This window comes from Polyodon spathula, chromosome 1, assembly GCF_017654505.1.
Source record: "Polyodon spathula isolate WHYD16114869_AA chromosome 1, ASM1765450v1, whole genome shotgun sequence".
Taxonomy (NCBI): domain Eukaryota; kingdom Metazoa; phylum Chordata; class Actinopteri; order Acipenseriformes; family Polyodontidae; genus Polyodon; species Polyodon spathula.
Window position 1 is genome coordinate 97,824,807 of NC_054534.1, and position 108,033 is coordinate 97,932,839.

The window sequence follows — 108,033 nt, forward strand, 5'->3', positions numbered from 1 at the left end:
AAATAAAAATGTAACTCAGAAATGTCTTCATCTAGACAATGTGGGGAACTATAAAAAGGCTAACAAGATATCGGATACCAGAGAATGCTAAGACTGAATATTGTATCCTCTCTGGTCACCTCGCTATAAAAAAGATATTGCTGCTCTAGAGAGTGCAGAAGAGAAAAGACATGGCATGTCATATGCAGACAGGCTAAAAGAATTGAATCTGTTCAGTCTTGAACAAAGAACACTACGTGGCGACCTAATTCAAGCATTCAAAATTCTAAAAGGTATTGACAGTGTCGACGCAAGGGACTTTTTCAGCCTGAAAAAAGAAACAAGGACCAGGGGTCACAAATGGAGTTTAGAAAAAGGGGCATTCAGAACAGAAAATAGGAGACACTTTTTTACACAGAGAATTGTGAGGGTCTGGAATCAACTCCCCAGTAATGTTGTTGAAGCTGACACCCTGGGATCCTTCAAGAAGCTGCTTGATGAGATTTTGGGATCAATAAGCTACTAACAACCAAACGAGCAAGATGGGCCGAATGGCCTCCTCTCGTTTGTAAACTTTCTTATGTTCTTATGTTCTTAATACAAAAGTCCGAACACTGAGAGAATGCTAACTGTATCCTCTCTGTCCCGAGAGAGAGAGAAGAGAATAGACATGGCAAGTTTTTTTGGTGCTAAGAACATGAAAATGAATGACCTGTAATTATCTCAGTGTCAACTAACCAAATATTTATAAATAGTCCGAACTGAGTATGTCTGCATTACGTTTGTTTTGATGTGCAGCAGCTGCCATTTCTGCTGGTGTCAGGGGTCATCTATGGCAGCGTTTAAGTACACCCTAACTGAAGCCTGACTCTTGTTTTTTCAGATGTTGGGTCCTTAAAATTGTGGAGTGCCCACAGTTAAAACGACCAGCCCTTTGTGATTGCTCAATTGTTTTTAGACATTTATTTACACTTTTTTCAGTCATGACTTAAAGTAATTTACGCCAGTACTGTGTAAATTCATATCTAAATTACACTAATATAAACCACATTTTGGTTATGATGGTAATAAATGTTTTTAAGGTAAGGTTTGTGTTCAAGCTTTCCAAATAAAAACTGTTAACAATAACAACATGAAGATTAGAGTTAGGGATAGTATTGAGGGAATACATTGAAATAATGAACAGTGTTTACACCTGTATACCGTACATAAGGACCATTGTAAATAATGTGGTGCAGAGTAATGCATGTTTCCTAGTGGAGTAAATAGACAGGGCCAATGAACTCCACTCAACAAGAACAAGTTTTTTTTTTTCTCACTTTTTCATTTAATAACCAATCTATTAGCAGATATATTTGGATCTAAATCTGTCCAGAAACACAAGTAGCATGGCATTCAAATAAAAACAATTGCGCTGACATGGACAAAGTAACTCAATCAGTCTCGATAAGTAACCAATGTACGCCAAAAGTGCAATTGAGAAGAAAGTGTTCAACACATCTAATATAAATATATAAATAAATACAAGTTCATTACACATTAGTTAAGGTTTAACAGGTAAAATTACACAGTGTAATTAAGTACTTCAGTCCTGGTCTGGGTGATGTTATATGGTTCAATTAAGCAATTTAGAACAGGTTATGCAGCTTTGCCAACCCAGCCCAAGGTTACATACAGACAATGGTCTGATTGTTCAGCAAAATCCACTGAGTGATTGGAACGCGTTCTATATGTAATAATAATACACAAAAGGGGGGTCCGGTCACATTGAAACATACAGCCCCTTCAGTGTTTTTTTTTTTTTTTGATTGCACGATAATACAACTTTACTGATATAATCATACCATTAATCATTCTTATATTCTTTCAAAGGGCTTAAAATGGTGTGTTTTGTAATGGGAGCATCAGATTTGACCACCTTCCCCAGGAAGAGTGAAACTGATAGTATCTAAAGTGCACGTACAGATATTTTTGACCAAAAATGTTTCCATTGCATTTGGTCACCCAGAAACCCAAATGACCTCGGAGGACCGTCTATGGAGGTGCTCGAGTGTGAAGTCACCCAGCTGCATCCTGCTGTACACATTACATTCTGTTTCTTAGAACTGACCATACAAATTAACCGTTACAAATTCCAGGAATTCATTCATTGCTTGTGACCTTGAAAGAGGAACGCACATTTGCTGGGTAACTCTCAATTAACAGTAGAATTTAACAGTAAAGAGACTCAAAAATATATGTTGAATATGTAAGGACGTGTACTGAAGACTCTTAATTTAAGTTGATAGTGATTTTGAAGTAGTATTAGAAACTTACTAATGGAGAAATTATATTCTGACAGTAACTACAAACTGTATGCACAGACTGTTTTATCCAGCCTTATTGAAATTCGTTTCTGAACCCGTTTATGTGCTTATGTATTTCTATTTTGTGACATGAAAGGTCAAATTGAAATGCATTACTGAAAAAAGCCATGACAAATTAGCCCAGTATTGTGATTTTTTTTCAATATTCTTTTAAAAATTAATTATTTAAGTATTATTTGTATTTCATACAAAAAAAAAAAAAAAAATCACATTAATTCACCTGTACAGGTCTGCTGTGTGCCTGCGTGTACTATTTCTCATGCACATAGTGCTGTGCAGTGATTATGTCATGTGACTATATGAATCTATGTGGTAAACAAGAAAATGGATGTCGCGCCTGCGGGCTTGCCTGTAAGCTGCCCAGAGCTGCTTTTTCCTCCGATGCTGTAGCTCTGGGTGGCTGCATAGTGAGTCTGCAGTGCGTAAAGATGCGGGCGACTGACGGCACACGCTTTGGAGGACGTGTGTTCATCTTCGCCCCTCCTCGAGTCAGCGCAGGGGTGGTATCGATGAGCTGAGCCTAAAAATAATTGGACACGACTAAATTAGGAGAAAATAATAAAAAAATAATAATTGGCGACGACTAAATTTATAAAGAAAAAAAAAAGGATGTCCCTAAAGCAGTATCCAGCAGGAGTTTTACACAGCGATGGAGTTACCTTACTGTAGATCACTACTGAAATCGTCTGTTGACAGGCATTTAGATTCAAGTTGTCATAAGTGAATCGCTCATTGTGCCTTTAAGAGCACATACCCAGTGAGTGGGGGAGGGAGTTAGCTAAAGGTGAGGGGTGACAACCACCACGAGAGCAGAGACAGAAAGACAGGAGTTCTACTTCATGGAGTTTAGCTGCACAGTTAATTATACAAGACATTGCCTTGTGTCAATTCATTAACCTGACATGGTATCAGAAGTGCAGACCTAGAAAAAAAAATAAAAATAAACATGCCAACGTTTAACCCACCGGAGAGTTTTTGTTTAGATAAGCCTGCGGAATGGCTGGAATGGAAACAACGCTTCCCCAGATTCAGGACAGCAACACAACTCGATAAGGAAACCGGAGATGGGCAGGCCAGTTCACTGATTTATGCAGTGGGCAGTAAATCCAAAAATATTTTCGGATCTTTAGCGGATGATACAAAAAAAGATGATTATTCGACAGCCATACAGAAGTTTGACGAGTACTTTTTTCCAAAGCGGAATGTCGTTTGTGAGCGTGCTTGTTTCTACCAGAGTACAAAAGCTGGGGAGAAAGTCAAAGCCTTTATCAGAGCCCTTTACCAGCTTACAGAGCATTGTGAGTTTGGCACAAGTAAAGATGAACTATATGAGACCGTATCGTTGTGGGGATAGTAGATGAAGAGCTCTCCAGAAAGCTGCTGTTAATGAGCGAGTTGACGTTAGAACAGACGGTACAGATGGTGCGGCAGTTAGAAGAGGTTACCATGCAAGTTAGTCAGCAAGAGGGCATTGCTGGCATGGTACAGGAAGTACCACATACAAGCTCCACACAGGGAAGAGGTAAATCTCAACCTTCTAACGCAGAGAAACCAGAATATTCTGAAAAAAAATGCAGTAGATGTGACAAAAGGGAGCACAGAAAGCAAGAAATCTGCCCAGCAAGTAAAATAGGGTGTAGGAAATGCCAGAAAATGGCAGAGAAATTACTGGAGAAGCAGAGGGCAGCTCATATTTCCTGGGTTCATCAAAAATGCTACAAATACAAAGAATATTGGACAGTGCAAATGCAAATAGGAAGCATCCCAATGAAATTTAAAATTGATACAGAAGCTGATGCCACTGTGATGAGTGAGGAGATGTTTTACCAAACTTTCCCCTAGAAACAATTGGAAGCCCACAGATATTGTGCTAAATAGCCCAGAAGGCAAATGGAATTGCTTATGACAGTTCTAGGCACGCTTCACATACAAAAATAAGGACTACTCCTTCCAAGTGGTTGTCATTTGTGGACTAAGTGTAAGCAACCTGTCAAGTCGTTGTACAGCTGCTGAAATGGGATTAGTGAGATGTGTAGAAGAAGTTTGTGGTGTGTTTGGAGAAAATGGTTTGGGTGTGGAAGCTCACATTGCTGCAGTAGTAAGCAGTCTGCCTTCTTAAACCACAGAAGATGGAGATCATAAGAACACCCACAGCAGCAGATAGCCAGCTACAGACAGTGCTACAGTTGTTAAAGAAGGGAGGGCCTGAATATATCAAACAAATTCCCAGTGATGCTACAGACTACTTTCCAGAGAGAAGTCAGCTGTCTGAAATCGATGGCTGTCATTCCGTCAATCCTGAGGAATTAAATCATAGAAAGAATACATGATGGCCTTCAAGGTTTGAATAAATGCAGAGAGAAAAAATGCCAGTTTGGTGCCGAACATAGCAACGGACATAAAAATCAACCTGTGAGTTCTGTTGTGAGACAAAAAGAACACAGCAGAAGGAACCACTTACTTCCACAGAGCTACCAGAGAGGCCATGGAAAAAAATTGCACTTGACCTGTGTGAGCATAACAGACAGCCTACTTAGTTATTACTGATTATTTTTCAAGATTCATTGAAATACTGCACTTGCCAACTACAACCAGCAGGCAAGTAGTGTCAAAATGAAAGACTGTCTTTGCACGTTTTGGCATTCCAGAAGAAATCGTAACAGATAATGGTCCTTAATTCGCAAGCAGAGTTCGGGGCAGCGTTTGATTTCAGACACGTTACGTCCAGCCCACATCATCCACAGAGTAATGGTCAAGCTAAGCGAGCAGTGCAGATGGCAAAAAGGATCCTGCAACAAAGATCCATTACTTGCGCTGATGAGCTACACATCTACACCTTCCACCGTGACCGGCATCAGTCCTGCTGAGCTTCTAATAGGATGTCAACTTAGGACAACTCTACCAAGCTTGATGAAAAACCTTTATCCTAGATGGCCAAATTTGAAGGAAGTTCGAAAAAGGGACGCTAAAGCCAAACAAAGTCAAGTATTCTTCTTTAATCGTCATCATGCAGCAAGAAACTTCTCTATTGAAGACTTGGGCTACTCCAGCTTTGGTTACTGGACATAGCTCCACTCCAAAATCTTACATAATCAAGACCCAGCAAGGAGCCCAGTTCAGACAAAACCATCATCACCTACAGCTAATGAAAGCAGAGGGCTCACCCCACCACCCAGAAACTGATGGTGACAACAAGATTCAAGGACACCAGAGCCAACTCCAGAAGGGACTGTTTCCTCATAAATGTTCATTGTACCTTTAAGAGCACATACCCAGTAAGTGGAGGAGTTAGCTAAAGGTGAGGGGTGACAAACACCAACCGCCGTGAGAGCAGAGAGAGAAAGACAGGAGTTCTACTTCATGCAGTTTAGCTGCACAGTTGTTATAAATAAAACACAATTAGAGAAGACATTGCCTTGCGTCAATTCATTAACCTGACATCTGAGTATTGACCGAAAGAAAGGCAGAAGTTCAACACAGTACCGACACTGCTTTACTTACAAAGAAACAAAAAATTGTGACTTCCATATCTCAAAAGTCCACTGAAAACCATGAAGCACGAAACACATTAAATTTTGACCTGACAGAGGCATTTGTTTATGCAATTATCGCTCTTGAAAAATTGGACAACCAAAAGTTATGTAAATTCTTTAGACTGAGTGTAGCAAATGGTGGAGCAATTCCTTCATCATCCCAGATGAGACATGTGTACTTACTTGAAGCTGCCGAGTATCACAAGCAGGAGATTACGGAATTGGTAAAACAGCTTGGTTGCTTGTCAGGCTGTTAATTACAACACCGTTTCACAAGCTATTGTAAAGTGCTTGAATAACTTTGATGTTAATTTTTATGATGTCAGTGCATTTCTCTCTCTATTTGCCGTTTTGAATAAATAAATAAATAAATCTGTACACATGATTTATAAAATAGTTTGTGCACATTCCACGAAATACAACACTGTTGAACTAAATAAAAATAAAAAATCTGTGATTTTCACAGGGTCTTATTTATAATGCATTTAATAGATTTCATTAACAACTTCATAACAATACAGCAATCACAGCAGATAAACATTAATGCATTCTCCCCTTGGAGTTTTGTAGAACACATGAATATTATTAAATGTAGTTATACACATTACATAACAATTCTTTAACCAAAGGTTTGGACAGCTTTTGTTGTCACTTGCTCTGCAGTGTGCTATCTGGTATCCAGGGTGATTAATAATGTATGCACAATAGGAAGAAAACATTATTACAGAAAATGTCTCTCTGTCAGGTAACAAGTAGATGGTTTTGGTGGACAGGAACACACATGGACTTAGTGTTTATGTTCGCAAGTCAAAGTGCTTGTAGTGTAGCAGAGGCTTTCCACGATAACTGTCCAGACAGGCCAAAATCATCAACATTGTCCAAGTCCAAGCATCAACATTGCACGTGATCCTGTCCACCATGACTGTCCATTTGTAAACCTGAAACAAAAAGAATAAGATATGTTCTTCGTAATGTTTTTTTTTTTAATTATTATTTTTTTATGTGCGATTGTGAATCACCATACTATTACACTATATGGCTGTGTGAAGGGCTGTCTTCCAATATTTCAGCCCAAGTAACCAAAGTGCCAAAAAAGCATAACATAATAACCATACTGTTACAAATGAATATTGTCTCTTTAAAAACGTGTGGTTCAGGCTCAGTTTTCACAAATAGATGACACTTGGTTTCATAGATTCTTTTTAAAATTACCTATAGTAAAAACAGCGTTTCCCCTAACATTCAGTCAGTGTTTGCTTTAAAAATCTTTACATTGATTCCACTTATTACATAAAAACCTCACCTTTAATCCAACTGTGTTACAATTTACACATTTAGTCACAGCAATAACAAGTTGTATTTACAAAATACATTCTAAGTAAAAACAAAAAATAAAAACGCTCCCAAAGTACAGTCACGTTAACAGTATGTCAGTCTTCTAAAGTGCCACAATAAACCACACTATTTCAGATCTATTGCACCTTTTGAAGTCTAGACAAACGTGGCTGTGTACTTGGTCTCCGAAGCCTTGCTTTTGTCATTCTTTACACTGATGAGAGTCGGCAGGTCAGAAGTCTTGTACACTCCAGTTCTCATCCTTCCCTGACAGGACCTCAGTTCAGAAACGTATTCTTCAAAGCTTAGGTTTAAATCTGGATCGGTGCTGGGTTTCAGCAAGGCATCCTCCAGTTTGACAGCGTCCACGTCAATGGTTCTGTTCACAAGTAGGTTCCCTCTGAGTGATTTTGACATTGTTATTGAGCCACTATGTATATTTACCGGAGTCTTCATAATTTCCCTTTGCCGGTTCTCTGCAAATAGAATGAGAAAAAAAGAAAATATTCAAACAGAAGTATTATTTGTAGTTAAGACCAATATTTGTTTAGGTTCAATTTGACAATATATTTTCTCTCCATGTTTCCCTCCTGCTAAAAAGTAAACTGAATTGGGCCCTTAGTCTTGCATAATCCTTAAATCACTGGGCTTCCTAGAACAAACATGCCTAGATTGCAGCAAGTTCAAAAATAATGTGACCCATACTGTAATAAGCCACTTCCAGGCAGCATACTCTGTAATAGCAGTTCCGGCTGCAAAGTAAAATATGTCATATTGCTTCAGGGCCGAAGGAAGCCTTGTGTACAGAAGGATGTTCCTGTTATATTTTGTGCTCCAAGTCCTTGACTGGCACTCAGGGCATTTAGTAATTTCTGCATCATTTCTCATTCACTTCAGCTCGTTTTTTTTTGTTCATATTCTGGTTCAGCACTGTGAGAGGAGTAGATTTGTATTTAATGTATTTCACCACTCAACTACTGTATCATCTCAGACAGTGTAAAAGATTAGCACGCTACAATCTAATATCTTTAAACCTTTAGCCCTTTCAAATGCACTTACTGTTGTAATTTGCAGCACTTAAATTGGGAAATAATGTGTTCTTCAAAAATGCAAATTAGGTATGTAACTTAATAAATTACCAGAGGCAGCAGATTTTGCAGTAAAATGCAGTAACCTGCTATATATTTCAGTTCAGTGCTTTGCCAGGCGCCATATTCTGCAGTATGTTTAGTGTAGTTTAATGCAGTATACTATAAACTGTAGTATACTGAATTAAACTATATATATATATATATATATATATATATATATATATATATATATATATATATATATATTCAATGGAAATTAGTCATTTACTGCAGTATACCACAGTTTACTGCTGTATTTTATAAAGCAATGCAGTAATCTATACTATCCAAACTAAATACTGCAGAATACTATACTACATTGCCGTATGTCAGAAGTAGTAAACAGATAAATTACTGTAGAATAAAATAATAAAACATAACACAGTACCATCTTATAAAGGAATGGCAAGCAAATTCAAATAAAATAAAACTACAAGTATGAAAAAACATTCTAACAGGATGAAACACCAGATCATTATTTCACATGAACTGAGGCAATGGTGTCTTCTAAAAGCAAATAAAGCAGCCAGCACTAGCCAATTAAGGCAATTATATGTTTTTTTTTTTTGCAAGTGAGATATAACACTCAGATGGAGGGGATTCAAACCGAAAAAGCTGAAGAACAGAATTAATCTGACAGCAATCGCGATGGCACATTGTCATGTTGGGAAAGATAGCTCTTGATGAAAAAAAAAACATAATTCATTTTATAAACATTTAGCAAAGAACACAGTGCCATCTGGTGGTTTTTTCTTTTTATCCCAGCAATAACAAAAACACTCCTTCACTAAGTGGCAAATGAAATGCACCATACAGTATTAAAAAGGCTAAGAGATTGCTTTATTATTTTTCTCTTTTCTCGTTTTTTTTTTTTTTTTTTTAGTGATGTGAAAGCAACAATTCACAGGGAAAGCAAAACCGTTTATTGTATTGTGTAAATTACAATGTTAACTTAATTTGTGTACATGTAATGGTTTACTGCAGCCTGACCCATTTGGCATAGTCTGTTGGAATGTTTTCTAATGACCTCAAGTCAGAAACTCTGCTGTGTTATGCACATGGCTTGTAAGAAAGCCCATGAACTATGCTCACACAAACTAAGGCAGTTTCATGTGGCAAGCCAAATTATCATTTTGAGATTTCTCAAATTAATGTATAGATATCTCTAAATAATTCTCAGATCTCAAAATATTTAAAGATATCTCTAAATCATTTTACAATATCTAAAATACATTTAGAGATATCTCAATTTTTTTTCCAGATATCTTTAAATGGAGCTTTAAATGAGAAATCTAAAATGCACTTTCAGATATCTTTAAATCATTTTAAGATATCTCTACATAATTTTAAGATATCTCAAAATAACTCTAGACACATCTCTAAATAACTAGAATGATTTAGATAATAAGATAATACAAATGATTCAGAGATATCTCTAAATGAACAGGTTGGCGTACCATGTTAGCAAAACATTATTTAAAGATATCTGTAAATCAATTTGATATATCTTTTTTTCATTTTAAGATATCTCAAAATGAAATTAAGATATCTTTAAAAGGGTTTATTTACAGATATCTCTAAATATTTCAAGATATCTTAAAATGCAATTTGACATATCTCTAAATGACTATTTGGCTTGCCATGGTTTGAAGCTGATCATTCCAATAGCTGTAATACTCTTAAATCAGGTTTCTGCCAGCTTCTTGTCCCTGACCTTTGCCTAGAGCTATTAAAGTGTTCTCTATGCTGTGTCCTTTGTGTCACATATTTTTCTCCGTGTGTGTCATACACCCCCCTCCTTTTAGCCTTATGTTTTGTTTTTGTAGGCCTGTGTTTATAGCATACGTGATGCACTTGTATTGATGACCAACAGTTACATCTGTAATGTATATTGAAGTGCTTTGGATCATCTTCTGTTATTGAGAATTACAAATGATATATATTCTAGTATTTAAGAGTCATGCCAGTAATGATTAATCATTCTCCTAACTCTCTTAAACAATAATGTGTAAGCTCTCAATAGGCCTACAACAAAATGTAGATGGACAAGAAGGACGATAGCTGAGGCAATTTAAATCAGTTGAAGGTCTGAACTGAAACATTTAATCGTAGTTGTGTGCCTTGATGGATCCTGTGTTCCCCAATAGCAATTGCAAGTAAACAAAGTTTATGGTATCCAGTAAGCGTGTTTTAAAACATTGTTAAACCCTAATGTATGAAGGCACATTTTATGGGGTGAAATCATCTGTGATTTAGAATGTTTTGAACAGTACCTTTTCTTTTGGCTCTCTAGCCAAGTTTATAGCTTAATCATCCAATAGTATTGGTCTGCCTGGGAATGTTATTTATTTATTTTCAGATTTATTTTATCTTTAGCCTATCAGGTCAAGCATGAATTTAAAAAAAAAAAAAAAAAAATACAATTGGGGTTTAAAAAATAGTGGTGTGAGATAAAAGTTAATCAAATACAGTTTTTGTTTTTAAATCTGCTTTTCCTTTTTTTTTCCATTGGCAATCTCCTTCTTTGTAGAGTAGAAAATCCATGTATTATCAATAAACAACACATAGGCAGCAAAAAAAAAATGTTTATCATTCTGTGATATCCCATAGTGGAATTACATTAAGAAAATCACTATGTACCTGTCTGTATTATATATTATAAATTATACAGTATCGCTACCAATTTTGTTTAGTATTTAGCAAGTATGAAGAGATGAGTTATATTATTTAGCTTGGCAAAATCATTTAAGGTACCTATAAAACAGCCAAATGGAATTGTGACCATCATAATTCAGGACTCATTATAAAATAATTACTACTACTGTCAAAGGTGATCTTTAATTAAATTAATCCAATTATCATGCATTAAGTACTATATGGTTGATAGTGAGGCTCGAGTCAAAGCTGGATTTCTTTTGTTTCTTTTCTGTTTTTAGTGCAGATTGTTTTTTTTTTTTTAAATCTATCGCCACAGCAAATGTAGCTAAATCTATTTATTGTGTTTTTAAGCTACAACCATTCTTAATTCTCTGTAACAGTATTGACTCAAACACAGAACTTCATATAAAAATAATATGTATTCCAACCAACAGATGGCGCTGCAGGCTGACAAACGACTAAAACACAGTTCCTCTCACTCAAAACAGAGAATTTCTACATTATGGGACTGTTACAAAGATGGCCAGAGTGGGGGATGTCAGACCAGAAACAGGAACCAGGAAATAAACAAAAAGAGAGGTGGAGTTTGGTGGAGCTGAAGGAATGGTCTCGCTCAGCATTTAATAATTTATACAAGCAGAAAATAAAAGGTTGCAAAGACAAACAAGACACAGGACACGGCACTCGTCGCCAAAACAAAAAGACAAACAAAACGGACTATAAGACAAAACACGGTGAGCTTCTATTTTTAACGATTACTATTATTCTTATTATTTTTACCTCCGTCTCCAATCCCGTTCTCCGCTCACCAAACACACAACCCCAAGTGAGTGAAAACATGCTGCTTTTATGCAGCTGTACCGTGACTCGACTGCTAATCAATCATTCATTTGGAGTCGCGGTACAACTGCACGTGAATTAATAAAGTGCAATTCCCCGTGCTCACATATTATTACTTTTTACTTGCATGTGAAGTGCAATCCTCGTGCCTAAATACAAATATACATTTTAAACACTTATGTTACACAGACCCGTTTATATCCCGTGTACCAATGACTATACACCAACATTAACATACAACATATAGCACAAAATACACACAGGGGCGGGCACTTTGCCAAAGGGACGTTTCAATTAGAAAGGGGATTTATATTGTTTGCATATTATTTGTGGAATGAGGAAAAAAAGTACACAGTTTGCTTTGTTACATTCTTTCACAAGTGCAATGATAGACTGGCTCCATCAACAGAGAGAGAAGGAATTAAAACTTAACACAGAACTGGAGGACCACAAAGGAAAAATGTGTAGCTGGAGACCTAAGACAGCTTGCTAGATTTGATGAAAGTTTGATAATTTACTGTGCTTCATGATGCAAGACTCAATGTCGAGATAAACAGGACTACCAGGGTGTAATAATATCTCAACTGTTATTAATATAGATCTCAGAATCATTTTGTTTGGAAAGCGTGTTCAAGCATGATATAAAAGGGAGCTTTTTTCACAAAAATGAAGGCTAAAGTTCCTACAACAGACTTATTTTATCTCCTCAACAGAGCTGTGCTAATTTAATATGGGTCGGGAACGGAGCGGGTTGGTGACCTCGGTATTGCATGGTACGGGTCCACCGGTTCGCAATGTACAGGGACACCCACATGTACAAGCCACTGGAAAAACCACCCAGTCAGTACTCACACAAGACTGAGGGAAGCCTGCTTGTTAGAATGAACTAACAGCCTTCGTAATAGTCACCAAAACAGCATCAAGATACTGTGGGAGAGATTGCAAGCAACCATAACCGTAGCAAGTATCTTGGTCCTGCGCAGCACTAATGTTAGCCCAGCAGTTGCTCTGTACACATGTGCCGCAGCACCATGTTGCAGACAGGCCTGCACTTAGTCTGTAAAAACAGAAAAAACACAATGAGAAAATGAAAAAGCTTCAACAAAATACAGTAATTGAACAATTACATAAATTATAAAAAGTGTCTTGTAATTTTAGCCAAAGCCAAAACGAGAAATAAATAACTCCGGCCGGAGCTATTGTAGCCTGAGGGGATAGCACAAAGTTAGCTGATCCCTGGAAAGGCCGCAATGGGATGTAACAAACAACAGGCTGTAGTGCATAAATACATGTAATTAGAAAAAGTAATACAGCTATTATTTTTAATATCACATATAATTTGTGTAAAAACAAAATAAATGTGAAATATAGCATTTAGAACTTATCTGAGCCAACTCTCCTGTCAGGAAAAGTGCCGTTGGGGTCTGTGCTTTTGTGACCTCTGGGGCAGGCCATGACTGCGTCACAGGCTCTACAAGCAGCTTTGGTATGTCTTATTCAGGTTTCGGGTCTTTTGAAGGTAAATACCCATGTAGTAATGGTTACATTTCGTACTTGAAAGGGAACTAAAAGATAAGCACTAAAACAGGATTTGGCCAGAAGAGCAGATCATAGCTGTCCAGATAGGGAAGAGGACTGACACAATTTTCCATATCTAACCAAGCTGGGGTATCTTGGTCAGGGCTGTAACGCAGCCAAAAGGAAATGCTACAGAAGGTGGCTGACCAATAATAAAACTGAAAATTTAGTAGTACCAGGACCTAGAAGGGTTTGTATCTTTGGAGAAAGACCTTAAAAAATTTTTGGTTCCAAATAAATAAGGAGATTATTTGGTCTAAAGAATTGAAAAAGGCTTTAGGCATAAAACAGACAGAAATTTAGAAGTGTGTTCATCTTTACAGAGTGAATGCAGCCCAGAAAGTGAAACGGACGTAGTCCTGTTTTATACATTCTGTTAAAGGAGTGAAGTTAGACTAAAAAGATTATTGAAGGACCGAGTAATTTAAATTCCTAAATAAGTAAATCTGACAGGGGCTATTTGGAAGGGGAGGTTGGTAAAGGGATGGTTTTGTTAATAGGGAAAATTTCACTTTTGTGAAGATTCAGTTTATATCCTGAGAAATTACCAAACTGCTCTAAGGTATTAAGGACATGACGGAGGGAAGATATAGGCTCTGTAACGTAGTCATCTGCATATAGTGAGACCCTCATGCCCTCCCCGTGTCACACCCTGTATGTCCTGGTTAATATGCAGATAAATACAAAGGGGGCTCAATGGCAAAAAGGAGCGGGGAGAGAGGGCAGCCCTGCCTAATACCAAAGAGTAGTGAAATATTTAGATTGCATATTATTGGTATGGACGGAAGCCAGAGGTGAAGAATATAGTAATTTAATCCATGAGATAAAATTGGGGCCAAAACCACATTTATGAAGCACTCAACTCGATCAAAAGTTTTTTCTGCATCAAGCGAAATAAGGACCTCAGGGAGCGGTGAAGTTGATGGAGAGTACATAACACTGTACAGACATCGAAATAAAAAATGACTGCCTACCGTGAATGAATCCCGCCTGGTCTACATAAAGGGAAAAATTGACTCAATGCGACGCGCAAGGGATTTAGCTAGAATCATGAGATCTGCACTGAGGAGGAAAATAGGTCAATGTGAACCACAGTCGAGAGGATTCTTTTTTTTTTTTTTTTTTTTTTAATAAAAATGACATAGATGTCTGACAGAGGGTCGAAGGCAGAGATTCGGACCTGAAAGATTCTGACAACACAGATCCCAACAGTGGTGAAAGTTGAGGTGAGAGTTTCTTTAAAAAAAACTCTGTGGGGGATTCTATCTCGGCTTGGGGACTTGCCTCTGTGCGTTAAGCTAGTGGCTCGTGTGATTTCAGTTTGTGCAAAGGGCTCTTCCAAATACGTTTTGGACTTCGGGTCAATCGTAGGGATGGGAAGCTTCTCAAAAAAGGAGTCAAATAAGCAGGTTAAGAGATTTAGATTTATAAAGAGACAAATAGAAGTTTTGGAATCCAATACTGATCTCCCCCAGATCAGTGGTAGTTGAACCTGATCTTGTGCAGACTTCAGTAATCCAGCATGCTGCAGTCGACTGCTGGAACTTATGGGCCAAGACTTATAATATAACATGGCGGGACTTGGTCAATAGTTTGTCTGCATGGTGTGTAGCTAGAAGGTCAAATTCTGTCTGCAAGGCAAGTCATTTTTTGTAAAGAATCAGAAAAGTCAGCTCTGAGAGGCATCGAGCATGCTGTTTATTTGTTTTTGCTGTGTATTACATTATTTTCCCACGTAGGGAAGCTTTAAGAGTCTCCCATAGGAGCGTAGAGGAAACTTCTTCAGTAATATTGGTGTCCAAAAAGAGGCCAAATTGAGAGGATATGAACGGGATGGAATTTGATTGGGAAGTTCAAGCTCCAGGAACAAAGGGGCATGGTCAGATATAACAATGCTGTGATAAGAACAGGATCGAACAGAGGACAGTACGGGTGGCATGAAAGTGGGTCTGCTGAAGGAAAGCTATTCCCACTCTGAGCTGCTGGAGGTGTGCAGACCTTGTTACACTTCACTGGGTGGTTAAGACCCTTAACATTCCAGCTAATAAAGATAACAGGTTCGGAAGCATTTAAACTAGAAAGGAAGGGGGGAGAAATCAACAAAAAAACAGAAGGGAGACCGCATCAAAACAAGAACAACAACTCAGGTAAGACAACCATTAAATGTATTTTTCTAAATGCTAGAAGTATCAGAAACAAAATTCTAGAACTTGAAGCTACTGCACTAACAGGTAACTATGATGTGATAGGTGTTACAGAAACGTGGTTGTCTGAGAGTGATGGGGACAAATTTAATATTTGTGGGTATACACTGTATAGGAAAGACAGGCAGGACAGAAGAGGAGGAGGGGTAGCGCTATACATAAGAAACAGTCTTGAAGCCCAGGTGTTAAACCTGGACAAAGAAAATAAAACCGAATCAATATGGGTCAGAATAACGGACAAAAATTCAAAAGGCATAATAATAGGAGCATGCTATAGACTGCCAGATTCAGACGGTGAGCACAATAATCTGTTATACAATGACATTAGAAATGTGTGTAGCAAAGGAGAAGCCATACTAATGGGGGATTTCAACTTCCCCCAAATAAAATGGGAAAACCCGGTGGGTAGCGCGAAGGATGAAATAGAAATGGTGGAAATGACAAATGACTGCTTCCTAACACAATTTGTGAAGGCACCCACTAGAGGGGAGGCATGCCTTGATTTAGTCTTTTCAAATAACGAAGATAGAATAACTAAAACAGAGGTCAGAGAACCACTGGCAAACTCAGACCACAACATGGTCTCATTTGAAGTGTTTTTTAAAACCCCAAAAGAAATGACTAAAGCTAAGGTTTACAATTTTAGAAAAGCAAACTATGAAGGTATGAAACAGAGACTAACAGAAGTAGATTGGAGTAAAATAGAGAAAACACCCACAGAAGAAGGATGGTTGTTCTTCAAAAATGTAGTACTAGAGGCACAAAACAATTACATCCCTAAAGTAGACAAATCTAAATGTAAAACTAAATTGCCAAAATGGTTTAATAGATCAATTAAAAAAAATATTCAGCGAAAAAAGGCACTTTACAGAGCATTAAAAAAGGACCAAAAAGAAAGTACGCAGAAAGAGTACACAGAACTGCAAACGCAAGTCAAAAAGGAAGTTAGAAAGGCCAAGAGAGAAATAGAAATAAACATTGCTAAGGGAGCTAAAACCAATTCCAAAATGTTTTTCCAATATTACAACAGCAAGAGAACATTCAAAGAGGAGATTAAATGTTTAAGAGATACAAATGGCAAAATCGTAGATGAAGAAAAAAAAATAGCAAATATGTTAAATGATTACTTTTCACAAGTTTTTACAAAGGAAGATACTGACAACATGCCCCACATGTCATCCAGTTCCTGTCCAGTTTTAAATAACTTTAGCATAACTGAGGCAGAAGTGTTAAAGGGACTAGGAGCTCTTAAAATAAACAAATCCCCTGGGCCGGATGAGATCCTCCCAGTAGTACTCAAAGAAATGAAAGAAGTAATTTACAAACCGCTAACCAAGATCATGCAGCAGTCTCTTGACACAGGGGTGGTACCGACAGACTGGAAAATTGCAAACGTAATACCGATCCACAAAAAGGGAAACAAAACTGAACCAGGTAACTACAGACCAGTAAGCCTGACTTCTATTATATGCAAACTTATGGAAACTATAATAAGATCCAAAATGGAAAATTACCTATATGGTAACAGGGTACTGGGAGACAGTCAGCATGGTTTTAGGAAAGGGAGATCGTGCCTAACTAACTTGCTTGATTTTTTTGAGGATGCAACATCCATAATGGATAATTGCAAAGCATATGACATGGTTTATTTAGATTTCCAGAAAGCTTTTGACAAAGTCCTGCACAAAAGATTAATTCTCAAACTGAACGCAGTTGGGATTCAAGGAAACACATGTACATGGATTAGGGAGTGGTTAACATGTAGAAAACAGAAAGTACTGATTAGAGGAAAAACCTCAGAATGGAGTGTGGTAACCAGCGGTGTACCACAGGGATCAGTATTAGGTCCTCTGCTATTCCTAATCTACATTAATGATTTAGATTCTGGTATAGTAAGCAAACTTGTTAAATTTGCAGACGACACAAAAGTAGGAGGAGTGGCAAACACTGTTGCAGCAGCAAAGGTCATTCAAAATGATCTAGACAAGATTCAGAACTGGGCAGACACATGGCAAATGACATTTAATAGAGAAAAGTGTAAGGTACTGCATGCAGGAAATAAAAATGTACATTATAAATATCATATGGGAGATATTGAAATTGGAGAAGGAATCTATGAAAAAGACCTAGGAGTTTTTGTTGACTCAGAAATGTCTTCATCTAGACAATGTGGGGAAGCTATAAAAAAGGCTAACAAAATGCTCGGATACATTGTGAAAAGTGTTGAATTTAAATCAAGGGAAGTAATGTTAAAACTGTACAATGCACTAGTAAGACCTCATCTTGAATATTGTGTTCAGTTCTGGTCACCTCGCTATAAAAAAGATATTGCTGCTCTAGAAAGAGTGCAAAGAAGAGCGACCAGAATTATTCCGGGCTTAAAAGGCATGTCATATGCAGACAGGCTAAAAGAATTGAATCTGTTCAGTCTTGAACAAAGAAGACTACGTGGCGACCTAATTCAAGCATTCAAAATTCTAAAAGGTATTGACAGTGTCGACCCAAGGGACTTTTTCAGCCTGAAAAAAGAAACAAGGACCAGGGGTCACAAATGGAGTTTAGAAAAAGGGGCATTCAGAACAGAAAATAGGAGACACTTTTTTTACACAGAGAATTGTGAGGGTCTGGAATCAACTCCCCAGTAATGTTGTTGAAGCTGACACCCTGGGATCCTTCAAGAAGCTGCTTGATGAGATTTTGGGATCAATAAGCTACTAACAACCAAACGAGCAAGATGGGCCGAATGGCCTCCTCTCGTTTGTAAACTTTCTTATGTTCTTATGTTCTTATGTTCTTATGAAACAGAGACTAACAGAAGTAGACTGGAGTAAAATAGAGAAAACACCCACAGAAGAAGGATGGTTGTTCTTCAAAAATGTAGTACTAGAGGCGCAAAACAATTACATCCCTAAAGTAGACAAATCTAAATGTAAAACTAAATTGCCAAAATGGTTTAATAGATCAATTAAAAAAAATACTCAGCGAAAAAAGGCACTTTACAGAGCATTAAAAAAGGACCAAAAAGAAAGTACGCAGAAAGAGTACACGGAACTGCAAACGCAAGTCAAAAAGGAAGTTAGAAAGGCCAAGAGAGAAATAGAAATGAACATTGCTAAGGGAGCTAAAACCAATTCCAAAATGTTTTTCCAATATTACAACAGCAAGAGAACATTCAAAGAGGAGATTAAATGTCTAAGAGATACAAATGGCAAAATCATAGAGGAAGAAAAAAAAATAGCAAATATATTAAATGATTACTTTTCACAAGTTTTTACAAAGGAAGATACTGACAACATGCCCCACATGTCATCCAGTTCCTATCCAGTTTTAAATAACTTTAGCATAACTGAGGCAGAAGTGTTAAAGGGACTAGGAGCTCTTAAAATAAACAAATCCCCTGGGCCGGATGAGATCCTCCCAGTAGTACTCAAAGAAATGAAAGAAGTAATTTACAAACCGCTAACCAAGATCATGCAGCAGTCTCTTGACACAGGGGTGGTACCGACAGACTGGAAAATTGCAAACGTAATACCGATCCACAAAAAGGGAAACAAAACTGAACCAGGTAACTACAGACCAGTAAGCCTGACTTCTATTATATGCAAACTTATGGAAACTATAATAAGATCCAAAATGGAAAATTACCTATATGGTAACAGGGTACTGGGAGACAGTCAGCATGGTTTTAGGAAAGGGAGATCATGTCTAACTAACCTGCTTGATTTTTTTGAGGATGCAACATCCATAATGGATAATTGCAAAGCATATGACATGGTTTATTTAGATTTCCAGAAAGCTTTTGACAAAGTCCCGCACAAAAGATTAATTCTCAAACTGAACGCAGTTGGGATTCAAGGAAACACATGTACATGGATTAGGGAGTGGTTAACATGTAGAAAACAGAAAGTACTGATTAGAGGAAAAACCTCAGAATGGAGTGTGGTAACCAGCGGTGTACCACAGGGATCAGTATTAGGTCCTCTGCTATTCCTAATCTACATTAATGATTTAGATTCTGGTATAGTAAGCAAACTTGTTAAATTTGCAGATGACACAAAAATAGGAGGAGTGGCAAACACTGTTGCAGCAGCAAAGGTCATTCAAAATGATCTAGACAAGATTCAGAACTGGGCAGACACATGGCAAATGACATTTAATAGAGAAAAGTGTATGGTACTGCACGGAGGAAATAAAAATGTACATTGTAAATATCATATGGGAGATACTGAAATTGGAGAAGGAATCTATGAAAAAGACCTAGGAGTTTTTGTTGACTCAGAAATGTCTTCATCTAGACAATGTGGGGAAGCTATAAAAAAGGCTAACAAGATGCTTGGATACATTGTGAAAAGTGTTGAATTTAAATCAAGGGAAGTAATGTTAAAACTGTACAATGCATTAGTAAGACCTCATCTTGAATATTGTGTTCAGTTCTGGTCACCTCGCTATAAAAAAGATATTGCTGCTCTAGAAAGAGTGCAAAGAAGAGCGACCAGAATTATTCCGGGCTTAAAAGGCATGTCATATGCAGACAGGCTAAAAGAATTGAATCTGTTCAGTCTTGAACAAAGAAGACTACGTGGCGACCTAATTCAAGCATTCAAAATTCTAAAAGGTATTGACAGTGTCGACCCAAGGGACTTTTTCAGCCTGAAAAAAGAAACAAGGACCAGGGGTCACAAATGGAGATTAGACAAAGGGGCATTCAGAACAGAAAATAGGAGACACTTTTTTACACAGAGAATTGTGAGGGTCTGGAATCAACTCCCCAGTAATGTTGTTGAAGCTGACTCCCTGGGGTCCTTCAAGAAGTTGCTTGATGAGATTCTGGGATCAATAAGCTACTAACAACCAAACGAGCAAGATGGGCCGAATGGCCTCCTCTCGTTTGTAAACTTTCTTATGTTCTTATGTTCTTAAGAACTGGGTCAGACTTCATCTGTGTGCACATAGCAGCCAGATACACCTAAATAAATAGACTGGAGTAAAAGGAGAAAAGAGAGAACCACCCACCCATACCATCCTGCTAGAATCAACTATTACACAAATCACTATGATAGTCGGACTGTAGACTAAGATAGTAATAATAATAATAATAATATAATAATAATAATAATAATAATAATAATAATAACAACAACAACAACAATAATAATAATTATTATTATTATAATAATACAAATAAAATAATAAAAAATAAAGTGTTGGATGGGGAAATCCACTTCCAGGAGACCATTAACTCTCAAAATGTCAGGAAGACAGCAAACGAGACCCAAAGTTCAAGCGTCAATAACATTGAGATAGTCAAATAATAATAACAAAACTAATCTAATCTATACGCATACATACATATACTCACTTGCACATATATTCCATGATACTATTGGGAAGCTATTGCCAGAGAAGATTAAAAAAAAAGGGGTGGGGGGGGGGGGTCCTTGAATTATTTTTTTTATGTTTAAGTGTGGGCATGGCTGTAACTAGTTATGAGGACACCGAGGTCATGTCCTGGGTTGTTTTCTTGCATCATAAATGCTTAAATGCTAATGTTCATGTAAAAACTATGGGAAAGTACATATAGACTCCTTAACTTTCTCTGTTGGTTTGCCACGTAATACAGATTTTGATGTTGAATAGGAAATACTAAGCAGTTAAAACAGGTGATTGGATCAGCTGAGCACACACGCATCCAATGAGAACATTTATAATGTATTGGCAGTTATTTTATTGTATTGATTAAGTAACTATAAGAGTCAGTCAGTAAGGCAATGTTTAAAAAGTAAAGGTAATTGTATTTTTTCATATGTTGCGGATTTATGTTACTTAAGTTTGACCTTGGTAGAACTTTAAAAAATTAATGCATTCTTATTACGACCCAATGTATTCCCGCCTGCAGCCCAATCTCAATCACTCCAGCCCTTAAGGAGCACAGTTTAATAAAGAACATACTAAAATGAAAGTAAAGCGGCTTACAAAGTTGTGCTTATGTTGTATGTCAGAAATTCCCAGTTTAAAAGATTAAATAGATAAACAATAAAAAAAATAATTAAAAAAACAAACGCCACCACCCTTGCTTTTAAATAAGAAAGCACCATGCCAGATAAAGAGCATAGATGACTCAGTAGTTGCTGGTCACAGCTTGCAAAGGTGTACATGCTGGTAAGAAAAGAGCACCAAAATGGAAGAGCCCACACACATACCATGACACACAGGTCGAGCCGTGTCTCCAAATCCCAGCCCTGACAAACCATCAACAGCCCACGCCTGTCTGTTCCTAGTTCTTAAATTATGTATATATAAATACAAATAAATACAATAATAGTAATTACCATTACTGTTTCCTACTTCCTCCGCTCCACCCTGCCCTTAGGCAGTGTGGTTCAGTGGTTAAAGTCCAGGGCTTGTAACCAGAAGGTCACTGGTTCAAATCTCACCTCTGCAAATGACTGACTCACTGTGTGACCCTGAGCAAGTCATGTAATCTCCTTGTGCTGCATCCTGCAGATGAGATGTTAAATCAGTGTCTTATTGTAAGTGACTCTGCATATAATGCACAGTTCATAGCCTACCTCTTTAAAGCACTTTGTGATGGTGGTGCACCATGAACAGCACTATATAAAGATTATTATTATTATTACAGTTTGTAAACTAGTGTATAATTAATAGGCTTAATTCCCAGTCTGTTTAGATCCCAAAACTTGCAATCACATCAGAATTTAGTGCAAGGTGAAGTGGTGAAGATAGGTTTCAAAATAATGATGTGCTGATTGGATATAAAAAAATATATACAAAAACAAAACACTAAACAAAACTGGAGACACCAACAAAAAAACACTTTGATTTCATGAGTTAATACACGTAGATGTGCCTATTCTTATCTACACAGATATATGCACACAAAATAACGGTATAGTACTGTAGCGATCTGTTTGTTTCCCTCCCTGTATTCCCTCTGTTCCTAATGTGTTTATGCACTGTAATTGTAGTTCCCTCTCTGTATTCCCTGCCGCTGCTGTGTTTACCTCTGTCTGTGTAATTCAGTCTGCTTGGTTGTGTCTCCCCTGTGATTGGTCCCGTCTGTGTGTATTCCCATCCGAAAAGAAACCAGACGTATTCCTATCTTCTGCCTCTTGCAAAACACTACAGTGCTAAACATATAATAGATATAGAGGAAGCTGTCAATTTCGAACATAGTTGGTGAAGGTAATCGTATAACGATACTGCAATACTGCCATTTAACTAGCTAATGAAATAAAGTTTTAGCATTTTTAGCTATGTACCAGAAGAAAGTCAGGGCATTTAATGCAGTTGCGCAATACTGGTTTTTGTTTTTTTGTGCTAGATGTTTAGGAAAAAAATAAATAAATAAAAATTTAGTTAAAATAAAATAAAATGTCAAAGTGGGTTGCAGTATTACCAAATTTACTGACAGTATTAGATTGGTTATTGTTTATCTGGGCCATGAGGCACCTGAGAAATGTTCTTGAAAAGCTGTGGCATCCCGGGAAGAATTGAAGGTATGCTGCACTCAGCTGAAGGTCATTTGGAGACAGGCAAGATGCAGCAGGCCGACTCTCTAAACTGGGCTTTCACTTAATTGAAGGCTGCCCGGAGCTTAGCCAAGTCAGAACTAAGGTCAGGGTAAACAAAAATGTTGTTGCCACAGAGAAATAATCAGTTTTCCCTGGCTTTCATGTTTTTGTAATCAATAGTGACTAATCCTTTCAATAAACTTTAGTCACTACTGGTACAAACTCAACAGTCCTCAAGGGGTATAATACATTCTGTTTTTATTCCACCTGTACCTTAAATTAATATAATTTTGATAGATAGACAGATATATTGTATATAAACTGTTGTGTAACAAATGACTCATGATTCATAATATAATTTTTTTTTTGCTTCCTTGTTTATTTTGCAACTTTTTGCACTATAACATGGCAATAAAGCACATAACATTGCACTGAAACAGAACGATTCCAGTATCATTTGTATAGCCTGCCAAGTGCTTTTCATATAAAAAATAAATCCTATTAATATCAGGTTTTCTCCAAATAAAAATGTATAGTGCAATATATTACAGTTTTTACAAGGCAGTAACTAAAAACTTATTTAAAAAATATGTGGGTGGTATAGAGTAAGACTGCATTACTTTCTAATGTAGTCATAGATTTACTTATTTTCTAACAAAACATTAACTTCTTGAGTCTCCCGAGTGGCACATCCAGTAAAGGCCCTTCACATGGAGTGCAGGATGTGCCCTATAGCCTGGGGAAGTTGGAGTCCAGGCTATGTCACAGCCGACTGTGACCAGGAGTTCCTAGGGGGTGGTGCACAATTGGCCGAGCGCTGCCCAGGTAGGGAGGGCTTGAGTCGGCAGGGGAATCCACTGCTCACCAGCGACTCCTGCGCCCTGATAGGGTGCCTGTGGTTCTACAGTGAAGCTGCCAGATCTGTGTTGTCCTCGGGCACTAATTCAGTAATGTTGTCAAGATCTGGCATGTCCACAAACATTTGTATTAGCAGGTTTACATGTGTCACTTTAAGCTGATTTCTTAGATCTATTTTTATCACATAGAAAGCTAGGTGGTACTAGTGAGGTACCAGTGTGGTGTTATTTTGCAGTACGTGTTAAAACATGTTATGCTGCCATGTACTGCACTTGCCAGGGAATGCGCAAAGGATTTTAGCTTAACAAGGAAGCGACAATCTGAAAGGGTATGATGTACTGTGCTTTTCAGTTCTTTTTAATATAATTTGTTTCACAATTCAGCAAATGTATGTGACTTTAACTGATGAGCAATGAATTGGGTTATCTAAAATTGTAAACATATACTATGTTGTGAGTGAACTACAGTTTGTCTTTTTCATAGTGACTTGCGCAGTAGTCTATCACAACACTTTCAAATCAATGTACCCTTTAATACAGCCTTGTATGGCTGGAGATCTAATTTTAAAAGATGTTAATATAACTTTAATTATTGTTGACAGAATAGGTCATTTGTTGTAAAGATTATACAATACCAGAATTCACTTTAATTTAAATTTTGCTTTAAATTTACATATTTATTTGTGATTGCCAATATCCTGAATATTGAAAAGTTAGATGTAAAAACAACTGTCCCTTTATAGATCAACCAATACATAAAAAAAAAAAAAAGTTATGAATAAAATCAATCTCCTCACGTCACATTTGTTTTGCTCTTTTCTGGGTTTTAAAAAAGTAATAGATAAAATAAATGAAAAAAACCTGTCATATGCTTATATGCCACAAACATGTTCAAGTCACATACACAAAAACAGCTATAATAGCAGCTTTTATTAAACCATACATTAACAAATTATAAGCATCATACGTGCTTTCCATGCTATTTAGTAATTATTCTGAGACAGTACTATATTTTGTCTCTCTGTTTTTCCACCTCGAAAACTGTTTATTGATACAGTATTAAGACAGTGTTAGGTTACTATCATAACCCTGTTTCAGTGAATTAGAAACATAACCATTACCATATGAGTATTTACCTCTTAAAGACCAAAAACCTGAATAAGATAAAGCACACCCTCGCTATAACGAACATTTGGCTATAACGAACCTGGCCCTTGGACCCCAAATAATAATTAAAAAAAAGATAATATAAACACGCACTGTCAACATCCTGGTCTGTTCGCACGGGATGCCAGCTCTGCAGTGAAGCCAACTCTTTTGTCTTAATAAAAAGCACGTGCGGTGTAACTATGACTCCAAAGCGAAAATCCTTTTATGTTGCAACAAAGCTGTCCTTTGTCCTTCATAGGTGGACGAAGCCGCAGAGCCCCTTTAAAAAATTGTCCCGCCAGGAAGTGAGCTCCTGGGGAGACAGAATCAATTTTGACATGGCAAGCTCAAATAGCTGAGAGATAGACCTTAAATGTAGAGCAGGATTTCCCCTCGTCAAACAGGTCCTGAAAAAATTGCAGTGTAACTGACATGGGACAGGTTGTGGGGTCAAACCCATGAGACAGACGCCACATCTTAGCGGTGCAGGATAGCTATTTCTCAAGTGTGCACTTTGAAAAAGGGGCATCTGCCATGCTTGTCCTCAATAAGACTGGTCTTGCATGTCTCACAGGGATAAAACCCAGCCATGTTGCAAGTGGCAATCAATGCAGTGTACACAGATGTACAGTTGGTACCTCAATATGCCTATAGGTATCAACCAGGCAGGTCAAGACCCGAGCAGGTCCGGTTCAGCGAATTTAGCACTGAATTGGTATGGTACGGTACCGGGTGGACCCAGGACGGTACCATGTCAGTTCAGTACCGGTCCAGTGACTTTTAGCACCGGCACAGTGACAGTACTGGTGCGGCTACCTCAGTCCTGGTTCAGTACAGGGTCGGAAACTGAGCTGGTCGGTGACCTTGGTACCGGTACGGGTCCACTGGTTCGCAGTTACCGTGGGTGGTACCATACAGGCCCCTGGGAAAGTCTGCTTGTTAAACTGAACTAACAGCCTTCGCAATGGTGATGTTAAAAGCTGTCACCAAGACAGGATCAAGATATTGTAGTTGAACTAGCTTAAAGGAGTGGTACACAACCCCCCCCCCCCCCCCAGAGCTGTGCTTAAACTCTGACTTTTAAGAATGTGTTTGTTAACATTTATGTATTTAGCTAAATCTGGACTTTTTTTGGTTAATTCTAGGATCAAATACGCAATTTACATTAAATCCAGGAAAAATCTGTGTTAAATCATTATTGGGTTTTTTTTTTTTTACATTTGTCGCCCCTGTTCACTGCAGTTTCACGGACACACTCCCCACTTCAAACATAGTTTCTCCAGTCCTACAATACCTAGAGTGATCATCAATGGCTCATTTGAAAGGTAAGAACTTGGACTAATCAGCTGTCAAGTTTGTATTTATTTAAAATGTTCTATCCTTTAAAAAAAAAAATCCTGTGGATAGACACAAGAGAAAATACTTTCTGAACAAAAAACAATTATTAAACAATTATATAAATAATACAAAAACATCTCATATGGTGATGAATGCAAAAACGAGCAGTAAAATAACTGGAATGGTGCCGTGTTTGTTTGGCACCTGGTTGGTACTGGTTCGCAGTTACCACGGTAGCAATGTACAGGGAAGCCCACTTGTACAAGCCACTGAGAAAACCACTCAGTCAGTACTAACACAAGACTGAGGGAAGCCTGCTTGTTAGAGGTACTAACAGGCTTCGTAATGGTGATGCAAAAGCAGTCACCAAAACGGCAGCAAGATACAGTGTGTGAGACTGCAAGCAATCTCAACCGAAGCAAGTATCTTGGTCCGGTGCAGCCCTGCTGAGCCCAGCAGCTGTGCACGCATTTCTATAAAAAAAAAAATTAAAAAAATTAAAAAAATACAGAAAACATACAGTGATGGTTAGATTTCATATTTGAAAGGGAACAGTGGGTTACAAGGTTTCCCATTAGCTCTTGTTGAAAAAGCACAGGGAACAGCGTCACTGAAAATCAGATAAGAAAGGCTATGTATTTAAAGGCATTTTTTGTTTGGACATTCTAGTAGGAAAATGATAAAGTGTATACAAAACACAGAGAAAATCGGTATGTTTAACCACACCCATAGGCTGAATGTCAGGTTCAAGTCTGATCACTTGCTGACTAAGGTATAGGAGCAAAGGGTGATAATAACAGATGGAGAACGAGGTGGTAAGTACATGAATTAAAAACATTTAAAAGACAAAACGTGTGATTTCATTTCTAACATTTATTAAAACTAATAGAGCACAGATACAAAATTAAATCAGCATTAAGGTATCTACAAGAGACATCTACAGAAGACAACCAAGAATGATCAAGAAAGAGGTTTGCAATTCAATAATGATATTCATGAAAAAATAGCAATCTGAGTATACATTTAATTTGGATATTATTTTACAGAAATTTTGAAAGTATCAGGGATAAATTAGGAACATTACATATAAGGTCTAAGGCTTGGAAATAGTATAGTTTCAAGCCACTGGTAACTGATTTTCATTTTGGGTCACTAATTAAATCATCATTGAACTGCAGAAGACAGAACAGACAGGAAAAGGTTATTTTCATTTAACAGACATGGATTAACAAGAACGCTGAATATTGTACTATAAACATAATTTATAGTAGGATTCAGATTACAGTTTACAGAATCAATATAGTTGCAGATGCCCATGTAAAATAAAATAAAATAAAGAATGTTGGCAAAGCGAGTTCCTCTTCAGTTCAGTCTGTACTATATTCTTGTATCTTTTGTTTAAAACCCCCAGGAAAAGTTTTTATAGTCCATGCAAAAGCTTTCAACCTTCATATTCTAATCATATGAATTTGATGTACACACAAGCATGCAGGCACACACACGCACAAAGTGAAATCATGAGTGAAGTCCCTCAACTACCAGTTACCAAATAGGCTTTTAATGCATTTTATAATGCCTTCATTTACTCTGCGCCTTGGAATAAAGAATCTTATTTTATTCTTAAACCACCAGATATTAAAATACTCTGAATAATCTGCTGGCTTTACATAAATTGTGTTTGTATGAAAAGTAAACAATTAGCAATTATCTAAACAGTACAGTAATACAACCTTTGGGTCACAGGCTGATTGTCTGGGTCTCTTGAATATTCAAATTAACATTAAAAACAATTTATTTATTTTAGGATGACTTTCTAAAATAAGCTAAGAATGGTTAAACGTCTTAGTTACTGGTCTTTGAACAATAAGTATGTATGACAATTGTAGATTGTAGAAGGAATTGTAGTTTGATTTTATCTGAATGAGTATCAGGTTATCATAAAGAAAAGTGCATTTAAATAGCTAAACTTGGCCTTCGTATATAAAACTACGATTTTACTGTTCGTCAAACCACAGCAATCCAAGGCAATAACAGAAAAGACATCATACTCCGGAAATACCTGAGCTGGATGTGATGAAAACATAGGGCTCCTCACTGTTAGCACACAGCGTGGGTGGGGAGAAGTTGCCTTCTGAACGACTACTTGCATGAAAGGGTGATGTGGGTGACTGTGGCAACAATGTGCTGTTTGGGCTGGTGATATCTCCCTCTCCAACCAGAGTCAAGTCTGCCACATTCTCATCACTGACTGTCTGTATGGTCTCCGGTTGCCGTGTGTCCTGCACATGGGGGATGGGGGAAAGCGGTGCAGCAAAGGGGGCGTGTTCTTTACGCTCAGATTTCTGATTGTTGGGTGGCAACAAAGCCGACCTGCATTGACTGGAAGACGGTGTTTTAGCGTTGCTGCAGCCTTCACTATAGTTCAACGTAGAGTCTAGTCCTCTTGAATTGCGGGATATATTTAGGGAACCGCCGGCCATGTCTTTCCCTTCATTTTCTTTGCCTCTCCTGTAGCCTGGTTGATGGGATGAGGGGGTGGATGAAGTGGGTTCAGGTATCAGGCGAAGGAAGTCAGGCAGAACCAGGTCTTCTTTCTTCAGCAGACCTCGCTGGTCGTTTGCTCGTTTGTTCTGAGCTTTGGACAGGAGTTCGAAGAACTCTGTGGTAAAGGAATGATATAGAGAAATCAATACGAGCACTGACTTAAATGATGGATTCTGAAGCCAGGTTGCATGCTAAAAACAGATTGTTAAAAAAAGGTGTTAGCCATACAGCCGGTAGGATTTATCATTCTCAATCAAATAACACTAAAATAAAAATAATAATATTAGTATGGTTAAACATTTCTGTTGGCTTAAGCAGTGAAAGATTTCACACAAGATTCATAATAGAAAGAAAGAAATAGTTAATATGTTGCAGTGCCATGCTTGTGAAACTATTGCTTAAAATGCTGCATTAAAGGGAAAGGTTTTTCTTGAAATTACCTTCAGCTTCATCTATATTAATTTTTTTCTGTTTTCTTTTGTCCAGTTTATCAACTGATTCTTCTTTTCTCAAAGGCCGTGCCTCCCTGGTAGCTTTTCCACTTTCCCCTCTGGCTTTCACAGAAGAGGATTTCCCAGCTGTTTTTTCATCTCCCTAGATTACAACAATGAGAAGGCACCAATTAAGGTTGGTGGGTGGTGGTGCTGAGACTGGTTTGGGTAGATTTCCAAACGCCCACCCTTTGGATGACGAAGCCCTCAGCCAAGTCTTGTGAAGCATAAGAATCAAGAATGACAAGTGTGTGTGTCCCGAAAAAATTTTGAGCCAGATAATATTTCCATTAGCTTTTACAGATTCCATACCCTAACTTCTGAATCCCCTTTAAAAATAGGAGCAACAGAAATGTGTGTCCAAAAAAAACGGTTTACTGCATAACAAGTAGCAGAAACTGTTGGTTGATTTGTCAATGTCAGTGGCAGAAGTTGTAGTTAAGACAGAGAAGGGTTAAAACAGTTGCAGCAAGCTATGCAAGCTCAATTCAAATCAGACTTTTAGCAACACAATCCACACAGAATCAAAGATGAGAAGTGCGCAGTTAAGTAAGCAGGGAGATCTAGAAATCCCAGTAGTGGACACATTGCAATAATAAATAAAAATAAAAAACAAATGGACTTCCATCTGTGCACAAGTGATGTACACATATTATTATTTTTAAACCCAGTAAAATAAAATTCTTACTGTTGAATAACTTCTTTTACTCAAGGGCGGCGCGTGACTTTGCATTACAGAAGAGCTTTGTTGTTTGTCTGTAAAGAGAAAGAAAGAATGAAACTGATTCCTACTTTGATTTAGCTAATTTATATTATTATTATTACTTATATCATTTAGGTTCAGGCTGACATGTCTATTCCATTTTTACATTTCTTGAGAATTTTGAAAACAGATTCTTTATACTTATTGTACAGTGCTCTGAAGTGCTATGTGACTTTGAATTTAAAACTGTTACTGCATTATCCCAGAATCAATTGCACAGCTAAATTGCATAATTTAAAAAAAAAAATCAAGTATTGGCATAAAATATCAAAACTATCTAATAGCAAAGTATACTTATCACTACATCAGGTATACCCTCCCTCTTCTACTCGTGGATGTAAGAAATAACAAATGTGATATTTCTTACATCCACTAGGGACAGAATATTGCATACTAAGTTTCCCATTAAGCCTACATTTACAATGCCTATAGTAAGTATTCACCCCCCTTGGACGTTTTCACAGTTTGTTCTGTTACAACCTTAAATCTTGATAGATTTAAATGTGATTTTTTTCCTTCGATTTACACAACCTACTCAACACTTTAAAGAGGCAAGATAATTCTCTACCAGGTTTGCGCATCTGGATTGTGCAATATTCGCCCATTCTTCTTGGCAAAATTGTTCAAGCTCTGTCAAGGTGGATACGGATTGTTGGTGGACATCAATCTTCAAGTCTTGCCACAAATTATCAATCAGATTCAAGTCCGGGCTTTGACTGGGCCACTCTAGGACATTCACATTCTTTTTTTTTAAGCCACTCCAGTATCGCTTTGGCTGTGTGCTTGGGGTCATTGTCCTGCTGAAAGGTGAATCTCCGTCCCAGTCTTAGGTCTTTTGCAGACTGAAGCAGGTTTTCCTCAAGGATTTGCCTTTATTTAGCTCCATCCATTTTCCCCTCTACAAGCTTCCCAGTCCCTGTCGATGAAAAGTATCCCCATAGCATGATGTTGCCACCACCATGCTTCACAGTAGGGACAGTGTTACCTGGGTGATGTGCTGTGCTGGGTTTGCGCCAGACATAATGCTTTGCATTTAGGCCAAATAGTTCAAATAGAATCTTTTGCCATATCTTTTCAGAGTCTCCCACATGACTGTCTGCAAATTCCAAGCAGGATTTTACATGTGCTTTTTTCAGAAATGGCTTCCTTCTTGCCATTCTTCCATACAGGCCAGATTTGTGAAGTACCCCAGCTATTGTCGACACATGGACAGTTTCTCCCATCTCAGCCATGAAACGCTGTAGATCTTTCAAAGTTGTCATTGGCCTCTTGGTGGGTTCTCTGACCAATGCCCTTCTTATCCAGCAGCTCAGTTTGGGAGGATGGCCTGCTCAAAGCAGATTCTGGGTGATGCCGTATACCTTCCACTTCTTAATGATCGACTTGACTGTGCTCCAAGGGATATTCAATGCCTTTGAAATCTTTTTTATACCCCTCCCCTGATCTGTGCCTTTCCACAACTTTATCCCAGAGTTGTTTTGAAAGCTCCTTAGTCTTCATGGTAGTATCTTTGCTTTGAATGCACTACCCAACTGTGACAGGTGTATTTAATCTGAAATCATGTGAACCACTTTTATTGCACACAGATGGACTCCATTTAACTTATTGTGTGAATTCTGAAGGCAATTGGTTGCACCGGAGCTTACTTAGGAGTGTCACAGCAAAGGGGATGAATACTTATCTAATGAAGGAAAAAAAAATCCCATTTAAATGCATCAAGATTTCAGGTTGTAACACAACAAATTGTGAAAATGTCCAAGGGTGGTGAACACTTTCTATAGGCACTGTAAGCAGTGACACACCCAAAATTATCTCATTTGCATTGTTTTCAGTTAGCATTTTACTTCTCAGTTTTATCTGAGCTTCTTGTGAATCATATTTACCTTTCACGGTACTCTGATCGGCCACATCCAGTACAACTCTCAGTCCATCTAGACTTGAGATGGGTAAACCAAGGTCCAGAGGTTCTTTCTCTCCACTCTGTACAAATTAAACAGATGTTGATCAGTTATTTATTTATCTAATCATTCAGACCAACAGTACGTTTGCTCTCCATGCAAACTTTAGAATGTAATAAAATAAAATCTTAAACACGGTCCACATTTTTTACATTAAATAATGAAGTGACTGTCTTCAAAGAGCAATGCCCTTTGATCTGTTTTTCTTGGATATTTTGGTTGTCCTTATTTTTATAAAGACAGACTCTCCCACTAAAAATGCATTGTTCTGTTTCTTTGACACGTATCTCCTACAAGCAGCTGTTTTGTCTAAATTACATTTCAGTCATAACCAGTCTGAATCACTCAAACCTGAGGAACTAATCATCCAAATCTAATTCCGCTTTCATTTCCTTAACAAATATGTCTCAGAGCAAGCTTCTTTATTTCTCCTGGGTTTGAGATACCAAGAAGAACACAGGGAACAATTGCAACACATAAACCAAAAGAATACTTACAATTTTTGCAACCAAGTTGCTTAAATGTAAGCCATACTTGGCCACAACAGGTCGCAGAACTTCTGTAACTGGTTTTGTAGGTTTAGCTTTTAATCCAACAGAGCGGTTGATAGGTACAAGGTCCAATCTGAATATTTGAAATTATGAAACTGATTACATTAAGCATTACATGATCCTATTGCCTATAGTTCTAAGTCCTGGCAGCTATGGTGCCTACAGCTATTTGTCTACCCTGCATGCAGGTGCCCAGTGTGTGCCTGATTACTCATTTTACACCTAACTTCAACCAGGATAACCTGGGGAATAAAAAAGTCTCAAATATATTAACGGCTTAACATTTATGTCTAAAATCAGCAAAGTGAACAACTAAAGTAGCCGAACAACACATTAACATTTTAGATTAGAATTAGACTTGCTGACTAAATAATGTCAGAATATTTATTACAGTTATATAAAACCAACTTGTACTGTTGGAGAGAAATCATCAATAAAGCTGTTGTAAATGAGGGGTTACCTGAACAAAGTGCGTTTTTCTAATCTTAAATCTCTTGAACTCAGAGTCATGCAGTCTTGGTCCAATACAAGAGGCTTTAAGGAAACAAAGGGGGGGGGGGGGGGGGGGGGGGGGGGGGGGGGGGGGGGGGGGGGGGGGGGGGGGGGGGGGGGGGGGGGGGATTGGTTAGAATCTGCAAATGTCACTATAATCCAATTAAAATGTATGCAGATTCCTGTTTCAATACAACAAAACACAACATAAATGCAACCCAGGTATGACATACAAATGAAAGTAAAAAATTAAATTATGTAACTATACCTTTTCACCACCTACTAAGAAGAGGTCTACTGCTGCCAGGTTAAAGCAGAGCTTTGCACAGAGGGCTAACAGCAACTCCCTAATGGAGACTCCTGGGCGGAGGGGCAATGCACAAGTTGAGCCGTCTGGAAGATTTATATAACAGTGCTTTAATGACTTCTCCTTCTCAGGGACCAGCAGGGGCACTCGGGAAACATCACACTTTAGGAGAAGATTAGGAAATTATATATGCACTGTACAGTCACAAAATGCACAAATGTGAACAGTTTCAAAAATATATTTTATAAATCAATATTTATACGTTATTTCAAAAATGTACATACAATCCAATCAAAACGATCAAATCAAGAGAGTCTCTCTCTCTATCTTAACACTGTTATTGAATACACTCACACTGTGGATGATGGGTTGCCTATATGCTAATTTTCTTCAAGTGTCTTTGGGTTATATAGATGTCCTTTAGAATTATGTTGTTTGTCTTTTTTCCCTCTCACTTAAGTAATGGTAACATTGTATAAATTGAACATGCCATGGTCCAACTGAAACTACTGGATTTGTGACATCAAGTTACAAGGTCATGGCTAACATGTAAAACAAATCCAATATTTTCTGCTGAGCCATGGCATATTCCCTATACACACATATCATATAATGCCGATCAACTGCGAATCCCAAGGAGCCTTTTTTTTTTTTTAACACTCAATTATAAAACCTGAATACTATAAAAGGTCATTCCACTTCAAATGAACCAATGATCCTCACATATCACTTATGTAAGTATTTTAGGCAAAATCCCCAAATATTAGCTCTCAACTCTCATCAAAATACCATCTTGATACTCACTGCTCACGCAGAATTGCTCTTCTTGTTTAATAATTACCTATATATTACCTAATGGTGACCATGGATGTTAATGCAATGGAGGCAAATGTAGAACAAAGTGAAACAACATTCTCTTTTATACTTGTGAGAACTCCTGAGCCCATGTAGTTACTTTCTTCTCTGTACTTTCTACAGGTTATCTAACAACAAAGATTATGTATGCAATGTCAATGTCACAGGGTAAATTGTTACTAAGTTGTGAGCCCCCAAAGTTGACGTCAGGCTAGAAACGGCATCCCTTCAGCACCCCAGAACTCAAAAGGGATAGCAGATACACACTTGTGCTTTTATATGTCAAAAGTTTTGCATCACCCTATAGAATTAACTAATTTTGCTTCATAACCAGTTGAATGAAACCTGGTCAATAATGTTATGTTAACATATTGAATTACATACCGTTTTGTAGTTTTAATTGAAAAATGTGACATTTTGAAATCTAACATGAAATACTCTAGCACTGTTATGGATTCTGGCAGACTTTTGCAATATAATTTTATAGTTTATTTGATTATATGATGTTAAATAAAATATTTAAATGAGAATTGTAAAACGCATTCATTTGGTGTGGAATGACCCATAAGAATAATTGAAATCTACTATGTGTTGCTTTACCTCATTCTTGTTTATGGAGTTGGAAGTGAGCAGTTCCAGGCTAGCACCAGAAGACAAAGAGTCTTGTGATTCACGCCGGCTGTTGCTTTCTGAGCAATCTGTCAATGAAAGGGATTAAATGCATGATTTCATTAAAGCTTAAAATATACAGTTTAGTCTGTACTGCTTAGAACATATACACTTGTGCTAAATCAAAATAATTATCAAAATATTATCAAGTTGTCAGGATTAAATAGATGTGTGGTCCTTCTGAAATGAAATAATGTGGTATGCTAATATCTTTTATAAAAAATTAATTAATTAATTAATTAATAAAAAAAACTACATACACAACCTAAAAACCCACATATCCAAATCATACACAATTCAGTATCAGTAAGATGTGGCTTCCATCCTACCATAACTGAAAAGGGAGCTACGACTCAATTATTGGCCTTTCTAACAAATGTCACATGGAATTGACATTTAATCACGAGTGAGAGTGACCTGTGCTATAGTTTGAATAGTTGCTTTATATTCCATTGCTAGGTCACTATGCCTCTCAGATTAAACAGTAAGTAGTGGATTTCTTCAAAAATCTAGTGTTATTTCTCCCCACTGTTTAAATAACATACCTGCCATTTTTATTTTCATTGTTAACACCTTGACAACTTTTTACACTTAGAACTTTAAAGTCTGTTTCAAAATGGCCACTCTAGTGTAGTGGAGTTTGAGTTCTGTCCTCTAAATCACTGCAGGAAGAGCAAAAAAAATAAAATAAAACAAGCATAAGTGCTCTGGCTTTTCTGTTCCGTAGCATATCATTGATCATTACTGCTGTGTTACCTGTTTGACAATGTGGGCAATAATCCTTAAGCCATCAATCCACTAGAGTGGCCATTTTGAAAAGAAACAGACTTTAAAAGTTGTCAGGATGTTAACAATGAAAAGAAAAAAAAAATGACAGGTACATTATTTTAAACAGTTGTAGCAGCGCGTGGGGACGGGTAATGCTATATTTAAACAGTTGTAGCAGCGCGTGGGGACGGGTAATGCTATATTTAAACAGTTGTAGCAGCATGTGGGGACGGGTAATGCTATATTTAAACAGTTGTAGCAGCGCGTGGGGACGGGTAATGCTATATTTAAACAGTTGTAGCAGCGCGTGGGGACGGGTAATGCTATATTTAAACAGTTGTAGCAGCGCGTGGGGACGGGTAATGCTATATTTAAACAGTTGTAGCAGCGCGTGGGGACGGGTAATGCTATATTTAAACAGCAGTAGCAGCGCGTGGGGACGGGTAATGCTATATTTAAACAGCAGTAGCAGCGCGTGGGGACGGGTAATGCTATATTTAAACAGTTGTAGCAGCATGTGGGGACGGGTAATGCTATATTTAAACAGTTGTAGCAGCGCGTGGGGACGGGTAATGCTATATTTAAACAACAGTAGCAGCGCGTGGGGACGGGTAATGCTATATTTAAACAGTTGTAGCAGCATGTGGGGACGGGTAATGCTATATTTAAACAGTTGTAGCAGCGCGTGGGGACGGGTAATGCTATATTTAAACAGCAGTAGCAGCGCGTGGGGACGGGTAATGCTATATTTAAACAGCAGTAGCAGCGCGTGGGGACGGGTAATGTATATTTAAACAACGGGTAATGCGCGTGGGGACGGGTAATGCTACAGTAGCAGCATGTGGGGACGGGTAATGCTATATTTAAACAGCAGTAGCAGCATGTGGGGACGGGTAATGCTATATTTAAACAGTTGCAGCAGCATGTGGGGACGGGTAATGCTATATTTTTCTGAACCCCTCTACTTACTCTAACTGTTCACACCTTCACCATAATCACCTTTACTAAGTAATCAATTGTGAAATTTAAAATCCATTTATATTACTGTTTACAATTACCATTGAGGAATCCATTGTCTCTCTTCTTGGTACCCTTCCCAAAGCTCCTGTTTCTAGACCATGAGAAAAACGTTCCTTTCTTTTTGTTATCAGCAGGATCCTCCCCATTGTCTTCATTTAATGACCTCCCAGACTTTGACTTTTTACTTGACTGAAATCCAATAACAAAAAAAAAATTAATTAATTTGTAATATTATAACTAAAGAAGGAAAAGTGATTACGCTCTTAATAATTTGATGCATGTTGGTGTTTATTTATTTCACATATTTTAATTGGGCACACTTAAATTATGTTATATCTGTCCAGATACAATCCAGTGGAGTTGGAACCAATTTCACAACATGTTTAAATAGATTAAAGAGATGTGAAAGCACAGCACATGGAAATCTAAATCACTTGCACAGATTATTTTTAAACTCTAGTACACTATCACAGTGTCTGACAGCATCTCTTTTCATCACCACTACCATATATTTTACATTCTGTAACGTTGTTTCTTACAAGTGTTGAGCATTCCAGGAACTATGGCTGACATGGCAGTATACTACAGCTGATGTCTAATTAACATCACCATTTTAACAGCAATGTTTGTAAGAGGTTTCAATCACTGGCTTTTATACCCATGTCAAGAGTAAAAGACAAGCACATTCCTGGTCTTAAAAGGATAGCTCCTAACACTAGTAAGATACTATGACAGCCACCCACCTTTTTAGGCGTGGAGAGATTGGATCGGTCAGAGTTGGCACTGTGCTTAGAAGCAGGGCTGCTGGGAACCTGGTAGGGGTCAGGCAAAGGCCGACCTTCCACTTCTGCCAGCATACATTCCTGGTAGAGTGGAGACTTCAGAAATCGGGTATAGCTGTCAAACTTCATCAGATTGAAGATCTGAAGGGGAAAAAAATGGCATAACGTGTAAATGTAACATTTTATACATTGGTTCTACACTGACTGAATCACCATTAAACAGCCAAGGCAATGACAGGGAGAAATGAATAAATAGCCAAAAAGAGAGAATGCTACCCTTTAATGTATTTAATATGTGGTTTTTAATATGATGCTATTTACACATAACCCATTCATGTTCTGTTTCAAACATTCAGAGCATATGCAATAACAGTATAACACAAAGATTAAACATCTTACATCTACTTTTAGAATCTGTAGGTTTCAACATGGTTATATTACCTCAGGTATGCTCAACCCTGCATCATATGCATCAGACACAGGTAATTAATTCTCATATCTGGAGGCTGTGAAACATTTGTGCTAATCTAATCTAATCGAATGCATCTTGTAACTTTTAGTACAAGTTACCCTACATAGCTGTGCTTCATTCCAAACTATCATCTACCAGTACAAGCAGGAGTTCCACTGGAAACGAACAGCCTCTTATCTGGTCTTCCCTGACCCAATAAACAATTGTACACTTTTTCACTGACAGATTCATTTTTTATACACAGATCAAATGTAACAATTTAATGCATTTTCTCATTTTTGCGGTCCACTCACCTGAAGCTGCTGCACTTTGAACATATCTGGGCGAGGAGCATTGAGAATATCATCAGCAAGTTGGGCCTGACTGTCAATGTTAACCGGGGTGGTTGCCTTACTGGACAAAAAGCTATTGTAGATCTCCCTGGCTCTCTGTGAAAGCTGCAAATAACAACATTTAATGAATATGTGTACTATAAAACAAAACAAACTATTACCACTTTTAACAAAAGTTATGTCTAATGCATGTAACTTCATGGTAAGGTTTGTAATTTGTTTTATTTAAACAGTACTGTGAATAGGTTAAAAAGACTGCAGTAGTACTGTTTCTTCCTCATGCTGCCATCAGGAAAAAACTTCAAATTAACAAAACTTTCAACACAAGTTATTTAAATAATGTTTTTTAAAGCCCGACTGATTAAATGAAGGTTTGTGCGCATGTATTATTTTGCTATTCTTGTCAATGTTGTTGATATAACTTTGAGTTACAAAACTGTCTACCTGTTTTTTGTCCTTTTCAGGAACATGGCTGAAGATTTCACAGGCCTGCCAGAACAAGATGTTTTCTTCACTGAACTCCTTCTTAAGAAACTCCTACAAAAACAATATCAATCTATTAATTCAAATATGTTTTATTAGCAGCTGTTTAATGAGTGTAATATTGCATAGATTTTGTTACCTATACTCCCGATAGGCTTTACCGCTAAATTCCAGAGACCCTTGGCCTGGTGATTTTTACCAGCCAATGTTATTTACAAGCAGTCAGAAGGGAGCAGAACACATTATAAAATGTCAAACCTTACCGAGAAGTATCTAACACCAACAGGGTCTTGCAGTAGTCGTTCAAAGGACACAGCCCAGCTTGGCACCCGTCGCTCAGTGTGTCTTCGACAGCTCTGTACACTTGGAAGACTGGCATCACTGTTCAGGCTGAGCTCACTGCCACAGCCCTTCCGATCTACACCATGTATCTCTGAAAAACAAAGACCAACCAGTTAAAAAGCTAAATTAAACAGATATTTTTTTTTTAGGGCTTATACTAAAAAGACATAAAGCATAGTAATTTTACTCAAACAAATGTGTTTGTTATGCACTAAAACTGTTTGTATGGTTTTATCAAATAAAGTTTAATACCAGATTGATTGATGACTACTAAAATTATACAGTGGACTCAAACTAGTCTTATTTCCTCTAGCATACAGAAGCTCAGTTGCAAATGACAATAATAACACAAATCTAATTATGCATTTTTTTTGTCTTCTTTGAAAAAATTATCAAAGCAACAGATGCCAACTTAAATGAAAAAAAAAATGAATATGACACCACTGCCCAAGTATCATATAAGAGAGTGTTTGGCAAGTTTTAACTTTCACCTCCCCACACACTTGTTTTAATTACTAGTCAACAAATGAAGCACAATTGATTTACAATTCTTTTAATGCATACCAAATGCTGTGGAGAACAAGACAGACAACTATAAAGAAGTCAGTATTTTGAAATTAACCACAGCAATTAACTTCTGTCATAAATAAAAGGAAACTTTTTTACAGACATTACATAGAGAAATCATGGCTATAGATCTGTACACAGCCAACCCTTTTGCAATTCTGAGGAAAAATATAATAAAATGAGAAAGTAATCAAATTGAGTTATTTGTAAAAGAAACACCAAAGGAGATGCTACAGCATGTGTACGTATGTGAGATCTAGGTCTGCTGGTCTACTTGTAAAAAAGAACACATTTCAATTTAACAGGTTTTTAAATTCGTTTTTTAATAGTTTTACTACCTTTTTTGTTCAAAATCCACAATCAAAACAATTATGATAGAAATGAATGATCTAAATCTTTGAAATAAATCTGCAGTGCTGTAAGCTTGTTAAGCTTACCTGGGTAAAGTTGGTAGGACCCAGTGTGGTGCCACCTCACCAAATACCTCAAGCCATTCACTGGAAACCATGACCCTGACTCCATACCAAACATCTGAAATCCCCCACAACAAAGAGGGAAAAGTTTCCCTCAAGGCCGGCTGATATTATCTTCTTTTCTACTAGCGGCAGGCTAGCGCATTTTTTTAGTTGACCGGCAGTCACGCAGCTTAAACACATTGACTCTCAACCTTGCGGCCTCCAGCAGAGGAAACAGATCTAGGGTGACCAAGACAAAGCTCTTAAAGAGTGCAAGATAAATTATTCGTGGAAGAGGAGGGAGACCTAGAGATTGCTGCTGCTACAGGAACCTGTATTATTAATGCCCTGGTGGAAAAAAAAAACAACACTCGTTGAGCAGAGGGGAAAAATAAGCATTCCTGTTTAAAAATTCAATATAACAACGAACAAACAGTGGGGAAGACGTGTTCGTGTTATACTGTTCTCCAAGATACTGTTAAAAAAAAAAAAAAAAAAAAAAAATTATATATATATATATATATATATAAACTATTTGGATATTAAGATTTAAAACGTGAATCTGTCTTTTACTAATACAGTGCTACCCTGTTATAACGTGACCTGTTATAGTGTGGAATCAGTTAGAACGCAGGAAGGTCGTGGCTCCCATTTCCCCTTTAATGCAATTTGCAAACGTTGGCTGAACGTTTCAGACATACAGTATGAAGCATGGCAGACAGCAAAAAATTAAACCTTTCCCTGTTAAAATGAAACTCGATGCAGTGTACAGAGTAAGAAAAGATGAAACTCAAGAAGCAGTTTCAATATATATAAATGTTGCAGAATCTACATTGCGTGGATGGCTAAAAGACGAAGAAAAACTATGACTCCAAAAAGTGAGTCAACCTGCTGTGAAAGTGCAAGACTAGTTTTTGGTGTGGACCAGGTAACAGGGGCCAGGAATAATTGTCCCAATAAACCGTGGATTCGAGTACCTGCAAATTGTGTGTCTCCTTCCTTCATTTCGGGAACAAACATGCCAATATTTGTTACAGGGCAGAACACAAATAACGTAGTCTCCTAATTATGACCCCGACAACCGCATTATAACAGGAGGTGATTTCTACCAGCCAAGTAATGGTTAATCCAACACGAAACATTAAAGCCACTACTGTCCACATAAAAATAGGATTTAACCAATAAACAAAAAAACAGCACATACTGGCAGATCAAAGGTCAAGTCAAATTAACAATACTTTGTGGTTGAGGCAAATAACTCAAAGTGTAGCATACAAATGACAAAAGTCATGCAAATTGATAACTAATGATCTGGAAATTACCAGTAAGTCTGAATGGAACAATTAAATTATTCTCCAAAGTTTAGTGAAAAGATGAAGTAAATCAACATGGTGATAAATGTTCTCTATTCTTTTTTTCCCCAATGTATCCATCATCCCAGTGGCAGGTTTACTCCATCCAATTTGAGAGGAATGTGCATACCATTACTCCAGTAATTAAAAGCGCAGATAATTTCATGCTGGCAAGTATACACAGAATGTATTTACTGATGGAATTAAGTACAATCCAGAAATCAGTCTGGAAAATTTCAACAGTGCAAAGATTAACAAAGAATTTAATAGAGCAAGACTATGCTGCTTTCATAGCACCTCTTAGCAGTACAAAATGCTGTACTGTTTAATATTATCACACCTTAACAAACACAACTAGGATTTGCAAAGTAGCATAACGTTAGGTTATTATCATAACCCTGGTTCCCTGAAATAGAAATGTAACCATTACACGGATATTTATCCTTAAAGACCCTGTAACCTGTATAGATATAACAAAGACTGTGGACGCAGTCATGCCTGATCCTGAGGGCATAAATAGACTGCACGCACAGATCTTCATCATCACTTTTCCTTCAAGACCTCTGTAATCACAGAGGCAGCGACCTTGACGTTTAATGGTTACCAGTTCTATTTACTATTTCAGGGAACCAGGGTTATAATAATAACCTAACGTTCCCTATTAATTAGAAAATGTAACCATTACTTCATGGGTAGAAATACCAAAGCAATCGCTAGGCAATTATCTCAGACAACTGGAATGCCACAAGGTTTGGCCAAGACCACCTTACGCGTTACCATGAGGAACCTCAGTACTAGTAGATAGGGCTAATAAACTGGGGAAGAACTCAGCTCTATGTTTTTATTGGAATGGTCGACCTGGAAGCCACCCTCAACACTCTTGTTCCAAAACCAGGGTTTTGTGGATCTATGACATTCAGCCTTTAGAACCGCATAAAGGTATAGGGAGTGGCCCACACTGATGCACTGAAAATGTCTTTGACAGATGCCCCGTAGAACAAAGCCCACAAAGTTGCCAAGCCCCTGGAGGAATGGGCAGTGAGCTTTTCTGGAAGGGGCAAATTAGCTCACTCATATGCAGTCGTGACAGTGCCTGTGATACATTTGGATAGCCTCTACTTAGACAGGGCTTTACCATGGGACTTAGCCGCATAACAGACAAACAACTGTTCAGACTGCCTCCTAATACGGTAATGCCCGCACTGGACTAATCGTATGGAGCTGCCGCTCCCTGTCACACTGGAAAGCAGATGGATGAAAAGCCTCCAATTCCACAGTCCGGTTAATGTGGAATGCTGAGATAGTTTATGGCAAAAAAGAAGGATTGGTAAGAAGCATAACCTTTATCCTGGCTTCAACAAAAATTAAGCAGGCTTTCACAATCAAAAACGCTTGCATCTCACCCACACACTTAGTGGACATAATTGCAAGCAAGAAAGCCACTTTCAAAGATAAATATTTCAGATCAGTTGAATGTAAGGGCTCAAATGGAGACTTCATAAGTGCTTCAAGCCCACGGTAAGCCTCCAACGAGGGCCAATGTCCTTTGTAAGTGGCCTAAGCTGCCAAGCTCCTTTTAAAAATTGTCTTTCCGGGAAATTAGCTCCTGGGTAGACTGAATCCATTTTAATATGGCAAGCCGAAATAGCTGCCAAATAAACCTTAATGTAAAGGGGGATTTCCCCTCATTAAATAGGTCCTGTAAAAATTGCAGTATAACTGCCATGGGACAGGTCGTAGGGTCAAAACCCATAGGCAGGCACCACATATGAACAACGCCCCACTTGTACCCATACTGGGAACGTGTGGACACTGCACTGGTATTCTGCAAGGTGTCAATGACCCTATTAGATAATCCCAGATGGCTCAAATGCTGACATTCAGGGGCCAGACCCAGAGCTGCAGGCACTGGGGACTCCCCTTGAGAGGAGGACTGCTGGCCAGTTTATCACCCTGTGCAGGTGCACTGCTCGCAGGGAGAAGAGGTGATCATGCGCCCATAGCAACAGCTTGTGGGCTACTCAATGGGAGACCTGAGGCCATCCAGGTGGTTTATATAAACCACCACACTAGCGCTGTCAATCCAAACAAGCACGCGTCTCCCTTGAATCTCCTGTAAAAAAATATGCAAGGGTAGAAATACTGCCTGCAAACTCCAAAATACTGATATAGAGCCCCTGCTATGGGGGTTCCATACACCTAGCGCTCCCCTGTCATTGCACATCGCACCCCAGCCTAGACTGGACATGTCCGTGGTAATTGAGAGGAAGTAGGCTTGTCCTCAAAAAATAGACTGCTTCCGTGTCTCATCAAGAGGCCAGGGAACTTGTAAGGCTACAGTAGGCCTCTTAGTCAGAAGTTCTACCAACAGAGAAAGGTGAGCCACCGGCACGGCACTGTCCGACTCCACTTCCTCAAAGGGTAACTCTGGATTGCTCCAAGAGAACAGCAGGGGCTGGTGGAGCAGTGTGTTCACGCAACAGTTCAGCCAAAACAGTGCATTGCTGAGAAACAGCTTCTCAGAGTTTGTCCCGCTTTTCAAAGTCCACTGATATATGAGACCAGTGACTCTCCTCCTGTTCTTAGAAACAGGCAGATGGGACAGAGAGGCAGAGGAAGACGAGAAAGATTGTGCCACTCGTTCAACTCTCATGCACTGCCTTGGCACTGATCCCTCAGAGGAGGATGCAGCCATCCCGTTAAGGGATGATGCTGGGGAGCCCTGATCAGGTGGTTCAGATGTGGACTGCCCGTACGCTTAGAGAAGGATGCGCAGGACTCACAGAAACCATGGTCTGCAAGTGCCCCCTTTGCATGCTCCGGTCCCAAAAAGGAAGAGCACCTGCCATGCTCTTTCTCAATTGGGAGACTGACCTTGCAAATGTCACAAGGGTAAAACCCTGGCATGATGCAAACAGTGCACTATGTGACAACTGCTGCCTCAAGTTGTTATAGCTGGAGCTCTTATATATTGTTTGTACTTTATATATTCTTATGAACTGTGATATTTTGTAACAATTGTAAGTCGTCTTGGAAAAGGGCGTCTGCTAAGAAATAAATAATAATAATAATATTATTATTATTATTATTATTATTATTATTATTATTATTATTTAAGAACTGCCAGGCAGTTTTACAGCTTCCAAGCTCAGTGTCAGTTGGAAATTTTGGCAAGATGTAGCATTGCTGCACAAGTGTCAGCAACAGATCAGTTTTATGGAGCAGTTTCGATTCAAAATACTGCATTAGTTGATTATCTCATGATGCTTTATAACGTTAAACACCATAGTAACCATGACCCTATCTACACTGTAAGGAGCTATAAGCTAAGTTTACATTTAACCTTAAGGAGAGGTCAAAGGTCACAATCAAGGTAATTTTTGAATAGAGCATATATGGGTTCATAAATGTGTTGTATAGTAACCATAACCCTATGTGCACTGTAAGGTGCTATAATCTTACGTATAAAAAATTAACGCTCTGTTGTTTCCTCAGATCTGCCCTTTTAAACGCGTAGAGTGCGCGGAAACGCTGATCCATGACCGAACAGAACAGTACGGAGGTTCAGATCGAGACAGTGATGGAGGGGAACCCTTGGGCAGATCCCTGAATAAGGATAGCTGAGCAGGCTAGGTAGCCGGCAGCGTAGGACGGTGATTCAGGTCGCACAGGCAGCAGCGACCGGGATATTGCTGCAGAGTGCAGCACCTTTTCTTTGTAGTTTTGTTACTGTTTTATTTTTCCTATTTCTTTGTGCCTTCGATTTTTGTAGTATTGTTTTGAAGCACCTGCGAGTGCACCGGAACTGTTTACCCTTGCTTGGTATTCCTGTGGTTCTGTTTACCATAGTTGGTAAGCAGACCACGGACCAACAGCGCCCTCTGCGGGCTAAAGAAACCCAACGCGCCCCTGAAATAAAACTGGGCACCTGTGTGGTGTTTTCAATTAAGAACATAAGAACATAAGAACATAAGAAAGTTTACAAATGAGAGGAGGCCATTCGGCCCATCTTGCTCGTTTGGTTGTTAGTAGCTTATTGATCCCAAAATCTCATCAAGCAGCTTCTTGAAGGATCCCAGGGTGTCAGCTTCAACAACATTACTGGGGAGTTGATTCCAGACCCTCACAATTCTCTGTGTAAAAAAGTGTCTCCTATTTTCTGTTCTGAATGCCCCTTTTTCTAAACTCCATTTGTGACCCCTGGTCCTTGTTTCTTTTTTCAGGCTGAAAAAGTCCCTTGGGTCGACACTGTCAATACCTTTTAGAATTTTGAATGCTTGAATTAGGTCGCCACGTAGTCTTCTTTGTTCAAGACTGAACAGATTCAATTCTTTTAGCCTGTCTGCATATGACATGCCTTTTAAGCCCGGAATAATTCTGGTCGCTCTTCTTTGCACTCTTTCTAGAGCAGCAATATCTTTTTTATAGCGAGGTGACCAGAACTGCACACAATATTCAAGATGAGGTCTTACAAGTGCATTGTACAGTTTTAACATTACTTCCCTTGATTTAAATTCAACACTTTTCACAATGTATCCGAGTATCTTGTTAGCCTTTTTTATAGCTTCCCCACATTGCCTAGATGAAGACATTTCTGAGTCAACAAAAACTCCTAGGTCTTTTTCATAGATTCCTTCTCCAATTTCAATATCTCCCATATGATATTTATAATGTACATTTTTATTTCCTGCGTGCAGTACCTTACACTTTTCTCTATTAAATGTCATTTGCCATGTGTCTGCCCAGTTCTGAATCTTGTCTAGATCATTTTGAATGACCTTTGCTGCTGCAACAGTGTTTGCCACTCCTCCTACTTTTGTGTCGTCTGCAAATTTAACAAGTTTGCTTACTATACCAGAATCTAAATCATTAATGTAGATTAGGAATAGCAGAGGACCTAATACTGATCCCTGTGGTACACCACTGGTTACCACACTCCATTCTGAGGTTTTTCCTCTAATCAGTACTTTCTGTTTTCTACATGTTAACCACTCCCTAATCCATGTACATGTGTTTCCTTGAATCCCAACTGCGTTCAGTTTGAGAATTAATCTTTTGTGCGGGACTTTGTCAAAAGCTTTCTGGAAATCTAAATAAACCATGTCATATGCTTTGCAATTATCCATTATCGATGTTGCATCCTCAAAAAAATCAAGCAAGTTAGTTAGGCCATGTTGACTGTCTCCCAGTACCCTGTTACCATATAGGTAATTTTCCATTTTGGCTCTTATTATAGTTTCCATAAGTTTGCATATAATAGAAGTCAGGCTTACTGGTCTGTAGTTACCTGGTTCAGTTTTGTTTCCCTTTTTGTGGATCGGTATTACGTTTGCAATTTTCCAGTCTGTCGGTACCACCCCTGTGTCAAGAGACTGCTGCATGATCTTGGTTAGCGGTTTGTAAATTACTTCTTTCATTTCTTTGAGTACTACTGGGAGGATCTCATCCGGCCCAGGGGATTTGTTTATTTTAAGAGCTCCTAGTCCCTTTAACACTTCTGCCTCAGTTATGCTAAAGTTATTTAAAACTTGTCTGTCTCCTGGTCAGTTAATTACCCACACCCCTTCCACAATGACATATGCAATGTTTTAGATCGATCGGTTCACCGGTTCCCAAGAAGATGATTTTGAAAATATTTTTAAAGTAATGTGTCAGGTGGCCATCTTGATTTACGCACAAACATAATTTTTGAAAAAGTCAATTGTATTGACACGGGGATGAAGCTTGTCATCTTTGCAGTTAATCAACTAAACCACATTCAACTGAAGCAGTTTGAAATTTAATAACGAATGTAGGTCTGGCAGCCATATTGTTTTACCTTTTTGCCATTTTCAAATTCCACTGTCCCCAGGATGATGCCTACCAAGTTAAGAGTTAGTTGGTTAAACAGCTTGCAAACAGAAGCAGGTTGCCATTTTGTGCGCGTTTTGGCAAACTTGGTGGCAGCCATTTTGACAGTAAAATTTACCGCAGCAACTTCTCCTTCACAAAATTGAAGCAGATATGGTTGCTGATGACGTATGCGACGTTTCAGTATGCGACGTTTCAGATCAATCGGTTCACTGCTTCACAAGAAAATTTTAAAAGGTTTTTCCAACAAAGTTTTTCCTGCCAAGTTTCATGTTGACTGGTTACACCGTGTGCGAACAGAAGCAGTTGAAAGGTTTGGGAGGAAAAACGAAAATATAATTTTTAAAACAAATTACAATAGCCTTCCCAAGCCAGCATGGAAGCCTAATATATATATATATATATATATATATATATATATATTTATTGAGGGCGAAACCCGGTGGTCTAGTTTTGCCCAGGCCAATCTAGTTTCACCAAGGCCTTCTGTGCGAATCCCAAAGTTACCACTTTTTTTGGCACTCGCCCACAACCAATCGGACGAATCTAGATTGGCCCAGAACCTGAAAAAGACGACTGGGCAAAACCCGTTTTTTCAACAGTTTTCACTGAATTTCGGGGCTAGCCCGGGCGAGTCTAGTTTTGTCCATGCCAATAATTTGGTTTGGCATTTCTACCCTCTCCTCTGCCAACTTCCAAGTGCATGCCGGGGTACCTGCCTCGCTTCCACTTCAGACAACAATGCAGTGACTGTGTGCTGTGTTTCCAGCGGCAGTACAGAAAAGGCAGGATGCCAGGGCTGGTTTTAATAGTGATTAAAACGAATCTTTGTTATTTCGAACAAAAGTGCAGTATTAAAAAAAAAAAAAAAAACTCGTCTCGCTGTATTCAATTTAATTTGAAAATAAAATTTCCATTTCAAATAAATTCTGAGCTTTTTTTTTTTTTTTTTTTTTGGATTCCCTGAACACAGCATCGCATCAGATTGTGTTATAGTTAGCCGAGTATAATGTAATTATAGCAATTTGAATGCCAGTGGACCCGGTCACCACCTATAACAATAAATATCTCCCTAGAATATATATTTTTTTACAACCTCAGACAGTGCAGTGTTGAAATTAGTTAGGTGTCCTGACTTATCAGGGAATGACCTGCCTAGTTAAATAAGAATATGAATAATAATGGATGGAAAAGCTTCCTGGTGAGACTTTGCAGGTTGTACTGTAAATCTAACAAGTCTCACTTTAGCTTAATTGAACAAAGATAGGGGAAAGGAAACCAGACCGCCTTGTCTACTAATCTCACGTTACTTAAATCTATGAACATGCTCAGACAGGTGAAACCCGACAGGGGAAACTCGTTTTCTCAGACTTTATAAAACAGGTATGAACAAGAAAACGTGATTCTGCTTTAACAGTTGAAGGCTTCGATTAATTGGTTTACACTCTATATTTTGGGTGAGGTTAATGTGATAGAACAGCTAAACTACATTTATAGTTAATTAATAGACATGAGTTTTAAGGCTTAACTTTGAAGCAAATGCAAAGTTTGCACACTTAAAAACATCTCAGTACTATAACACTAGCAGCAAAACCATTTAGTGGGGCAAAAAATAGTTACGTAATCTTGTACGGTAAGGCTTCTGTAGCCTACCATTCTGCTTAATTTGTTTGGAAGTCAAATAAAAAAACATAGGAACACATTATTTCTTATGTTAATTATGTTGGATGCTTTACATTCTCAGCTTTTCCAAGCTGTTCAAAAAAATCAAAAAAGAAGGGCTTTCCAAACGTGTGAACACACTACAGTTACTCCGTTCACAAAGAAGATTACAAAAGGCCACTGGAGTGTTTACTAATGTTTTGGAAAAAAGGTTTACAGGGCAGCTAAGACAAAGAACAGCTATTTTCCACCACCCGCTCTCCTTTAAAATACATTTGCCTTCAATTTTGCTAGAGGAACTTGCCTTCAGTTTACATTCCCAACACTACTTTGAGTAACCTCATGCAATGAACAGTGTCTTGCTTGCCTGTTTTGGGGGTCTCAAACCAAGCAGTGAAGTTTATCATGGCAACAGCGTTCCCTCTAAGGGTAAAATGCGTGCATTTTTCGCAGTAACTGGCAACAATCTTCGCACTCAGTTTTCGCAAGTTATTATCATAAATATCAACCTCAATCGAGACTCCAGGCTCTCTAGGTAAACCTATTATTTTGAGACCATTCTTACAAAACATTCACATAAGCATATTTGTGTCTGTCTTGCAGCTGATTCTCTGCTTTCCCTCTGTAAAAATACATTTCACATTAGTACAGAGCTCGGTCAGGCATCAGCGAATCTACAGGGTGGGTGAAGCAGGCGTCTGGCAATTCTGCCTCTATAGAGAATGCTGCTCATGAACGTCATAGTTTTTAACTCATTGTATAATTGAACACTAAAATCAGTGAAGCACAATCTTCCTGCATTACTTAGAAGTATAAATACTCTGGTAAACAAATATAAATCACAATACTCACACTTTGACGGTTTTTGTTTTATTTCCCTTTTAAAAAACGACCATTTCAGAAATCACCTCAAGCATTTTGAAACTGGTAAAAATGTAATCAGCACATTAGTCGAAAATACACATTTAAGTGTACAGTAATTGAATAAGACATACCATGACCATTATAATTTATTGTTTTGCGAGTTTATTTATCATGTGACTTCACTCCATGTCTCTGCTGAAACACAACATGACGGCTGAACCAAAGAAGAAAAAAAACAGCAATGTTTCAGTAAGACAGGGCTAAAAGAAATCTGATTATCTATATGAGGATGGTGTGATAGTATTCTTAGTTTTGCTGTAATTTGCATGATCATGTACGAGTCAATACATTAAATATCATAATGCCAGTCCCGTAAACACGTAGAGAATAGAAAGCAAATAAGACAACAACAATGGCAAAGCACTGCATTCTTCTATGCTGAAAAACGAAGACCTAAGGTACTGCGCTCAAGGCGGAGCTTTCCCGAAGTAAGCAAGCTAAATTATTTCTTTCATTATTGTGTATTTCATTATTGTTTAGGTTTACTTCTTTCCACTCTACCTGCCTTTAATGAAATATAATAAGCAATTTTAAACTATGAAGATGAAGAAAAGAGCTCAAAACTATTTTTCTAGCTATACAATCCTTAAAGGAAATAGATCACTTTACTGTGTAAAGGATGTAGTCACTACACTACACACCATTGGTTTCATAAAGACATTCTGTCTAGAGACACGCCTCTTTTTAAATTTGGCTAATAACACTGCAGAATTAGGAAAGAAACAATTGAGAGGATTAACTGTGTGTTTACCTTAAAAGGGGCGCTATTTAAATTACAATCGGGTAATACATAGCAGTGAACCTGTTTCAGAGCAACAAGTCACTCAACACACCTTTATCAGTGTTTCATATTTTACCCTGGTTATTATTATAATGCCAATAAAACGTTAAGCTTAATGTGTGGCGTGCTGTACATAGGATTACTCTCACATGACATTGCTGGGCTGTTTGTTACTAAACTGTTTCATTTTTTTTTTTATTGTTATTTTAAGTGCCAGCAAAGCTAAACGGGTCTTTTCAAAACACCTTTATTTGTAGACTGTACTACTGTGTTAGTGGAAGACTGTAAATATGATTCTCACGACTGTGCTGGATATTTGTTTTTCTGAACAGTTAAAATATAATTCTTACGTTTTCCTGCTTATTTTAATGCCAGCAATGAGCCAAGTGATGTCTATAAACATTATGACAGGTTTGAAGGTGCTTCAGGTGCTTTACTTACTATTACAGCAACAAGAGACTGATTGAAAGTGCGAACAAATGGAATTGACCATTTTTAAAAAACGGAATTTGGTATTCCCAAGAATGGAACAATTAGTAGCCCTAAAGATGGTTACAATTGAAGGCAGCGTGGATGCCAGTGTTTATGCAGGCCACCAGTTAAGCAAGCAGTCTGATGACACAACCGACACAGCTGCATAGGATCAGAGGATGACTCAAACTCAGAGGCAGAGCCACAATAAATGTCTTGTTTAAATTTAGTAAATTGTGAAGTTGTTGAGATACTTGTGTTGGAATATTGTTTCAAAATTGTATAATGCAACAAAAATATATTAAAAGGGTTAATGCGTGGCCAAAGGTTTCCTACTGATAATTTACCCTTTCTCAGTCAAAACAGCAAGTTTCTCATTATCTAAAAAGCTTAGCGGGAACGCTGCAAGGCAAGTCAACTAGCTTGACCTCTGTTGTCATAAAAATAGCAGAAGCGTTTTAAGAAAGAATGCAAATGCATCTTGTTTTAACAGAGATACAGTAGATAGCCATATCAGAAGCTTGTAGATACCTATGTAAGTAAATGGTGAAAAGTAAGATTTGTGATTGTTGCTCAGTTTGAAAACAGAGATACTAGGGTATGTAATAACTGGCAGACTTCAGAAATCCATAATTAATTAATGTGTATACAAACAAAGGAACAACCCAAAATTGCAAAATTTGGCTTATCCAGCATGTTGAATATCTGTTTGGAAAGTAAACTCTGTCTTAAATCACATCTTATAACAAAGCTGACCCATCAAAAAACCTTTCTACAGTTGTTCTGTATGGCAGCCAGATGTCACAACAGTTGGCAGATACTCTGCTTCTCAAACACTGTCATTGTGGCTTGGCCTGACAACCATTCCATGAGAGAAATACAGATGGCACATCTTTACACTTCTCAAATTAAGTCAGAATCAATTTGTCTATTAAGCAAGTCTAACAAAGTAAAAAGTAAAAAAAAAAAAACTAAACACACTAAAACGAAGGTTACTTACCACCATCAGAGACAGCAGCAGACTGTAAAAGAACAAAAAGAGACATGAGTGAGCAGAAAGCTTCATGACAACACACAGAAAGATAAAGACCTTTTTTGGCTAAACTGTCCCTTAAAACATATCCAGGAACACTGACTATTGGTGGCAATAGCTTACTAAACAATCAGTTGTCACTGATGCAATAGGATGGACAGGCCCAGATAATGTGATTCTAGAAGACAAAGCAAATTATTTCACACAGCTGTTACCACCTCGCTGCAAAACTCCTCCCAACATCGTTAATGTCCTGGAACCTGAAATAACAGGCCATTAGGGAAACAAACAACCATGACGGAAACACTGTAGAGCTGTCAGTGATAAGAGACTCATTTTATTTCATGCTTTAATGGTTTTCCAAACATTGTTTGAATATTGAATATCATTATTATCTTTTTTACCTATATTTACCTAAATTTACCTAAATTGTATGTTTTTCAAATTTGTTAGATTGCTGTTAAAAGGTTTGCCAAGATTCTCTTTTCAACAGACCATTTCTTAGCTAATTCTGAAGTTTAGATGATTTGCATTATACAGTACTACAGGTCCAGAACACTGTTTAAATGAAAACTCAAAATGACAGAAGGTCATCAAATATGTTTAATGGATGCCGTTTCAACTGAAGACACTGTTGTAAATTAATAAAAATAGGCAACAACAAACAAATGGAAGTCCTTTACTCACAACTCTGAAGTTGTATTTGATGGAAAATACTTGGGTGTATATGCTGTCTAAAAAGTAAATCATCTTGCCATTACCCTTCACAAGACAAATTTGTTTGCATGTTTTAGTCTGCCAGTTCGTTCACGGTGCTTTACCCTCATTATAGGCAACATTTTAATGAGAGCAAGACCCAATTTTAAAAACCAGAATCCGTTAACCACTTCCTTGTTTTCATCTACTCAGGATAAAAACTAGATCATGTGTCTCAATATTTTAAAAACAGTCTGAGCGCTTGACACAATATGTTCCAATGCTGGAAGTGGGGGTATGACCTCATGCTTCAACAAGCATGTAGCTGTGGCTGTGGCTGTGGCTGTAGGGAGAAAAATAATCCCGGGATGGTAAAGGACAAATTCCACTACTGTGACTTTTGTAAAAACACAAAAATAAAAAAGGGCAGTATTGCTTCCAGGTCACCAAACACTGAAGTCAAAATCAGCATTCCCATGCCCCAACAGGCACCCGATTGCTGAAATGAATTTATATTGGGTCAGTGGGTAATTCAATAAATTGTCGGTCATTAAAAAATAAATAAATAAATACAAAATTGAATATAACTGCAAGTTTAGTCAGCTTGGTGGGTCTAAAGCAAATGTCCTAACACCCAGACACCTGGTAGACCACAACGTAAAATCCTCACAATTTAAATAAATGACCATTACTTTTTGCTCCTGACCTGTTCATATAAAGTATTTGCTTGAGTTAACGTCATAAACAAAATAATAGTATAATAGTATGTATTTTTATAGTATCCTATCCTAATTTAGGATAGGATACTATAAAAAAAAGATATACTTGCCAAAAGTTCAGGAAAACACCAATAGCTTGATTGAATAAGAAATAAATTGTACCAAATTAATTGTTCACTATACGTTTAAACCTGGTCTCAAAACTTGCCACTAAGGATATCATTTTTGTCATGAAGTGTTCATTCTGTATGATACTGTCCACAAGCACAAAGCTTTATTTCATAAGCTATAGAACCTTCTGGAGTGGGTTTTAATTAAACCAATTAGAGCAATGCATTACTTGTTACTATCTGTGAATAAGTGGCCTACGATGTGAAAAATATATTGAACTCTACTTCATAACTAGGCCAGAACTGAATAAACTAGAGGTTTTATCTGTAGGCCTAGTTAAATAATTACTGGAATAATAATGGTTAATTTACTGGACTTGAAGCGATGCAAAACTATGTGGCGACTGAAGGAATCAGTTTTATAACTGGCATGAACATCAGAATCTCTTGTTGCTACTAGGTGTGTTGATGTGTTGAGTAATTTAGTATATTGAAATTAATTAGCACTTAACTACACCTTTGATCAAATGGAAATCAGAGCTAATATGTATAACAAAGGAGAGCCATACCCAGACTTCATCTGCCAAAAAGGGGTGGGCGTCTGACTGTGTTAATAAAACCTAAACAAAACTGTCTGGTCAAGAAATCCACAAATTTATTTGAATAAGGTAGATATTTGTGTTTGACTGGCTGAGGGTTACCGTAGTAATGCTTTTAATTGACAGGTGGCTTTGGATATATTTTTAGACTCTAGATTGAGAATGGCTGTTCTTCACCTCAAACCTGTAAACCTTGAGATGAAGGTACAGTAGATCTGATTGTTTTATGCTAAGTTAAATTAACAAGTTTAATTGTACATTACAAGATAATGAACATGTTCAGAATTTTCTGGATAATCGTCCCTAAAATATTTTGACCTAGCATTAATTTTTGAAACCCAGTCCCCGATATACAGCTCTGGAAAAAATTAAGAGACCACTGCAAAATTATCAGTTTCTCTGGTTTAACTATTTATAGGTATGTGTTTGGGTAAAATGAACATTTTTGTTTCATTCTATAAACTACTGATAACATTTCTCCCAAATTCCAAATAAAAATACTGTCATTATCCTGCTTGAAAAACCAATCCTCAGAGTTGGGGAACATTGTCAGAGCAGAAGGAAGCAAGTTTTCTTCCAGGACAACCTTGTACTTGGCTTGATTCATGCCAAAGCTGCCCGATTCCAGCCTTGCTGAAGCACCCTCAGATCATCACCGATCCTCCACCACATTTCACAGTGGGTGCGAGACACTGTGGCTTGTAGCCTCTCCAGGTCTCCGTCTAACCATTAGACGACCAGGTGTTGGGCAAAGCTGAAAACTGGACTCATCTGGAGGTGCTTCAGCAAGGCTGGAATCGGGCAGATTTGTCTTTGTGAAGGACGCATGAATAAAGCCAAGTACAAGGTTGTCCTGGAAGAAAACTTGCTTCCTTCTGCTCTGACAATGTTCCCCAACTCTGAGGATTGGTTTTTCCAGCAGGACAATGCTCCATGCCACACAGTCAGGTCAATCAAGGTGTGGATGGAGGACCACTAGATCAAGACCCTGTCATGGCCAGCCCAATCTCCAAACCTGAACCCCATTGAAAACCTCTGGAATGTGATCAAGAGGAAGATGGATGGTCACAACCCATCAAACAAAGCCGAGCTGCTTGAATTTTTGCACCAGGAGTGGCATAAAGTCACCCAACATCAATGTGAAAGACTGGTGGAGAGCATGCCAAGACACATGAAAGCTGTGCTTGAAAATCAGGGTTATTCCAACAAATATTGATTTCTGTTGTTTAAAAATGAATCTGAACTTATTTTCTTTGCATTATTCGAGGTCTGACAACACTGCATCTTTTTTGGTATTTTGACCAGTTGTCATTTTCTGCAAATAAATGCTCTAAATGACAATATTTTTATTTGGAATTTTGGAGAAATGTTGTCAGTAGTTTATAGAATAAAACAAAAATGTTCATTTTACCCAAACACATACCTATAAATAGTAAAACCAGAGAAACTGATAATTTTGCAGCGGTCTCTTAATTTTTTCCAGAGCTGTACATATGTCAGTGAAAATCCCTGGTCTATTGGGGCTGGCCTTCAAGAGGCTCTGCTTTTGCATTATAAGATTGTTAGTTTGCACATCATCAAGCCATGTAAGATGTACTTAAAAAAGAAAATGGCAGGATGTTTATCATAAATGTTCACTATCAAATTCACTTTTTTTGTATAGGAATGAACATGCACTAAATAGTAACCTTTCATCGCTGGCAGTAATTCATTTCCCTGGCCTCCAATAAACCTCTCATTTAGCTATTAACATCATGGCTTCTGAAGAAGACAAGCACGCAGGCATGTACACACACTGACAAAACTGACTACTGGAATTGTTAAATTAGAGGATATTTCTCACGCAGGTGTTTACCTGAGTATATTCTGCATAGGGTGAGGAATATTTCATTTTGTATTTTTATTACAGGCGTATAATACTGTAAGCTTTTTCCTGGCAGCTCAAGTCCACAAAGCAAGAAAAACGTAAATTTGGCAGATGACAATCACTTTTGGAAAACCTCACCAACTGCTATTGTGAATGTTTAACAGACTAGGTTATCAGTGTTTATTTTGGCTTACTGCATTCAGGTTAATTCAGGTTACTTACACATAAGTACATATTGATCAAATATGGTGTAATAGCATTTATTATTATACTGAAAATGACTGCTTTTCAAATTACCTGCAAGTTTTTAATTCCACTATACTACATTCCTTCAGAAATATCTGTGAGGAGCACCAATACGTTTTCCTCAACAGCTAAAAAACTCAAACAAATGGTTTACCATAATTGCCATTTATATAGGGAAATTAGGAGTGAAAAACATAAAGAATGCAAAGTATAGGTACAGTACAAATAAACCTTTCTGTGAAAAGCGAAATTACTTTTACAGTAGTGGATCATGAAGACACAGTCAGGGATTTGTTTTCACTTCAGTGTTAGATAACAAGGTCTAATGTGGAGTCTATAAAAGGAAAGCAAGTCATTCTACTGTTAAACTCTTCATTTGTAATGCAATATAGCTCTGTATTCGGCATGTAAAATGGCTAAAATTTGGACAGGACAATTGATTTGAGTTGACACTTGACACTTGCCAGTCAATAATAAATACTATAAGAATACTAAAAAAAAATGTGCAAATCGGGAAGAGGGGGTATGACCCATGAAGATTCTGTAAGCCTTATGACAGCATATTTTTGTGTTTGAAATACTATAAACAAAGATTTTAAGTTTTTGTGCTAAAGTCTGCTAAATAGAATATGACATCTAAATTTTTTCTAGTCTAGAACCAGATTTAAAGAATTTGACCTCTAATCAAGCCAGCCAATGTCTTCCTTTTCATTAAGCAGAAAAATTCAACAAATACAAACAGCAGATGATTTACTAATTACTGGTAATATAATCAACCGGATTATGAGCCATATCACTTGACTAGAATGGTTAGGTCACAGGTAATCAAAGCCAATAATTATTGACACTAGTCAAAAGTTGAATCTTTACATTATGTACTGTATGATATCCATCTGAGAACACTACATTGAGTCAACTCTGACTGCAAATGGAAGTCCCCAAACAAAACAATCTGGTTGTATTCAAAGGCCGCTTAATATTGTATGAAAATCATTCTGTTTTGAATATATCTAGGATTTGTGTTCAAAGTACTGTATATTAATCTAACGCACCCTGCATCCCTCCAACTAAAGTTGTTGGTCAGCCTTAGCACATTTGTTTTTTTTTATGGGACTAGCAATTATACAAATCTAGAACACTGGAGGTGTTCATTACTAAAAGAAAAGAAAAAATGTTTTACTCTTTCATAAAACCAAAGACTCACTTATTGCAGAAGTAAATCACATACTGAAACCACTCCACTGATTTCTTTTGCAGAGATCTGCCTACTGTATCCAGTTTAAAAACATAACAATATGTCTAATACCCCATAAAGTTGCCTTTTGTGTATGAAAAGAAACTGAAGGTTTAACACACACTTTTTACTGTAAACATTCTCAGTTTTCAGGACAAATGTTACAGCAAGAAAAGGTGAATTTGTATTTGGATGCGGTGGGCAAAATGCTTCACTGTATTGGATATGTCTACTTTATTTTTGTTTAAAAAAATTAATAACTCTTCATGAAAATAGAAGTGAAACATGGTACATCAACAATTATAGAAGCATTCCAACAAAGACCAACAAACAATTAGTTACTCTCAAATACAATTAAATACAATAAAGATTTTCTAACTAGTTCAGCAATATCAGAAAATGTCATTTAGATCAGCAGTTCGCTTTATAAATCAGGTTTTTTTTTTTTTTTGTTGTTTTTTTTTTTAAAATACTGTAGGTCACTATCAATCCACACGAAAGTGAGATGAATATAAAACGACTGCTAACCAAATAATTCAAGTCTTTGAATTATCCTTTCAAGTATGACCAAAAAATAAATTAAATTACCTACCCTGTTATAGTACCATGTAGGTATTTTCTTAAATGAAAGCTTAAATTTGAAGCTCATGTTTCCTCACTCAGAAAACACATTTCTATCTGCATTCATCATACATGACAAACCCATACTTTATATGTGTGAGCCATGCCTGTACAAGTCAGCACGAAACTTGACTAGGAAGTTCCATTCTACTCCCCTACAGTTTCTATAGCAACAAGCCACTACAGGAAACTGGAATGGATTTACTGTAGATTAAGTAAAAAGTACAGTACATACCCCAATAGCAATAATACTTGTTTTTAAATATTAAAAAACAAACATATTATAATCTGATCGCCTTTTGTCAAAACCACTATATTACTTTATTTTGCAGTACTGCCTGTGGTAATAGAAGCCATACAGCATGCACTTCTCCTTCCGCTCATACTGTACTGTACTGCACCAATATGCTATGGCATTTCCATTGCTTATTAACACTAATGTGATCAATTTGTTTCCTCCTGTGCTCATGTATTACCACAGTGAACTAATAATAGTTCTGTAGTTGAGCCAAGCAAAGAATGCTACCAAAAAAGCACATTGGTGATGAATCTAATCAGAATCATGAGCATATATCTCCTGTCCTTGCTTCTTATAAACTTATAAACCCTTACATTTCTCAAGGCCCTGCCTATCTTAGGGATCTCCTTCAATGCCACATACCTAAATGGAAATTGTCTGTGCCTAGGACTCGTCTGCGCACTATGGGTGATCAGGTTTTTTGCTGTTTAGCCCCACGCCTATGGAACGCCTGGCTGGGCTATTTGAAAAATTGTGACTCAGATGATGTTTTTAAATGTAATCTTAAAACTTACTTCTTTCGATTGGCTTTCTGTAAATGATTTGTTGTTCTTACTGTTTGTCTACTTAAATTACATTTTTATGCTGTTTTGTGACATTCTTTGTGATCTTTAAATGAAAAGCGCTATATAAATAAAATGTATTATTAATATTATTATTATTATTATTATTAGACTCTACTATGATTCATTTTATATTGGAGTATACTCTATTACAAATTGACATACACAGTTATCAAAAAACAGTGATAGAAATTTACAGTAAAACAAGTTAACCTCAAATAAATTCTACATACACTACTGACTTGGGGAGGGTGTTTCACAGACAGTCAGTCATGGACCAATCAAAAGCTCCAGTGTTCCTTACTGCAATTTTCTGCCCAAGAACATGTTATTTTCTCAAAACATTTAGCACCTACCAGCCTCCTTGCTACCATTTTTGGCAACGGCTGCTGCAGGGCTAATTCAAACTTTATAATATATTTTCATACTCAGTTCACACCTGGGTGGTCCTGGAATTCAAAGAAGACCAACTACTTTCCTAACAAAATGTTCAGGTTTTAGATGGCAGCAGACTGTTTTCAACTGCTGCTGCCCTTTCCATGACCAAGCTTGCCCTGACTCACTAACATCCTCACTGTCTTACACTTTCACCATAATATTATTGTTCAAAGAGCATCTTGTGTTTAAAAGGTAGCACCCATCCAACTTGCACGCTTGTTTCACATTCCTAACTGATACAACTCCACAGGTGCTATCCCCACAATCAATTCCTAATAATTAGCTAACATAAACTATTAGAAGGTTAAGGTGTAGAGACAGGGGTAGTGATTTCATCAAAGCTGCATTGTATAATATTTAGATATTCCTTAGTCTAAAGCTTTTCCAAAAATAGTTTATGTAACTTTTTTCTGATGCCTTCCTGTTGAAATCAGGATTATTAGTCATTTTGATATTGTTGAATATCTCAGATTTTGTATACTGAACATGTGCCTGGTTTATCTAAAGCTAGAACTTGCTCTTGGACTTGTTTTCATGAGTATGTTTTAAAACTTGCGTAGTGTTTTGTAACAGCTTTTTATTAAAGTGACTATACAGTAATTAAATAGAATCAAACTGTTAAATGGTACTCCAGTCTTTGACCCTAGCTTACACTACATTCAAGCCACTAGAAAACACTACTTCTGAAAAAACTTATCCAAACGTATTCAGGAGCATGTTGTCGTTATTGAGAGACAACCTTTTGAAATGTACATGTGCGATAATGGCAAACTGTAGTCACAAGCTGGCGATTACCATGCCTTTTTGCAGTAACAAAATTGACTATTTGTGAGATAAAAATGGGAGCATTGAGATGCATCACAGAACAGGATAATACACATTATATTACATTAAACTGTTACAAGATGCCTGAAGATCTGAAGATGGACTGAGATCCAGGGATTGAGGTAGTTCAGCAGTGTGAGGTATACAGAAAGATTAATTACATTACAGCCTGTCACACTGGCGTGTTTTTGTCACTTTCATTGATGGTTTAAGTTAAATAAATGCACATTTATGAAATTAGGAATGTACAGTACTGTGCAAAAGTTTTAGGCAGGTGTGAAAAAATGCTGTAAAGTAAGAATGCATTCAAAAATAGACTTGTTAATAGTTTATATTTATCAATTAAAATGCAAAGTAAGTGAACAGAAGAAAAATATACATCAAATCAATATTTGGTGTGTGCTGCAGAATAAATTTGGGGCCAATCACATGCCTCCCCGATGGTATTGCATGATGGATAAGTATCTGCCTGTACTTCTCAGCATTGAGGAGATCATTAATTCTGACCAAATCCCCAACTCCATTTGCAGAAATGCAGCCCCAAACTTGCAAGGAACCTCCACCATGCTTCACTGTTTCCTGCAGACACTCATTCGTGTACCACTCTCCAGCCCTTCGACGAACAAACTGCCTTCTGCTACAGCCAAATATTTAAAATTTTGACTCATCAGTCCAGAGCACCTGCTGCCATTTTTCTGCACCCCAGTTCCTGTGTTTTCGTGCATAGTTGAGTCGCTTGGCCTTGTTTCCACGTCAGAGGTATGGCTTTTTGGCCGCAAGTCTTCCATGAAGGCCACTTCTGACCAGACTTCTCCGGACAGTAGATGGCTGTACCAGGGTCCCACTGTTTTCTGCCAATTCTGAGCTGATGGCACTGCTGGACATCTTCCGATTGCAAAGGGAAGTAAGCATGATGTGTCTTTCATCTGCTGCAGTAAGTTTCCTTGGCTGACCACTGCGTCTACGGTCAACGTTGCCTGTTTCTTTGTGCTTCTTCAAAAGAGCTTGGACATTCTGCCTTGAAATTTCTGCCTGGGAGAGACCTTGCTGATGCAGTATAACTACCTTGTGTCTTGTTGCTGTGCTCAGTCTTGCCATAGTGTATGACTTTTGACAGTAAACTATCTTCAGCAACCTCACCTTGTTAGCTGAGTTTGGCTGTTCCTCACCCAGTTTTATTCCTCCTACACAGCTGTTTCTGTTTCAGTTAATGATTGTGTTTCAACCTACATATTGAATTGATGATCATTAGCACACGTTTGGTAGAATTGTTTAATCATACACCTGACTACATGCCTACAAATTCCCTGACTTTGTGCAAGTGCACCTAGAACTGATGCTGTTTTGAAGGCAAAGGGTGGTCACACCAAATATGAACTTGATGTAGATTTTTCTTCTGTTCACTCACTTTGCATTTTGTTAATTGATAAATATAATCTACAAAAATGTCTTTTTGAAAGCATTCTTACTTTACAGCATTTTTTCACACCTGCCTAAAACCTTTGCACAGTACTGTACATTCCTAATTTCATAAATGTGGTTACAACTTTACAACAAAAATTGAACAGTTTACAAAAATCAATTACTGTTTCACTTATTTGAACTGAAGCTGTGCATTTCCATCCCACAATCTTTGTCTTTAGAGCATGTGATTTTTTATAAATATAAAAGTCCCCACAAAGGTATTTTACATACAAATCATTTGGTCAGAAGCCTCCAGACAATAGGCTGTAAATCCCCAGATTTACAACACACATGGTAGTTTAAAAGGTGCTGTAACCAGGTTAGTTTCTGAGTTTCAGATCCTTTTTTCAAAAAGAATGCAAAAATCTGCTTAAGCAAAAACAAAAGTAAGTCTCATTTAAACTGTTTAATATCACATAATTAACTATCTGCAGCCACTATATCATACTACTTCAGGTGAATTCAGTTTTACAGTTTCTCATGTTTTCACTTTGGGCTTTAATGTGGTGGTGTGAGAGCCCTTGGGTTACATTTGCTACAGTTTGTATTCAAACCTGTGTGCAAATCACCGATCCTGTGGTACTCTACGGTAGTGTCTTTCCAGTGATAATTGGTAAGTGCTTCTACCTGAATTATGTTGCTAAATCCGATATGAAAGTCATTCTGTAAACAAGGCTACCAAGCTTCAAGGAGGAGACTGCAGTCACCCAAAGCTTTTATATAATTCTGAAACCTTAAGCCCTTGTTACACGAGCCAATGCGCTGGCAACATAAATTGTAGCAAAGTGTTGCCTGTGACGTCACCGCGGGGATTTGACCTGTTACACGACATAACGAACAGGCAACTCACAATCGATACAAATTGTCTTTAATCCAAGCAATATCCAATCATATTTAAGAACTACGTAACGTGGTTCTGGAATTAACAGTAAATTAACAGTTTGAAATGGCAACCACGAACAAAAAAGGGTCATAAGTAGGGCTAGGAGTTTGTCAAGGAAAATTTGGACGTAAATCACGGAGCAGTCACGGTCAATGCGTTCAAAACCACGGAGAAAATGACAGAGGGAGAATAAAGTCACAGGGATAAAAAAAATTAATAACTGTATTTAATAAAAGCATATTGCGGTGTTGGTGGGTACAGGTTTAGCAAAGAAGAACGAGACAAGCAAATTAAATTTCAGTGTGTTGCTTTTTTATTTGCTCTGCAACGGTGACTAACTAACAGCAGCATTTATAAACGCTGAACTAAGCAGAGAATAAAGACGCAAACAGGAGAAAGAGTAAGAGAAGGCAAGCGTAACACACTGGGGGCGAAAAATACACACGAGGATCACACAAAGAGAGTGTGAGGCTGACAAGAGACAGGTACATTAAATTAAGAGCAACAATTAAACAACAAGTGGAACAATAATTCCAATTAAAAAGAGGAAACTGTTCAATGTATGTCCCACAGTGAATGCTGGCAGTTAGTATTACACACACACACACACATACATACATACATACAGACATACTAAATTTATGAACTGTTAAAATCACTCTCAAAAAGTATGTAATCGAAGAGCTTTTTTTTCAGATTTTTTTTTTCTTCTCCAAAAATAAAAAGGACAGGAAGTACGGTGTTGGAGCTAGTTCAAAATATGTAATTATTTATTAGAATTAATAAATGATAAATGAATTTTTTTAAATGTGAAATTTAATGTAAAGGAGAAACAATTTCCAATAAAATCACATACAGATTGAACACAATTTACTAACATCCCCGCAAGTCACGTACATCAGCAAAAATCATGGACACGAGCAAAAGACACGGCATCCGTGACACCTGCAACCACCGACACCAAATCCCAGCCCGAGCCATAAATGCACTACTATTAATTAATTTGTTAGAAGATGAAGAAAAACACAAACACCAGCGAAAGAGCATTTAGGTTAAGAAGTGGCTCTTACATCGACAGGAAAAGGCTGCTTTCACAGTTTACTGAATGAGCTTCAAAGCGACGATACAACCAGTTACAGAGTTGAGAACAAGTGCAATACACAGTAATACGATATATTTTATTTATATATCGTATTAGTGTCACATATAACGGTATATATATATATATATATAATATATATATATATATATATATATATATATATATATATATACACACACACATATGACATGCTACGTGTATACACTACAATGGGATGTACAGAAAGTGATTGTTTATTTTCTTTTGTCAGTCATAATAAAAAACGGCCTTTCGTGGTTATCACAGTGCTGGGGAGTAACAGTTTAAAAACGGTAATGAAATAACAAAATATGGACATCGGTTTAGCAGAGTTACAGCAGCTACATTTTTATTCCTCTATAGTTAACGACAGTTGGACCAAAGGTTTTAAGAAGTTTTAAAAACGTGTTAAAAGTAACTCTTCCAGCATTGGTTTTTATCAGAATACTACCAAATTAAAGATGTGTTGACCAACCTTCATACAACTCTACGAGAAGTATTTATTTGTCCTGAGTCCAGGTAATTGCAGCTTTCCTATCCATTTTAACTATTGCAGACAGAATCACGTGACACACACCAGTGCTCTTATTGGATATTGCCTGGAACCTGTTGCTTGTAGTAGGATTGCTGTCCACTTAAGCAATCGCGTTGCCAGGCAGTTGCCAGAACGTTGACAATACGTTGTTAGGGCTGTTACACGGGGAAGTCCTCACGGGATTTGGTCGCAGGCAATAAAAGTTGCTATTAAATTAACTCGTGTAACAAGGGCTTTACTGAAAGTTATTTCAAGTTAAATAGGAAGAATAAAAATAAAACAGAAATGTCTAATAAAGCCACTTATGCTGTAACCTATATGTGATATTGGTTCTTAAACATTTCAAAATGTGAACCCTTATGCATGGGTCAGCCACACGAAACTTAGTGAACATGACAACTTTTACATTACACTTTTAGCCACCTATACATTTCTTCCATTTCTAGTTCCAAGACTGAGAACCTGCAGTATGAACTGTGTGTGTGCACTGGTTTGTTCGGATACAAGTATAATTTTTGTTCTGTATCTAGACGATGACAATTCCTCTTTTGGCACACCAGACTTCTCTAAATTTTATCTCAATTTGAGCAAATTGTGGTTATTAGTCTTGCTAGTTAGACAGAGCAAACAAAGTGCATACCAGACAGCCAAACTTTTTTCCTCAGACTGATTCACCACTTCTGGAGACAGGCCATTTTAAGACAACAACCTTCTCATTGCTATTTGAAGTTAATTTCCTAGTTCAACAAATCCCTAGTTCCTAGTTCAACCAAAGAGGGTGGGCTGGGTTATCTAACGGCATTTGAGAGAAATAGATACCATACGATATTCTCTTTTACTGTAAAGTTTGCATTTTTTTCTTCCAGAATATATCTTTGGTTACTTTAGAAAATAAGAGATAGTGCTATTATGTCACATCCGTATATACAGTTCCTGTTCTTGTAATATTTACCAAAGATCAGATGTCTGTGGCTTTGGGAACAAAATGAATGTGGAAGTGTATCACAAAATACTACCCTGTGTTAAACTGTTATTTAAAATTATTGCATGTTTAGATATTGTGGCTCGGGAAACTTAATTATAGAATTTTTATTTTAAATTACAGAAAACTACTGGCTACACTTACAACAAAAACACAGGTAACAATTTATGATAGCAACAGGTGTTGCTAAGGTTTGGCACTAGTTATAACAAGCAAAAGTCTATAGGCATGTACTAAAAGTACAAAAAAATACATAATTTTACACTTCCTAAATTTCTAAAATGTTTGATTTTTTTAAATTTATTTTGTTAAGTTTTTATAGTAGTACTACTACAGCCAGCATTAACCTTTAGTAAAACAAAACAAAACAAAAGTAGGCCTACCGTATTGTCTGTATTGTTGTTGGAATAAACATTACAAGAAAATAGCTTAAAATCATATCAAAACTAAATTGACTAGATCCTGTGTAACATATGCTCCCGAGTGATCGCCCAACCCCAGACTCACATAAAATGAGATGACATTTTTAGAATTAGGCATAATCCAATTCGCCATGCACATGAACACATACAACTTCCGTTTAGTCCCTGCACTGGATAACACAGTGCTGTCTTAAGCACATTTGAATAATGTTACAATATACAAAACATAAAGAGTATCAAAGCAATGTTCAAGAAAATTTGGATTCCTCAAAATAGCCACCCTTTGCCTTAATAACAGCCTCACAAATACGAGGCATTCGGTTAACAAGTTTCAGCAGAAAATCACCCGACATGTCTTCCCAGCTCTTCTGCAGCAATTCCCAGACATGTAGGGCACTTGTGGGTAGCTTTGCTTTGACTGTTCTGTCCAGTTCGTCCCATACAAGTTCTATGGGATTGAGGTCTGGAGACTGGGCAGGCCAGGTCATTAGATTGAGTTGTCCTTCACTTTCCTTCTTCGCCAGATAGTTCTTGCACAACTTTGAGGTATGTTTCGGGTCATTATCTTGCTGAAGAATGAAGGACTGCCCAACTAGCCATAATCCTGATGGAATGGCATGCCTCTGAAGTATGCTATGATAGCCATGCTGGTTGAGCTTGCCATGGACTTGGTAAAGATCACCAACTCTGTCACCAGCAAAGCAATCCCAGACCATGACACTGCCTCCTCCATGCTTGACAGTGGGAACCACACATGCAGAACTCCTGCACACACCCTCTCTGCATCTTATAAATACTCGGCGGTTGGACCCAAAGTTTGACCTATAGGTCCATAAGACCGACTTCCACTCCTCAAACATCCAGTTTCTGTGTTTTTTGGCCAAGGCAAGTCTCTTCCTCTTATTCTGCACTCTTAACAATGGTTTCTGCAGCAATTCTTCCAGTTAGGCCAGCTTCACGCAATCTCCTCTGAACAGTTGATGTTGAAACATCTGTACTTCTAGTAGCATTTAGCTGAGCTTGTATTTCAGGGGCAGTTAATTGTCGGTTTCGCAGACTTGTGACTCAAATGAACTTGTTCTCTGATTCTGAGGTCACCCTTGGCCTGCCTGACCTTGTTCAGTCCTCAAGAGTGCCAGTTTCTTCAAATCGTTTGATGGTCTTGGCCACAGCAGTTACAGACACTTGCAAAGTTCTTGTGATTTGTCTTAAAGATGGGCCTTCATTTCTTAAAGTAATTACAGACTTTTTTCTGTGCTTAACTGAGAGTATTTTGCCATTTTATGCTCCCTAACATTCAGGAATGACAAACTTGTGCCTATGCTACCTATATTTATAGTAATCATGGACCCTTACCTGTTAACAATAATTGGTGACAAAAGGTTAATTAGGTAACTGTGACAGAGATCGAATGACGCTTGGTGTTAGATCTCCTTCCCGACCGGTGAGGGCACTAGAAAGAAAGAACAGAGTAACCTTAAACAAATGGCAAGACAATTTATTCCGAAGGGTAGGTGGAAGTCGGCCATTTAGGAAAGGGGCGGAGCTACGGCACCCAAGCTCAATGACCTGGACGGTAAACGGCGTGGCATCTGAGGATTGGAAGAGCGGATGCACTCGTTAACCTTGGGCTCATGAGTGAGGGTATAAATAGGGGGGCGTGGCTTTGTGATCTGTTCCTTTGCAGATGGTTATGCTAAATAACCCAGAAGGAGCCCGTTTGTATACCGAAACCGTGAGTGTCCTGCTTGTTTGTGTATTAACACTGTTTGTCTTGTGTTGTTTTCACTAAGACTACTGAGCACGATCCGGAGCTGCAGCCGCAGGCCAGCGTAAAACCCGGATATCACCACTCACCTTTCCACTACAGGAACCGTCTCTTTGCACCACGAGCACTAAAATCACGCACTGTCGGAATTGTGTCTGTGTTTTGTGTTTTGTGTGGGTGAAAGAACTGGACTTTGGGTTACGGGTCAAACCCGTGGGATTATAAATTAGAAGTGATACACGCCGCTGTACCACTTCCAACATTATTATTATTTGCAGGTTTGCTATAAGGCTCTGGACATTGAATTTATTTAATAAACACCCTTGCACCTGTATATCGTCGTCTGTGTCATTTATCCACTCTGCACTGCACTCACCTGCACGTATTCACCACTTTGCCACAGTAACATGCTAGTTAACTCAGAGAACATCTAACAAAGACACTTTTATACTTTGGCCAGTGTTCTAACACCAAAGCTATCCAAACGAGACATCCATGGACGCTATTGTATGCCGACAATGTTATGATAGCAAGTGAAATGCGACACGAACTCGAACAGCAAGGACAGGAGTGGAAGACGTGCCTTGAATGATTCGGGATGAAACTGAACATCAAGAAGACGGAGTACCTAGAATGTGGTGATCAAACCGATGGCACAATCGCAGCTGGTGGGGTCCAACTGAACAAAGTGACCCAGTTCAAGTACCTAGGCTCATGTGTCAACTCCGACTGCACTACCCTCCAAGATTCCAAGACGCGAGTCAGCGCCGCTTGGATGAAATGGCGGCAGGTCACTGGAGTACTGTGTGACAAGAAGATCCCTTTGCGCCTAACATCCAAAACCTACCGCTCAGTGGTCAGACCAGTGGCCCTATACGGAACTGAATGCTGGCCAACGACAAAGAAACATGAACAGGCACTCCATACGATGGAAATGAAAATGCTACGATGGACCCTCGGCTTGACAAGACTAGACCATGTCGAGAATGAAGAGATGCGAAAACACTCAAAGTCGCCCCAATCACTGAGAAAATGAGGGAATCGCACCTATGATGGTATGGACACATGCTTTGCAGCAATGACACATCAATAGCAAAGACCGCCCTCGAATTGAATGTGGCAGGCCACCGGACCCGTGGACAACCATTTACGCGCTGGCTGGATCAGCTGAAAGGCAACATGCGCCTCACAAAAGTTACCAGCCGAGACGCCGCAGACCATACGAAGTGGAGAAATCTGTGCAAACAAGCAGACCCCACATAAGTGGGAAAGAATGCAAAGAAGCAGCCCCATATTAACAGAGGTCCATAGTGCTAAAAAGAAATCAAACAAGTAATTTGGAAAAAGTAAATGCTAACACACAAGTAGGGCTTAAAGTTTTCAGGTTTTATTTTTAATAAGGTGATGTCTCCTTATACAAATTTAGCTGCTTCAGTTTCATAATTAAACTCAGAAAAAAGATGTTAATTACAAAACAATCTGCTTTTATCTTCATATCTTGCCTGAGCCTAATTTTGGTCCCTTTGAAATAAAATTAAACTGAGCTGACAAATTTTTCATCCCCAATTAGTGTTGCTACCTTTTCCACAGACCAAACCCGGATATATTTCTCAGTCAGCCTAGGTCTATCAAAACTGCAATATACTGTTTAAAACAATACCACCAGTTCTCGGTACAAATCAACAATCACTCAGTATACACAGTATTGTGCTCCGCTAGTTCTAGAAAATCGAACTTGCAAGCCAGAAAAATAATAGCCATCTCATGATCCGTTAGATTCTATTTTTACCTGAGACAAGTAGTTGTGGTGATGGGTAGCATCGTGGCAAATCAATGCAATTTTTAAAAATAATTTTTCCAGGCAGTCACTGGATTTATGAACCCAAAAAGCTAGTTTGTGATGGTCAGAATTATTTTACTGCCGTTGTGTGTTCACCCCATAATAAATATTAACAAACGTTATTAATACACATTAAAAACTACAGCATTATCAGTTGTGTGTTGGTAAAAAGAGACAAAAGGTGTCAAAATGTACTCCGCCCAGCTGAAAAAACCTGATCCGCCCGTTTGCAGATGCTACTGTGCCTTTAACAATAAGGATTGATTGTGCTTATAGCAGACTAGATCAGTTGCGCGTTACTGGGCGAAAAAAAATGTTGGAACCACATGACAGCTGTGTTACGTCTTGACACAACATTTAACCAATCAGAGAATTGAAAGGGCGGGTTTTCTGTCAAGCACTTCGAGAGGCTAAAACATAAAAAATGACTGCTAAAAAAATAACCAATTATTTTCAAAGCAAAAATAGTGACAATGAATGCAGGGGGTCAAAATAAGCTGGCAATTAGAGCAATCCACCACCTAATACTATATTAGCGCCAGCTACTTTATTAAAACAATATTAAGATTATTTTCGGGTATTATCATTTAGTCCACTTTTTGTTGTATTATTGTACTGTAAGGTGATGTATAGTACATAACAGCTATACATATGCACCAAAAAAAAAAAAAAAAAAGCATATTCCATTTGTTGTGATATCATAAAAATATGTACCCAGGTGTTTGTGAGAGATATTGGGGGTTTATTTATAGAGGCTGTACGCCTTTAAGAAGAAAGGCGTGATGGAATATCAGCTGTTGTCAACTGACATACAAATGCTTAAGTGCAGAGGTGCTGGATTATTACACTCCGGTTTCATGCAAGTTATGATAGTGACCAAACGTGTGACAATACTGTTGTGTTAAAATGAACAGTTGCAGTCAAAAAATGTAGAATAGCGAAAAACAAAAATGAAAACATAGCATAAAGAAAATTATTTAAATGAAGCCAATAATTAAGCTAAAAAGGAAGTGAAAAGGCTTCCGGGTTGTTTTTTTTTTTTTGTGAACTCGAATAATCCTACATTATCTATTCCCTGTTAAATTGTAGAGTGCCCAGATAAGCAGGGTACTTTAACATAATAAAAACAGTAATGACAAAGAAAATGTAGAACATAAAAAAGCGCGACCAGATACAATCAAAGAAAGACAACACATTATTCAAATTCTTTGTCCTATTAAATATTTAAGATAAGGCAAGTTTATTTTTCTGTTAAAAGACCTCCCAGATATAATGTTCTGCCGCATGGCTGTACAGAATTCCTGGGGAGAACTCAGGTTTAATTACCATTATATATTGTAAGTAACCCATATTTTACTGTAAAGGTTATGTAATAATCACACGCAGATCAATCTAATGTAAAGCATTATTCAAATGCTGGGGGGAACAGTTGAATGTCCAGATCAGTACTAAACAGTACATTTCTAATAAGTTAATGGAAATCATTTAAGTAACTAATGTACCATAATAGATTTTGGCTGGTATTAAATTCTCTGATTTGCTACCTTGGTAGATTTTGACAGTTTTTGAATTGCACATTCACAAAGAAAAATGCCACACAGTTTTGTATTTCTACTTTTAATTTTAAAAACATTCAAATACAATGCCGTGAAAAAATATTTGCCCCGTCTAATTTTCTGCATTTTTACAGATTTTTCACATTGAATTTGGTCAGATCTTTTTGTGGGTTGTAGTAGTATATAGAGGGAGTCTGAGAGAAAAAATGACACCAAAGTTTGGTGCTTCTTTCATTTGTTTGGTGTGCAAGGTAATCAAACATGCAATCTTCAGGTGTGAAAAGCTATTGCCCCCCTAGTTAACTCAACCCAATTAAAGGGATAATTAGGATCAGCTGTTTGAATACTTTGGTTAACAATCAGGCCTGATTTGGGCCAGCCCTGCCTAATATAAATCTGACTAACTTTAGCCCTTACCATCAGAGTGAAGTTGTCAGCACACAGGTTCTACAGGCACATCATGCCACGATCAAAATAAATTCCTGAAGACCTCTGGAAAAAAGTTGTTGATGCCTATCAGTCTGGAAAGGGTTACAAAGCCATTTCTAAGGGTCTGGGGCTCCACGAAACCACAGTCAGAGCCATATTGTCCAAATGGAGAAAGTTTGAGACAATAGTGAATCTTCCCAGGAGTGGCCATCCTGCCAAAATCTCTCCAAGAGCAAGGCGTATAATCGCCCAGGAAGTCAAAGAACCCTAGAACAACATCTAGGTATCTGCAGGCTTCTCTCACCTCTTCTAAGGTCATTGTTCATGATTCCACCATCAGAAAGACACTGGGAAAAAATGGGATTCATGGCAGAGTAGCAAGGCGGAGACCACTGCTCACTAAGAAGAACATGAATACACATCTCAAGTTTGCCAATAAACACCTGGATGATCCTCAAGAGTTCTGGAACAAAGTTCTATGGACAGATGAGTCAAACGTGGAACTTTTTTGCCAACATTGGCCCCGTTATGTCTGGCCAAAACCAAACACTGCATTCCACAGTAAGAAACCTCATACCAACGGTCAAGCATGGTGGTGGTAGTGTCATGATTTGCTGCATCAGGACCTGGACGACGTGCCATCATTGAAGGAACTGTGAGTTCTGCTCTGTATCAGAGAATTCTATAGGAGAATGTCAAGCCATCCGTCTGTGAGCTGAAGACGAAGCATAGCTGGGTCATGCAGCAAGACAATGATCCGAAACACAAAAGCAAGTCTACGTCAGAATGGTTGAAGAACAAGAAATTTAAAGTTTTGGAATGGCCTAGTCAAAGTCTAGACCTAAACCCCGTTGAGATGTTGTGGCAGGACCTGAAACGAGCAGTTTATGCTCGAAAACCCACAAATGTCACTGAGTTGAAGCAGTTCCGCGTGAAGGAGTAGGCCAGAATTCCTCCACGGCGCTGTGAGAGACTGATCAATAACTAAAGGAAGGGTTTGGTTGCAGTTATTGCGCTAAAGGTAGCGTAACCAGTTATTGAGTCTAAGGCGGCGATTACTTTTTCACACAGGGGCATTGGGTGTTGCATAACTTTCTTTAATAAATAAATGAAGTAAGTATCAAAATGTTGTGTTATTTATTCACTCAGGGTCCCTTTTATCTAATATTAGATTTTGGTTGAAGATCTGATAACATTCAGTGTCAAAAATATGCAAAAATGCAGAAAATCAGACTAGGCAAATACTTTTTCACGGCACTGTACATGTTTACTTTATGAAATATGTCTGCTAAAACAGTATCTCGTTTACATTAACTAGTTATAGCATCTACAATGTCACTGCAGCAACTTGGAGAACAACGAAAAGGCCTTCTAAAAATGAGTTACAATATTTATATACGGCCCTTCAATTTTAAGATATCAGTAATTGGAAAGGAATACTAACTGCAGTACACTAACGGTAGCATTTGCTAACTCTCAGTTTTCAAACTTAGCTCTGGTCCACTAACAAACAAAACAATGTGGAATGATCACAGTATCATTTGGTAATTGTAGGACAGTATTCCCGCGTGTGAAAAATTTAACAATAACGGCAAAACGAAAACACTTTCAATTTAAAACTGATTAATAGACTAGCAAGCACTGACAAAATGAGCTCTTTTTTATACAATGCAGAACTAATTTATTTTCACATATTGTTTAGGGACTTTGCGATACCTGCATGGTGGGTGTCTTCAGTAGTATCTGCAATGTATTGTAGCGTTTCAGGGGAACAAACAAACAGGAGGCAGATGACCACAGTAATATCTCATTCAGATGTTTATTCATTCAACGTCAGGACCCCGAGAACACAGCCCAAGCTGCTCGCAGGCAGCTCCTAAATAGAGATCCCCCCCGAGGGCTATTGGCTCACACACACACACACACACACGGGCACATTTACATACACAGTGAACAATCACTCAGACCCTCGGTCCCACGCAAGCAGCTGACTGGAGGAACCGAACACAGATCACAGTGCAGCAAACACAGACCCCTACCTTACATACAGCTACACTGTGCATGTGACACCCCTGGTACCGCATCAGCACTGACTAGCCACAGAAAGCTCTTTACTCACTGATTTTCAAGAATATTCACTTAAGACACAGACATCATGATACTGTTTCTGTTATTGGAACACAAAATGAAAATACACATAGATGAAGGCAACAAACAGTGCTTAGAATCCTTAAATCCTGCATATCCCGTGAATTCATACTATTAATGCAAACTGCAATGCAATATAAGTCGCTGACTCTTTTTACCCAGTGATCCACCTTGGATGATATATACAGTGGTTTGCAGAAGTATTCACCTCCGTGCAAAGTTTTCACGTTTTGTTGGCACCTGAGCGTACTCCACAACGCTTTCAAAATGACAGTTTATATACATAAAATTGACACAAACTACTCCACATTGATAAAGTAAAAAAATGCATATAGAATATAAGTAAGATTTACAGAGAAAAACAGTCTCAGTTGCATAAGTATTCAACCCCTTTGCTACTTCAGCCCTAAATCAGCTCAGGTGCAAATGATTTGTATGAAAGGTCACAAAATTAGTGAAATGGTTTCAGCCTGTGTGTACTCAAACTGGTTTAACTTGTAGATAATTTCCCTCAGGTAAATAAAGACTTTCAAGCTGCAATTCACATAGTGATCCAACAAAGCAACAATGAAGTCGGAGCTTTCCAAACAAGTCAGGGATAAAGCAGAGTGAAGTCCATCGGTAAAAAGTGGAAGATGCATCATACCACCCAGACATTACCCAGATCAGGTTGCCCTCCCAAACTGAGCAGCCTGGCAAGCAGGAAACTGGTTTGGGATGCCACTCTGCAGATCTCTCATTGTTGGCTTCAAAGTTCTGTGTCTGAGATGGGAGTCAGTGTTCACACATCAACAATACGCCAGTCCCTACACAAAGCTGGCCTGTATGGACGGATAGCAAGAAAGAAGCCATTACTCAAAAAGCCTCTTCTTAAAGCACATATGGAGTTTGCGGGGAAAAAAAAAAAACATGTGTAGATGATACTGCAGACATGTGGAAAAATGGTTTGTGGTCAGAAAAATTTAACTTTTCGGTCTAAATTCCAAGCATTACATCTGGTGCAAGCCCAGCGCTGCACATCACCCAGTCAACACCATCCCAACTGTCAAGCATGATGGTGGCAGCATCATGTTATCAGGATGTTTCTCTTCAGCAGGAACTGGGAAGCTTGTCAGGATAGAGGGGAGAATGGATGGTGCAAAGTACAGGTGAATCCTTGAGGAAAACCTGTTTGAATTAGCCAAGACTCTGACCCTGGGGAGGAAATTCACATTTCATCAGGACAATGACCCGAAGCACAAAGCCAAAGCCACACTGGAGTGGTTGAACAAGAAGAGAATTAATGTTCTTGAGTGGCCCAGTCAAAGTCCTGACTTGAATCCAAGCAAAAATTTATGACAAGACTTGATGATTGCAGTCCATCGACGATCAGCAACAGACTTAACATAACTGGAGCAATCCTGTGAAGAATAGGCAAAAATTTCACCATCCCACTGTGCAAAGCTAGTAGAGACCTATCAAAAAAGACTCATAGCAGTAATTGCTGCAAAAGTTGCTTCTACCAAGTACTGACTTAACAACCTTTGCACTCAGTTTACTAACTTTCGCAAGTTATTGTCATAAATAGCAACCTCAATCGAGACTCCAGCCTCTCGAGGTACACCTATTATTTGGAGACAATTCTTACAAAGCATTAACATAAGCATGTGTGTGTCTGACTTGAAGCTGATTCAGATTCCCCTCTGTAAAAATGCACGTCACACTAGTGCAGCGCTCGCTCGGTCACCAGCAAATCTACAGGGTGGGTGAAGCAGGCGTCTGGCGATTCTGCCTCTATAGAGAATGCTGCTCATGAACTTCGTAGTTTTTAACTCATTGTATAATTGAACACTAAAATCAGTGAAGCACAATCTTCCCACATTATTCAGAAGTCTAAATACTCCAGGAAACAAATATAAATCACAATACTCACACTTTGATGGTTTTTGCTTTATTTCCCTTTTAAAAAATGACCATTTCAGAAATCATCTCAAGCTTTTTGAAACTGGTAAAAATGTAATCAACACAGTCGAAAATACACAAAAGTGTTAGGTAATTGAAGAAGATATGCCATGTCCATTATTATGTTTTTTGCGAGTTTATTAATCATGTGACTTTGCTCCATGTCTCAGCTGAAACTTAACATGGTGGCTGCACCAACGAAGAAAAAATAGCAATGTTTCAGTAAGACAGAGCTAAAAGAAATCAGATTATCTATAGAGGATGGTGCGATAGTATTCTTAGTTTAGCTGTAAGTCGCGTGATCATGTACGAGTCAATACCATTAAATATCACAATGCCAGTCTCAAACACATAAGAGAATAAGAAAGCAAATAAGACGACAATGGCAAAGCACAGTATTCTGCTATGCTGAAAAACTAAGACCTAAGGTACTGTGCTCAAGGCGGAGCTTTCCCAAAGTTAGTAAGCTAAATTAATTGCATATTTCATTATTGTTTAGTTTAGTTTATCTCTTTCCAAGCTACCTGCCTTTAATGAAGCTATAATTAGCAATTTTAAACCATGACCGTTTTTTACTTGAATTCTATTTTCTGAGAACGAAGAAATGAGCTCAAAACTATTTTTCTAGCTATACAATCCTTAAAGGAAATTGATCACTTTACTGTATAAAGGATGTAGTCACTACACTACACACCATTGGTTTCAAAAAGACATTCTGCCTGGAGACATGCCTCTTTTTAAATATGACAAATAACACTGCAGAATTAGGAAAGAAACAACTGAGAGGATTAACTATGTGTTTACCTTAAAAGGGGTACTATTTAGGGGCTCCCAAGTGGCGCATCCAGTAAAGGCGCTCTGCGTGAGTGCAGGATGCTGGATATTTGGTTTTCCTGATTTTAATGCCAGCAATGAACCAAGGGATGTCTATAAACACTATGACAAGTTTGAAGTGTCTTCAGTTGATTTACTTATTAATACAGCAACAAGAGTCTGAAATTGTGGTAATATTTATTAAATGTACTTATTTTAACTAGCAACATTATATTAAATGTTCAAATGCCATATTTCATTATTAATATATTGATAAAAAGTGGGAACAAATGGAATTGGCCATTTTTAAAAAACGGAATTCGGTATTCAAGAATGGAATAATTAGTAGCCCTAGAAATGGTTATAATTGAAGGCAGTGTAGATGCCAGTGTTTTATGCAGTAGTATAAAGCAATTTTATGCAGGCCACCAGTTAAGCATGCAGTCTATATCTGTGATAACAACTGACAGGGCTGCACAGGATTAGAGGATGACTTAAAATCAGAGGCAGAGCCACAATAAATATATTGTTTAAATTTAAAGTAAATTTTAAAATTGTTGAGATACTTTTGTTCATTGTTTATTTACCCTTTGTCAGTCAAAATGGCAAGTTTCTCAATATCTAAAATGCTTAGAGGAAATGCTGGCCCACAGCACATTCACACAGTTGCAACCAGTATACAATAGAATAGATTATTGTAGAAATTTATACAAATAATAATAAAAGCCTCCCTGCCACCAGCTTTTATCTGTATTTCATAGAATAGTTCAAATATAAAAAGGATAGGATAGAACATGTATTTTATTAAATAACTGACCATATCAGATTAAATACCCTAGATTTGTATCCTCTTATAATGCTGTAAATTCCATACAGTAATCAAGGCTGCAGTTTGATCTGGTGGATGTCAGCCTTGAGCTATGTAATCAAGCCACGAAAGCAATGATTCATTACATTTATTTATTTTTTTCTGTTACCTAAACCTTATGTGGGTCTTACTACGGATACAGTGTTTAAATGCTCAATACCTATGTAACAGACCAAGTCCATGCAATAAGAAACGAAAGCTACAACAAGTGATAACACAAAATAAGCAAACATAACCCTCAAACGAGGGGCACCAAAATCATACAGAAATGATATTGAATTGATCATTTGGCCCTGCAGCCTTTTTACAACAACTGTGCTAGTTGGTAGACAACTTTTGTCAATGGCAGCTTAAACATTTACAGAAAACAACATAGGCACATCTACAATAGAAGAAAAATGGATGGAGGTATAAAAAGGATGGAGGTATAAAGCAGATAAGCCAAAAGAATACACATGAGTGCAAATAAAGGAGGCAAAATATATTACAGGATGTTTTTCTTTTCTCTTTAATTAAAGACTGACATAATATTTCTTAATTTAAACTGTTATTGTAGGCATTCATCTAATTAGATAACCAGAAGTACAGTGCTTACGAATATTAGCAAATGCATTTGTGTAGGCTACTGTTCTCCTAGACTACCCTCTGCTGTCAAATCACAATATTGCTTGAAAACTGAGGCTACTCTGTTACTGTACCCAACATGACACACAAAAAAATTGCTGATGTGATTATACTATACTGCTGATTTGTTTACCATGGTGTATTATTTGTCATCTTTCAGCTTGCAATATATACACACTTCTGAAATAATAAATATAAGGAAAACATTGCGTAGACATCATTTAACAGAATCTGGCAAAATGAGTCTTTTAAGTGGTGACATTGTCTGTGTAATAAAACAACAGACAAATTACACTTGTAAGGGGATTTAGTGTAAACAATTAACTAGCCATTTCACAGTTTAGGGTATATAATGAGCCTTTACACCTTGAAGGCAAGTTGTGAATGGGCATTTAATCAATTTACTTGTGGGTGACAGACAGTTATGATACATTATTCCATGGCTCCATTACTTTGCTGGACTAATTAGTGTACTTTCCCAAAATCTTAACATGTAAAAAAACACAACAAAAATAGGCTATGCTTTAATAGATTTAAAAAAAAAAAAACATTTTTGACAACTATAAAAAAAGGATAAGTTTCACAGAAAGGTGAAAATGCTGGTGATGTTTTCTTCAAGCACTTTTCAACATGAAAATAAATCTAATTAAATAAAATCACAACTCCCTGCTACAGTATTTTGCATGTCTACATCCAGCAACACATAACAAAACACTGTACAAATCTGAACTGTATAAAAGTACAGTACAATTTAGAAAGTGTTTTTTAGGACCTGATCCTTCTTTTGGTTGTACAGCAACAAATGAAACACAAGCAGTCAAAAACTGAATACATTACTTACGTTAGGGGTGTTGACACTTAACATTTGCTCCATGTATTGCACTGGTCTCCAAGTTCCTTCAGTAAATTACAGTAGCTGTCTCATCTTCATAAACATATCCATTAGAAAAAACGCAGCTGCATTACCTGTGCACACACGACTGGTATTTGCTGGAATGATACCCAGCTGCTGCTCCACTAGGTGTCCAAACAGCACCACTCATGCTCCCCTCCCTCCCTTCACAACACTCTCCGCCCAGCTTTCACGTAATTCCTATAACCGCCCACTGAGAAATGAATTGCTATGCCCCAGGCTCCCAAACAATGCTGCAATGGCATGCATGCTTAAAAAATGAAGTAGCTTTGGTTACAAAAAGGAAAAGAAAAAAACAGAGGGAATACGAAAGCACCTTAATACTGAAATCATCCTATGAATTCAGAACACCAGTTAGCCTAAATACCGGTGTTTGAACCAAGCACAAGTGAGAATGGAATATACAAACAGTAGCTTAGCTATTGTATTTAAACCCAAGATTAAACAAAAAAAAATTATGTTTTGCACCGCACAATCCATATTGCAATGTAGTACGCATTTACAATGTCACTGACACAGACTACTGTAATCTACACACTTTCCATGTTCTGGGCTGGAGCCTAAGTGACAATTGCTGTGGTAACACTTCTTTTATTTAATATTGTGCTGGAGTTAGGTTTCATGTTTTTAAATTTGTCACAAATCTGATGTTTCTAGATTTCACATTGACATATTATTACAACACACCATCAACATTATTCATTCCACTTGAACACCACCTGAAAGGCTACATTTTATACCGCATGTAAGTTGTTACTCACAAACACACATTTACATTTAAACTTATTTGTAAGTGAGAAGGCGCATACTGTACATATATGGACTTAAACATTGATGCCCAGTATTCGGACCGTCACTAACTTAATACTGTACTGTATCTGTCCTATCTCAAAACTTGTATTGAACTCATGCAACACTTATTTACATACAGTAGGCCTACATGGAGCTTTTTTTTTTTAATATATTTGTGGTCACCTACTACTAACTAGCTCTCTATTAAATATGGAAAACTAAATGACACATCATCTTTGTTAACCTTCTCTCAAAAATTATACTCAGACCTGGCACCTTGCTTGTATACATTCTCTCTAAGAGGAGATAAATAAAATATAACTGTATTCATTTGTTAAATAAAATGTGGTTGAATCCAAACCAGGCTACAGTACAAGGGCAGTATCTATTACAATACAGTACATGTAGCCACCAAAAACTGATTAATGTGTTCAATTACTGTACTATCAGAGGATTAATAACTAGTATTATTTGTTATCCAAAAATGTATTCTATGTACTCAACTAGTACCCCTTTCACACAGACAAGTTATGACGGCTCAGAAGCGGCACTGATGGGCATTTTGGTTTGTGTGAATTGCCTATACCGTTACAGAGCCGTCATATTTTATGCCATCTCTGAACCACCTCACAAACTGTCTTAACTCCTGTGCGAAATGCTATGCCAGTACTGAAGCGCTACAGTGGGTGTGGATTGAAAGTCAACATTCCACGTGACTGTATACCGGACACAGTTGTTCAAATGTTTCTCTTCCCATGTGGAAATATTTTTTCCACTCACTGTCCGAAAATCTTGGGAGTGTCTGATTCCAAAATGCATCACCATGTTGGCATTCCATTACCCAAGAGGAGTGCTCACACAAGCATTCTTTATATATAGCAAATAATACCAGCATCCACCGTATTTTTGCTCTCGGCTTTTGCCTGAAGAGCTGGACTCTATCTTTTAAATATATTGTACTGCCTTCTTTGCAATAAAATACGAAAACTGCATTGTGCCCGAAGCTCCTGGAATTTGGAAGTTTTTCTATCAAATTTTACTTACATCTCCACACTCCACACATCTTTTTCTCATGTTATTTCCACTCGCCTACAATTGTATTATTAAATTTAGAGTTCCCCATTTTCCATACCAACATCCAAGTACTATATATACACAGTAAAACAAATATTAAGGGTCGCAGGGCCTGACCGTGCGATAATGTAAAAGCGATTTAAAATGTATCCATTTATGGCTTCCCTGGCTCTTCTGTCCTTATGCCAATTTTCAATCCAGCATACCACTTCTTTTATGCCATGACTCCACCACACCTTAGACATTAACCCTTCGTCAGCGGCAATAATTAAGAACATAAGAAAGTTTACAAGCGAGAGGAAGCCAATCGGCCCATCTTGCTTGTTTGGTTGTTAGTAGCTTTTTGATCCCAGAATCTCATCAAGCAGTTTCATGAAGGATCCCAGGGTGTCAGCTTTAACAACATTACAGGGGAGTTGGTTCCAGACCCTCACAATTCTCTGTGTAAAAAAGTGCCTCCTATTTTCTGTTCTGAATGCCCCTTTATCTAATCTCCATTTGTGACCCCTGGTCCTTGTTTCTTTTTTTAGGTCAAAAAAGTCCTTTGGGTCGACATTGTCAATACCTTTTAGAATTTGGAGTGCTTCAATTGAGCTCACATAGAAGGCGGAAAGGGGTGCAAATGTACCCCACATACAGAAATGTGGTCATCTTATAAATTAAAGCAAAATGCCACCACAAAACTGGTTTATATTATTTAAACATTTCTGTATTAAATAAACATTGTATTACTTTGAATAAACAAAAACAACCTTGCTATCAACATTAAACACTTTTAAAATGCCATTAACGCAAATATAAACTACAAAAATAAATACCATAAATGTACTTGTAAACTTAACATACAAAATCTAGTATAAATAAATAAATAGTATATATATATATATATATATATATATATATATTTTATTTGTCAACATATATTGTACCTGTACTTATGGAGTCGCATTGCACAAAAAACAGCTTCAGTCTTTGGACAAAAAAAAAAAAAAAAAAACAACTACAACTTGCATACATAACAAAACAAAAACAAAAAGAAAGCCAGGCTCCATCCCTTGAAAAATAAAATACAAAACAATGCCAATCCAAATAGCACCGTTATCAAAGTTTCAAAGTGCTGTAGGCTACATTTATTCCAATTTGCCTGTCGTCTCTCAGGTATTTATTCTACAAAAGTCAACAGGGGCTGCACATTGGTAGCCTAATATACGAGACGTCTTTAATTTAAACTAACAGAACAAAATCTTATTTTTTCAATAAGAGGTAATAAGCTGCAAGTCAACAGGAGCTGAGCATGGTAGCCTATGCAGTATTGAAAGACACATGCGATTTTATAATTTTTTCTTTAAAAAAAAAAAAAAAGTACCATTGTAAGATCTAGTACTTTTAATCATTGTAGTATTTTAATTGTCTAACTCTTTCTTGCTGAGAACTGCATGTAATGTGCTGAGAACTTTCAAGATAGGTTGGCAACTGTTCTTGGTTAAGTAATCAGTTACTGACTGCCTGCCAAGTCAAGATAGGCTGGAACATATTCAAGGTAATGTTAATATTTTGGGAATGTGAATCTGGAGAAATAACAGAAAAGGTCAGTGCAACATGCTGCCACCTGTTGCTTCGTCTCAGCCAGTACAGTGCCTGAGGAATGCGCAACTAAGACAGAGAGCTGGGAGATAAACGGACAAACACTGGACCACCACCTCCATTCCAGATGAGAAGGAAGGCGCTTACCACGGTACACTCCCACCTATAGACTGGGGTAATACCTTACTGCTTAACATAACTTGATTGTTTAAGTGGAGAGTCAATAAAACATTGTGATTTACATTGTTTGTGTTGTGCTCTTCCCACACCTTCGGCACCTTTTATACAAACACAAGGTGAGGGTCCCCCCTTATGGTACAACCTTACACCATATACATTTCCGTCACCCGTGTTGGACAAGTTTGTTTAATCACATGTAAGGATATTGTGCGATCTTTAAAGAGTTATGAGGCATGTTAAATTGAAAAATGCTGGGGTGCATTTGCAAGAAAAACATACAGATATGCTAAGATTTGGACGCTTCTTTGAACTTGTTTGATTGTTTATTTGTTTATTTAGCAGACGCCTTTATTTAAGGTGACTAAGACCCCATTCACACTTGCGATTTAAGGTGGCCCAAGGCTGCCTTTTTTCATATGTGAACACTCCAGATTTAGGCCGTCATTTCGATGTGGCCCAGAGCCTGCAATCCAAGACCAGGGCAGGCCTTTACATACGTATGAACGCAAATCAGACTAGGGCTTGCATTACCAAATATTTTTTCTAGGATAAAACAGAAAAAGGCAGATTTTATGTGATGTCGGAGATTTTTTTGTTTTACATTTGGGGAGGGGCAAAAATCACCCAAGGTTTTTTTTGTTTGTTTGATAATAACCAAATCAATACACGTACCCTATAAAACATTAATACAGGCAACTTTGCTCAAAATCTACGTAAACACACCTGTCTAATAAAACTGCTTCCAGTATTCAAGTTCTGTATTGAATGAGGCTTTGGTTTACTTCAGTCAGCATCCAGAGCTGTTCAAAGATGCCGAAAAAATAATAAATCACCCATAAAGGTCGATCATGGAGTTTGTCAAGGACGAATTTCACGTTGATGGTAATGTGCTATTTTGTACTTAACGCAGCAAGGCTGTAGATTACACTCATAGGCAGACGAGTGTATAACACATGAAAGCGCTAAACATAAATTGAATGAAAGGAAACATAAACAACTGTAAAGTTGGAAATCGTTTCTGCGCTCAGCACCAGCATCTCACGACAATCTGGCTGGCATGCTGCAGCTCGATAGCCATCTGGATGACGAAGACTAACTTTGAGTTGAACTAACATGAATATTTTTTTTTTTTTTCCAACAAGGAACTATTTGTAATATCTGAAGTAAAAATAAATAAATAAATAAATAATTGATTAATGATACTGGTAAGTTTGTAACTTCCTTCTTTAATTTGTATTTTCACAAATATTTCAATGTCTGTTATTGTGATTATTATTGTTAATATTATTCTACTGGCAATAGAGCAGTAGTTTATTATGTAGTATGCATGTTGTTGAGCAAAGTGTACTTGATATATGATAGTGTATTGCTGTATTTAGATTAGGACGCTTCCTGTAATGAAGTTGCCTTAGCTACATGTGGAACAAGGGTCTTGTTATAGCCATATGTTCAGTAATCTTCCAAGAGAAGGGGTAATGCTGATCTTCAGTCTTTACTTGTAATGGATTAGGGACTGGTGAATAATAATGACAACGATAATAATAACGAGTAAACAATAGAATAGTTTAACCATCGTGTTTGTAAACAAGACGGTATTCATGTAGGTTAAACAAATACGTAGAAATGATAAGAAACACGTCTAACACATATACACTCGTACTCATACACACAATAAAACTGCTACTGTGCTGCATTGAAAAAAAATATTAATAAAGAACCATCTGCTACAAATCAAGGATTACTGTATATCCTGGTAGCTCTTCCATTCTGAGTGCAGGCTATTGTTCCATTTAAAAAAAATAAATAAATAAATCAAATTTGCCACATTTCAGGCCTGATCTTCAGTCACATTGTGAATATGCAAAGGCGCCTTAAACCGCAAATGTGAACAGGGCTTCAGACCTAAATGTGGCGGCCCTGGGCCAGCACAGTAGGGTGAATGGGGTCTTACAGAGACTAGGGTGTGTGAACTGTGCATCAGCTGCAGAGTCACTTACAACAACGCCTCACCTGAAAGACAGAGCACAAGGAGGCTAAGTGACTTGCTCAAGGTCACACAGTGAGTCAGTGAGTGAGCTGGGATTTGAATCAGGAACCCCTCATGATTAGAAGCCTGTTTCTTTAACCACCAGACCACACAGCCTCCTTTGATGTATTTGTCTGCTTGTACAAAAATATAAGACCAAACAAGTAGGTCAGTAACATACTTTACACCCCCCTCCAAAGCTGGAAATTCAAAATTAGAGTGTGAAACAGTGCCCCTAATGATCAGTATGGTGTAGGGCACTTGCTGCAAGTAAAAATGGCTGAGACATTTAATGTCTTTTTTCGTCTATTTGGCGCCACTGTAGTTATAATACTGCTAAGTTTAAGGGTCTGCTGATTGCTTGTTAATTCTGGACAGAATTAATGCTATTTTTTTTTCTCCAAATTACCATAGCTAGGTATAATATAGAGAAAAAGAAGGAAATGTGGTAATTTCAATCTCTCTACTAATAGTTCATTGTGTTTCCTACAGCCTTGTGTTATAGCACAGAGAACACAGCACGCATAGTTTTCAATACTGAATACTCAAGTTAGTTCAGGCAGCTCAGTAAAAAACATAGGCAGTCTTAAGTCAGACGAAAAATGTTATTACGATTTATGTATTTAAAACTTGGAGCATTTGGTCTCCTTTAATATTAAGAGCAGTGGGGGGATGCCTGGTTGAGTAGAATGGTTGGTTGTCCTTTGGTATTTATGGAACTTTGTTTTTATGGATTTTATTGCTATGCATTTTTGTTCTTCCTTCTTTCAGACAGAAAAAAACCCTTTAATAAATGAAGAAAAAAAAAATTGTGTATCATAATATTACGACTTTGTACTTTATTGGGATCCCCAACATTTTCCCTGGGACCTTCAGTCCTGGACCCTCAATGGGAAAAAGTTTTGAAGAGCCCTGAAGTAGTATGGCTTCCCATTAAACCATAACATATCCAAAGAATGCAAAGAATACTGTAGCATAGAAGAAGAATTAGAAATGACATGTTTAATTACAATTTGATACACGATTCTCCAGATCTATGCAAAAATATGATTTATGAACAAATAAAGAGATACCCTTATATATATCCCCAGATTCTGATAATCTCAATACATTTATTGTTAATAATGTTAACTGACAACTGGATAACCGGTTCTCCCATATGCAAAATAAGTGTAACGTAGAGACTGACAAATTTACAGACAGAAAGACACCCCAAGTATATCTTCAGAATCAATTCTCAATAAGTACCTAAATAATGTTAAAACCAGTTGCGCAAGCAGTTTGACATGCAAAAAATGTGAAGGCCGACCAACTCCGCTACATCCCTAGCAGGGGACAATTACTTTCCTAAAGACAAAGCAACTGAAAGAGGTATGTCTGAAACCCAATGCCAGAGCTAATGCAGGTGCCGTCATCACATCACTCATCTGCCGATTACCCAGGCAAGTAAATAAAACTAGACAAAAAAGCATACATTGTTTGTAGACTTGATTTTAAAGTGTTATGTGGGAAGCCAAGTTCAAGGCTAGTGTATACCGTAATTGTCTGAACTCAAGTTAAAACGCCTCACCTATTAAAAGGTTATGAATCTACAGCCACTGTAGAGAAATACCAATAAGAGCAATTCATGGTAGCACCCACTGTAACAACATATGTAATGATTTTCATATTGTTTTTTACAGAATGTTCTGTAAAAGCATTAATGCCTGTCGTGGTACACCACTCATACACCCACTTCCCTTCCCTTCATAGTGTCAGAGATTATGTGCAAAGTACAGTAATTATGTTAAACTGTAATGATATACAGTAGTGCATCTCAATTTTATTGTCATCCACATAATTATTGTTCAGTGGTGTTCCCCACAACAATGAAACAGCATCTGCCGAGACTCTTTTTCAATAACAGAGCCACATTATTTTTAATGCCATACGCATCACGCAAAGAAACACTTGTTTGCTATGGAGTTGCCAGTTATACTGTTTTTTTTGCATTATAGTCTCAGTTGGCACGAACAAGAGAAGGAGACAAAACAGTCGAGGCTTTCTTGGTTGACAAGTTACTGTATCTTTTCTGTCCACCATAACTGATTTCTGCTTTCAGTTATTGCAGTTGAATGTAAATGATTAAGAATGATTTACTCATAAAATAAAACTATTGTATGTGCCTCACATTTGAACAATATGCTGTACAACATACTATATTTCTACAATAAATGGTATTAGAAAACGATTGAGAGTGAACAGCCAATCAGCTGTCAGATCTAGCGGGCTTCTGTTTTGCATAGATGCTCGCTGGAACATTTAAGTGCAAAACTGAATTACATTTTAAAATCAATCCCCGCATAAATACCGGCTTTTTCCCTTAACTTTCTAATCTAGAACTAATCTGATAACATAAAAAGCTACTTAAACATACTTTCTGATGCTGGTCTATATGATGTAACTTTAAAAAAAAGGATGGCGAGTAAGTAGATTCAAGAAAATGCACAAAATCCTTTTCTTCAATCAGTTGTTAGGTTTATTGAAATATGCAGGGAGTCTGGTCCCAGGTACAGGACAAACAGAATACTCGTTCTTATAATTTTTGCATGACACTAAATACCCTTCTTTATAGATGGTCCACCTCCTCTTTCTCTGACATTTAATTTAATAGCAAAGGTACAACACATTATTCTGTTACCATATACTATATGTATTTAGTGTGTATGTGTGTCTGTGTGTGTAGTTTTGTGTGACAACCTCTGAACTCTGTGCATTCTTCAGACCCCTGGCGCCCCAAAAGGTCCATACATCTAGTTTTTGTCATCTTCCTTGTTCATATCTTTCCACTTTGCTTGAGACCCTTTGAGTCCAGTGGCGTTATCTCTTATTCTCCCTGAGAACCTTTGGGTCTGACGCCAGTCCCTGGGAGCCTTTTAGCCCCTTTATGCTTTGCATTCCAAAAGTCTTAGAGCCTGGCCCCTTCTGGTCTGCCTGCTTGAATGACGCCCCGCCTCCAACAACAAGTTTCGAGTCAGACTCAATACTACATAGACTATTTAACAATTGTACATGTCCAGATAAATTATAATAAGAAAGAGTAAGAATCCAATAAATTAATATGTTAGCAATAATAATAATTTTAATAATAATAACGTTTTATCTACGTGTATGTCGTTTTTTTATTCTAATTATGTTAGGGACTATTTTCCTCACCAGAATGAATATCAGAAGTTCAAGGTAAATATAGGTTTTAAAAAAATGTTTTTAAAAAGAAAATAAAGAAACACATTGTTTTCTAATAGCGATAGAGCCCGACGATGCAGGCTCTACCGTGTGGTAGATGACCTTGACTTTCGTTAGCCCTCTCGCCGTGGGACGCATAACTCCAGTCGCGGTCATCTACCACAATGTAGAGCCCTCATCGACGGGCTCTATCGCTTAAATAAATACTGACAACAAATTATTATATTCTACATGAGACTGCTGTGTCAATGGAAATTACATTTAGTGTAGTTTTGTAACTGGTTCCATACTATAACACCATATTTTTACCTTTATTTTCCATTTGGACCCCTAGGATTAAGATGGTTTCATCCAAGCATTTAATGAAATTATTTACTTTAAATGTAATCTGTAGTTTTTTTCGGAAACAAAGTTTTTTGTTTTTGTTTTTTTAACAAATGTTTGAAAAAAAACTACCAAAAGTGGATAGATAACTACAGTCTATCCAATAGGCATCATTTTTTTTTTAAATTGCACTGTTTAGTGCACAAGCTCACAGACATGAGATGAATACAGAATTTTAACTGGGGGAACATTTTACTGTAAATACTGTAGAAGTGCAGCTTTATCACTTTACCCATATTGCCAGATCACTTATGTCTACAACTAAATTGAGGAAATGTTTCCTCTTTAATCTTATCAAAAAAACAACATTTGCACAGTCCCCAGATAATTCTGAATGGGCTGCATTCCAGTTTGCCTTTTGTTCTTCTGTCCACAGCTTGTGAGAATAGTAGTGGTGCAATCGGCACCCTAAATTCTAATTTGAGTATCGTATAGGCATTTATCAATGACAATCGATGCATTAACGTTTTACTTTTCAAAATAAAGAAACGTTTTTCAATTTTTTTTTTTTAACAGAAGATCCAATAACCAAAAACACTGTTGTGCATTATAGTTAAATAACAAAAGACACAACTTATATTCAAATTAGAACACTTCCAATTATAAAAAAACAAATACAAAAGGGCTTGAGTTTTTAACAACTGAAAACATGCATGTCTGCATCAGATGTCGCTTTAACATTGCAATAACAATAAAAAATGATATATTTTAACAGAAGTCATTTCTATCTGAACTATGGTTGTTCATTACTGTTAACATTTTATGTCCAAAGCGAAGGAAAACATTTTTATTAATCTCAGAAATCCTGGCTAATTTAACTACCATACTAAATTCAGCTTCTTTTTATATAATAGTGCCATATAATCCAAGCACAACATAATTTGAAAAACAAAGGGTGAAAACAGTAGATTTAATATTGGCATTCTTTTGAAATGATTACATAAAAAGGTATATCCCTGTCACTGCATAGACTCAACAGTGAAGCAACTCAACTCCTTTTATACAGGGTATATCCAAAGTGAATGTAGAGGCCTAAAGTACGTATCGTAGCAATGCATTGATGTTGTTTATTTACCAGAATAGCACTAAAAAAAGCGCACTCAAGATTTGTATGCAAACCGGCCACAGGAGACTTCAAACTGGGTTCTAATTTCAGGAAAAGTTCAGGAAATTTTAGGACAGATGACCAATAATCAATGCATCGATTAATTGTTACACCCCTAGAGAGAAGTTACAACAGGTGATAATGAATTGGTCATGAACTTATTCCAACTAATCAATGCTTACATTTAACTTAGCATTTAGTGAGTTCCTAAAATGAATCCCAAAATAAATACATATTTTGTAAATTTTTATTGTTTCCAAATTACTTTTAAACATTTCAATTGAAGTTAAACAGTGCAGTGAATAGGCGTTCCATACCTCCAAATCATCCAAAGATCGGGCAAGACTAAAACGCTTTGATCTTCCATAGGATCGTCTCCCAGAGGACCGCTGTGGAAATCCCATCGAGATTCCACGGAACCTTGAGCTCTGTAAATGTAAAAATTAATGGTAAACGATTAACAACATTGAGACAGACGTATTGATGTATTAGCAAATTTCAATTAGCAAACAGTTGCTATATAGTTAACATAAAATACCAGAAAATATTGGTTGAAAATGCTTAGTCAAATGCAGGTGCAACACAAAAAAACACAAGGAAACCTTTATCTACTTATTACCACAAACCAGCATAAAGCATGCTGTTAGGAAACTATTTGGCAGAAAAATAACAGATATCATGTTACATTGCAATACCACAAATATCCAACTATTTACACTTGCGTTGTTGACAAAGGAATGAAGGCTAAGTATGTTCCCCTGTCTAGCCCGTCCTCCATTTGAATGTCTACCTCTCTTATTGATTATTTAGCCTGCTTGAACTCAGACAGCCGCGCAGCTTGCGCAATGCTGCCAGCTGCTGCAGCAGGCGTTTTAGTCTCCAGCTGGCTCCTACTGTAATACAAATGCAAGCGCCAGGCCTAAAGTAGCATCACATTAATATTCTTTAATGAACACTTTTAAAGCTTAAAAATCAAGTTGTTACCAGATACAGCTTTTGTTTTCTCTTTCCTTTTAAAAACTTCATTTTAAAGCTATTTAATCCGACATCTCCTTTCCCTTTAATCTTGCCATCCTGAACCTACGACAAAAGACAATAAACCTATTCTGCAAGTAGCCCTGCTATTAAAATGATAGTTAAAGCATTATGTTTCATGGGTGAAACTAACAAGAATTGCCAGTAATTACAGTGGTATCCATGGGTAATACCCAATAATTCCCCTTGTATCCTGCAAGAAACTCCTCTTTCAGAGCAGATGGATGCTGCAAAAAGGATTTTATTTTTGCTTTGTTGGCAGCATTTTTTTTTCAGGGCTGGAAAAAATCTCTTAGAATTTCTCATAATTCCAGTGTTGTCTTTTTTTTCCCCCCTAGATGAACACTGCAATGTTTTCACAACCTCAGAGTAACATGACATTGTTTTTCAAGTTAAATATACATGACCTAACCTTATTCAGTCCAGACTAATAAGCTTTTATTTTATGTGCAGTATTGGAAGGCATAAAAAATTGGATTGCTAGATGTCTCGAGGTAACTTCAATTTAAATAAACAAATGTGTAATAACAACAAGTATAATAATAGGCTATAAGCACATTTTCAGATATGTACGTATTCATACTACCTTAATTTATGAGTATTTATTTCTTAAATAATATCTGTTAGGTAATGTGACAGGGATGGCTGTAGTGGTGATGTCAGGCCAGAATGCAGGAACAAGACAGAGGCAGTATAGCTGATGTAAAGGCGCTGCTGCAGCGTTTATTTTTATATCACAAAAATAAATAAAAATATTCAAGCAAAAACACTGCTCAGAGCAAAATAAAGGCTTTAAACAAAACAAATCTTAAACACAAAACACCAAACACACGGGTCAACCTGGGCAGATCGCTTTCACTGGCCCTATGTTTATTTGTTTTTCTTTTCCTTTTTCTCAACTCTCTCTCGTTCACTCCTCTGAACACCCCCCCCCCCAACCACCCCCCTAACTGAGAGAGCTGCAGGTTTATATACCGTGGCAGAGGGGTTTAACTAGCTAGTAATTACTGTACTACCCCTCAGCCACAATCTGCACAAGTTTATTAATTACATGTGACTACTGGCTAGTTTAACAATGCACCAGCCGACAGCCACACATTACCACGAGAATCTTAAATACTGCTGGCAGAGGACAAGCTGCCTATGTATTTTTCATTGTAATACTAATCACAGTAATAACAAACCTATTTTTAATGATTTCAATAACCACCTTGTGACAGAAATACAATGAATCTTTGTGACAGAAATACAATGAATCTACCTCCCAACCTGTGAGGGTGCTAAGCAGCGAAAGTAGCGTTCTTTGGACTGGCTGGCTTGACAGTACTTTCCCAGGGTCGGGAAGTCAGTCAGTCTGGAAGAAGGCGAGACTGTTGCAAGAACATTTTAATCCGGAAGGGAAACGATGTAGCAGATGCAGATTGTAGAGACAACTGCACTCGTTTACCAAGGGATCATGCGTGACAGCATAAAAGGGGACAGAGAATCGCGATCTACTCCTTTGCTTGGTTTCTGTTTAGAAACTAGGAGTGTAAGACACCCTATGAATTGTTTCCATGAATTGAACTTATGCATACTAATATCCTGAATGCTAGAATTGCACTAATGCTCCTGAAGGTGTGGTAACAAAGGTTTTAGAATCAAGTTTTTTTGCTCTTATTATGTTAACGAAGTACTAAGTAGTATCAACTTCATCTGCAAAACACTGAGACAGTGATGATGTTACAAATGTTATCATTACAATAAGGAGGTAAAAAAATAGGTGTTTAGTTAGCACTGTGTTAAAGTGAAAGTGAAACACAAACATTCTGCCAAAACCCAAAATGAAGAATGATGAAGGAAACGTTTTTTAACTTTAAATACATCGACTGTTCTGAGCTAGCAGAAGGGATGACATTATACAGCAGCTTGGACCTACAGTACTATAGGCATAAAGCTATCGCCACAGTAGTTGAACTCCTGTCAGGCAGTACCTCCGACAGCATGCTCCTGGTGAAAAAAGGCCTACATGTTTATCTTTAAAGTATAACATATTGATAATTATTACTGCTAAAACAAACCATGTTAAAAGCATGTGCACCACAGATTAGCCTGTCCAGTCACATTGGTGAACATTCTTGGTTACATCAAATATATACACTAGCACCCCCTACCAAGACAAAGTCAAAAGTCATTCTTCATAAAATTGGCTTTTTTTGAGAGCATTGTAACATGTGTATGTAGGCAGAAGAAACATTTTACTTATCTAGTGCAGTGCTACCCCAGATATTATACATAAATACTGTGGAGTGACTGGTCTGACATTTTGTCATTTACACTCAAAATAGCTTTTTGCAAGGGTCACTGCCAAGACTAGTGCTGTACCACTATGACAGGAGCTGACTTCATGGATTATAACCTGCAAAAACTACATTGAAAAAGGTTTCTCATAAATCAATACTAAAGTGGAGTTGAAAGTTCTACACTCTAACATTTAATAAAAGAGCGTCCTGCCAATAGGGAATGGGGCTCCAAACATTACGACAAAGTGATGTGTATGCATTTTCATACATTTTCTTATAACTACTCTTATCTGCAATGTGATATTCTGTAATGTGACATTTTACAATGTGACAATTATAAGTCGCCCTGGATAAGAGCATCTGTTAAGAAATAAAATTAACAAAACAAATATAAATATAAATAAGGCTCCAGCCACAGGTGTTCACTGGTGTTAGAATGATTAGGATTAATGTTGGCGATAGAGGTGGAGGTCTGTGTTCTGTGCTGTGCTGTTTCGTGAATTTTTGTAGAACCTTTCGTTTTGGCCCTTGTGCCATTTTCTTTTGTTAAGTGTGTTTTGTTAGTATTTTTACTGCGTTACTGTTTATTTTATGTAATTAAAGAGTGCTTTAGTGCATTTAACCTTGCAGCTTGCTGTGCCTGAGTCTTTGTCCCTGCAAATACCATTTGGACTAGGAGGCTATCATGTCACATTGGTGTCAAAAGCAGGCGAGCGCCCCTAGAGACTCAGACCAGGAACTGCAGGTTAAAAGAAAAAAAAATAAAGAAAATAATTATGGAGTAGGGATGTCCAAATTTAGACGGTATAATAACCGTCAGAAACTATACCACGGTTATCATCTTACCATTTTTTTATGCCATTTTTTTTATGCCATTTTTTTTATGCCATTTTTTTGTAATCCATTTTTAAATGGCTATTTTAAAGAAACAGACTCAAGTCAAGTAATTTTTTTTAACAAGGACAATAACTTTAAAGTTTTAAAACACACTGGTACTACAGTTCTATCAGGCATTACCTAACTGGAAGTAATGTTCACTCCAGCTCATACAGGCTCAGCAAAATAATGCTACTTTTTTATTTCAAATTACTGTGGAGAAACACCAAAATATTAAAATGTTCTGGGCTCAGTCTGGAACGATAGGGGGTGAGGATGTGACCACTGCAACTGAATACCCTCTTCATCTTTATCAGTTTGGATGGCATCTTATAAGACAGGGGTTTTTAACCAGGGGTATGCGTACGCCTGGGGGTACTGCTAAGGGTCATAGTAGGTACTCAGAAAAGCACAAATAAAAATGATAGTAAGTGAGAATAATGCTCTTGAATTTAACCATATTATATATTCTACACTGAACAAAAACATAAACACAGCATGGTCCCATGTTTCATGAGCTGAAATAAAATATTCCATAAAATTTAAATATTCCATATGCACAAAAAAGCTTATTTCTCTCAAATTTTGTACACAAATTTGTTTACATCCCTGTTAGTGAGCATTTCTCCTTTGCCAAGATAATCCATCCACCTGACAGGTGTGGCATATCAAGAAGCTGATTAAACAGCATGATCATTATACAGGTGCACCTTGTGCTGGGGACAATAAAAGGCCATTCTAAAATGTGCAGTTTTGTCACACAATACAATGCCACAGATGTCTCAAGTTTTGAGGGAGCATGCAATTGGCATGCTGACTGCGGGAATGTCCACCAGAGCTGTTGCCAGTGAATTGAATGTTCATTTCTCTACCATAAGCAGCCTCCAACGTCATTTTAGAGAATTTGGCAGTACGTCCAACTGGCCTCACAACCACAGACCACGTGTAATCACGCCAGCCCAGGACCTGCACATCCGGCTTCTTCACCTGCGGGATCGTCTGAGACCAGCCACTCGGACAGCTGATGATACTGTGGGTTTGCACAACCGAAGAATTTCTGCACAAACTGTCAGAAACCGTCTCAGGGAAGCTCATCTGCGTGCTCGTCATCCTTACCAGGGTCTTGACCTGACTGCAGTTTGGCATCGTAACCGACTTCAGTGGCAAATGCTCACCTTCGACGGCCACTGGCACGCTGGAGAACTGTACCGGGCAGATGACAGACAGCGTGTACAGCGTCGTGTTGGCGAGCGGTTTGCTGATGTCAACGTTGTGAACAGGGGGCAGTGGGGTTATGGTATGGGCACGCATAAGCTATGGACAACAAACACAATTGCATTTTATCGATGGCAATTTGAATGCAGATACCGTGACGAGATCCTGAGGCCCACTGTCGTGCCATTCATCCGCCGCCATCACCTCATGTTTCAGCATGATAATGCACGGCCCCATGTCGCAAGGATCTGTACACAATTCCTGGCAGCTGAAAATGTCCCAGTTCTTCCATGGCCTGCAAACTCACCAGACATGTCACCCAGAGCATGTTTGGGATGCTCTGGATCGACGTGTACGACAGCGTGTTCCAGTTCCCACCAATATCCAGCAACTTCGCACAGCCATTGAAGAGGAGTGGGACAACATTTCACAAGCCACAATCAACAGCCTGATCAACTCTATGCGAAGGAGATGTGTCGCGCTGCATGAGGCAATTGGTGGTCAAACCAGATACTGACTGGTTTTCTGATCCACGCCCCTACCTTTTTTTTTTTTTTTTTTTTTACGGTATCTGTGACCAACAGATGCATATCTGTATTCCCAATAATGTGAAATCCATAGATTAGAGCATAATGAATTTATTTCAATTGTCTGATTTCTTTATAAGAACTGTAACTCAGTAAAATCTTTGAAATTGTTGCATGTTGCGTTTATTTTTTTGTTCAATGTATAAACCAGCCAAGTGAACGGCTAATGAAAAAAAAAAAAACAATCTATCACGACCACATTTTTCACCTGTACACATGCGCGGTTTTGATTGTGTGGATTTCCTCTGATATATAGGTGAAGCAGGTGTCTGGCGAGTGTGCCTGGAGAGCGGTCTGTGCTGCTCATGTTTGCGGTTTTCAACTTTTATCAGTGAAGCACAGTGTTTCTGCATTTTTTATAAGTATAAATGCAGTCGTCATACTTTGACAGCTGGTTGAATATGTGTTCGGTGTTTGATACATTTCTTACCTGTAATTGAAAAACGAAGGGAAATACAAAAGTCAGAAAATGCAAAGTGACAATGTTATACAGAGCCCCTTTGGATCATTTTTAGTTAGTAATTATAGTTTTTTCTTGAGGTTAATGTTTCTGATATTGTAAACATTTTAAATGGCACACACAATTATGCTGAGGTGGGAAGTAAATAGCAATGTGACAAACATTTACAATGCAGACTATTTTGTATTATTTATAATGACTTTTCCCAATAGAAAGCGAAAGATTCCTAAATACTACCTTTTAATTCTTTGCATCTAAGTTTTAAGAATGAAGCCTTTGCTTTTCTGTCTCAGCAATTTGTCAGTCCTGTACTGTTATGTAAAATTATATATTAAATAAACGGGAGAAAAAAGAAATGTGGTAACCAGATTATTCTGCCTTTTATTGCAACTGTGGTACCATTACCATTCATTGAGCGAAAATTGTAAAGGGTACTTTTGCTGAAACCTCCCGACAGAAGGGGTACAGTTTCAAAAAAAGGTTGAAAATCCCCGAGTGCAAAACTTAATGACGAGAAGAGTCTGCAAATTGTTTTTTGTTTTTTTTGGACTGCATGTTAACAGCAAGGAACAAAAAGAAAAAGAAGAAAAGTTAAGGTGGGTATGACACCATTGCAAAGCTAAGGGCCATCTAGGACTTTTTTTTTTTTTTAATGGAATACAATTGTATTAATTTTTTAATACATAAAACCGAAATCCCTACAACACTATCAACTCAAGGAGACGGCAGCATCTTTACCGTTTGAAATAAAAAAAAATAATACACATGCCTGTAACGTCTTAGACTTTTTGATTCTCTGCATTGGTGCTTTGCATACTGCATTTCTCTTGACCGATACGATAGATAACAGCTGCTGTTACTTCTTTGGTTTGGTAAATTAATAGGAAGGCAGTGACGAAAAGTTAAAGTGCATTGTTGTTTCATTTACTGACGATCACGTTTGCTATTTAGTAGGGTTGTTTATATTAAATATGACTTCACTTATTTAATATCCTTCTCGGATAATCTCATGCATGGCAGTTTTCAGAACTTGAGATGTCTGTGTTCATTAGTTAGTTCTAATGAACACAGTGGCTCACAGATGGACAAACGGTAAATAAAATAAAAATCGCACCCATATCACCTTAAACCGTGTGAACTCGGTAATCATGGTATAGAAAAACAGTTTCAAAACCGTGGCAGTTTATACCGCGGTTTACCGTAAAACTGATATACAGTGACACCCCTAATATGGAGCGGAAAGCTGAGAGAGCAGCAGCGCTTGTAGCAGGGTGGTTGAAAAGCCCTGCACATATAAGAGGGAGCAGGGTAAAGCCTTGCTATAAAATATATTGTTTAAATATGTTAGAACAGGGTACTCTCCGCCCCTGTGCAGATTTTGTATTATTATTATAATTTATTGTTTAAAATAGGACGACGAAAAGCTGTGAGGTTTGTTATTGTTTTGTGTATTTTAAAAACCTAGTGGAGAAGGTGACCATCTCCTGAGTTAGTTCATTGATTAAATCAGGAGATGGTCACCTGTATATAAGCCTGCAGCTTTCTGTGCTCTAGGAGAAGGTGTTTGAGAGGAACGAACTAGTACTCAAGTGGGAGGAGCCCAAACGTCTTGCGCCCAGAAGGGGGGTGTTGGGTCGTCCAGAACCCATGAAAGGGAAGTCCCCAAGTTTACAGCCCAAGTCTCCACCAGAGCAGAATAAGTGCCTGCTACTGCTCCCTCCGCCAGCAGGAGGAGAATGCCTGCTGATTCCGACTCCACCGCCGTGAGAGGACTGCTTGTCGCTCCCACCTCCACCAGCAGAGGGAGAATACCTGCTGGCTCAGCCTCCACCACCATGGGAGGATTGCTTGCCGTTCCTTCCGCCACCAGAAGAGGAAGAGTGCCTGCAGACAAGTTTAAAAAGGCATGCAAATAGAATAATCTAGCTAGAAAAAAATAAATCCATTTTTTTTGTATTTTTATATTTTATTATTTGTGCTTTTTTCCTGAGGGATATCTGACAACGTCTACTACAACTAGTTTAATAGAAATTGATTTGAGTTTGTTTCAAGGACTCGGACTTGACAATAACTCAAGTCTGATATATATATATATATATATATATATATATATATATATATATATATATATATATATATATATATATATATATATATATATATATATATATATATATATACTTTCATATTGGACCACCATCACAGAGGGCTTTACAGAGATAGGCTGTCCGTAAATAATATGCATTATATGCAGAGTCACTTACAAAAGGACATTGATTTAACATCTCATCTGCAGGATGGGGTGCAAGGAGGTTAAGTGACTTGCTCAGGGTCACAGAGGGAGTCAGCCAGTGGCAGAGGTGGGACTTGAACCGGTGACCTTCTAGTTACAAGCCCTGGTTTGCCTTATTCCAGGATAGACAGCCTGGAAATTTATATTGTAAAGCGGTCGAAGGTGACAGTCGTAAATTAATGGCATCATCCATTCAGATAGAGTCACAAGTCGTCCTGCTTTTCTACAAACAGTAGATTTTTGATTTGAGAATATACTCTGTATGTCCAATGTAGTGACTCTGGTATAGAATTTATTTATATATAAATTAGTCTCTAGGCGCACTGTTTAAGAACGTCCAAATGTTAATAACTGAGACATACCATAATAGTTCGGTGACATCATGTAGAACTCGGATTCCCTTGACAACAATTGACATCCACACATGTCAGAAATATAAAACAATCATTTATTTAAGGAAAAAGGGGTGCACAACTAATCTAATATTACAGAAAAGAAAGGCTATTGGGTAGAGAGATGCGTGAATAGTAATATGCAGTTCATTGATTCCATAGTGAAACGATTACAACGACCATAACATCATTAGCATACATGGGTAATATACTAATATTGAATATGTCTTATCACACAAAGTGTCTACTTTGCATTAGTATTTTCAATACCCGTTTCTCGTTGTAATCGATCATGTCAATATGCACAAGAATTAATTCAACTTCCCATTCAGCAAGAAATCCAACATTCCAGTACCTAATTTGGCAAATTAATTTTACCGTATTTAGTTTAGACGTGATGTACCAAACTAATAATATGTTATCAACCTCAGTTGATTATATATTCAAATTAACTCAAAATGGGGCAATGATGAAATTTTCTGCATTTACTAGGCAACGCCTTTTGAGTTGCACATTTCAAACAAACATAATACATTTCTTACACACTCTAAAACAGGAAGTTATATTCTATTCCTAGAACAGTTTCCACTTAACTTGATAGCATTTGCTTCAGTTACTGTCTCGAGTCATAAAGAATTTAATATTAGACATGCTGAATACTTACCAATTTCCATATACAGAAGTCAATCTGTGTCGACGAATACTGCAGCTCTCCAGATCTGCAGTTCCAATGTAGACAGCACTTTGTTGTACAATTATTGCATAGGCTCGCAATAGAAATAGTTCCTTTCAAATGGAGAGCAGTTTGTTGAACTCCAAGTCTTGCAACATTATCTCTGTTGTTGACAGTTTTCCCACTGGGAATAGTTTCGTTGATCAGACATAACTCAGTTCTGCTAATGCGTTGCAATTGAAAAGTTATATAGTTTGTATAAGTGTTCTTGTGGCGATTCTCTCAGAATCTTCCAAAAACAAAACCGACGGCTTCGCTTCAGTTCGTTTTGTGCAGATACATGGAAACAAAGACTCGCTTTCCGATTAATGCAGTATCCCGTTTACTGATCTACTCAATCTCAGAAGATGATTCTAGCCATTATTCAGAACATTGGTTCTTCCTTGCTTTCTATGAATTTGAGCAGGTGTGCTCCCATGACCAGAAATTTTCTTCAGAGCAGTGTAGCATCCATTTTGTTCCTCTGAACTCCCAGCCACCTCTAGCGGGTGGACACTACTTGTGCACACCTCCTTTGCGGACAGCACACTCTGTCACCACGCATGTCTGGAAGCAGTAGCTAGACTGGACGCAGCACCATGCAGCAGAAGCTCGCTCACACTTCGAAAGGCAGCAGGTTTTGTGATTCTCTCTTCAACCCTGCGATTGGTTAGTTTGGTTATTTTGGGCAGTGCCTGAGTCCACGTGAAGTGTTTTTCATTGGTTGTTCTCACCGACACAGTCCCTTGTTCTCCATTGGTCCGCTATTTCGCCCCGTCAGAATTGTCTCAGCAAAATACTACTGGCGCTGAAATGACTCAAACACTTGTCCAGCAGTTAGTTTACGACTCTTTCTAAAAAAAATTATTTGTCAGTGGGGGAGTTTGTGACCAGAACAGGAAGACACAGAGAATGGTTTAAGATCCCCTCTGAATATTCCAATTCTGCTACTTCCATGCACAGAATGACATGATGACCCCCCTCTGACGTTACACCAAAATAATAAAACTAGTATTTCAATTTTATTTTTACAGCAACCAACATTTCACTTAATTTAAAAAATAAATTAAAAAAAGCTGGTACAATGAGTGAAGGCCCGTCTGCTGCAAAGAAAGCAAAAACCTACCATCTCCATATTGAATAGGAGGAGGAGGATTTTTTTACCACAGTGAATGACAAATGTGCACTTGTCTTTGGTAAAAAAAAAAAAAAGGCAATGTTTTAAGACATTTCAAAACGGTTCATAAAAACTACGAAGACGACTTTCCAATTAAAACGGAGCGCCAGAAAAAGCAGCTAAGCAAACTTAAAACATGCTTAAAAGCTTAACTGTTTGAAGAGGGTGAGATTTTTAAAGAGGCTTTCCTTGGAGCAGCAGATACATGGTTTGACAGTTTCAAAAACTAAAATCGGAAATAAATCTCCGCATTCAGAAAAGCTTGGAGGATATACAACAAGTCCATACATTAGTGGCAACAGCAAGGAGACTGGCTGCACATTTAAAAAGAGTGAGATGGCAACAAGCACTTTAAATAGGAAACAAACAAATGCTGAACACAGAAAAAGCACCACTCAAATTAATACAGGACGTACAAACAAGGTGGAATATGGTTTATTATATGTTTGAATGCCTTCTTAAATTAAAATGGCCAGTTATTGCTGTTTTGTCAAACCCAGGTTTGACCAGAAAGTCTGACGCAGCTACTTTAGATCTCATGACTGGGCAGTGTAAGCTAATATCTGAGATACTACCTCTACTACAGCCATTTGAACTGGCTACAGTACTTTTGAGTGCAGAGAATAACATTACAGCTAGTTCTTTGTACCCATTGGCAACAGGGATAAAACACACACTGACTGAAGTTCCTGATGAAGGGGTGACACTGTCTTCTTCAACTTCAACTGATTTGCTAATTTCAACACATAATTTGAGAGATAAGCTAGTACGTGAATTTGTCTCAGCGATTTTGTTTACATCAGCTGAATGACCCAAGCAATTAGGTTATGCCACTGCTTTTTGTGTCATTTCTTGATCCCACAATTTCGCCACCTGGATTTCTTATCCGAACAGGCCAAAGCCTGTGTGTCTGAAGCACGGTATTCCAAACTAGTGAGGTTGGTGGAGGACAATCTCGAAAATGATGGAAATCGTGCCTGTACAAGTGAGTGCAGCACAGAGGACTTACCTGTTAAAAAGAAAACGAAGACTGAACAAGCAACGGAATTGGTACTTCGTGGACGGCAACAAATACACACTACTTCCAAGGATACCTTAAACCAACAAGAGATGAGGATTTATGCTTCTGAAACTCCACTAAACATCAGCAAAGATCCCCTGATTTGGTGGAAAAATAACCAGATACTCTTTCCCAACCTAGCAGCCTTGGCAAAGAGCATGTTAAGCATCCCTGCAACATCGGTCCCGAGCAAGCGTGTGCTCAGCAAAGTAGGGATGCTTGTGAACAAACTCAGTTCTTCTTTGAAACCGGAGAATGTGGATGCCATAATATTTCTGAATAAAAACATAAAATAAGCTCTGGAGAGAGCACAGGAAAAGGTTGGGGACCCCTGCCTTAATGCAAATATCTAACGATTTCTTCAGCCACTACACCAACAAGGACTGATCACAAATGAGCAAACAGCACAAAGCAATCATCATTGGAGGAGCAAACAGCACAAAGCAATCATCAAAAGGCCATATCAAAGTGTAAATAAAATACAGTATTTCCTTAGAATTGGTTCAGCCCATCTCTGGATAGGCATATAGGATTCTGATTCTCTCAGTAACTTGTTCTAAAGGTCTATAAAGTTTCATCGAAACTGGACAATCAGTTTGCTTCACATGCTCTCTGTGACTGATAGTTTTGGATATTTTCTGAGGGTAAATAACTTGCCTTAACAGTGTATGAAGACACGGCTTTCCTGTTCATTTTAAATTCACAGACTTTCAGAGGTATACAGTACTTTTGAATAAAAAAATTTAAAAAAAAAACCTCTCCGATGTGTGCTCCCAGACAAATACAAATCTGGTCATTAAACACTAAAATAAGGGTTTGTTTGAGTTTTCTGTTACTTTTAGTGAAGTTAATCATTGTTACAGCAGTGATTTTGAAAACTTAGCTAAAATTATTACAGTTAGGATTAAGAAAGGATCTTAAATCACACTACTGTGGAAAATCACACTAAAATCACACTAAATGTGCCCATTTGCATTAACATCCTGGATGCACCTGGGCCTCCTATTTAACCTTGACACTGGGGGGAATGTTCATTTACATCCACCTGGCAGACGATTAGTTGTCCCCAAGGACAAGCCTTGGGGAAACTAGCCTTGTTTGTACTGTACTGGCCAATAATAACAGTTTTAGGAAGCAAGTAATTATAATAGCTTTGTCTCACATAAATTTGCCTCACTGAACACATACATTTAGTACTTTACAGGTAAATGTATCTGCACAAAAAGGCATCCGATTTTGTTTTGGCAGTGATAAATACTTTAAGGTGAACCACTTCATTATGTTATGGGGGACTTCCAAGTCAACACCTGCTCTGGATTTCAAAAAAGTCAACGCTGTGTAATACTCAAACAGAAAGACACACAAGAAACCAGGTCCTATTTGAACTCATCCCTCAATAGTGGTACTGTACCATTACAATGCATGGTTAATAGTACAGTACCTGCTCATTTATACTACAGTAGGTTGGAGACGTGAATATAGTTTTCTATAGCATTGCAGTAACTGTTTTTCAATCTATTTCTTAGTATGGTTTGGTCCATCTTCTGCTTCAGCTGTCCTGCACATAAGGGTATGGTGCCTACTGTATATTTGTGCACAAACGCACCCTCAAATATAGGAGCCTGAGATTACTTTAAGCTTTTTCTATGCTGTGTTTTTTTTTTTTTTTTTTTTTCCTCCAGAAATCTTATGTTTTGGGTCCCATGCACTTTAGAAGTAATTTCTAAGTTCAAATTGTATTCATGAAACTTAAAATGTGAGCCTACATTTTTCAGTGTGTGTGCCTAAATTTTAACTTGGGTGTCACATTAGTTTTTATGTACACTCACTGAAGTCAATTATAAGAGAATACAACAGGAAAACATTTCACTCCTTTTACCTTTCCTTGAATATAGTACTAAATGCATTTATCATCATCCTTTAATTTCCAGGAAATCAAGCAAAGATCAATGATGACGTAAGTATAGTTGATCTTACCTTTTTTTCTCCATCTTCTTTATTTCTTTTCCCATTCTGCTGAGCTACCAATGTTTTCTCTGCTCCAAACAACTTCTTGGCCCACTCATCTTTCTGAGTAATCAGTTTCGAGGGCTGGACGATTTCCCCTGCAACCCTGTACCTGTCAGCTGGAATTTTGCTCATCGGAGGAGGCAGGGTACTGCAGTTAGCACTTGACCAGCCATCTGTAGATTCTGCATAGGACTCCTGATCACTGCTGTTGCCTTGCTGCCAATCTTGCAGAACATGGACAGGAAGCCAACGCTGACTGCCAGATTGGACGGCGCCCACTGAGCCCGCTTTTTTAACCTGGGAATAATTAGGTCTGGATGAAGCGACTGGGACCTCGAGCCGAGCAGAGGGACCTAGATGCCTACCAGGGTTGTGAGAGGCAACAGGATGAGACAGCTCAGATAAATTATATTTTGCTCCTTCTTGGTCATAACGATAGCCATTCCAGTGTGAAGACACGGCCTGGTTTGAATTCCGTGCCTGTGGGTTTTCCCACAGGCTATTAGGGACATGTCTATTTGGGTTACTTCCTAAGTCAACTAAAAGAACTCGGTTGTTTTTCTCCTCTTGCTGAAAATTTCCAATTCCACTGTCACTGTTGCTACTGGTACTGTTATTCTGCTGGGCATCGTTATCTCCATCTAAAAATGCTCTTGCCCGCATCCCTTCTATCGACTCCCCCATATCGCGGTAGAGCACAGAGACAAACTGCAGGACAGGCTGAGAAGTTGGGGGAAACTCCAAGCAACCGTTTATGTCTGGGTCAGGCGTGCATTCAAAACGAAAGCGCCTTGCTATGCCCTGGTGAATTTTATGATGACAGAGTTCTGCATCCACCATAAAGACGTGACATGAAGTTCTAAGTCCACTTTCCACCTCTTTTGCTAAACTTTGGTCATCTGTAACTTGCATAGTGACGAGTCCAAAGAACCTTCTATCATCAGGACATACAGCGCTGAATGCTAGCTTCTCAGCAGGGTAAACAGCAATAACAGCACCTTTGTCATTGCAAAGCTGAATGCAGTCATGCATTATCTTCATCATAACCAGAGAATGGATCTTCTGCTCAGCCCGCAAGCGTCTCATGCAGCCGCGGATTGCTTGCAAGCTGTCATTCTCTAGGTTCGCACTTGTGGAAGCCAGTTCAATCGAACCTAGATATCCGACAATCATTCCTACATTTAGAATACTTGCATCTAGTCCAAAATCATCCTGACTTTCAAACATGTCAGCAAATACTGAATCATCGTTCAATACTTTTGCCATCTCTTCCTCGGAAAGTAAGTCTGGGTTGCTCCTGATACTTTCATGTCTGTGTCTGCAATTAAAGTCAGGTTCTGACAATGGCCTTGGTTTTGGGGCAGATTTCCCAGAGCTACTAGAAGAATGACTTGAGTTTTCAAAAATCATGTTAAAAATTCCTCCAGACTGCATTTCGGCCACAACTCTTTCAGCTCTGTTTATCCCCAAAGTTTTGGAGTCGATCTTAGGCTTTACCCAGTTTTTTGTTTCATGGAAACTGAGTTCTTCATCACTAGAACAGGAGTCGATGTGACTGCTGCTTTCTGCAATTACCATGTGCAACACCCCGGTGCACTTTCCAATTAACTTCACAACATCTTCTTGTAATGCTTTCGACACATTGATTTCATTGACACTCAGGATCTGATCTCCAGCTCTAAGGCCAACATAGTCTGCAGGACTTCCTTTCAAAATACAATTCAGAAGACAGGGGGCCTGACCAGAAAGGGTGAATCCATACCCAGCTCTTCCTCTGGCAACTTCTACACTTCTCACCCGGGGAGCAGTATGTAAATTAAGTCGTCGCTTCACTGTTTCTCCCTGTCTGAACATTTTTTTTTCTATCAAGGGCTTTATAAATACAGAGCAGGACAAGCAAATCTAACACCTTTGTGAGATCATCACCTAGTGCCAACTTTACCGCTGAATATGCATTATTTTTTCAGTGAAAGGATGTTTTTCACAATGAAAACCTTAAAAGAAAAGAGAGAAAAGCATTTTACTTAACGGTAGGTAAAAAAAAAAACTATCTTAAATAAAAACGTAGACCTACAACATGTTTAAAGCTTTTATATTTAAAATTGTAAAAAATAAAAATATGCAGTCTGTCCTTGTGTTTCATACAATTTCATTCTCAAGTTCTTTTTTTCTCTTAACTTCTCAAATTTCAGAGATCAAATCCATTATCAGTTAACAAACATTCTGAAAAAAAGCATTTAAACTACATATAATTTGCCTTGAAATCTGGTTCAGTTTTTCAATTATGTTACATGCAGGGAGGAATTTGTCTAACACGGTGTTCGCATACTTTACTGTCAACACACTGCAGTATCTTAACAAACAATCTGCAAGCTAAAATACATACCATACCCACCACAAAGTATTGGGGCAGCTTAAAAAGGAAAACAGGGGTGAGGGATTTGCATTTACTAAAAAACAGGAGGTGCAGGGTATTGCCCATTTTACCTCACATTGCTCTCTAAATATACTGGAATTCCATTACTCAAATATAAATGGTTTTAGATTATTCTAACAAGTTTAAAAGCATCATTAACACAGACTGTTGGGAGTCCTGTTAATTTAACCCCAAAAACGTGATCCACCAATTGTGCCTGTGGAGACTGGTATCGAAATATCTATTACCAAGTTATTTTGTAAGCAAGGCCCATGCAAAAACATGCAATACATGTTCTACTCCAAGTGGTTACTATTACTGTAAGTGAATCTAATTATGAGCGATATACAATCCTACATTTTCATACTTCACTTTTGGCTTGCATCTCCTTGATACGGGCAAGAAGTATTATGGTAACACTACTATACCACTCTTTGTATAACTGGTATTCACAAAAAAAAAAAAAAAGTTAAATAAAACTTAAAACGTCACGCATGACAGTAACTTTTACTGGACACAATTATTAGACATAGGGTGTAAGTAAACTCCAGGAATGTCATAATCTCCAATGACAGAAGCAGTTTGACTTTTTTTAATTGAAAATTTGAGCGCTAAATACAAAAACAAACACACCTTTGCCCAGCAACAGGTACACAAACGTAGACTGCAAGTCCAAACGAAAGCTTGGCAGAATACCACGTTTTCTGCCAAACTCATAAAACACCAAAAAACATATGTATTAAACAAATAAAAGCACATACACCAAAAGCACATACACCTATCCCCTATATATATATATATATATATATATATATATATATATATATATATATATATATATACACACACACACACACGATACGAACGCCAGATTATTACAAATGTAATTTCTATTACAGTTTAGTTGACGTTCAGACTTGATTAGGTAGGAATACCAGTATGAAAAACTACTTCCAACAATGCTTAAGTCTAACGCCAATTAGCTGCTACTTCTACTCGACTTGCTTTCTTGCTAAATTTTAGAGTACTGACAGTACATCAAAATGACAAGTCTTACCTTGTTCTGAATGCAAATGCATTTACAGCAATGCGCTTAAACCTTCGCTAATTTTAATTTTTAAAAATAAGCTTTATAAACTTTCTCCCTAGCTGTGCAAACCAAATCCCAGAAAAAAAAAAACTCACTCTATCCTGCTTCACCGATTGCCCCGCCTCGTCTTTTTCATTGTAGGGATCACATGGCGTCACCGACAAGTTACCATAACAACGACCTTGTCCACACTGTATCTTGAGAGTCATATTCGCTACCCTGTATGTCGATCAAATTCAACCGTCCAACTTTGTTCAGGCAACAATCAAGATAGATTGAGGTGTGCAAATAATTTAGTAGTTTAAGTACCGGTATGTTACACACAGCTGTGCAGAAACTGTATATAAAATGTAATTATGGGTTTTTAATAAAACCGACTTTTTACAAGTGTTTGTCGACTTGCAATATGTATACGCTTTTTTATTATTATTATTTTATTTATTTTTTTACATATGACAGCATAACAAAATTCCCAACTTTATCGGGAATAGTTTTATACGTATTGTGTAACATCTCCAATAAAATACTTTTAACCGGCAAAAATAAAAGTATATATTTATTGCATTCGTTGTCCAGCAGTGACATTCTATATAAAAAGTATGCTGGCCTAATGTAGACAAACTGAAACCATTCTGTAAAAAACTACATTGCATAAAACAAAGCAAAAAGCCACGCATTTTAAAAACAAGTCATTTCGTCCATTCAAGAGACTTAAGTCACTATGCACTTTGAGCCAGTGTAAGACATATCGTTTTCCACACTAGTTATCGAACAAAGTCATAAATAAATCCACTCAGCGGTGTACGGAAATACAGTTGTTTTACAGAGGAAAACACTTATGCAGATAGTGTCTTAACAATTCAAATACCCGATTGATCTCGGATCCACAGTCTCTCCCAGCGCGCACCGTGGAAAGTAAACAGTAGAATCAACAAGCGAGCAACAACGGGTGCACTGCCAGTCACGTGACTTCAGAAAACTGCGGTGACCGAATGGGATTCCTGCAGTTTCAGGAAAATAGTCTACTTAAAGTAATTTTACAATTATGTTCCTCCAAGCCCTGATTGTTATATATTTCATAAATGTTGATTGTATTTAGATGATACAGAAAAA

General features: G+C 37.7%; 1 protein-coding gene across 3 annotated transcripts; it reads right to left on the reverse strand.

The window, feature by feature from the left end:
• Positions 1-6,363: 6,363 nt before the first annotated feature.
• Positions 6,364-107,804, reverse strand: rgs12b (regulator of G protein signaling 12b). 3 transcript variants are annotated; one of them, XM_041267326.1, is made up of 18 exons: positions 107,789-107,804; positions 103,382-105,408; positions 89,633-89,743; positions 52,391-52,412; positions 39,250-39,419; positions 38,948-39,040; positions 38,465-38,608; positions 37,661-37,840; positions 36,956-37,106; positions 35,061-35,158; positions 33,567-33,767; positions 33,267-33,340; positions 32,753-32,879; positions 32,181-32,277; positions 30,223-30,290; positions 29,484-29,637; positions 28,559-29,158; positions 6,364-7,689 (listed from the first exon to the last, which is right to left on the reverse strand). In XM_041267326.1, exons 2-18 carry the CDS (start codon positions 105,266-105,268, stop codon positions 7,370-7,372), a joined length of 4,497 nt encoding a protein of 1,498 aa, XP_041123260.1. In that variant the 5' UTR covers positions 105,269-105,408; positions 107,789-107,804; the 3' UTR covers positions 6,364-7,369. The 3 variants fall into 3 exon arrangements, with proteins under 3 accessions (XP_041123260.1, XP_041123253.1, XP_041123269.1); XM_041267319.1 differs by lacking the exon at positions 107,789-107,804 and adding an exon at positions 106,888-106,980; XM_041267335.1 differs by lacking the exons at positions 6,364-7,689; positions 29,484-29,637; positions 107,789-107,804 and adding an exon at positions 106,888-106,984 and having other exon boundaries at positions 29,005-29,158.
• Positions 107,805-108,033: the final 229 nt, after the last annotated feature.

What these genes read in the sequence shown, in the direction of transcription:
- rgs12b (XM_041267326.1), bottom strand. Translation starts at nt 105,268, where the DNA reads ATGTTCAGACAGGGAGAAACAGTGAAGCGACGACTTAATTTACATACT. An exon ending in AAGAAGATGGAGAAAAAAAG is followed by an intron (nt 89,744 to 103,381) that starts GTAAGATCAACT and finishes TTACATTTACAG; the next exon opens with AGCTCAAGGTTCCGTGGAAT. An exon ending in AGACAATGGATTCCTCAATG is followed by an intron (nt 35,159 to 36,955) that starts GTAATTGTAAAC and finishes TTTCATTGACAG; the next exon opens with ATTGCTCAGAAAGCAACAGC.